We start from the raw sequence: 124004 nt of genomic DNA, 5'->3' as shown, positions 1-124004 counted from the left end.
GTTTATAGAGAAGGCACGAAGGAAGGAGAGCCAGCAGCCTAGTAACTAGCCAAGGTCACACAGCAGGGCCCTTCCTGTGTCCCTCTCTAAAGGGAAGTTGTGCAGGAGCCCGTAGTAATGGAAAGCCTCTGTCCACCCCAGACCTCAAGACTTCACACAGGAGGGCGCCTGGGTGGCTCAGTTGGTTAAGCGACTGCCTTCGGCTCAGGTCATGATCCTGGGAGTCCTGGGATGGAGTCCCACATCGGGCTCCCTGCTCAGCAGGGGGGGTCCGCTTCTCCCTCTGACCCTCTTCCCTCTCGTGCTCTCTCTCATTCTCTCTCTCTCAAATAAATAAATAAAATCTTTAAAAAAAAAAAAAAAAGACTTCACACAGGAGCGCTTCCCCATTTCAGAGATGAGAACACAGGGGCTGTGGCTTCCTTCCGCTGACCAGGTTGTGCAATTTCTCCCAGCAGGCCCTGGTCCCACCCAGCCCCCTCAAGGGCTGACCAGCAATAATGGAAACCAATGCTGGGAGGGGTTCTTTAGGGCATCCGGAAGGTTCCTAGAAGTTTTGTTTGGGCTGAGTCCAAAGGCGGAGTAGGAATAAGCCAGACCTGCTGGGGAGAGGGAAGGGCCAGCAGCAAGGACAAAGGCCAATGTGGGGGTGGGGATGGATGCCAGAAGGGCTAGTTTAGGCTGGGCTGAGGCTGCGGGTTCTGCCTCAGAGGCTCTCAGGTAACCTTTCCCAGCACTAGTATTGGTTTCTTTCTTTTTGTTTTTTTTTTAAGATTTTATTTATTTATTCATGAGAGACAGAGAGAGAGAGAGAGAGAGAGAGAGGCAGAGGGAGAAGCAGGCTCCCAAGGAGCAGGGAGCCCGATGTGGGACTCGATCCCAGGACCCTGGGATCACGACCTGAGCTGAAGGCAGACGCTCAACCATCTGAGCCACCCAGGCGCCCACTAGTATCGGTTTCTTTGTATTTTTCTGAAACATGACTTGTGACTCCGGTTTTAGACGCCTCAGACCCCTAAAACCTAGATGCACCCTCTTCTGAGGATTGAATGATGGGAGATAGCAGAGTGGGTGGGGTAGGTGGTGGGAGAAGGAAGCCTGGGCCATGGAAGGTAGAGCCACATAGGCTGCCTGCTCAGAGCTGGACTCATTCAAGTAGGGTGGGTGGTCCTGGATTTTGAGTGCAGTCTGGGGGGTGGCTCCAGGGTGGAGGGGGTTCTCCTCACAGTCCTGCTCCCAGCTCACAGGGAAGTTCGCCTCAACTGTGCCTGGCAGGGGTGAGAGGAGGGTGAACAGAGGCTGCCTGGTATTCAAAAGGGGAAATGGCCAGGAGCCTGGGTGACAGGGGTGGCAGGGAGGGACCAAGGCTCCCTGTGGAGGAGGGGCGTGTCTTGGGGGATGCAGAGGTCATCTTGTCCGTCCCCAGCCTCAGGCTTCTAGCCAGCACACGTGGGACAAGTCCAGCCCCTCCTGCATGGCCATTCCTCCCCAGGGGCCAGTGTCTGGAATTGCCAATGTGGTACTGTCCTGTTTGGAGTGGTTTTGGGGGGTGGAGCGGAGCAGCCCCTCTTCGTGCAGGCCTGTGAAGTGCCATGCACACAGTTCAGCAGGGAACAAGACATTCGAGTGGACTGTAAGCTTCTCAGCAGGGTGGTCAGTGAAGGGGGGCATGCCCTGCCGGCAGCTGGGAGGAGCCCTGTGGGGCAGAGGCAGTGCCAGTCTGGGGCGGGTGGGGTCTGGCACCTGCATACAGGGGGCTCAAGGAATTCTCACGAGGCCTCTAGGAAACGGGTGCTTTTGTTGTCTGCGGTTTTCACTCGGGGAATCCTGGGCACAGACGGGCCAAGTAACCTGCAGCGAGGACACGGTGGGTACAGTCTGGGCTTGGCTCCAGAGAGGGCTTTGACTGGACTCACAGAGCAGGCAGCAGGGGGGGTAGATGGGGGTGCTAGTTAGAGGAGAGACCCTGCCTGGACAGCACACCCCTCTGGGCAGTCCCAGGGCTGGTGGGGACAGGTTGAGGGTCAGGTGCTATGAGGGGCAGCAGGAGACCCCAGTGTCCACGTGGGGCACAACACTGAGTGGGCATGGTGGGGACAGGGCCCTAGAAGTCAGAGGCCCCAGCTGGAGTCCAGCCTCCGAGGGCTCCGTGAGCTTGGACAGCGCACCTGCAACAGGTGTGCCCCCAAGGGCAGAGCCATGACTAGAACCAGGAGGGGCAGTGGTTGCAGGGGAGACTGGAGGAGTGGAAGGGAGCGGGGTGGGCACCCTGGAGGGGACGCGTGGCACAGAGCAAGAGCTCACTTCCCAGGACTGCCCAAGCAGCTCAGGCCAAGTGCTAAAGGGTTTGCTCAGTCCGTACAAGACTGTTTTGTGCCTGAAGGTTGAGAACCAGCAGTCTGCCCTGGCAGCGTGGGCTCCTTGCTAGATGCCCCGGCTGATGCCTGTTCGCAGGGACTGCTTTGCTGAGAAAGTGGGACAGTAATCTCAGAGCCAGCAAAGGGCCGCTCTGTGCCCTAGGCAGGGGGGCATGCTGGGTGCCAGGCTGGGGCACTGAAGGAGATAGGAAGAGGTAGGCATCCGAAGACTACCAGGTTCCATTTTACCCCATGCCAACCTTGTGCCCATCCTAGGGTGTGCCCCTGGGCTGGCTTACCACCTGCTTTCTGATCCCAGAACATCCCTCCCAAGGATTCCGGCTGTCAGCCCCAGGGGCACCTCGGATGCTCTCTGGCATTTTCTTCTAAGACAACGGGCAGTGTCTTTCAGGGAGCCGTTGGGGAGGAGGCTGAAGCCAGGCAAACCCACCATTCAGGCTGCCAGTCTCCGAGGAGACAGCACCCCTGGTCCTCGCAGAAACCGACAGGAGGCCCCTGCTGCTCCATCTTGCTGATAATTGGAGAACAGAGCCTCAGGTGGCAGTACTTCCCATGGAGAGTAGTCTTCACTTATTTATGAAAAAGTACCAGCATTTAACCCACGAAAACTACCAAGTTACGGCCGACAACCGTGTAGAGTAAGGAAGGAACGGGCCTGCCCAGGTGGAGCTCCTTTGGGAATATGCCCGTTCTGACTTGTTTCTCACACTTTGGTGGCAGATGCTTATTTTTCTTCCACACTACAGTTCTTTTTATCCAGACTGAGATAAAAACCACTCAGTCAGCAGGAGTAACGTCCTCAGACATCCTAACAGAGGGAAGAGGAAGCAAGGGGCTCAGGCCTGGAGGACAAGAGACCGCAGGGATGGCCGCTGGGGGCAGTCCATGCACCCTGGGCAGGGGCCTGGGCAGCGGGGGTGGGGGGCCGGTCTGGGTGGTGGCAGAACTGCTGGGACCCGACAGAGGACCTGACCCTCCTTTCATGGACTCTTGGTGATGGGGACCAAAGACCTGGCAGAGGAGCGGGCAGCCACGGCGCTGCCCACATGACCAGATCAGGCCGACCTCACCGAGCAGGGCGGCCGGGGCACGATGGCTGTCATCAGGAACCCAAACAGCCTTGCAAATAAGCAGCCGCACCAAAGTCCCTCATGTCAAACTGCTTTATTACATCTTAAATAACGGTACAGTTTAATATAGTATCTATCTTGCACCCAGCCTCCTTGCAATACACTGACTTTAAAATTAAATACAAACAGTGAGGGGCACAGGGTGCAGAGAGCTCTACAGAGGTGTCGATGGGAAGGAAGGAGGGCTCGTGTTTATTCTCTCCGCCAGATCCAGGCCTCCTGCATGTCACAGCACAGTTGTGCACAGGCTGCTGCAGAAAGAGGAGAGAGAAGCCACCGCTGCTGCGGGAAGGGGGCTAGGGTGCAGGGAGGCAGCCCACGGCACTGCCGTCCAGCCGCGGCTGCTGGACACCGGCCTCCGGTGGGACCAGGGAGGCCTGCGTGTTAGACAACGATCCGCCTCGGGTGCAAAAGGCTGGCTCCACGGCAAAGACAGGCCAGGAGGAATTCACAGAGGAAGGCCAGGGTCTCCATCCCCTGCCCCCCACCCCCACCCCCGAATCCAACAGTGATCATTTGGAACAGGACTTTTTTTTTTTTTTTTTTTTTTGAAAGAAAGAAAGAGTGACTGATCCCGCTGCCCAAGCGTGAAGCCTGCGGGCTGCCCTGCCCCCGACACTTGTGCAGACGTGAGTGGACAGAGCCGCAGTGGTTACACTGTAAAGAGGTTACTTCTTAAAAGAAAAAGAACATCTAAGGACTGAGTCCTATATGCGCTTTTGAGCATTTCTACAGCATGCGATTCTAAGAGTAAACCCACCCAATATGGCAAACGATCAAATTTTTTAAAATTTAACTTAGAAAGTTTGAGATCATTATTTTCAAAACATTGATTTGTACATGGTTTCATACACAAATAATTGACTGACTATCCAAGCACAGGACGGGCGCCTCTCTGGAAAACAGAGGTTCCTGACGGCTGGGGGTGGGGCGCAGGGTAGTGTTAGGCTATTATTACGAACGTCCCTCCGACTTCACAAGGAAACCCAAGGTGAGATTAAGGACTGAACTGAGAAGGTAGGGAGGACAGGTCGGGGAGCAGAAGGTGCCTAATCTGAGTTTACTATTCATCACGCATTCAAGACCATCCACAGCATGTGCTTGGTTCCTTTCCTTATTAGCATCTTCCTTTCTATGCCGTGTTTGTGCGTAACAATTATGTGACACGAGACAAAAAATAAAAAACAAGGGACTCAATTTACATCATTAACAATTTCAGAGAGGCTGCACCAGACCCTCTTCCTCTGTGTAACTACTGAACGTAAAGGAATATATTTTAAAAAGGAAATATGAATGTTTGCAGAATTCTGTTACAAACACAACCTGAAATTTAGAACTGATTACAAGATAAAATCCTCAACTTGTTTTGCATCAACAGCACAAAACAGGGTCACTGACCTAAAATTCAAATGAACTAGTGAAAAGGTGTGTCTGCCTCGCAATTACACTCAAGTTTACCTTCTGGTTAGCACGTTTATTATAGTATTTCCTTTTCAAGACAAAAAAGAAAACAAAGACAATGGTCCCGGGAGGAATGCACAATTTGTTTGAGTTTACAGCACAGAGATTCTTCTCTTCATGGGAATTGTGCTCTTGGTTTCAGCAATAAGTGAAGGAAAAGGTCTTGCCCTTTTGAAGTTCTGAGGGGGTGCAGGGCGTCCACGTTAGTAGGGGCGGATTGGAAATGCTATCACTGTAACGCTTCAAGGTTGGAATGGTCTTCCAGTCGCCACGACGTCCAGCTGCTGTTTCAAACAGAGTTTAAAGAAATGTAGAAAGAGAACATCTAAGGTCAGTGCTACTGCTCTCCCTCCCGCCCCGCCTGTCTGCCGCCAAGGGCACGTTGTTTCAGGTGGACGCACCGCCTGTCTGCTGCCAAGGGCATGTTGTTTCGGGTGGACGCAAGGCTCGCCTCACCATAATTCCAAATCAACTCAACATCAAAATTAATCTAGCAAGTGTGAACTCCTCTGTGCTGTGAGAAGTACAGAGAGCTATGTGCAGGGAGGGCGCCGGGCCGCTGTGTTACCTGTCCGCGTTAGTTCCAGATCTTGAGGAAGCTATCCCAGGACCCTGTCGCCACGGCCATCCCATCGTCAGTCACCCCCAGGCAGCTGACGCGGTTGTCATGCCCAGCCAAGACACCTGAGAGCAGATGAGAGCCCAGTCACTCCGGGACCCAGAGGTGCCCCACCAAGCAGTGATGTGCTGATGCTCTGCAGGGTGCGGTGCAAAACCACGCGTGGAGGAAGGCCCCAAACGCTGAGGCCCAGCCCCCGCAACACCTCCCTGGCAGGAAAGGACGCCAGGAGGAAGAGAAGCCACGCTCCGCCACGGCGAGTAAAGCTCAATACACTCCTCTCTTAAAAACAATGTGAAGGCACCTACAGCAGGGGAAGTATTCAAACAAAATAAAGATATACTGGAGCACCTGGTAACATATTAAGACAGCATGATGACTAGGAACAGACATGATAAAAAGGCACAAAACACACAGTGAACAACTCAGGGCCTCTTGCACCAACTCTTGAGTATACTCATGATGGTAAGAAGCTTAAATAAGGGGCGCCTGAGGGGGCTCAGTCAGTTGAGCACCCGACTCTTGACTTCCACTCAGGTCATCATCGCAGGGTCATGAGATCGAACCCTGCGTCAGGCTCCCCGCTCAGCGTGGAGTCTGCTCAAGACTCTTTCTCCCTCTCCCTCTCCCACTAGTGCACTGTCTCTCTAAAATAAATAAATCTTAAAAAAAAAAAAAATCCAACCATCCCAATCTCAGGGCAATTACAACCCAAGAGTATAAGGCCGTGGGCTGTTCTTCATTTGTTTATAATCCCTGAAGCCCAGCACAGGGCACAAAACACAGAGGGCTGGTGACAGATGCAAGAGGGGGAGGGCCAACGGGATGTCACACGGTGACCCCACGCTGAACCCACAGGGAGACAAAAGCCCCTGTTGACACTCAGCGTCTGTGCCCGGATAATTATCAGCCCGAACACTCGATGTCCGTCCAGAAGACTCTGACGGCTAACTTCAGAGAACTCCTGTCTCTTTCCCACACTCCTTACTTTCACAGCTGAGTAAAGAGAGAGTCTCAGCTGGACGGAACAGTGTTTTCCGCCGTGGCACTGTGACCGGGGAACCGTCGGGGCAGAGGCAGTGGGGGCAGGGGGTCTGCGAGAGGGAGCAGGGGGAGCAGGAGGGGAGCTCAGCCCAGGGCGGGAAAAGATCCATCGGAAAGTGGGAGGTCAAGGAAAGAACCCCAGGAGACCCCCAGTCATGCTCCGTTCTTCCCCCTGCCAAGGTACAGAGTTGAAAGATCCTGAAAGTGTCAATTCAATTCAGTCGCCTGTCTGTGTTTAATACAGGAAGTTTCTCATCTTTTGTACAAGTTGTGTTTTATTATTATTTTTTAAGATTTTTATTTTTGGGGCGCCTGGGTGGCTCAGCCAGGTAAGCATCCGACTCTTGGTTTTGGCTCAGGTCATGATCTCAGGGTGGTGAGACTGAGCCCCATGTCTGCCTCCACACTTTGTGGGTAAGTCCGCTTCTCTCTCTCTCTCCCTGTCCCCTCCCCCTGCTCGTGCTCTCTCTAAAATAAATAAATCTTAAGAAAATATATATATATATATACACTCTCTACACCCAGTGTGGGGCTTGAACTAACAACCCTGAGATCAAGAGTCATACGCTTCACCCAGTGAGCCAACCAGACGCCCCTGTACAAGCTGTGGTTTTTTTTTTGTTTTTGTTTTTTTAATTTCATTTTATTTTTTATTTATTTGAGGGAGAGAGAGCATGAGAGGGAGGAGGGTCAGAGGGAGAAGCAGAGTCCCTGCCGAGCAGGGAGCCCGATGTGGGACTCGATCCCGGGACTCCAGGATCATGACCCGAGCCGAAGGCAGTCGCTTAACCAACTCAGCCACCCAGGCGCCTCCAAGGTGTGTTTTAATGCACTTGACAACCACACCCTTGCCCTCGATGTGTGAACTTCAGACTTCATACTTCACTGGGCACACCTGCCCAAGCCTGTGCCCCACACTTAGATGATACAGTTCCACCACATACAGCCAGAGGGGAGAGAAGGCAAAGTGAGGGCCTTGAAGACCCAGCAGTTCGCCTCGTCCTGCCCACTGCGGCTGTCCATGCGCACCTCACACGGTGCGTGCAAGGAGAACTGCTGGTGCTAAGGAAGCCCGTGTGCCCTGAGAGCCCGGCTACGGATGCCCTGGCCTGTCCCCCCTCCCTCCGCCAGGCCATGCCGCGGGGCAGGCAGGTGTACTCGGGCACGGCACATGTTTCTTAGCGGCACGACGGGCACAAACCTAAACATTTCAGCCGCGGTGCATCATGTCCATCCTCCAAAGTGCTACCTGAACGTAAGGAGGCCCGGGAAGGCCCAGCAAACACCTACCTGCCCTGTCGGCCTTGAGTGCGTCCCACACATTGCAGTTGAAGTCATCGTACCCTGCGAGGAGGAGGCGCCCACTCTTGGAGAAAGACACCGAGGTGATCCCGCAGATGATGTTGTCATGGGAGTAAGTCATGAGCTCCTGGTCCGCCCGAAGGTCGAACAGCCTGCAGGTGGCATCATCCGAGCCAGTGGCAAATGCGTTGCCGTTTGGAAAGAACTAGAAAAGCAAGTGAAGAGAGTATGCAAATGCACAGAGAAGTACTGGAAATGGGACTGCCCGACAGCAGGGCTGCCGCTGCCACAGGAGGGAAAGGTCAGCAGGGGCTGGGCTCGGGCAGCCAGCGGGTCGGAGCGGCAGCCACCTGGGCACCCTGACCTGAGGGCATCGGTACCGGGGCAGCCACAGCCACTGTTGTCCCCAGAGAAGACTTCATTTCATGACTAACGGTTTTCCAGGGGATCAGGAAGAGTATGGTCACCCCTGAGGGCCGCCAGCAGCCAGACAAGCCTCATGGAGAAGGGACCCCCAGCCCCAACCAACCAGATACCACCCTTCACATCTTCTCGCAAGAGCCCCTCACGTCAGGGTGACGAGGCAAAGGGAAGGCTCCTTTTGCTGGCTGTGCCCCAGCCACAGGGAGGGGCTGAGGGTGCAAGGTTTCTGCTCACAGCTCAGCCTTGGCCTCCTGCTCCGAAGAGGCTGTGCTGACTGGCTTAGCTACTGCCTCACTGCCCCCCAGCTGGAGGGAAGCTTGGTCCCAATCCCTGGCTTGCCCCGGGGCTGGGAGCAGGTACCTGCACACAACAGGCCCATCCCCAACATCTGTGAGGTGAACAGTTAGCACAGAATTAGCTGGTGTCACGAGGACAGACTGCATCACAGCTAAGTTTTCCATAGGAGTTTTTGTGAAATAGGTTATAGTTGCATACAAAAGACAGAACATCCAACCCTGAACACATTTTAAAACTTGATGTGTTCAGCAGCATACAAGAAGTAATCTAACTTGGGTGCGTGGGTGGCTCAGTTGTTAAGTGTCTGCCTTCGGCTCAGGTCATGATCCCAGAGTCCTGGGATCGAGTCCCGCATCGGGCTCCCTGCTCCTTGGGAGCCTGCTTCTCCCTCTGCCTCTCTCTCTCTCTCTGTCTCTCATGAATAAGTAAATAAAAATCTTAAAAAAAAAAAAAAAAAAAAGAAGTAATCTAACTTGCTGATGGCTGGCAAAGGCCCCCAAACCCACATCTTCACCCCCTACTCACGCAGATGGCATTGATGTCAGACTCATGGCCAGTGAAAGTTTGCCGGCACATCCCTTCTCGCACATCCCAGAGTTTGGCTGAAGCATCACAAGCACCAGAAACAAACAGTCTGGTGTCGGGAGCAAGAGAAAGGCTCATAACATCCCCAGTGTGTCCAGTGAACGTGGTCGTCTGCTGGCCGGTCTCGATGTCCCACAGAGCACTGCAGCAGGAACACACGACAAGCAGTCACCTCACTTTGTCAGGCAAACAGTCAGGGACTGTCTTTCAAACCATCTAGGACCATAGCAAACCTCTGCGCTTTTTTGCCTGACAATTCTAAATTTTGTAATGTGACTGTGTTTGGAAGGGAAACAAAGCAAACAAACAAAATACAAGATGAGAATGTGCCACGGGCTTCGGAGTAACCGTTATCTCTACGCCAACTCAGACACCAACCGAGAGGAAGCCAGTGACCTGCACTCTGTGTGGGTTCGCAAGGAGCAGCAGGGAGCTCCTGGAGGTGTCCCAGATGAGGCAGAGAACGTGAGTCTACTGTTGTGGCTCCGTGGCCTCTGGCATGCCAAGGCCAGAGGCTAGGACACGGAGACACCACCAGGTAAACAAATGGCTCAGAGCAAGGCTGAGACCCCACGGCCCTCCCCTGGAGCCACATGTGGGAGAGTGAGTGGCGAGTGCGCCATGGTGGCAGCCCTGAGTTTGGTGCCCCGTGGTGTCAGCGTGAGCGGCTACTGACAGGTGTCAGGTAAGATGCGGACAGAGCTATGAGTGGGGCACATGCTGTTTCTGCGCTTCAGACTCTAGGAGGCGTCAACACTGCAAACTGCTCAGTTCATCCCAGCCTCCCAGGAAATCTGGCTCAGGCGCAAACACCGTTTACACCTACAGTGGGTAGAGGGCTTCCTTGCTCAGGGCCTGGGGGACTACAGGGAGGAAATAAGGTGTGCCCAGGACTCCGAAAAACACTTATTCATAAATGAAAAAGCTTTAAAAAATATCTTCTAATAAAGAAATTCTTCCCAAAACTGACAGTCTAGAATATACATCTTTTGTGAACTTACACAGTTTATACAAAAAGGACGCATTGTAGACCAGGACAGCTAGATGTGGGAGTCAGGCCCTGGCACAGGGCATTCCACCACATCATGCCTCAAAGACCAGAAAAGCCCCCAGGACAGTTTAGTTTAAGTCTAAAATGACTCATAAAATACCTATCTGAACCAAACAAAACAATGTAGAAACCCTGAAGTCAAACCTCTAGCCTCAGCAGATGGCTTACTCTTTTAAACAGGAAACTATTAAAAATGTGTTCTGCATCCAAAACAAACCAAGCAACCAACCAACCAACCAACCAACCTATCTGATCATTTAAACTGCACGCCCTGGGGCCATAAATGAAAACGTTCTAGAGGTTGTGTAAGTGGGCTTCTAAACCTAAGTAAGAGAACAGCTTGAACTCAGGAGTCTGACACAATCCACTTGCAATTGTGACCCCTGCTCCTTCTGAGCCCTGCTGGGTCCACATGGCACGGCGCTCTACTGAGGGGGATGCAAGCACACTCGCTCCCCCAGGGGGCTGCTGAGTGTCGCCCAGCCAGGGAGTATGTGCAGGGGAAAGAAAAGCAGGCATTTCTTGTGCAGCTGCAGCTTCAACGTCTATGAGTCAGTTCTTCCTTGTTCAAAATTAAACTTTTGAGCTTTAAAATCTGTAGAGTAAAATGAACTCACTCATCACTCACGCACTTGTGTTTGACGCCTCACGGCCACTTCAAACTAATAAAAGATGGCCTAATTAATGTCAAGAATCTTATTTCCTACACATCTAAGGCGAGCAGTGTGAGAAAGGCATGGCGCTCAGATGCTCACCAGGTGGTGTCCCCAGAGCTGGTGACGATCTGATTGTCATCCAAGAAGCGGCAGCAGGACAGGTAACCTGGAAAACAGACACAGATGATGACCCTGATATGCAAGCCCCACCCCACCCCATCCCACCCTGATTCTAAGGTCCTGTAAATAGAAAAACACACTGGCGGGATGACTGCACCTCGAAGTCCCACATGTAGGTGAAGACCACTGCCTTGTGGGCAACCCCAGCCGCGGCCTCACACGCACGCAGTAACGAATAAAGGAGGCAGCACAGGCACTGCTGACAGCCCACAGGCCGGGAGGCGTGCGCCCCAGGACAAACGGGAGGTGGCGAGCAACCTGTCCTGCACACCGGCAAACACTGCGCAGGTGCAAGGAACACACTCCATCTCTGCTCGTCTTATCCACGTGTGGGGACAGAGGTTCCCTTCCCATTCACACACCCACTCATCCCACAACAACGTACCCCAGCGCATGGAACATATCCGTGATCAGAGGAGCGCTTTATTCCCTCCCGGAGTTCACACTCCAGCGGGGAGAGGGAGTGTGCACACGTGAGGAAGGGGAGAGGGTGGTCTGCAGAGGCCTCCTGGGCCCTCCAGGAAGGCATGGTCAGGGCTGGGATTGGGGTGCCAAGCGGAGCAGTGGATTTGTTTTCTATAGGATGCTACAGTAGTCCAGGTGGCATGGAAACAGTCGTGTGCTGCCTGAGTACCCACCCTGCCGAGCGTGTGGAGCCAAGACTGTGCTGCTGAGGGTGGGACATACTGAGATCCCTAACCTTGATCAACTTTTCGTATGAGGAAAGGTAGAACAAAAAACCGATTTTGCAGGACCTATACATTACGATTTCTACTTAATTAGCTGTTTATCACGGTTCGTAATTTTGTTCCACTGTAAGTGACCCTAAAAACTGGAAATGCAGGGTAAACCAATCTATCCCCGGGAGGAGTGTGCCCAGTGGGTGGGCTGGCCAGACGTCCGACTGAAGGGGCAGCAACACTGCCTCTCTTGAGAGGACGGGACGCCCCTGCCGGATCGGCCCCGACACCTCTCTTCCTGGTCCACACCAGAGCTACATACGATGCTGGGCAAAACAGGGTAATAAAAACAAAATCCACACAAGGAAGAAAACCACAGAAGGGTTTTGGTATGGAAAGTATAAGAATACAGGGAAGGGGTGCCTGGGTGGCTCAGATGGTTAAGCGGCTGCCTTCGGCTCAGGTTGTGGTCCCAGGGTCCTGGGATCGAGTCCTGCCATCAGGCTCCCTGCTCAGTGGGGAGCCTGCTTCTCCCTCTGCCTCTGGCCTCTCTCTCTCATGAATAAATAAAACATTGAAAGAAAAAAGAATATAGGGAAAACAGAGCATTTATCTAAGAAATATTATCAAAATATTTAGGGATGACGATTTTCAAATATTATCTATGTGCCTAGAAAAGGATGTATGGTCAAGCACTTCCCAGAGCCCAGGTCATGTCCATCCATAGGGACACTAGGGAGCCCAGGGGTGAATCAATGCCCAGCTAGGTGAGGAGTGGCCTGTGCTGAGAGATCACCTGATACCAAATCCACACTGCGCCTGACCCGTGGCCCCCACCCGCTCTGTGGACCCCCAGGTCCTGGTCTAGACAGACTGCTGAAGCTCCGGCCCAAGTTCCTCTCCAAGAACAGCATTTGCTTCCTGGTGCATCTGACATTACTCCAGTCAACTCACATACCCCTCCTTCCCAGAAGCCAGTGCTGGGTGTCCAACCCCATCCCGCGAGGTATCCAGCGGGCCCTCCACTGACCCTCACGCTGCACCATCTTAGGCTCAGCCTGTCTGACTCAGGGGTGCAGGGAAGGCAGGACAGGAGAGTCGTGGAGACTCCAGCTGGTGCTGGAAGGCCAGGCAAGACACACCTAGGTCAATGGCCCAAAGAAACATGATCTCCAAGATGGTCTCTGTCCACCTTGTGCACCACGCAGGTTGTGGACACTAAGACCCATCAGGTGAAGAGGAGGGGCAGGGTAGTCTCCCCTCTCTAGGTCCTAAAGGCCTGCTGGACAGTGTTCATGTGGAGGGAGGCGGGAGGCACTGTTAGCGAGGGCGGCCTTCCACATTCATTCCCTAACTTTCCATAGTTGGAGCTTCCAAAATACATACACAAATACTACTTTTAATTAAAGTCAGGGCTGCCTGCTCACAATCTTGTAACTCATTTCTTGGTCCTCTTTATATTTTGTACGTTGAGAGACAAAAAACAGTAACCAGGGGGCGCCTGGGTGGCTCAGTCAGCTAAGCATCTGCCTTCAGCTCAGGTCATGAACCCGGGGTCCTGGGATCCAGGCTCCCTGCTTAGCGGGGAGCCTGCTTCTCCCTTTCCCTCTGCCCCTCTCCCCGCTCACTCTCTCAAATAAATAAAATCTTATAAACAAAAATAAAGGGATATCCTTAAAAAACAGAACAAAACAATAACTAGGTAGGTATTTTATATGTACCTACATCTTTTTAGATATTTTATACGTATCTATATCTTTTTAGATGCTATATGTATATATATATTTTAAAGACTTTATTTATTTATTTGAGAGGAAGTGAAAGCAAGGGGGATCACAGAGGGAGAGGGAGAAACAAACTCACCACAGAGTGGAGAGCCCGATGTGGGGCTCGAACCCAGGACCCTGAGATCATGACCTGAACCGAAGGCAGAAGCTTCACCGACTGAGCCACGCAGGCGCCCCTAGATACTATATTTTTATAAGTTTTTTTCTTCCAGACAGAAAGCGTAGAAACCACCTTGTAAATGGCACTAACGGACAAGTGCTGCGCCATCAATGTTCAAGAGCACTGGGCTGGGGCCCACCAACACTAACACGGGGTCACGTGGCCTGTGAGCATGGCGGACGGCACCAGGCCAGCCTCCAGAGGGGCCCAACTGCGCTCCATATGCTCCGAGACCAGCACAGCTTCACAGGAGCCATCGGGCTGGACACAGTCAGTGGCTTCAGAATGTGGGCTTTGAGGGGCGCCTGGGTAGCTCAGTAGGTTAAAGCAGCGGACTCCTGATTTTGGCTCAGGTCACGATCTCAGGATAGAGGGCTCTGTGCTGGGTGGCTAGTCGGCTTGAGATTTTCCGGCTGCCCCTCCCCCCACCCTTGCTTTCGTGTGCTCTCTCAAAAAAGAAAAAAAGAAAAAGAAAGAAAAAAGAATGTGGGCTCTGAAATCAGAAATACATGGCTCAATTCTCGCAGTGGCTTAACCAGCACTGAGTTCTCTGATGAGCTGCAGTCTCCCCAGTAACTGGGGACGGTCCCAGGAGAGCTATCTGTGCACTCAAGAAGCTTGGAAGAATCGGCGGCAGTTACTGAAGAACGAATAAACTACCTGGGAGGGCTGTGTTTGTGTAGACACGTGTATATATGTGTGTACAGTGGGGTTACCTCAGGTGAAGATAGCCCCACCAGGTGTGTGTGTGTTTGCGTATGTGGGGTTTGCCCCAAGTTTGGAGGTGTGCTACACAGCGGCCAGCCAGTGGTGCTGCTGTCTTTTGGGAGCCTATAGAGGGGCTGGGAAAACAGACCCCAACAAGCATGGGTGCTGAGTCTGGAGGTGCACTGGCATGGGGTGTCCCTATGCACCTCACAGAGACCATGGATGACAGTGTGAGGACATGCTTGGGACAGCATGGTGCAGGGACAAGGCTGCCACAGTCCGGAGACAGGAGGCTTGAAACAGGCAGTGCGGAGAGCAGGTGCTTGGGTCAAGGACCAGGGGGGAGGTCAGGGAGTGCTATCAGCTGAGGCCTGGAGCACAGAGGCAGGACATCCTGACAGAGCATGTTGCCTGGATGGGAATCTGTTGCCAGAGAAGCAAATATACTTACTTCTGAGTTTGGAGACGCTACTAATCCAACAGAGCAAAGCCAAGAGCACCAATGTGGGTAGAAGAGTGACTCGTGTGGCACCCCTGCCCCAAGACCAAAAGGCCCAGCTAAGGTAAGTTATCCCAAGAAAATGGCTGTGAGCTTGAGGGGTCATTCACCTACACGAATGTTCACACTACTGACAAACTGGAAACCATCCAGACATCCAGCAACAGGAACACAACAGCACATAATGGAACTCTCTCAACTCTTTAGAAACATCATAGTTCTGGGTGAGATTATAGGTTCAAAACACAAAGGAAGCGAATTTAAAGTTATTCCCCCAAATTTCAACAGTGAGCACATGGTGGTGGTTTAGGCCAGCCCAGCCCTAGAGTGCACCAGGGCACCAGGTTGGGTGCTCTGGCTAAGTCGAAGCTGGAGTCAGAGACACAAGGCTCCGCTGCGGGTGCCCACTAGGCCGGTGCCTGCACAGCGTCCGCTGCAGCTTCCGCTCAGGGAGGGAGCGCGCTGCAGCCCAGAGCTGGAGGGAAAGCCACCTGCCCCACTCTGCGGTGCACACGATAGCTGGCGAGCACAGACGGTGAGAGCACACTGTTCACAGAGTGTGGTGGAAAGGGAAAAAAAGACAGGATGAAGTAACTTGAAGATGTGAGAGTGAGGAAGTGCCTAAGAAGGGTTTTATTAAGAGTTAGGAGAGGGCGCCTGGGTGGCTCAGTTGGCTGGGCGGCTGCCTTCGGCTCGGGGCATGATCTTGGAGTCCCGGGATCGAGTCCCACATCGGGCTCCCTGCTCTGAGGGAAGCCTGCTTCTCCCTCTGCCACTCCCCCTGCTTGTGTTCCTTCTCTCGCTGTCAATCTCTCTGTCAAATAATAAATAAAAATCTTTTAAAATAAATAAATAAATAAACGGTAAGAGAGTTTACAGTCCCCAAAGAGAGACGAACTTATAAAACGTTAATGGTAGAAGATGGAATCAGATGAAAACAAAAACAGACTAGAAACACCTTCAGATGCATTCACAAGGCTGTGTGGTCTCGTCCTCTCAGAGCTCAGGGTTTTGGGCAGTTTGCCATCATCCTTGCAGGATGGTGTGAGGTCTGGATCCAGGCAATCAATCCAGGAGGCTGGATGGGGTGGGTGTGGAACCCAGCGTGGCCAGTGGCAGGCACGGCCAGGACTTGCAGCCACCCTAGGAAAAGAGGCTCTTTCTCTGCTGGGGTTGCTGAGCAGGCGGAAAGGGGGCCAAGGGAGCCATCCAGAGGGAAGCCAAGGGGCAAGCACGCCCAGATGGCACTGTGAGCCCTGCACCCAGCCAGGTGTCAGGCAGCCCAACCCCCTGGGAATGGTCCGTGAGGTTATTTAGTGAGCAGTGGGACCTGAGTTTCCCAGACTGTGACACACACACCACATCACACTTAACTAACTGCCAATGAAGAGGGTGCCAAAGAGCAGCCCAAAGATAACCCCTGGAGCAGAATGACGAGGAGACATCTTTCCCCCTACATCCAAGTTTGCTGGCGTGTGCTAGAGAAGCAAGTGGTTAACAGACGATGTGTCCGGTCCACTGTGCTTTCACAGGAATGTAAAATATTCAGCCTCAGATTAGATGAACAAACTATCCCTAGGAAACAAAGTTTTAGCCACCACTGCTGGTTTGGCAGGAATACTAGGCAGTCACTGAGGAACATACCACGTTGTACCAGAAAACCTCTGACTAAACTCTTTTTTTTTTTTTTTAAGATTTTATTTATTTATTTATTTGACAGAGAGAGAGAGACAGCGAGAGAGGGAACACAAGCAGGGGGAGGGTCAGAGGGAGAAGCAGGCTTCCCGCGGAGCAGGGAGCCCTATGCGGGGCTCGATCCCAGGACCCTGAGATCAAGACCTGAGCCGAAGGCAGTCGCTTAACCAACTGAGCCACCCAGGCGCCCCTCTGACTAAACTCTTGATCAAAATGTTTATGCCTCTGTAGCCATCATGACCAGAACGATGTCAGGAAGGGCAGTGTGTCCACGCTGCAATGAGACGTTTGGGAAGGAAGGAACCTCTAAGTGCAGGTGTCAGTCCCTTCCTCATTAGCAGGGGCCTGCTCTGAGAACAGTCTGTGACACCAGGCCTGACACCTTGGTCAGATATGAGTCTTCAGGGAGTTCCTCATTTCTCAAACATTAGGATTTCCACCAAAACAGCACTCAGAAAGTTGTGTTCTGTATGTAATACATTTATATTCATACTATATAATATATATATAAATTTATACCATATACTAATGATAATAAATGTCCCATCTCAATCACTGTGAATTCAGTCCATGAGCCGCTTCCAGAGGGCATCCTTTACTCTGTAAGACTGAGCACCATCTTAGAGTTCCTCTCTGAAGTACTGGCAGAGAGTTTCCAAACCCTGGGTAGCTGACTCTAGAGAAAGACGCTTCTGTTTGTTCCATATGTGCCTTTATATTCCATGGAAACAATAGCAGAACACAACTGATTACGAAGAGCCTTACCCCTGAAGCTGAGTGTACATGATTCCTGTCCTGGGACTATCAGATACGACTAGGAAGAACTCAGTATGCTGGAAGGATGAAAGCATGCACAGGCATATTTTGTGCAACCGGGTTTCTAAGATTCTACAAGAAAATGTCCCAACCGTGGCTTAACCAAGAGTTCTCAACCTAATGCTCAGGTCAGAGAGAGGCATCGTAAGTGATGAATGGATGCTCAGGTCTGAGACGAGACAAAGACAGCAAACCCTCAGATGCTGAACCCACTACTAGTTCACACCTTTACTCTCTGACAAAAATAAGACTAGTTTCAGCTTGTGAGATTTAAACTTTTATTGACTTGAAGCTGAAAACTATGTATCATGTCTGAAGAAAGGAACACATACTCTTTAGAGACCAAGTGTTTGGGTGGCTCAGTTGGTTAAGCGACTGCCTTTGGCTCAGGTCATGATCCTGGAGTCCCGGGATCGAGTCCCACATCGGGCTCCCTGCTCAGCAGGGAGTTTGCTTCTCCCTCTGACCCTCTTCCCTCTTGCTCTCTGTCTCTCATTCTCTCTCTCTCTCAAATAAATAAATAAAACCTTAAAAAAAAAAAAAGAAAGAAAGAAAGAAACCCTCAACAGGGACGCTTATGTGGCTCAGTTGGTTAAGCAAAAGCCTTCGGCTCAGGTCATGATCCCGGAGTCCCGGGATCGAGTCCCCCATCAGGCTCCCTGCTCAGCTCCCTGCCCCTCCCCCCCACCAGCTCTCTCCCCTCCTTCCCCCCACTTCTTCCCTCTGACTCTCGTCCCTCTCATGCTCTCTTTCTCAAATAAATAAAAAAAATCTTAAAAAAAAAAAAAAGAAACCACTCAACTTCCAGGAAGTAAAATTTCATGACATAGGAAGGAAATAAATTTCAAAGTATCTCCTCTAAGACTCATTTTATTTGTTTCGACAAATGCAGTGTTAAAAAATCTAAAGCCTTAATTAAAAATAGAAGTCAATATACTGAATCTGATGATAAATCAGGGATTGGTAAACATTAAGAACGTATGTGTTTTACGTGCTGGAAGTTCATCAATGCGATAAACAAAGTGGTTTATGAAGTGTGCTCACTGGACAGTCACACAGCTTACAAGGACCTGCAGACAGCCTGCTCTGGCTTCCAGTGGTGGGGCAGCGGGTAGGAACTACCACGGGAGCAACTTTCCCACAGAAAACAACTATGAGCTCTGGACAAACAGGAGTGCCTGGCTGGCTCATTCAGTGAAGTGTGCAGCTCTTAATCTTAAGGTCATGAGTTCATGCCCATGTTGGGTGTGGAGACTGCTAAAAAATAAAATCATTAAAACGAACAAACCAACCAACATCTAAAGGCACAGGAAACAAAAACAGACACAATGAAGGGGAGCTACACTTGGAAAAAAGAAAGGGCCTGAGTCTGTATTCATGGCCAGCCCCTATCTTAGAGCACGTGGGTAAGATCTGTGCCCAACCTTCTTGAGTAGCCAGTGGACAGATCTGCGGGCACCCACAGTCAGAAAGTGAAAGAAGCAAGTGTGGAAAGGAGAAATCCACATAAGAGGAGCCCTCAATCACACGCCTACGTGCCCAAAGCTTACATCTGAACCACCCAGGCAAAGAGCACGCTCCACGTGGCCTGGCTGACGGGAAAAGGACAGAGAAGGCTTCTGTGGTGGCCTGACAGGATGCAGCATGGGTGCGCCAGAACATGACACATCACAACATCCAGGGGAGTACTCAAAAGTACTAATCGTACTAACAGGAAAATGTCACCCATACTGAAGAGGAAAGAGACACCAAGACCAAGCTCAAGAGGATTCGCTGTTGAAATGGCAGACAAAAATTCTGAAGACAGCTCTCGTAACTATGAAGGGTACCAAATATACATGTAATAAATAAAAAGACAGGAAACCTCAGCAGAAAAATAAGAATATTTTTTAAAAGGCAAACAAAAATTTCACAACCTAAAAACAGAACAGCTGACATATACAAGTTGCTGGGTAGTCAAAATATTGAAGGTGACAGAAGTCACATGAGCCTGAGGACAGATCTGAAGAAGGCGGAGACGGCAGAAAAAAGAAGAGAGTCACAGGAACCCACAGGACCGTATGAAAACCCACACACTGGAGTGCAAAAGGAGAGGACACTACAGAACAGAAAATATATTTGAGGACATTGCCTAAAATGTCCCAAATTTAGTAAAGAACAAAAACTTTACAAATTCAAGATGCTGAAGCACAATAAATACAAAGAAAAATCACACCAAGGCACATGAAAACCAGACTGCTAGAAAACAAAGAAAAAGCTTTAAAGTGCTAAAAGGATAAAAAATGTCAACCCCAGAAATCAATATATCCAGCAGAAATACTCTTCAAAAATGAAGGAAAACAGGGGCACCTGGCTGGCTCAGTCCACGGAGTGCTCAACATTCAATGTCAGGGTCACGAGTGTAAGCTCCACGTTCGGGGCAGAGTTTACTTAAAAAAATAGAAGAGTGGGGCGCCTGGGTGGCTCAGTTGTTAAGCGTCTGCCTTCGGCTCAGGTCATGGTCCCAGGGTCCTGGGATCGAGCCCCGCGTCGGGCTCCCCACTTCTCCCTCTCCCACTCCCCCTGCTTGTGTTCCCTCTCTCACTGTGTATCTCTCTGTCAAATAAATAAAATCTTAAAAAACAAAAAACAAAACAAAAAAATAAAAAAAACAGAATAGGGGCGCCTGGGTAGCTCAGTTGGTTGTGTCTGCCTTCGGCTCAGGTCATGATCTCAGGGTCCTGGGATCGAGCCCCACATTGGGCTCCCTGCTCAGCGGGGAGCCTGCTTCTCCCTCTCCCGTCTGTGCTCTCTCTCTCTCACAAATAAATAAATAAAATCCTTAAAAAATAAAAATAAAATAAAAACTTAAGAAAACAAAACAAAACACCTCTTTGGGGCACCTGGGTGGCTTAGTCGGTTGAGCATCCAGACTTTTGGTTTCCTGCTCAGATCATGACCTCAGGGTTGCCGAGACTGAGCCCTGCTCAGGCTCTGCGCTGGGCGTGGAGTTGGCTTAAGACTCTCTCTCTCTCCTTCTCCCTCTGCCCCTCCCCCGCCCCCTGCTCTCTCCCCTCCACCCCCTCCAAAAAGAATGAAAGAAAAGTGGCATTTTCAGAAAAATGAAAATGGAGTAGTCACTCTAGCAGACCTCCACTAACTATAAGAAACTAATGCAAACTCATCAAGCTGAAGAGAATGCAGAAGAAAACTCTCATCCTCAGAAAGGAAGGAGCAGCACTAGAGATGGTAAATATTGGAGTAAAAGTAAAAGACAATTCAAGTTTCTTCAAAAGGCCAAGAAGGGGGAAGCAGAACAATGTATGATGGGGGCATACAGATCAATAGCCATGAAAACATGATAAAGAAGGAGGAAAGGCAGAGGGCACCTGGGCGGCTCAGTCAGCTGAGGTCTGACTCTTGATATCGGCCCAGGTCAGGACTTCACGGTCATGAGACTGAGTCCCTGCCCCCTGCCAGGCTCCAAGCTGGGTGTGGAGTCCGCTTAAGATTCTTGCTCTCCCTCTGCCCCTCCCTGTTTGTGCACTCTCTCTCAAAAAAAGAAAAAGAACGATAAAGGGCAGAAAAAATGGGCCTTTCCGGCTACAAGGCTCTTGTATTTTATATGAATTGATACAATATTAACTCTCAGTCGGCCATGAAAAGTTATGAATGTACACTGTAATCCCTAGATAAACCACTAAAAATTAATGCACAGAGGAAACCAAATGGGCCAACAGATAAACTCAGCTAGTACTCTAAGAGATGAGGTCAGTATCGAACCCAGAGGGCAGGAAAGCAGAGCAAGTCCTGGCACGGCAGAGCCAAAGCCGACTGTACGCGCAACAGCAGCGGGCCCGTGTACCACTACAAAGGCAGAACCTTTAGAACGGATAAAAGGCACAACCCAACGATACTCTGTCTATAAGGGACCCTACTTATAAATACGCAGTCAAGCTGAAAGAAAATGGATGGAAAAAACATGCGGAAACAACAGAAATCGGGAGTGACTCTACTGACATCAGATAAAGCCGACTTATGACGAATATTCTGAGAGAAAAAAGGACATTTCATCATGATTATATACTTCTACTAACAGAGCTCAAAACATAGGAAGCAAAAATTGCCAGAATTAAAGGGAGAAAGTGATAAGTCCATCATCAGGGCCCTTAACATCCACCCCCAGCAGTTCACAGAGGTAAAGATACGAGAGACTTGAACAGGATCAAAAGTCTGGCTCGAACCAACACACTGACAACACGGCCCAGCAACTGCAAAACAGATTCGGTTTCCAAGTGTATGTGGCCTGCTCATCCTGACACTCTCTGCTCCATTAAAAACAAGTCCCAATAAACTGAAAAGAACTGAATGCCACAGAGTATGTTCTCTGAACATAATGGAATTTAATTATAAATCAGTAATAAGTTGTGTAAGGAAACTTCAGGTACTTGAAAACTAAACATCATACATCTAAGCAACATATGAATCAAAGAAGTAATCAAAAGGGTATTAAAAATACTTCAAGCTGAATGATAACACTGTTAAAGCCCTGTTTAGAGGGAAATTTATAGCTTTAAGTGCTTCTATTTGAAAAAGAAAGGTCTAAAAAGAAAAAGAAAGGTCTCGTTTCCACCTTAAGAAGCTAGAAAATTGCGAAGGAAGCAACCCTAAAGCAAGCAGAGAGCAGGAGGTAACACAGGACAGAAATGGATGAAATGCAGGGAGCACATCTTTAAAGGACAAGCAATACGATCGAACTCTGGTGGCTGCCAGAGGGGAGGTTGGAGGGGAATGGGGGAAACAGATACAGGGGAGTAAGTACACTTACTGTGATGAGCACTGAACAATGTACACAAGTGTTAAATAATTATACTGTACACCTGAAACTAACAGAATACCGTATGCTATTTATACTTTAACAAAAACAGACAAAAAGTCACACAAATTAAAAAAAAAGGACCACAGACATACTCTTATCTTGCTACAGTTAATTTAACAGAAGGCTTGGGGCGCCTGGGTGGCTCAGTCATTAAGCGTCTGCCTTCGGCTCAGGTCATGATCCCAGGGTCCTGGGATCGAGCCCCCGCATCGGGCTCCCCGCTCTATGGGAAGCCTGCTTCTCCCTCTCCCACTCCTCCCTGTTTGTGCTCTCTCTCTCACTGTGTCTCTGTCAAATAAATAAATACAATCTTTAAATAAATAAATAACAAAAGGCTTAACTAGAGTCAAAAGCAGTATTATTTACTCCTTCACTTATGATCATTTCTTTGGTTGCATGTGCTGTAGGTGAGCCTCGTGGGGTGTAACTGCGAGGACTGAGCAGACAGCCACCTAAGTAAAATATTAGGACAAGACTTCCTTTTTCAGAAACACTATGGTTGGGGCGCCTGGGTGGCTCAGTCATTAAGCATCTGCCTTCGGCTCACGTCATGATCCCAGGGTCCTGGGATCGAGCCCCGCATTGGGCTCCCTGCTCCGCGGGAAGCCTGGTTCTCCCTCTCCCACTCCCTGTTTGTGTTCCTGTTCTTGCTGTGTCTCTCTCTGTCAAATAAATAAATAAAATCTTAAAAAAAAGCAACACTATGCTTTTTGTTATGAGTAACAAGTGTCACAGGTAAACTAAACTTGGCAAAATAATATACCACCTAATCCTTAAAATTGGCTGTGTTCAAAAGAACAACCTAGAGGACTCTATTCTGTTCCCTTTTCAACAAGAGTGCTAGTGGGTATGAAGTGTATTAAGGGGGCCAGGCTGGATCTGTACGTGTACATATGTGTGTATGCATACATGCGTGTGTAGATGAGGAAACCTTGGTGGAAAGGCACTCAAGATACAGGACGGCTTAAAAAAAGGTTAAGAGATTGAACTACGTTACTATAAAACAAAAAAGGGTGGCTGCCAGCTATGAAGGCAGTGACCTAAGTCCCTGAGATCCCTGAAAACAGGATGCTATGGTGACCTTAATCCAAAGGTTTCTTACCAGTGAAGACATATCAAAGCCTGTCTTTGCTTTCATTTTCAGAATGTTTCTGGCCATTATTACAACCAACTCATTAAATAATTATTGAGAAGAGGTGCATGTCCAAAGCATATAACGCACGGCAGACAAATATCTCCCGCTCTAAAGTTACTGGTGAGAACATGTACCTGTATGTCCGGCCAGTTCACGGCTCACACGTACATTCCCTTCACGAGTTTTCAGATTGTAAATGGAGCAAATATTATCCAGGCCACCGCAGGCCACATAGTTCCCAGAAGGGGCATATGCACAGGTCATGACCCATGAGGAACGCAGAGGGATGGCATGGACCTAAATGACAGAACACAGATGATGCAGACACACTCAAGTTCAAAAACATTAATTAAGGACACTATGATTCTATTTCCAGTCTTCAACTTTCATTGCAGAGAAGGTGACACGACAAAATAACGGCCAGAATTATTTTGAAAATAATTTATACATGTGGCCAGTCAGATAAAGTACTAATTTAATAAGAAATCCATGGGGTACCTGCGTGGCTCAGTCGATTAGTGATCTGACTCCTGATCTCAGCTTAAAAAAAAAAAAAAAAAAAAAAAATCCAGTGCTGCACACCAATTTAATCTGCAATCTTGTTAAGGTCACAATTTATGGTTAGGTACGCACCTAAGTAATAGTTTTAGAGCCTTCTAATCCAGATTACACATTAAAAAGAAAACAGTTCACAAACCTGTCAAAATGGCTATAAACTGATTTACGAAACAAAACGTTTTTAGTGAAGTAACAAAACGACATTGTAATTACTCCTGCCACGGTCCTCCCCACGTTTGGGGTAGATTTGTTATAAATACTGCAATCTTAGGACGCTCCAATAAAAGTGACTGAGTCTGATCTTTTCCTACATATGGACCAAGTGACAGTAAGTACTTCCTCATTCACTACAACCTTGGATTAAGTATTTAAAAGAATTTAATTTATACTTCAAAGTACAGTGCCTTTCAGATTATCTCTTATAAAAACGAGTAACTAAATGAAAAGCTGGATTTCTACATTTTTAAATAAAACATGAACTTTCTCAGGCTGAACTGACTCTGGAATCCAGGTCCTTCAGAACCATTAAGGAGGGACTTAGCTCCCCCCTGCCATGCAATGAGACCATGACCCACAGCGGAAGACACTAGTAGCATGCGCTAGCCACGTGGTTCGGCTTCACACTGAAAACAAAACTCACTGTGATCCCCCCCTACCCCGTGTGGTATGTTTTTACACAACTGGGCTAGAGGTCAGAAGCCCGCCCCTCCGGGCTTGGTTTCCCAGGGAGGGGTCTGCAGCCCTTACCTTGTTGGTTGTGTAGCTGTCCCAGATGATCAGTTTGCCATCCTGGGAGGCACTGACTAGAAGCCTGCAGGGAGAGGACAAAAGACAACTGATCAGGACCACAGCAACAGTACAAACTAAATCTGAGTGACGACGAACACACACATTTGCTTGAGACAGAGCACACTGATTTATAGAAAAAATTAAAAAGGTCTAATTGTGGGCGCCTGGGTGGCTCAGTCGTTAAGCGTCTGCCTTCGGCTCAGGTCATGGTCCCAGGGTCCTGGGATCGAGCCCCGCATCGGGCTCCCTGCTCCGCGGGAGGCCTGCTTCTCCCTCCCCCACCCCCCGTTTGTGTTCCCTCTCTTGCTCTGTCTCTCACTGTCAAATAAATAAATAAAATCTTAAAAATAAATAAATAAAAATAAAAAGGTCTAACTGTTAGCTCAACTTTGAAAGCATGACAGAAAATGCTCCCATAAATAAGAGTTCAGATTCAAGAGTGCTTGCCTTCAAATGCAGACTAGATCACCAAAGCCACTCTCTGGTGAGCTAACGGGTTGATTTTTTTTTTTTTTACATTTTTTTAAAGATTTTTATTTCGTTATTTGACAGAGAGTGAGCGAGCGCACAAGCAGGGGGAGCAGCAGAGGGAGCGGGAGAAGCAGGCTCCCCACTCCATGGGGATCGATCCCAGGACCAGGATCATGACCTGAGCCAAAGGCAGACACTTAACAGACTGAGCCACCCAGGCGCCCCAACAGGTTGATTTCTTATAACTGCTTATGTTTGGTTTTTGTTCATTATAAATCAAATTTCAGACATATAGATTTTTTAGAACCAAAGGTGGCAGAAAATATTTAGTATACAACTTTATGTTCCATTTGACATATAGAAAGCTTCAATAGTAAAGAATAATCAGCTTTTAGATATTCCAAATTTATGAGACCTTTCTCCCCCAAAAAATGAAACAAAACAAAAATCATGAAAATTTCCCAGACTGAGCTAAATGTGGAATCCAGGTCTCCTGGAAACATTAAGGAGGTGCTTAACCTCCCACCTGCTTTGCAAAGAGATGACAAACCGCACCAGAATCGTGTCTTGTCCAGCAGAAGAGACTAGTAACTGTCATGAATTTTCTTCATGATTCTTGCTTTGGATAACTGCTAAGTTTGGGATCCTGTGTTGAAAAGGTGCTCTGTCTATATTTGCAGAATTAAGACAGGATACTGCAGAAGGAAAGCATGACTAATGGGCAAAGGGACAGAGTAATTCTGGGAACCACAGCTACTTATAAGATACCCTAAGAACTCTGTCCTACAGAATGTGCTGTTTTCAAGCAATGGCAAGGAGGCTCTATTCATAAGGCTACGCAGAGATACGACACAGTATGGTAAATAATGATACATTTTTTTCTTTCCTTTTTTTTTTAGGCAGAGCATTCCAGCAATGCCCCCAGGGGTGAGTTCAGATGCTGCACAAGAGCCCAGGGTTTTCCATCTCCCCCAAGGACATGTGTGCAGGGCCAGGCTTTGGATGGCCCTCCTACTGTAGGAGAGGACAGTGGCAGGGTCAGACCTGGGAGAGACTCCGAACTCCCCGTGGGCCCAACTGCCCCACTGGAGGGAGACAGGTGACCCCCAAGGGTCTTTAAATCTCTGCACCAGAACACTCTAGGTACCTGGAAACAGGGCAGTTGGTGAGGTGGGGACAGGGCTGCATGGCCACTGCCCCAACAGATTTTTAATTTTAAAGATTTTAATCAAGGGGCACCTGGGTGGCTCAGTTGTTGGGAATCTGCCTTTGGCTCAGGTCATGATCCTAGGGTCCTGGGATCGAGCCCTGTATCGGGCTCCCTGCTCAGCGGGAAGCCTGCTTCTTCCTCTCCCACTCCCCCCTGCTTGAACCTCTCTTGCTGTGTCTCTCTTGGTAGAATAAATAAATAAAATCTTAAAAAAAAAGATTTTAATCAAACACAGGTTTTGACCATTTCAGCCAAGAGCATATTTGACTTACTAACTGATCAAAACCTGGAGGTAAAACTTACTCAAGACATTCTGACAATTGTGATATTTTCCATCAAATTCTATGTTCTGATGCACAAACTTCCTTTACAGGGAGTCAACAATGAGTTTGGCAAAAAGAACACAAATGTTGTCGGGTGCCTGGGTGGCTCAGTTGGTTGAGCGACTGCCTTCGGCTCAGGTCATGATCCTGGAGTCCCTGGATCGAGTCCCTCATCGGGCTCCCTGCTCAGCAGGGAGTCTGCTTCTCTCTCTGACCTTCTTCCCTCTCATGCTCTCTCTCTACCATTCTCTCTCTATCAATAAATAAATAAAAATCTTAGAAAAAAAAAGAACTTTGAAAACCTCATAAAAAAAAAGAACACAAATGTTGTCAATGATGCACTGCAAAACTTATCACAGAACCAAACTAAGTGCAGGTCTAACCTATCATTTTTCAGATGCAGTTTCTTAAAGCAAAGTCTTGCACCGAGGTTCAGTCACAAACCTATTAGGCACTTAAAACTATTTCCTTCCAGGAAACAGAGTAAGGTTCAGTCTGCTGCTCAATTTCTGGTTGGCCCTTTACACAGGCTTTGAATGGACTATCCAAGCCAACGTAAAGAAGCTCATCTTCCCGGAGGGTCACCTTTAGAAAAGTCTCCTGGTCAGAGAGCTTAATATTTGCTGACTCGCCCAGGGGTTAGAGAAATGTTAAGCTGTCTGATGATCCTCGAGAAGGTGAACGAGGACACTTCTTAATCCAAGACAGGACAACTGTTGGAGAAGTGAATTAATTTGGCCCTAGAGCTTTCAGCTATTCACAAGTCAGTTACTGTGAGGCACCATCCACCCAGAACACACAGGCAAGAGCCAGCAAGGAAGTGAGGGCTCCAGGAAGCTGAGAATAGAGGTTGAATAGAGGCCCACATCCAAATGCCTCTGGCCCCTCCATTTACTTGGAGGAGGGAGGGCTCTCAGACTTAGCTGGGCCAATTGTGTTTTGCTCTCAATCATAACAAAACTTCAGCAGACTTTAGAAAGGGGAGAAAAAGTTTCACATTAACTCATGTAACTGAAAGAGACTCTCAAATGTTGTAAAAAGTAGAATTTAAGTATAAATGAATATATTATGTCGATAAACATAAACGTATACACACGCATACTGCACAAACCTCTTATTGTGGGGCTCTCCTACGGTTTTGAAAAATAAACTGCTAGTCAGTACAATAGTTTGAGAGCATCTGTAAATTATACAAACATGATAAGATAACTGGTATTCATGAATTACAGCCTTGAATCATGAAAAACAAATATTTTGGACTTTAAAAAGACAAAAATTTACCTATCCAGAAAATATGGCTATCTAGAAAAAAATAATATCTGAAAGGCTCTGAATAGCAGAGATCCTCCTTAATATCATTTTTTGTTTTCTTTTGTTTGTGATTATAAAATAAGGCCCCCATATAAGGGCACTGTGAAATGTAACTGTGCAGTTTCTTTCTTTTTTTTTTTTTTTAAAGATTTTATTTATTTGACAGAGAGAGATAGCGAGAGCAGGAACACAAGCAGGGGGAGTGGGAGAGGGAGAAGCAGGCTTCCCGCGGAGCAGGGAGCCCAATGTGGGACTCGATCCCAGGACCCTGGGATCATGACCTGAGCCGAAGGCAGACGCTTAACGACTGAGCCACCTAGGCGCCCGTAACTGTGCAGTTTCAAAAGCAGTTATAAAACAAGTGCCCATTTGCCCACCTTCCCGTCCAAGAAACAGAACAAGACCACAACACCCCCCACCAGCCTCCCATGTGACCAAGACCCTGAATTTGGTGCTACTTATTCATGCCCTTGCTTTTCTTCCTTCTGACTCTGAGGCTTTCAAAGCGCAATTTGTGTCTGAACCAGATGGAACGTAAAGCCTTGCACATAGTGATTGGGAAGCTAGATGATCTGGTGTCCTCCTGCTGAGCCCCAGTCCTCATTTCCACAGCTGCCTGCAGGTTGACCTGGTATTCCCAGTGACCCTTAGGCACAAGGGACGTGTCACCTATGCAAATCCCCAAACTAGAACCCGGCTGTTGCAGGAGAGCAAATTGCTTAGGGAGTCAAGACAACGACTGGGCTCCAAGTACCAGATTCCTGAGTACCAGGCTCTGAGCACTAAGCTCCAAGTACTAGACCAAGAACCAGGTTCCGAGTACCAGGCTCCAAGTGCTGGATTCCTGAGTACCAGGCTCTGAGCACTAAGCTCCAAGTACTAGACCAAGAACCAGGTTCCGAGTACCAGGCTCCAAGTGCTGGATTCCTGAGTACCAGGCTCTGAGTACAACCTAGCTGCAGTGTCTATCAAGTGTCCTGTCTGGTAAGGACAATGATGTTCCTACAGATGGAGGAAAAGCCCTGGAGGCAATATACCATTTGGTTACCGTCTACTTTTGATAACAAATTCCAAGGTGGACTGATCAGCAAGGGCATTTTTCTTTCTTTCCCCTTTCTTAGTCTTTCTGATTATTGCCATCATTAAAATGATCAAAGTTAGCTCTCATTTGCATTTGAAATTGTACTGAACAGCATATAGAACAAACTAAAGATAGATTCTTTTGTTCTGTAGCTGTTTACACTCTAAAGTAGACAATTTCATGAACAAAGAGAAACCAAGCAATTCCTCTCTGACACACACACAAAATAACGCTACTCAAAGAAAGGCATTCTGAGAATCACACATCAGGTATTTGAAAGAGCATGTTATAGCCACTAAGTCCCACACCATGTTACTTCATTATTCGGGTGGAAAAGGTAGAAGAGACAGATTCTCCAGCAGCCTCTAAAAGAAAGAGAGAGTTGAACAGATTGCACTCTGGTGATGTTGCAGGTTAAGGGAAGGAGGTATGGAGAGGGGAAAGGAAGGAAGGACCCATGACGTGATGGAGATGAGCCACCCAGAGGGGAAAGAAGACCAAATAAGGGGCAGAAGTTAAAGTAAAAGCAATGAGCGCCTGAAGGGCATTTTCTTGTTGGGACGGTAGATAAAAGGAAGGCGGGGCAGCAGCTAAGACATGCACTCCCACACGTCCGCTGTGGGCGCCAAGAAAACCAGCAGCAAACCTATGCACAGCACTCAGGATGCTTTAGTCGCTGCTGTAAGGCTCAACACACTTAATCTTCCCCACACCACAAGGAAGGTTTATGATCCCTGCGCCAGGACACTAAAACCACAAGAAGGTAGGGGCCAAGGAGTCATGAGAACAGGCTGGAAAGGCAAGGAGTCAAGGCACAGAGAAGCTGTATAACCCCCCCAAGGTCACACAGGCATAGCTGGTATAAACATGATGAGGGTGGTGAAGCCAGTGGGCCATCAGCCCCGGTGAGGGACGCATGCACAGGGAGTGTGCCCTTGTGGTGCTACACCTGGCCTGCCCAGGTTCTGCCAACGTCCTCACTCTGTCTTTACAAACAACAGCAAATGAATTCAGGTTATTTTTCCTCAGAAAAACAGAACAATCCTTGAGTGTCTCAAGCACTATGTTTTGCTCATGCTCCCACACACCTGGAATCCGTGCCCCAATGCATGGCATAAATTTTGGCCAAGTGCCCCCTCAGCGTTCTCCTGGTGCGCATCTGGATTCTTCCCACTGGGTCGATGTTGTTTGTGATCTTAAAAATAAAAGTTACTGCAAATTAACAGTCTGTCATGGAATGACTTCCCCTGAGGCCTCCTCTCCCACCCTCCTTGGCAGCCCCACAGCCCTTGCTCTGGCTGTGCCCACCCGGTTCCTGCAGCTCTCCACTGTGACTTCTCCTGCTCACCACAGCACCTACCTTCCTTTCATGGTCTGTATGAAGTCTGTCACTCTACTTGCTGTTCAAGACCTCTGTTCCCCCAACCCCTCTCCCCATAATGAGCAACAGCACCGGTCCACAGGTGCGCTGACCTCCCCGGGTCTCCCTCCCTCCTCTCTCTAACTGCTCATCCAGGCCTAGCTCCTCCTGCCCCTCAGTCCTTGTAGGCTTGCTCTCCTTCCAAGTTACAGTCCCATCAGCCCCCATCACACTGAACACAGGCCCGCTGCTCACACATTGTCCACAGCGACCAGGCTGGGCACTGATCTGGACAACAGTCAGTAGTGACTAGAAATGCTGTTGCTTATCGCACAGAACTGGATGTGCAGACCTGCGGATATACTCCAACATGTAAAAAATGGACATTAACGACTCTGCGTTGACAACTGGACTAAGTGTATCACAATGTTTTTTTTTTTAAGATTTTATTTTTAAGTAATCTCTATTTAATCCCCAACATGGGCCTCAAACTTACAACCCCAAGATCAAAAGTTGCATGCTCTGCCTACTGAGCTGGCCAGGCACCCCAATAATGGGTTTGAAAAAATGTACAGTCCAAAGTATACGAAGTATATCTGAGAATTCAAATTTAGGACTTCTGTGCAATGTAAGTTTCTCTTTAACTTACTGTTTAACCCCAACTAAACCACATCCCCTAAAGCACTGGGACAATGTAAAACATTTAGTCATCCTTAGTAAAAGTATGAATATAATTTTTCTTTCACATTTCTGTTTAATTCTATGGACAGAAACTTTTTTCTTAATGAGGTGAAACTCACCATTTCAGAGTGAACGATTTGGTGGTGGTCAGCACTTGCCCACCTGTGTGCGACCACCACACCGCCTCCACCTGTTCCAGCAGCTTTCACCTCCAGGAGGAGACCCCACAGTCACCCCCTACTCCCCTTCCTAAGTCCTGGCAACCACTCCTAAACTTCCGTCTCCTTGGAGCTGCCAGTTCTGGACATTTCCTATCAGTGGAATCCTACACTGTGTGACCTTGTATGTCCGCTTCTTTCCCTGGGCATCATGTTTGAGGCTCACCCATGCTGCTAAACATGTCGTAATGCATCCTTTGTTACGGGTGATTAACATTCCGCCGTGTGGATGGACCACACCTTCTTATTCACCCACCCCTTCACAGAAACTGTGCTCGTCTCCACTGTTTGGAAACTGAACAGTGCCGCCGCCGAGAACACACGTGTACGTGTGCTTGTCTGAGCACCAGTTCTGGGTGTGCATCTAGGAGAAGAACTGATGGTTCATAATTTATGTGCAACTTTTTGAGGATCTGCCCAACCGGATTTTAGAAAGGCTTGTGAGACATCTATCACCCAAAAAAACATGACTTCCTGTGCATTCTGAATGAAAATGCTTCAAGCAGTGTTTACACCCTCACTGTGCAAAAGGAGGGAACCAGAGCACAGCTCACTCTCAAGGCACCGAGTGCAGGCGCCCCTGAGAACCTGCCCAATGCCAGGCAAGCGCCTCTGTGTAGAGGGGTCCTTACCTGAGAGAGCGTTGCATCTGCACATGCTTTTCTAGCATCCTAGGAAATAAGAATGACAAAGCAGGAAGTTAGTAACGTTTCACACACATTCAGTCCCAGGTCTTCACACCAAAGTCTCGGAGCGCCTCTACAAACGGTTAGAAGCCAAGGCAGAAAGGAGGGGGATGGCGTCCCCTCCCCACTCCCCTGGCTCAAACGCAGTCTAGGGCCACCAGAGGTCCTGCACTCTGTGCTTCAGGTTCTAATGAACAGAGCACCAGTGGCACCCCATGCATGTGATAACCAGCACAATACCCCTGTGACCTCAGAAATGGAGCCTGTGCTGGGAGGACCACAGTGGAAGCTGGGTGGTACTGGAGAAACCCAGATTTGGGTGCTGCTTCCTCTCCTGCCTGCCGAGGCTCCTGTACTTTGCCACAGATGTGCACGTGCGCCTCGCTCTGTCTTTCTAACAGCCCAGTAGCCATGGGGCCCAGAGAAAGAAGTTCAAAAAGCACTAGATGTCCAGCCCAAAGAACTTTCCCTCCAGATCATGTTAACTAAGGACTTTGTTTTCAAGCCAAATAACAACCGATGCTAAACTCTATGAGCAAAGGATCTGGACTCAAGACAATCAAATTCAGGTAAGACTCTGGCTGTTGTATCTATTATGTTTTCTTATCTATAAAATGACCTTGTGAAACAGGTAAGAACTATAAAGGGATATTCTAAGACATTTTCATTGTTCCTAAGTGATCAAACTTCCTAGGAAATACAGAAAATAGAAAGCCATATATTATGAAGGAAAATGAGACAACAGCTTGACAGGGGTAAAAATTTGAGTACAAAAGTAATATGGGACACCATTCTCTAGGGGCAAACTGCCTCACTGTGAATTATTTTTATTGCATGAAGCTGGAGGGAATATTTATCAACTGAGAACATGGAAAAATACTCAAAGACATTATTGTCATAAATGTGCCAAAGATCTAGATTTCAAATTCAGCTTTAATTATACTCTTAGAAGTCATTCTGCTTGGGGCGCCTGGGTGGCTCAGTCCTTGGGCGTCTGCCTTCAGCTCGGGTCATGATGGGATGGAGCCCCACATAAGGCTCCCTGCTCCGCGGGAAGCCTGTTTCTCCCTCTCCCACTCCCCCCGCTTGTGTCCCTCTCTTGCTGTGTTCTGTCAAAAAAAAAGTCATTCTGCTTAATTAATTCTACTTAATGGATTAAATAATTAAAACACCAAAAATTACATCATCAAGTATTTCTATGCCAGCACCTAAATTTGCCATAAGGAGCAAGCAGAGGGAAGGTCCAGAGTAGCAAGTCTTTCAACAGGGGATTCTACCTGTCAACTACTGAGTTTAACGTTTATTTCTGAATATCACTCTTAATGATGTTATACACGGCTTTTAGTTTTAAAAAAGAACAATGACGGGGCGCCTGGGTGGCTCAGGTAGTTGAGCATCTGCCTTCGGCTCAGGTCATGATACCAGGGTCCTGAGATCAAATCCCGCATCGGGCTCCCTGCTCGGCGGGGATCCTGCTTCTCTCTCTGCCTGCCGCTCCCCCTGCTTGTGCGCTCCCCCCCTCTCTTTCTCTGACAAAAGAAATAAATAAAAATCTTTATCTTTAAAAAAAATGAGAATATTTTAAGTGGAAAAATAAGCCATGGGAGTTAAGCAACTTCACTTTGATTAGTGTACAAAGATCAACCTGGATTTTCACACTGTATCATACAATAGACTGTGGTGATACTACTGATAAACGGAGGGAAAAGCCATTTTAAAAAAAACTAAACACAGAGAACTCCAATTCAGTCTTCATTCTAACCTACAAGTGCTTATGTCACTGAGTGCAGCACTTCTCAGAACAAGCAGAAAGAAGTCTTCTAATAGAAGCAATCTCTGTAACTGCTTCATAAAGACAGAAATCTCTACTATCTTTCAGATTAATTTCCAATTGAATGGACTGGTGAAAAGGTGCATAATGGGTATATTATTTAGTGCAAAGGCTTCCATGCTGCTATGATGAGAAATGCCACTGAAGACAACAGGCCAACTCTTTTGCCCCTTTAAACCAGAGTACATCCAAACCAGTGATCACTCAGTTCCCCACACAGCGAGGTTTCTTCCTACTTGGGCCCCAGGGAAAGCACCTGCTCTGCTCAGTCGCTGGACAGCAACACTTGGCTGAGTCTTCTCACTTGCATGGGTTGGTACAGTTGCTTTGTAAATAATTTGCACCTGTACGTTCCAAGTTTTTCCTTAATCCATCAATTAGCTCATGTACTTTTAAGACATGCCATTCTGGTTTTCTTTCTCTTTTGAAAACAAGCTGAGAAGTATATATATTTTTATTTTTTTTATTATGTTATGTTAATCATCATACATTACATCATTAGTTTTTGATGTAGTGTTCCATGATTCATTGTTTGTGTATAACACCCAGTGCTCCATGCACGACGTGCCCTCTTTAATACCCATCACCAGGCTAACCCATCCCCCCACCCCCTCCCCTCTAGAACACTTAGTTTGTTTCTCAGAGTCCACAGTCTCTCATGGTTCCTCTAAGACATGCCATTGTTTGATCAGCATCCCTTTGAGAGCCTGTGTTTCCTCACAATCTAAAGTGGTTTGGGGCGCCTGGGTGGCTCAGTCGTTAAGCATCTGCCTTCAGCTCAGGTCATGATCTCAGGGTCCTGGGATCGAGTCCCACATCGGGCTCCCCGCTCGGTGGGGAGTCTGCTTCTCCCTCTCCCTCTGCCCCTGCTTGTGTTCCCTCTCTCACTGTGTCTCTCTCTGTCAAATAAATAAATAAAATCTTAAAAAATAAATAAATAAAAATAAAGTGGGATGAGGGCTGCCCGGGTGCCTCAGTCAGTTAAGTGACAGACTCTTGATCTCAGCTGAAGTCTTGATCTCAGGGTTGTGAGTTCAAGCCCTGCACTGGGCTCCAAGCTGGGCATAGAGCCTACAGGCATGCATGCATGCATAATGGGATGAGATGGTCCTTGGGGCCTTTCAGCTTAAAAACAAATCTAAGAAAGCAAGGCCTCTTAGAATCACCTACCACTGTTTGATTCCCTATGCCCTGCATTCTTTAACTAGTATGTATTCCTTGGGTAGTCAGAAAGAAAAGGGTATTTTTTCTTTTTGAAAGAAAGTCTTCCCTTCCTGTTTGGTGTAATGGGACTTTGCCGTCCATCCCTGTGCTGTACAAAGAAACCAGCACAGACTTAGCTCCTGAGACCAGTGTGGAAGCTTTGAGCACATGAAGCGCAGCCAAGACAAACTGAGGCCTGTCATTCAATGTAGGACACACTGAATTCTTGAGACTTAGTATAGAAAAGGAATGTGAAATAATAAAAATACCTATTTTTAAAATTTTTATTTTTAAAAGATTTTATTTTTGAGACATCTAGGTGGCTCAGTCGGTTAAGCGTCTGCCTTTGGCTCAGGTCATGATCTTAGGGTCCTCGGATCAAGTTCCGAGTCGGGCTCCCTGCTCAGTGGGGAGTCTGCTTCTCCCTCTGCCTGTCCCCACAGCTTGTGCACACGCACGCCTCTCTCTTAAACAAACAAAATCTTTAAAAAAAAAATTGGTAAAATAAAAATAAAAAAGAAAAGATTTATTATTTTTTTAGATTTTTTTTTTTTTTTTTTTAGAGAGAGCACGAGAGCGCGCATGGGCGGTGGGGAGGCAGAGGGAGAGGCAAGAGCAAACTCCCAACTGAGCAGGGAGCCCAACCAATGTGGGGCTTGATCTCAGGACCATGACCTGAGCCGAAGGCAGATGCTTAACAGACTGAGCCACCCAGGAGCCCCAAAAGATTTTATTTTTAACTAATCTCTACACCCAGTGTGGGGCTTGAACCTACAACCCTGAGATCAAGAGTTGTATGCTCTACTGACTGAGCCAGCCAGGTGCCCCAAATATCTATTTTTTTAAAGTATCTATTCTTTAAAAAAGACTTTATTTATTTGAGAGAGAGAGAGAGAGAGTGCGCGCGCACAAGAGCTCGAGCAGGGGGGAAGGGCAGAGAGAGAGGGAGAAGCAGACTCCCCGATGAGCAGGGAGCCTGACTCAGGGCTGGATTCCAGGACCCAGAGATCATGACCTGAGCTGAAGGGAGATGCTTAACTGGGCCAGCCAGGCGCCCCTAAAAGTATCTATTCATTTTATGTTGAAATGATAATATTTTAGATACAGTGGTTTAGACAAAGTCTGTTAAAAATTGATTTCAGGGGCACCTGGGTGGCTCAGTTATTAAGCATCTGCCTCCGGCTCAGGTCATGATCCCAGGGGCCTGGGATAGAGCCCCACATCAGGCTCCCTGCTTGGCAGGAAGCCTGCTTCTCCCTCTCCCACTCCCCCTGCTTGTGTTCCCTCTCTCGCTGTCTCGCTCTCTGGCAAATAAATAAATAAAATCTAAAAAAAAAAATTGCATGTTTCTTTTCACACTTTTATTTTTTTAAGATTTTTTTTTTTTAAAGATTTTATTTATTTATTTGCCAGAGAGAGAGAGGGAGAGTACAAGCAGGGGGAGTGGCAGGATGTGGGACGCGATCCCAGGGCCCTGCGATCATGACCTGAGCCGAAGGCAGATGCTTCTTAACCATCTGAGCCACCCAGGCGCCCGTAAGATTTTATTTTTAAGTAATCTCTAAACCCAACATGGGGCTCAAACTCACAACCTCGAGACCAAATTTGTCAAATAAATAAATGAAATCTTTTTTTTTTTTAAAGATTTATTTGTCAGAGAGAGAGCACAAGCAAGGGGGAGCGGCAGGCAGTGGGAGAAGCAGGCTCCCTGCTGACCAAGGAACCTGATGGGGGACTCGATCCCAGGACCCTGGGATCATGACCTGAGCTGAAGGCTGACGCCCAACTGACTGAGCCACCCAGGCGTCCCCATACAGACTTTTTTATCTGCTATGAACAGATCTGAACTCACTATGAACAACTTCTAAACAATAATTTATAGCTATTAGAAAAACAAAATTCTGAATTCTGTATTCTGGAAGGTGGACAGACAATATTAAATAAGTCTGATCAGAGCAAACTATTATTAAAAGCACCAAGTCCTGCTTATTTTTGTTGAGCTATATCTGATCTTTTTTTGTTTCATTAAGATTTTATTTATTCGTTTGAGACATAGAGATACAGAGAAAGAGAGCAGGAGCATGAGCACGGGAAGTGGGGTGGGGGAGAAGCAGAACCCCCACTGAGCTGGGAGCCTGCACGGGGGGCTCGGTCACCTGGAGATCATGACCTGAGCTGAAGGCAGACACTTAATCATCTGAGATACCCAGGCACCCCATATATCTGAGCTTTTAAATGTTAGGATTTGAAATTTGAAAGATACTTTGTTTCCTCTTGGCTGTAGATCTTTAAAAATTCCATTATCTTTTCTCAAGCTTAAGAAAAGTTGGAGGGGCACCTGGGTGGCTCAGTCCTTAAGCGTCTACCTTCGGCTCAGGTCATGGTCCCAGGACAAGGGTCAGAGGGAGAAGGAGGCCCCCCGCCGAGCAGGGAGCCCGATGCGGGAATCGATCCCGGGACTCCAGGATCCTGACCGGAGCCGAAGGCAGTCGCTCCACGACTGAGCCCCCCAGGCGCCCTTGTCGCAGTCTTCTAATCATGGTGTGAGAACAGGAACAAAAACTTGTACTTACCGTTTCTCTAGAAAATGTTCCTTACAAGTCCTGTCTCACAAAATGGGAGGAGAGTGGAATTCCCGTCTCCAGACCCCTCCTAGTCCCACGTTCTCAGAAGCGCACGGGCTCTGCGGTGGGACAGGCTGGGACTTACAGCCGTGGGGCTCTGGGAGCTCCTCGTGTGCCGGGTGTGGCTGAAGGACGCACGGCTGTGCTCGTCTCCAGCTAGATGCGCCCGCTCCCCTGACAGCCGATCAACACCGCAGACGCCAGTGTCCGCCCCAGGACCGTTCCCCAGGGCGCCTTGGGCACCCCCGAGACACTTCCCACTGCTGTTGCTAACTCTTGTTTTAAACAAGTTTCCTTGCCCTCAATAGTCACAAGGGAGGGAAGCAGACACCACACTCTACACAGTGACCAAGAGAATGTCATGAACGGGGGAAAAAATGTCTTGAATGAATTCCCAAGGTTAAGAAAAATATACAGAGAGACACTTATAAATTCTATGAAAACATTTTTTGTACATTCAAATAATGATATACTGTAAAACAAAACCCTGAAAACCACGTGCTAGGCCAAATACCTGGCTCTAATTACCATATCCTGGGTCAGCAAAAATTCAGTTTCAATGCAAAACACTGAGTAGTCATTCTGAAACCCACCTTTCCCAAAACAGATAAGAGCTTACCTGAAATCCAAATGATTTATAAACTAAACTAAGCACACATGTAGCTACATACCCTAATTTGGTTTTTAAGCTGCTCGGCCTCCTGCCGTAACTGGTCAAGTTCACTCATCTTCGGGTCCTAGTGCTCTTCAACGCTACCTCAAGGAATCTCAGATCTGAAACGGAAATATAAGCATAAGAAAATCAATAAACAATGGTTGAGTAATCTAATGAAGCAGGTGAGAAAAGGAAATTAGAATTTTGAGAGCTATGATTTTGTTACAGGTCAGAGCACTTTCTTTCAGCGTTCACCAAAACTTTTAAAGTGCTTACCAAGGGCTGGATTAATAAAATATAATTACTACTATCCACTAGCTTTTACAATGACACTGTCTAATAGACCACTCAAAAGATGGTGGTGAATTGAAAAAGGAAAAATCTGTTAAGGAGCATTCTTCATGAAGGATCTGAATCTCACTCTAAACCCAAGAACGTAAGACTGACATTAGAAGAGGTCTCACACAGAAACCGAGGGGGAGTCTGTTCGGGAAAAGAGCAGAGTGGCAACCTGACAACCCAGAACCTCAACACCATATCCATGAACTTGAACCCATGACCACCCCCCGCCCCCGATGATGTCAGAATGTTTACACAGAAATTCTGAAAGCACTCAGTGTGGTATCCAGCAGGCCTCTGGTTCACGGACATCTCACTCTCCCACCAAAATGGGCCCTGGGGTCCCAGGAAACAGAAGCAGTAACTCCACCCTTACAGGCACCTCAGTACAAGCAGCCCTGCCACCCACTCTTAACGGTGCTCCACCCCAGTCTTGTTAGGTATTCCTTACATTAGACTCAAACAAAATCACCCTGTTAAACTAGAGACTGATTTTCCCAAGGGAATGTAATTGGGGTTGCATTTCTGACCAAGAACATGACTGTTAAATCAGTCATAATTATGACCAATGTATCACAAAGCTGAAGACATAATTACCAACATCTCTTAATCGCTTAAGCCTACAATGAGCTCCCACATGCAAATATGGCTTATCAAAGGGCCTCAACATCCTATGCAAACACACACTGGAGATTTTATGCAAAAATGACAGTTAATATTATATACATCAGATACTTAATTAACAATAGTTATTTTCTTGAGATTGAAACATATCTGGGGGAAATTGGAGGACAGAGGAAGCATATTTGTTAGAGTTCCCAGTCTACATAAACTTCCCTATTCTGCACAAATTAAAATAAATTTACATGGTTTACATTACAGAAACTTGATGTATACTTACTGATGAAAACAAAAATATCTTTCCCAATAAAGAATATCTTTAAAGAGTGTGTGTGAGTTCTTGGTTTTTGCTTTCAGCTGTGCTGTCTATTCACAGCTACAAAACCAGGCCAGGCAGGAGGCAGAGGGGAGAAGGGGGTGCACACTGGACCTCCAGAAAGCAATCTACAGTTGCTAGGACTGACCTTCAATGAAAGTCTGCAGAACCACCAGGAAAGGCCTTACAGGGACGGGACGGGATGTGGAGGCGCCTCTGGGAAGGCAATACTGTGGTGACACAGTTTCAGAAATATTTCAGACCAAAATAGTTGTTTCTAAAGGCATTACTTTAAGTGGATGCTGGAAGCACGTAGAAAGCTTCAAAGAATACTTCAAGCCTCCCTGGTCAAAAGGAGTTTGCTGAAGCTCAGTGTAGAAGAGGCTACACTTGCAAACACTTTACCCCTGTGACACCACCGGCTAATGCTCTCTCCAGTCTTCATGTACAAACTCTTCAGAACTGCAATTCATGAATATTAACGTATGCAAAGGAACAGTGCCAAGAGAATATGAGCTAATTTTTACAACAGAAAGCTGTGATGATGTGTCCTCCGAGTTTGTGGACTGCTTTGTGTTCTTTCTGTCACCAGGACATCCTACCACCACTCACATGCATTTATATGTGATATTATACCTCATACACAATTATGCAGTTAGGGGTAGTCTTATTCCAGCAACACCATCCAACCCATGTTAGAGAATTGTTCTTAGTCTGTAAAGAAGCCGTATTATTCAATCCTTCTAAAATCAATGTTGCAGGAAAGTAACAGCTAATGGTTGTCATGGGGTGAACTGAATTGTTAGTTTTATAAATAAATAAAATCTTAAAAAAAATGGGGGGGGCGCCTGGGTGGCTCAGTCAGTTAAGCATCCCACTGTTGCTATCACAGGTCATGATCTTGGGGTCTTGAGATTAAGCCTCATGTTGGGCTCTGTGCTCAGTGGGTGTCGGAGATTCTCCCTCCCTCTGCCTCTGTCCTGCCCCCCACTTGCACGCATGCTCTCCCTCTCTAAAATAAATCAATAAAATCTTAAATGGTTGGGACGCCTGGGTGGCTCAGTCAGTTCAATGTCTGCCTTTGGCTCGGGTCATGACCCCGGGGTCCTGGGATCAAGTCCCGCATTGGGTCCTTGCTCAGCGGGGAGCCTGCTTCTCCCACTGCCTGCAACTCCCCCTGCTTGTGCTCTTTCTCCCTGACAAATAAATAAAATCTTAAAAAAAAAAAACACTTAAATTGTTAGTTTTAGTCAACAAACAATAACTTCTGCTTATAATTTAAACACTAAAAGGTTAAGGTAACTTTTTTTAAAAAAATTTTATTTATGGGGCGCCTGGGTGGCTCAGTCATTAAGCATCTGCCTTCGGCTCAGGTCATGGTCCCAGGGTCCTGGGATCCAGCCCCGCATCGGGCTCCCTGCTCTGCGGGAAGCCTGCTTCTCCCTCCCCGACTCCCCCTGCTTGTGTTCCCTCTCTCGCTGTGTCTCTCTGTCAAATAAATAAAATCTTAAAAAAAAAAAAAAGATTTTATTTATTTATTTTCAGAGAGCGAGCGAGCGCACGGGGGAGGAGGGGGGAGGCAGGCAGAGGGAGACGCAGACTCCCGGCTGAGCAGGGAGCCCGATGCGGGGCTCCATCCCAGCACCCTGAGATCATGACCTGAGTTGAAGGCAGACATTTAACTGACTGAGCCACCCAGGTGCCCCCCAAAGTGTCTTTAAAATGAGAAGATCCATTTAATTCACTTACCCCACAAAATTTCAAAAGCAATATCAATACTTGCTGACTTGAATCTTTAGTCACAAGCAAAGAAAACAAAACCAGATCTATTTCTTTTTCATCAGTAAATAGCATGAATTATTAATGCTGCTTTTATTTTTTATTTTTTCTTAAAGATTTTATTTATTTGACAGAGAGAGAGAGAGAGAGAAGCAGGCTCCCTGCTGAGAAGGGAGCCCAACGCCGGGCTCCATCCCAGGACCCTGGGATCATGACCTGAGCTGAAGGCTCAGCCACCCAGGTGCCCCAATGCCGCTTTTAATTACATATCCCTCTATAGTCAGTGTCCGCATCTGAGTCTCAACAGAGAGACTCAAAATCCACATTTGTTCATTTTTAAGAAAAGAGGTATTCCTGTGGCTACTAGCAATAATAATCAATGTCCTGTAAGACCTATTTAATTTATATCTATAAAGATAAGTCTATTTAATCTTTATTTAGCTGTAAAGAGTAACCCACGGTTAAGCATTTAATTTTTTTAAATTACATTCTCTATTCTCCATGTCAAAGGTGTATTTTCTGAAATCAAATCTGGAAAAGAAGTTTTTCTTTTATAGATGGACAGATTTAATGATGAAGGGGCACTCAGGGTCTCTAGCACACTGGCCTTACTGTCCCTGAGTGGGCACTGTCCAGGACCACCTTGATGAGATATGGGTGTACACCCTTTGCTCAAAGCTAATGGGACACTGATTTGGAGCCACAGCCTGAGCGTGGAGGGTTCGGATAAGACCACTGTCACAGAAAACCAGGTAGTCAATAGTCACCCAAAGAGAAACTGGCAGACAGCAAGGAGCATGCACACTCAAATAGAGTGGAACTAAGAGGAAGCAAAAAACTTTCTAATTCCCATAAATTAAAAGTTCACCTCAAATGCTCTTCTATGAGGATACAGTAAATGAAATAAACAAGGTACAGAATAGTGTATGAACGATGATGTGTTTCTCTTTGTGTACATAAAAGGACAAACATCTATGTTAACCTAAGCAATGTTTTTTTCTGTGCATGTGAGAAAATGTTAATAGTGGTTGTTTTCAGAGAATGACACAGGAATAGTGGGGCAGCTTTTATTTTTCACACTATCTTTAATACATGTACATATTTTTTCTTTTTTAAAAAATATTAACAGGTTATCTGGGCCCTGAAACCAAGGAGCATTCACATTGTTTTGTCCATACTTTTTGGTTTTAAAAACAAAATGTTAACTTTCAATTGGAAGAACTATTACATATCGCTAAGAACAATAATGAAGATGGAATAAACACTTGGAAAAATGCCTGATGTATATTAAATCAAAAACAAAGTTGTGTAATAATTTTAGCTATTTTTAAAAAAGATTTTATTTATTTATTAGAGAGAGAGAGAGAGCACAAGCAGGGGAAGAGGGAAAAGCCAGTTCCCCGTGGAGCAGGGAGCCTAATGCGGGGCTCGATCCCAGGACCCTGGAATCATGACTGGAGCCGAAGGCAGACGCTGATTGAGCCACCCAGGTGTCCCTAATTTTAGCTATTTTAGAAGATTAAAAAATATGTTTTAGTTTAAAAAGACATTTAAAAAGACTAATAGCATTTGTTAGAATTATTGGTCATATTTCCCTCTTCATTTTCCAAACACTGATAATGTAGTTACTTTGACTTTTTAAAAAATGTACATTTTAAAAGTCTTACTTACATGGAATCACTTTGCTTTTCTCTTCACTATCCTTAGTTCCCCAAAGCCTTCTGAAAACCCCACCATCAGGTTTCCGTGGCCTGGGTTCCTTCTCTCCTCCCGTTGCTAAAGTCAAGGCTAAGCTCTGGCCATGCTGACTCAGTGCATTCACCCATCTAATCCACTAAGACAGGACCTGCTGAGAGCCTCACATCTGTCCTTTATGACCCACATTGCCACTAGCTTTTATTTAGAACTTGTTCTAGAAATACTTTTCATAGAAATTTAAATAACTTAAAAGTATATGATCTGCCCTAATTTAGATTATATCCAACATCTTTGTAAGTCAAAGCGTTAACACAAATTTTTTATTCAAATATTTCACATTTGCAATATAACTTGCTTCAGGTGGCCCCCCATCACATCATTTCCCTCTCATGAAGACCCCAGTAAGGTGTGGGAAGGAACTTCAAGGGTACCCCCAGCACCCCAGTCACTAACAATGACATTCAAGCTGCAAGCTTGTTGATGACAATATGGGGTGATTACATAAAAAAATGAGTCCAAGTTTTGGTTCTGACACATACAAGGAATGTGACATCAAATCACTTTTCAGTCTGATCCATCAGGGAATGGTGTTACCTACATCCCAGGGCTGAAATGAAAATTAAATAAGCAGCGGGAACGTGCTCTGTAAGCCTTTGAGCAACTGGACTATGAAGTATGCCTTTCAAGAGAGCGGCCACAAATGCATACACTGGTCTCAAGGGCAAAAAGAGGGCAGCCCAAGACTTAGCTGAGGGCATAGCCCTTGGGCCCACAGTGCTACAGTGAACTGAACAGCTGCAGCACCTGTTAACCTTTAAAATAAAACTGCTAGTTACTTTACCACCAAAAGATGGGTTTATTCGGGAAGAGCAGAAAACTGCAATTCCGGACAAGCAAGCCAAAGCAAAACCACAGACAAGTCCAACAAATAAAGGAAAGGAACAGTATTTTATGGAAGGAGGAAGGAAGGAAGGGGGGAGTTGGAAGAGTTGTTTGAACGAAAGCCCATGGGAGAGAAGCAGGAATGATGATGGTTTCTCACTGCTTGAGTTGCAGGGGCAGTGGATTTTTCTTTTCTTTTCTTTTCTTAAGTAGGCTCCACACCCAACCCTGAGGTCAAGAGTCATGCACTCCAACTGAGCCGGGTGGGCACCCTGAGGCGGTGGGTTTCTTGTAGGATAGACACAATGCACATCTTTTCCCACTGGGGCCTGTAACTGACGACTGCCATTGAGTGAGTGCTACAGACTCCCTCTATCAATCACCCCTTCTAGTATCCCCAGTGCACTTTGGTGAGGTTTCCCACAATTTTCACACACCTCTGAAACTTCATAAATCAAAAGCAGCCCCATTGAGCATCCAGTGTCATCCAGAGGCAGAAGCTGGCTAACTAGTTCAGCCACGAAAGTGCCCCACATCATCTCCAAGTCAAAGCAGCACTTTGAGAGAAAGGGGTTTGCGTGAGGAATTTAAACGAATTTCATCAGTTTTTCTATTTCTCGTTCATTCCCAAATCCAAGTTTATCTCCAAAATTACTACCGTGAAAATCCAAAGGGCAACAGAAAGTACAGAAACCCTCCTTCCATTAATACTACCCTAACACAACTGTGAGCAACACAAGGCAGCACGACAAGGGTATCATGCTCAGTAATAGGTACTATGGCTGACGCAGGTACACAGTGACGTGCACCGTGGATACTTCTGTCCAACAGGACTTATCTGCAGCCTCCCCTGTCACTTAAAGGTATACGCTAACATATCTAATAGAATGACATGTTTGAAGTTTGCTTTACAACAACCAAAAAGGAGGAAAATAGGCGAAGGCAGATATAAAACAAGATTGGGTGTGAGCTGGTCATTGCTGTAGTTTGATGATGAAGTTCCTATACTATTACCTTTTGTATGCATTTCAATTTTCCATTAGAACAGTTTTTTTTTTTTTAAATGTTAGTAACTTTGGATCTTGATTCAAAATCCAAACATACAGACTTCAGAGAAAATCAGGAAAATCTGAGTATGGTCTGGGTGTTTGATGGCACGAGAGTGGAGTTCTTTTGTTTGGTGTCACAGTGGCAGTAAAGTCCGTAGTGTTAGAAATACTTCTTACTTATGGGTGAAATGATATGATTTTGGGATTTGCTTTAAAATACTCCAAGAGAGGGGCACCTGGCTGGCTCAGTCATTTAGCGTCTGCCTTCGGCTCAGGTCATGGTCCCGGGGTCCTGGGATCAAGCCCCGCATCGGGCTCCCTGCTCCGCAGGAAGCCTGCTTCTCCCTCTCCCACTCCCCCTGCTTGTGTTCCCGCTCTCGCTGTGTCTCTGTCAAGTAAATAAAATCTTAAAAAAAAAACAAACTCCAAGGGGATAAAAAGGAAGGAAGGAGGAAGAGGATTAAACGAAATTGGCAAAATTCTATAAATGTCACAGATGCGTGATTACATATTTTTATCTACATTTGAAAATTCTCATAATAAGTTTTTTCAAAGTATTTCTTGGTATTGTTTGACTACCTTATGAACATGTGTTAAATCTGTCATAAACCTCTTGATTTAAGGGCACCTGGGTGGCTCAGTCGGTTGAGCGTCTGCCTTTGGCTCAGGTCATGGTCCCAGGGTCCTGGGATCGAGCCCTGCATCGGGCTCCCTGCTCCGCGGGAAGCCTGCTTCTCCCTCTCCTGCTCCCCCTGCTTGCGTTCCCTCTCTCGCTGTCTCTCTCTCTCTGTCAAATAAATAAATAAAATTTAAAAAAAAACCAAACACCTCTTGATTTAAAAGTCTGGGAGCACAGGGGAGCCTGGGTGGCTCAGTCTGCTGAGTGTCCAACTCTTGATTTCGGCCTGGAGCCATGATCTCGGGGTCGTGGGATTAAGCCCCGCATCGGGCTCCATGCTGGGTGTGGGGTCTGCTTGGGATTCTCTCCCTCTTCTGTCCCCTCACTCCCTCTGCCCCCACCCCTGCTCTCTCTCAGATAAATAAAATATTAAATAAAAAAAAGTCTGGGAGCACAGGCATCCCCCAAACATCATGTGATATCCTCACATTTTTTTCCTATAATGACACGGACTGCCTGCCACTTTAGCGGGTTGTGAGAAGGACTCGAGCCCAGTAATTTCCAAATTTGTCTGAACAACTGAATGGTCAACCTTGGAGGCTTCTGTATCCATGTTTCAAAAGTGATAAAAAATTAATATTACATTTTGATGATATATTATCACCAATCAGCTTTGATAAAGTAGCAGATACCAGAACATTCAATGAAATAAAAAGTAAACCATGACTAGTTTTTATATGGGGAACCAGATGGTAATGAAGATGCAGAAGGGAAATGCAATCACATGTTACACTCTCATTTGGCTCTGGTTTAGCAATCCGGCGAACTTTTACATGTTATTTGAAAACTACACTATTAGGATGCAGTGTATTTAAATAGTTTGCCCTCAACATCGCGGATGTCTCCTCAGATTTTCCTGCTTCTCAATTTTCTGATGCAAATTTTAAACAGCCCCCTACTTAGTTAAGTGGCTTACTATTAGATAATGCACAACACAAGAGACTTCTACTTTTCACATTTTACATTTATGCACAATGCAGTATAATTTTCTTAACTTACTGTTTAGCCCCATTTAAAGTGCATCCCCTAAAACATTAGGACAACACAAAAAAATTAATCATCCTCAGCAGAAATAAATTCATACAACAATCATGTTAGTTCTGTAAACAGAAAAATAAGACACAAGAAACAATCTCTACATACACTGAACATACCTATTAGCTCTACAAACGGTCTGACCACCCCGGGGTCCCCAGCTGACATTCTAGAAGACAGGAGGAGCCTCACTCACTTCAGTTTACTACCTTTAAAAAATAAAGGTTCTTATACTTTTCAAATGACAACAAAACCTACACAGATAATTCATAAAGTCACTGAAAGCCAAATGCCACTCACACTCACACTGAATTTGTGGAACCCTAAGGTGTCCTTCTAGAAGTCCATGCTCAACCCCGGTACCAATGCAGTGGAAAAGCCCGCTGCCCTGTGAACAGCGCCAACACCACTCTGACACGCACTCCCTCGATTTCCCAGCTCTCTGCCAGTGCTCGAGTGAGGAGTCGTAATAGGGTATGTGCACCAAATAGAACCTACTGTCTGACAAAAATCAACCATGCACCTGGCCAACACCAGGAAAGCAATCCAGCTCCATGGACAGACTGTAGAGAACACAGTTTCTCTTATGACCAAAAGTAAGACAAGTCACTTTGGTAAGACGCCCCTACCCCTTCACACACAGAGATGTGCTTGACTGAGAAGACAGCAGTGTTGACAATCAGAAATTCCAAGGTTCCTTTAAACCCATTTCTCAGAAGGTACTATTTTTACCTACACATGCAAGTTATTTACAGGCTGCTATGTAATGCTACATTTAAAATTACTATAAAGAATTTATACTTCAGAACAAATTAAAATTAAATCTAGGGGCGCCTGGGTGGCTTAGCTGGTTAAGTGTCTGCCTTCGGCTCAGGTTGTGATCCCAGGGTCCTGAGATTGAGCCCCGTGTCAGGCTCCCTGCTCAGCAGGAAGTCTGCTTCTCTCCCTATCTCCCTCTGCCCCTCCCCCCACCTGCACATTCTCCCTCTCTAAAATAAACAAATCAGGGGCGCCTGGGTGGCTCAGTCGTTAAGCGTCTGCCTTCGGCTCAGGTCATGATCCTGGGGTCGTGGGATCAAGTCCCGCATCGGGCTCCCTGCTCAGTGGGAAGCCTGCTTCTCCCTCTCCCACTCCCCCTGCTTGTGTTCCCTCTCTCACTGTATCTCTCTCTGTCAAATAAATAAATAAAATCGTAAAAAATAAAATAAAATAAACAAATCTTTTTAAAAAAAACCAATGTGGTACTATAAAGTATTTTCACTTCCTTGTGATTTTCTTGGTAATGTTTTCTTTTCTCTAGCTTATTTTATTCTAAGAATACAGTACATAACACATATTCCTTATCAGTAAGGCTTCCCGGTCAACAGTGGGCTCTTAGTCGTTAAGTGTTTGGGAACTCAAAAGTTCTTTGCGGATTATCAACTGCATGAAGTGGGGGGCTGGCACCCTTAACCCGTGTCACTCAAGGGTCAACTTTATCCTGTGATTGTATTAAATAATTTATTTTTATTTTTTTAAAGATTCTGTTTTGTTTTGTTTTGAAGACTCTATTTATGAGGGGGGAGGGAACACAAGCAGGTGGAGCAGCAGAGGGAGAGGCAGAAGTGGACTCCCCGCTGAGCAGGGAGCCAGATGCCAGGCTCAATCCCAGGACCCTGAGATCATGACCTGAGCTGAAGGCAGACGCTCAACTGACTGAGCCACCTGGGTACCCCTAAATAATTTCTTTTTAAAGGAGAACACTTATTGTGTGACTACTTGTTGAAATCCTGAAGAGGAACCGGGTGCCGCGACAGCTGCCCTCTTGGGTTGAGGTGCTACTCCTTCACGGAATCCAGACTGGAATCTGTGGTGCACAATTTTTAGGTGCCTTGTTTGGTCCTGTAGGAGTTTCATCTTTTAGCCTTGACACTTCAGTGAGAGGTCCCTTCAGCTCGGCAGGGTAGCTGCATCTGCCACAGGTTGACTGCTGAAGGTGGCAGGCCTCAGAACCACAGTGATGGCACAACATGTGCATCTTACTGTGACACTTTCCAAATGACAGCATCCCCTTCATCATCTCGCTGCTGCCGCCGAGACCAGAGGCCAGAAGGCACTTCATTATTCTCTATCTGTACTAGATAATTGTAAACTCAGGCTTATTTAAACTCTTGAACTAGACAAGAACTTGAAACTTGGTCCACCTCGTATTTCTAGCTGACAGAACACCAAATGGAACCTGGAGGACCCTTTGCGGACCTCCCAGCACTTGACAGAGCCCAAGGGAGTGCTTTGTAGTGCTGCCTCTCGGAGGGGGGCCTCAAGGAAGGGAAAGAGACCACCTGTGCCCACCTCCAGCCTCAGTCTCTTACACAGCACCCGCCCCACAAGTCCCAGGAAGCCAAAGAAAGTATGACATGCTGATGACGGCTTGTCTCTGCCCAGGAGCTTCTAGGGACATTCTTCTCACTCTCCTGCCCCTTGAAAAATGTCCCTCATCTTCTAGCAGCCCTTCTTCCCCCAATATGCAGCTCATCTTGATGTGCCTCTTCCAGAGCCAGATATATATACATATGAGCTCATCCATGGAGACTCTCTCCACCTGTGCCCAGGCTGCCGTTATGCTCCCCTCTAAGGCCGACTGATTCTTCCTACCCACCTGAAGGCAATGGCCAAGGTTTGTCCACGGTTTGAAAAGCAAGCCGTGAGAGCAGAAACATATATGTACAGGTTGTATAAATACATTCCTGTTGACAGTGGTGGAGGATGGTCTAACTGGTACCCCAGGGAGCCAAAGTCTTGGTGAGCAGAGCCATCCTAAGCTGCTCCCTCAAAACTTATTGTAAATTCAGACAGCCTGCAGCTTGCATCTCCCCCTAAAATTACAGAAACCAAAAGTATGACTCATACTCATCAATATATATTAATTTCTTCTGAATATGTCTTGATTTTCACCAAACAGCTCTGGGATTCTTCACCATCAGACCATTTCTGTTGCGATGGGAACAGGTGCAGCCTGCTTGCTTTCTGATTAGGCATCATGTCCAGTTTGAGTCCAAAGAAGGAGAATTTTTCTCTTCTCAGCAGCCGTCTTGGCCTTGCTCTACAAACACCTTACTCATTCACTCCCATCTGTGTATTAAGCACCTGCCATGACAGAGGACACTGTGGTGAAAAACACAAACTCCCTGTCCTCATGCACTAGAGTCTAAAGAGTGACAGTCAAACATCCTTTTAAAAGGATTTGACTCAGGGCGCCTGGGTGGCTCAGTTGGTTAAGCGACTGCCTTCGGCTCAGGTCATGATCCTGGAGTCCCGGGATCGAGTCCTGCATCGGGCTCCCTGCGCAGCGGGGAGTCTGCTTCTCCCTCTGACCCTCTCCCCTCTCATGCTCTCTATCTCATTCTCTCTCTCTCAAATAAATAAATAAAATCTTTAAAAAATAAAATAAAATAAAATAAAAGGATTTGACTCAGAGAATCTTGATGATTTCACCACTTGGATACCTAACCACTTCAGAAGTAAAAGGGGGGGGCTGCCATCATGAACGACACAGTAACTATCCAGACCAGGAACTTCATGACCAACCGACTACACTTCAGCGGAAACAAATGGTCATTGATGTCCTTCACCCCGGAAAGGCAACAGTACCTAAGACAGAAATTTGGGAAAAACTAGCCAAAATGTATAGACCACACCAGATGTCATATTTGTATTTGGATTGAGAACCCAGTTTGGTGGTGGCAAAACAATTGGCTTTGGCATGATTTATGATTCCTTGGATTATGCGAAGAAAAATGAACCCAAACACCGACTAGCAAGACACAGCCTGTATGAGAAGAAAAAACATCAAGAAAACAGCAAAAGGACCACAAGAACAGAATGAAAAAAGTCAGGGGGACTGCAAAAGCCAATGTTGGTGCTGACAAAGAGTGAGCTGGAGATTGGACAACTGAAGGAGTCAAGATGCTGCAGTGGTTTTATCTGTGGTGATTGTGCAGGTTTTTCATGAAAGGATTAATAAACTGAGAATGTTAATGTGTAAAAGAAAAAAAAAGTAAAAGGGGATTTATAATCTACTCCCAGGTCACAGCTGTGATTCAGGAGCACATACTGTGTCCTCACTATCTCGGGAAGAAGTCCTACCAATTGTCCACATGGTAAACAAGAGATATGGATGGAGTCACAAATGGCAAGGCCCCCATTCTGATGCGGGTTACCTCCAGAGTTACCCATGCCAGGTGCCAAAGCAGTCTGACTGGCTTGCAATGTTCACAGGATCATAAAAAAATATTTCACTTCCTTGTCACCTGTACCCACATATCACCCCACCAGGGCAAGCTCTTGGATACTGATGCAACAGAAGTTAGCATCTCAAGACAGCCTTCTGAGCTGGATAGTGTGGAGACCATTTTTCTTCCTTTGCAGATGCTCCATCAGGGGCAAGAGATCTTAGTTTCTCCACTTCTAGGAGAAGCATCTTAAAATTGCTTTCTCCAGCTGAATACCATCAGTTCAGGAAAACCCATTCATCAGGGATAAGTTTCTGGATATCCCCTCCAGCCCCCATGCTCACAGGCTCCTACATCTTGTCCAATCAGCTCGCCGGTGCTGTCCAATAGAAACACAACGTGAACCACATATGGAGGTTTTCATTTTCCAGTGCCCATATTAAAAAAGTAAAAAGAAATAGGTTAACAGTAATTTTAATAATATATTTATTTAATCCAATATATCAAAAATGTTATTTCAACATGTAAACAACATAAAACAATTATAAATGGGTATTTCGTGTTCATGTGTTGTACTAAGTTTTCGAAATCCAGTGTATATTTTACATTTCAATTTGGACCGGCCTCACTCCAAGTGCTCCTCAGTCACACATGGCCAGTGGCCACCAACTACCACAGTGGCCAGCATAGCACTGAACCCTTCCCTCCGTCTTCATTCCTGTGGGAGATCCTCAACTGGGGGTGGATTCATTTCAGCATCTTTCTCTCTCACTAAACTCTCACTAAATAGGACTTGTAAAAGTAGTAGCAAGATTTTTTAGCCTGAAATGATTTAAGAAAATTACCTCCTCCTTCACCTGCCAGGCTTCCTGCCCAGAGTCAGTGGAGTAGGCAAAAATCAAGAACACAATTAACAGTGGCAGCGAGTGAAATACAGGAGGTTCACCAGGTAGAGATGAGACCTGCTCACATGAATTTCTAATTGTTCATTTAGTTTTTTTTTTAATTTTTTATTGTTATGTTAATCACCATATATTACATCATTAGTTTTTGATGTAGTGTTCCATGATTCTGTTCATTTAGTTTTTAAAACATAAAATATCTTATTGAAATGCAAGTCACACAATAAATATGAACAACTTAATACCTAACACATGTACACATCTCTGAAACCACCGATACAATTCAGGTGACGAACGTGTCCATCCTCAGAAGTCTCCTTGTGCCCCTCTGAAATCCCACCCCTCCCCCAGGTGCCATTCATCTGCCTTTTGTCACTACACACCAGTGTGCACTTCCTGAATTTTATGCACACGGAGTCATACAGTGTGTACTTTCTTACGATCTGGCTCTGTTCATTCAGCGTTATTTTGACACTCATCCATGTTGCTGCGTTTACAAGTCTTTATATGAACATCTCCTTTTGTTTCTCTTAGGGACACACTGAGGAGGGAACATATATGGTAAGCACATGCTTAACATTTTAAGAAACTGCCAAACTGTTTTCAAAGTACCTGCACCATTTTTCACCCCCACCAGCAGTGCCTGAGAGCCTGGTTCCTGCACGTCCTCGTCAGCACTTGATGTGAGCACCTGTTGATCTACCTAGGAGCTGGACAGTGGTGTCTCCTTATGGATTTAATTTCCATCTCCCAACAGCTAATGATTTTGGCCATCTTTTCTTTCTTTTTTTTTAAAGATTTTATTTTTGAGAGAGAGAGAAGAGAAAGAGAGCAAGAGAAAGAGAGAGATGAGATGAACACAAGCAGTGAGGAGGGGCAGAGGGAGAGGGAGAAGCAGGCTCTCCGCTGAGCAGGGAGCCCGATGCGGGACTCGATCCCAGGACCCTGGGATCATGACCTGAACTGAAGGCAGACGCTTAACGACTAAGCCCCCAGGTGCCCTGGGCATCTTTTCAAACATGCTTATCTGCTACCTTTCTCTATACTTTCTGGTGAAGTGTCTGTTCACATCACTTGCTTCCTTCACATTAAATTTTAAGAGTTCTTTACTTACTCTGTATACAAGTCATCTAAGATGTGTCACATGTTAGCACTTTCTGACAGCCTGAGGCTTGTCTTTTCATTTTCTTAACAGTGTCTTTGAAGGAGCAGAAGCTTTTAATCTTGACGAAGTCTAATTTATAAATGTTCTCTTTTATGGATTGTATCTTTGATGTCATAATTAAGAAATCTTTGCCAAACCCAAGGTCTTAACAATCTCCAACGTCTTCTATTTAGGGTGAATATTTAAGGTCTATGATTCACTTTGAGTTAAATTTTGTCTATGGTACCAAGTTCACCTTCTGCATACGGACAACCAATTGTTCAAGCAATGAAGTCATTTAATTTAGTTTTGCTTTTTTTGGTTTTTGTTTTTAAAGATTTTATTTTTTTATTTGAGAGAGAGAGCACGTGCGTGCACAGGCGAGAGCGTGAGCACAGAGGGAGAAGAAGCAGACTCTCCGCTGAACAGAGAGCCCGATGCAGGGCTCCATCCCAGGACCCTGAGATCATGACCTGAGCCAAAGGCAGACAGACGCTTCACCAACTGAGCCACCCAGGCGCCCCTAATTTAGTTTTGCTTTTTAAAGTTCTTTCAACTTGGGCTGTGTGGGTGGCTCAGCCTGTTAAGCGTCTGACTCTTGGTTTCAGCTCAGGTTGTGATCTCAGGGTCGTGGGATGAAGTCCCGAGTCAGGCTCTGTGCCTCCGTGAGGAGTCTGCCTGGGATCCTCCCCACCCCACACCGCTCTTCTCTCCCTGTGCACACGCACTCACGCGCTCTCCCTTCTCTCAAATTAACAGCTTTACAAAAAAAATTCTTTCAACTTACAGAGTTGTAACAATTACTCAAAGAACTGTACCCTCAACCAGATTCACTGACCCCTGGCTCTGTGACACATTTGCTTTATCACTCCCACTTCCCACAAATTTATAGGGATTTTTTTTTGTAAAGATTTTTAAAATTTATTTATTTGAGAGAGAGTGAGACAGAGCATGAGAGGGGAAAGGGTCAGAGGGAGAAGCAGACCCCCTGCCAAGCAGGGAGCCCAATGCGGGACTCAGTCCTGGGATGCCGGGATCATGACCTGAGCCAAAGGCAGTCGCCCAACCAACTGAGCCACCCAGGCGCCCCAAATTTGTAGGGATTTTCTTATGAATCATGTGGCTTCCCCTTTCTCTGCATGATCTACTGGTATTCTAAGATCTGATTTGATAAAAGGGCTCTCCTGCTTTCTAATGAAAAAAGTTGGAGAAATTCTGCTCTTGTCCAGAATGTGAACCATAATCTCTTCCTTCTGAACACTAGATAAGCATGTTTTTTTGAAATGCTCTCTCAGAAACAATCTGTTCTGAAAACCAACTATGGGCTTAAAAAAGAGATGGGCAAAACTGTACAAAGACCAGGTTATTAAAATAAGAAACCCTGAAGAAATGTAAACATTGTGCTTTAAAAACTGATAAGGATCAATTACATCAACATTACCTTAATTCAGAAGTGCTTCTGGTCTGGTCTCCAATGCATGAAAAGTTGTCTGCAACAGACAGAGAAAAAGCTATATATGCATTGCATTCAGGCTGCGACCAACAACATTCCATACATTTGAAGGAGCATATAAATCCATCCCTTCCCTATCACCATTTCTTGTCCCAGTCATTTCACTTACTATTTGGCTTTTCAGGGTGGAAAAGACTCTGATCTCAATTTCTTTTTAAAAAATCCTTAGCAATGCCTCATGCAAAATACCTTGAACCCAAATGAACAGTACCCTGGGGAAGGCATACTTAGATTCTGTTACTAGAAAAATTACAGTAACAGTAAAAACAATCACTGCAATTCAAGAAGCTTCTGAAGTACTCTTACCCAGACTCTGCCATTAGACATGTAAAGGAATGCATCTGAACCTCAAAAGAAGGCCTGGCACTTTCCAAGTGTGGCTGGTCTATAGGGGCACACGTACAACCCACCCCTGGGCCACTCCCACCACCAGCCCTAGCCCTGATGGCCAGGAGGCCCCCTGGAAGAGCCCCCAACTCTCCTCTCTCAGTACTGCAGCCAGAACCAAAGTACACTTAGTTCTAGATTTTTTCTGGAATATCTGCTTGTTCTTTCTCATAAACTAAGTTTCAAAACACTTGAAAAGGCTTTTGTGATCTCTCCAAATTAAACTGTGTGTGAAAAGTCCCATTCTGGATGTTTCACAGATTACCACCTGCCTGTTGATGGATTCACTATCTCATGCGTCTAAAACTCCCAGGCACACATCTAGTCTGGAGGTCAGGAGAGGTATTAACAAGCTGAAATGTCCCCCAGTTGAACTGTAAATTCTAAGGCATTTATTTAACAAAATCGTTTTATTTTGGAATTATGTTGCAAATGTTATTAGCAAGCACAAGCTTTTTGTCAATAAAAGTAAGTGTGGGGGCGCTTGGGTGGCTCAGTCCTTAGGCATCTGCCTTCGGCTCAGGTCATGATCCCGGGGTCCTGGGATCGAGCCCCACATCAGGCTCCCTGCTCAGTGGGAGGCCTGCTTCTCCCGCTCCCACTCCTCCTGCTTGTGTTCCCTCTCTCGCTGTCTCTCTGTCAAATAAATAAATAAAATCTTAAAAAAAAAAAGTAAGTGTGGAAAGAAAACAGTATGGAGGTTCTTCAAAAAGTTAAACACAGATTTGCCGTATGATCCAGCAAGTCCACTCCTAGGCATATATCCCCCAGAACTGAAAAACAGTACTCACACCTCACCACAGTGGCCAACAGGTGGCAAGGGCTCGTTGTCCATCCATAAATAAACAGATAAACAAGGTGTGGCACAGCCACACAATTGAATATTACTCAGTCATGAAAAGGAGTGAAACACCGGCACATACTACAGTGTGGATGGCCCCTAAAAACATTAGGCTACCTGAAGAAGCCAGACACAAAAGATAACAAAGGGTATGATTCCATGTATATGAAATATCCATTTAAATGGGATATTTATATGAAATATTCTGTTTATATGAAAGAGGCAAATCCACAGAGACAGAATGCGGTGGTTGCTAGGGGCTCTGTGTACATGTGTGTGGGATGAAGACTGCTCAACAGGTACAGGGCACCCTTTGGGAAGACGGAAACCTTCTGTAACTAGATAGAGGTGATGGTTATACAACACAGTGAGTGTGCTAAATGCCACTACATTGTTCACATTAAACTAGTTCCTTTAAAAAAATATGCCATGAAAGGTACTTAAAAGAACACCCAAATCAGTGGGTATGGAAGCGGAAGCTGGAGATTAATCAGCAAATGGTGGCCAACTACTGGCTTTCACAAACCCTCAGTGGGGAGCTCTTAGGAGTGCACACCCACGTTGTCACTGAATTACTAAGCAGATAATCTTAACTTCAGCATGACTGTGGAGTTTTAGGTTGGATCATTCTTTGCAGTGGGGGCTGTCTTGTCCACTGTGGGATATTCAGCAGCAACCCCCCCTTCCCCAGTGTGATAACCAAAACTGTCTCCAGACACCACCAGATGTCCCCGAAAAGAATATGAGCCTAGGTAAGAGCTTTTTCTTCAAACTGGTTGTCACAATTATCCCAATCTCCAAATACAAATTCTTTCCGGTACTTGCCACATCAAGAGAGGAGGGAAAAAATTAAAATGGAAAAATGTATCATAGTTTGCTCTAATTCAAATACCTAGACTGTTTTGTGGCTTAAGGCATGAAACAAAGTTAAAGTTCCCTATTCTTTTTCTTTGGAAGAAGAAAATGGGGAGCCAACCCTCCATGAGCATTTGTCTGCCGTGCAGCTCCTATGGGCATGGTCATAGTGGGAGAAAGGGTATGGAGACCACTATCAAACCGCCTCAGCCTGGATTCACATGTACGGCTATCTGGACTCTTTTCTGGTTAAAAATCAGACCTAGGGGCGCCTGGGTGGCTCAGTCGTTAAGCGTCTGCCTTCGGCTTGGGTTGTGATCCCAGGGTCCTGGGATGGAGCCCCGCGTCGGGCTCCCCGCTCCACTTCTCCCGCTCCCCCTGCTTGTATTCCTGCTCTCGCTGTGTCTCTGTCAAATAAATAAATAAAATCTTTTAAAAAATAAAAATCAGACCTAAGTGGGGCTCTTTTTCTGACTAACCAGCCCAGAGGACAAGACCACTGTCCCACATGGTAGCACACATTCGTGTGATCCAAAACCAGAAGCAAGCATCACCCTTGTAGAAAATCAGGAAACTGGGGATTTAACAAAACCAAAGCTTAAGTTTCACAATGCTACTCTGCCTCCTGGAGGCAAAAGTAAGTGGAGAGGCAAGGTGCATCTTCAGACTGAAGACAGATCGGAGAGGCTGGCTGACGGGTGCCTAGGGCCCACAAGGGGGGAGCAGGGCAGTGCCTGGCCAGGGGTGAGAAAAGATGGTTCTCAGGGCGGGCAGCGAAGAACCCTCCCTGGTTACTCTGAAGCCTGGCTACAAGGGAGGGGTGCTGCAGAAGTGGATATCGGGGGGGACATATGTACATGCTGAATTTTTCTCTCATCTTTTTAAAAAGTAATCCATAAGGGAAGCTGGGGGAAGATAAGGGAAGATACAGACATAAAACTCAAGAAAAAGTTTAACGGTTTATATAGCCAATTCTAGTAAAAATTTAAAATATGTAAAATTCAGGGGTGCCTGGGTGGCTCAGTCGTTAAGCGTCTGCCTTCAGCTCAGGTCATGGTCCCAGGGTCCTGGGATCGAGTCCCCTGCCCGGCGGGAAGCCTGCTTCTCCCTCTCCTGCTCCCCCTGCTTGTGTTCCCTCTCTCGCTGTATCTCTCTCTGTCAAATAAATAAATAACATCTTAAAAAAAAATATGTAAAATTCAAATCACAGAGTAAATACAAATGTCTCATCGATTTTATGAGCAAACCAAACATTTTTAATAATCCAAATGAACTACTCCTCACCCACCCTGATACTGCTGCTTTGAAACCCTCTTCCTCTTCGCTAGAAGGCAGGAGCCCTGCGGTGCCTCCCTCTTGTCTCCTGCAGACAAGTCTACCTGTGTAAGCTGACACGGTGCAAAGCTTCCAGACCATTCCCTCACAAAAGGACCAGACTGCTGCACACTACACCCCTTCCTTCCCAGCACTGTCTCAGGCTGCCTCTGGCTACACCTCAAACACTAGTCTTTGAAGATACGTGGGCTTCATTTAAGTGATCTATGGATCAAATCCCCTGAACATCCATCTACTCACTCCAATACATTTTAATGCCTAGGAAGTAAGACAGTGTGCTGGATGCTGAGAACACAAGCCAAACAGGCATGCTCAGCCTAGCTGCCCCCATGGGTCTCACAGGCAAGGGGGGAGAGCATGGGACATTGTTTTATGATGCACAGAGGGGGGAAAAAAGAGAGAGGGGCTCTACCCACACAAGCTGAACTAATAAAAAATCAAAAGGGCTAGTTTCACTCAAGCCTCTGCGATCCATACAAAGTCCTGGAAACATGCACAGGACAACCTGCGCCACAGGTGAAAGGCCAGTACAAGACTCCAAGGCTCAGGGAGGAAAGAGCTGAGGCAGAGCATGCAGCTGACCACTGCTCTGGGGGTCAGAGGGAAAGACACGGGCCAGTGTGGGAAAGGCCACTTGACAAGAAAATGAGGGAGGTATGGTGGACTCAGTGACTGTGGGCATCATGGCTCACTTAGCTGAGATGCCCAAAAGCAAAGGTGACTAAGTTAAAATCCTCAGAGCAGATTTCCAAAGATGGAATTATTATGTCAAAGATTATGTACCTTTTGAAGGCTCTTAAAAAAATCAGCTGAGGGGCTCCTGGGATGGCTCAGTCAGTTAAGTGTCTGACTCTTGGTTTCAGCTCAGGGTCATGCATCAGGCTCCACGCTCAGCACAGAGTATGCTTGAGATTCTCTCTCCCTCTGCCCCTCCCCCCACGAGCGTGCAAGCGCACTCTTTTTCTCTCTCAAATAAATAAACAAATCTTTAAAAAAATCAGCTGAGCCTATGTTTGACTCTACAGGGTTGTTAACTTAGCAATATTAAATATTACTGCGATGAACTTCTTTATACATATTCTACTACATCATGAGGTTTTAAGTATCAAATACTAGTATTCATATAAGTATTATTACTTTTTTTTTAAATCTAAAAACTGAATCCTCGGGGCACCTGGGTGGCTCAGTCGGTTAAGCGACTGCCTTCAGCTCAGGTCGTGATCCCAGGGTCCTGGGATCGAGCCCCGCATCCGGCTCCCCGCTTGGCGGGAAGCCTGCTTCTCCCTCTGCCACTTGTGATCCCTCTCTCTCTCGCTCTCGCTCTCTATTAAATAAATAAAATCTTTAAAAAATAAAAACTAAATCCTCTTAAGACATATCTGAAGAATTCCTTTACAGGTTGCATTAAAATTTCAAATCAAGCAAAGTACCTTTGCTGGGCATGATTTCTTCTGTATCAACATAACCCTAAGACAAAGAACATTACTTCCCTGCAATTCTGAGATCCCAACACCAGAGCAGAACAGACACAAGGGCATTCATTAGTCCTCATCCCATTCAGTGTGGGCAGTCATGTTTTATCAGAGGCTTTAAGGTGTCTGATTACAAACCCCGCTGGAGGTAGTGTGCATCATGAATACACCACTTTATCTTTCTAAACCCTCAAAAAGGCAGAGCTCCAGAACACAACCAGCCTTCAGAGTTCTGCATGAGGGACTGGGCGGATTATAAGAAACAAAGTAAACTTCTCACTTCTGAATAACTCTCTATTACAAAGATGTTCTGAACAAGAAGGTGAAATGATAATGTGAAAGAGTCCCCTAGCCAAATTTAGGAAAATCTGAGGGTAAAATGGAATATAGCTTATTGAAAACACACACATACAATAACACTCAAATAAAAAATACAGAAACAAGAGGAAAGGTAAAGCTTTCCTTTGCAAAGGAACATAAATTGATGTATAAGGAATGACAGACCTAAAAAACTATGTGGGGGCCTCCAGAGTAGTAACACACGCAGGCAAAGATCACCAACAGATGCTGAAGTATGTTAAGTTATAAGATATTCACAAGGCCTAAATGTGTCACTCATGGATCATTTCCTAATTATAAAAAGGAAGTTATTATCTGACAGATACCACCATCAAGTGATTATACTTAGTATTACCAAGAATGGAACAAAACAACATTAGGTATCTTATCATAAAATAGGAATAATTGGTCACCTATGGAGCATTCTTACCAAAAATGTTGTGCCTGAATCCAATCATGAGGAAACATTTATAAAAATCCAGAATGTGAGACATTACAAGAAATTGGCCTGAACTCAAAAACTGTCAATGTCGGGACAGGCACAAAAGGTGGGAAGAGTACTCAAGATACGGTGAGCCCAAGGAGCCGTGGTAACCAAACACGCGACACATGAATTTGATTAAATCCTGGATGTGAAAAAGAGTATGAAGACATTTGGGGGGAACACTAAAGAAACTTAAATGTAGACTGGATCAGGTATTACTGAACCCATGTTCAAGTTTGGGATATAATGATACTACTGTGGAAACAAAAGAATATCCTTGTTCTTGGGACATTAGGCTGGAGTTAAAAGGAATAAAATTATCATGACATCTGCAACAATCTAATGGTTCACCAAAAGCACTGAGAGAGACAGAGAAAATGTGGACCCCCCAAAAGTTACAAACTACTTGGTAAAAGGTACAGAGTGTTCACTGACCTATTTTCTCAACTTTCTGTAGCTTCAAAATTAAAATTATTCAAAACTAAAAGTTAAGGTAAGAATATTAAGGTCAATGAAAAGTAAATATAAGGGCTCCTGGGTGGTTCAGTCGTTTGGGCATCTGCCTTCGGCTCAGGTCATGGTCCCAGGGTCCTGGGATCGAGCCCCACATCGGGCTCCCTGCTCAGCGGGGAGTCTGCTTCTCTCTCTGCCCCTCCCCCTGCTCGTGCTCCCTCTCCCTCTCTCTCAAATAAATAAAATCTTTCAAAAAAAATTTCTTTTAAAATGCCCTTGACCTTATCTAACAAAAGATGAGATTACCTACAGATCAATCGGAGGAAATTACTGTTTTGGGAACTCTCAACTCCACCCCCAGCCAGGAAACTGGGCACAGCATGGGTTTGTGACTTAGTGACACCATCAGTGACTGCACTTTGTTTCTAAGGCCACTGTGGAAACCAGATGAATCAATATTTCATGTTTAATTTTCGTACTTAATTTTTTCCTCCTTTTAACAGTGTTTCAGTGTTCTTTTTCTCAGGCTGGCTAGAGATTTATCCATTTGTTCTTTTCAAAACACCAATTTCCAGTGTCACTGATCTCTGCTGCACCTGTTTTCACTTTCACGGATTTCTCCTCTTACCTTCACTGTTTCTTCCTTCTGCTTGCTTTGTGTTCAACGTGCCTTCTGGCATCAGAGAGCGGAAGCTTAGCTGGCCGAGACCTCATTAGTTTCTACAGCACGCACTTCATTCCACCACAGTCCCTGTGGCACTGCTCTCACTGAGCCCCACAAAAGCCGAGGTGTTTGTTTCACTTTCATTCAAATCAAAGTATTTTCAAATTTCCCTTATGATGTCATCTTTGGCGTGTTTAATTTCCCAATATTTGAGGGTTTTCCAGGCAGTGCTCTGTTGCTGATCTCCAACGTAAAGCAATGGCCACCACAGCCATTTTGAAGGCCCATCTAACGTCCCCACATCGGGCTCACCTCCAAGTCTGCTTCACTGATTTCTTTCTCAACAACAGACTGCTTTCTGTGGACCGCACTGTTTCTTACTGAGTACCATAGAAGACCAACAGCAACAGAAGTAAACAGTGTCTGCAGAGAAGGACGGCACACCTCTTCCCCTGCTACGGCCAGTTAGGTCCACCTAGGCTTTGGCTGAGCTGCTCTGTGTTTACAAAGCTCAGTGCACGACAGGCCTCAAACTGCTCCCATGGTAAGCTGCCTTCACCTTCACGCCAAAACTCTTTTCTCACAAATTACTGGCCAAAAAAGAAACTTCTTCCACATCTGCTGCAAGCTGGATGTGAGGTAGAAAAGCAAACCATCCAGCTTGGGCTCCAAATTCAGATTTACATCAAGATGTAGAGGACTGTGGGGCGCCTCGGTGGCTCAGTCGTTAAATGTCTGCCTTCGGCTCAGGTCATGGTGGGATCCAGCCCCGCATCCGGCTTCCGGCTCCCTGCTCCACGGGAAGCCTGCTTCTCCCTCTGCCACTCCCCCTGCCTGTGTTCCCTCTCTCGCTGTCTCTCTCTGTCAAATAAATAAAATCTTAAAAAAAAAAAAAAAGACGTAGAGGACTGCAAGCTGCCTCAGTGTGAGGGTGCCGTCACTTTATTTTGGCAGAACATTAATGTCTATTAAAAGGGCACTGGAATCTGAGCGAGCACGCAGAAGACTCATCAACCACCTAGTGTCTAACACCGGGCTGTGCACACAGTCTCTGGCTCACTCTCGAGCAGAAAGCACACCTCGCCCCACAGCTACGGAAGTCTCCAATGACCCCATTCTCACAGCAAGCTGGGGCTCTGCCTTGCTTCCACTGTGCATCCAGAGGTTCCTCGATGACTCTCTTAAGGTGCTACACTGAAGATTCCGTACAAAACCTATAGCTGCCTGTAAACAATACCAGCCACACGTCCAAACTCACACCCTGCAACGACTTCATACAGTGATACATCGAGAATCTCACATTTATACTGCCTTTTTCTCAGGCCTGAGAAATATAAGAACATACTGGAGCTGCTATCTCAACCACCACAGTGTGGGGTGAATCCAGCTATATATTAAGGTATGCCAGGGGATTTAAACACTTGTGGGGGCACCTGGATGGCTCAGTCGTTAAGCGTCTCCCTTCGGCTCAGGTCATGATCCCGGGGTCCTGGGATCGAGCCCCGCATCGAGCTCCCTGCTCGGCGGGGAGCCTGCTTCTCCGTCTCCCACTCCCCCTGCTTGTGTTCCCTCTCTCACTGTCAAATGAATGAAATCTTAAAAAAAATTTAAAATAAACATTTGTGATAGTGCCTACATGAAACAGTTTTGGCTGACCCTAACTGCTAAGTAATAAATTTCCAAACATGTTCAGTTGTTTTTTTAGTTATCCTGTATTCCTGTGTTCATTAAAAGTTTTGTTTTGTTTTTTTGACATTTCACTGTGGTTTCTATATGGGACAAAATAAATCTTTCAAGGAAGAGTTATGTTGGAAATGCTTTATTTTTTACAAAAGGGTATTGATTATGCAATAAGCACTGAAAAGATATCTCCAACTTTCTCCCAAATTAGGTTTTGCCTAGATGAACAGCTCAAATTTTGCAATAAAAAAGCAACTTTGTCATCAAGCACAGCAGTTACCACTAAACATTCAATATGTTTTTGGAGGAACCATCAAGGAAAATACATCAATATGAAAAGTATATAAAAGGCAGCAATACGATGAGAGCACTTTAAATTCAATAAAGAAATGTGGAGGCAGGAGCAAGACGCCACCCCTTGTGGCTGATGACTTCTAGAGCAGCCTGAGGCCTGTCCAGACTGAGAAGACAGGCCAGGACCAGAGTAATGGATGAAAAGAGACTGCTCTCCAGACATGTCATATTTCAGAACAATAGGGACACAGTTAAGATCCTACAAGTTTCCACATGGAAAAACAGGCGATATGCAAAGGACCAAAAGTCAATGACATCCAACTTGCCAACAGCAACACTGGACACTGGAAGAAAACAGAGCAATGTTCTAAACTAATTCCAAAGAAGAATTCCATACTCAACAAAACGATCAAGTGTAAGGTCAGAATAAGGACATACAAAGTTTAGGAAGCTACTAGGGGATATTTCCTCCCAAAAGGGGAACAAATGAGGAAGACACTACATCCTCAACTCAGAGGGTCCAGGGGAGACAGGACTTGCTTCTTGGTCCCTTCTAGTTGACTAGGCAGCCAGTGTGCTCGCTGATACAGTAACCACATGGGAAGATCTGGTCCATGCGGCTCTCAGGTGTCTGTCAGGCACTGCTCCACTCACTGAGCCTGTCATTCAGTGAAGTCACAACAATTTAATGAGTAAGCCTTATGAGTATAACTGTTATGTTAGGGATAACTAAATAGATTTATTCTAAGTCACCGAACTAGATTTTAAAAGTATAGCTGGAAGGGCGCCTGAGTGGCTCAGTCGGTTAAGCGTCTGACTTCGGCTCAGGTCATGATCTCAGGGTCCTGGGATGGAGCCCCGCATTGAATCGAGCCCCACATGGCACTGGACTCCCTGCTCAGTGGGGAGTCTGCTTCTCTCTCTGCCTTTGCCCCCTCCTCGCGTTTGTGCTTTCTCTCTCTCCTGCTCTCTGTCAAATAAATAAATAGAATCTTAAAAAAAGAAAAGTATAACTGGAAAGAAGATACAGCTTAAATTATTCTTAGTCAACCTTAAAATGTATGATGTACCTCTATGCCAGATATTACAGTGCTAAATACTCTATGCATCACCTGATTAACCCCTCAGTAACCCAATGAGGTATCAACTGCCGTCACTTCTTATAATTTTAAATCTGTAAAGTTAGGGGCGCCTGGGTGGCTCCATCATTAAGTGTCTGCCTTCGGCTCTGGTCATGATCCCAGGGTCCTGGGATCGAGCCCCACATTGGGCTCCCTGCTCCGCGGGAAGCCTGCTTCTCCCTCTGCCTCTGCCCCTGCTTGTGTTCCCTCTCTCGCTCTCTGTCAAATAAATAAATAAATAAAATCTTAAAAAAAATCTGTAAAATTATAAAAAAAAAAGATATCCGGGGGCGCCTGGGTGGCTCAGTCGGTTAAGCGTCTGCCTTCGGCTCAGGTCATGATCCCAGGGTCCTGGGATCGAGCCCCACATCGGGCTCCCTGCTCGGCGGGGAGCCTGCTTCTCCCTCTGCCTCTGCCTGCCTGCCTGCCTGCCTACTTGTGCTCTCTCCCTCTCTCTGTCAAATAAATAAATAAAATCTTAAAAAAAAAAAAAAAGATATCCGAGGCAAAGAAAGGTCAGTAACTAGCTCAAAGTTATTCAAAGAGTTCGTGTTACACCCAGCAATGAGACAAGCCCAGGGACTTACCCTGATGCTATACTTACTCTCATTTTGACGAGTCTTAAAAAATTTTTAAATATTAAAAAAAATTTTTTTAAAGATTTATTTATTTGGGGGAGGGGAGCATGCAGGAGTGTGGGGGGGGGAAGCAGAGGGAGAGGATCTTCAAGCAGACCCCACCACCACTGAGTGTGGAGCCCGCCAATGATGACAATTACAACAAGGACAATGATGCAGGGCTGCATCTCACAACCCATGAGATCATGACCTCACCCAAAACCAAGAGTCGGACACTTAACCAACTGAGCCACCCAGGTGCCCCGAGTCTATATAAAATTTTTACGGCGCCTGGGTGGCTCAGTTGGTTGAGCGACTGCCTTCGGCTCAGGTCACGATGATCGAGCCCCACATCGGGCTCCCTGCTCAGCAGGGAGCCTGCTTCTCCCTCTGACCTTCCTCTCTCTCATGCTCTCTACCATTCTCTCTCTCTCAATAAATACATAAAAATCTTTAAAAAAAAAAGAAAAAATATTAAAAAAATAAATAAATAAAATTTTTAAAAAGTAAGAAAACCAGATACAACAATTCAGTCTTGTCCCCTTGCTCATACTTTCCCCTCAGGTCTGAATGTTCTTTGTCCTCTCCCTCCTTCTTCCAGGAAACACCACTCAACCTTAAAATCAGAGCTTAAAGACACATCACTAAACCTTCCTGACCACTAACCACTCTCCCTTGCGTTCTCTTGATCCATTTCTATTTTTTTATCCTACAAGACTGTAAGTAGGGACTGTGCCTTGCCTTCATTGGTATTTCTGATAATTGTCTTGGGTGGGGGAGCGATCTGTTCAGCTTATGAACAACCTTTTCTAGGAGCTACCCCCAGCGTTCCTTCTCCCAACCTGTTCTGGGGTGATCCACCAGTCCCTGACAGCATGTTTATACTACACAAGCCTGTCTCCCCACCACTGACCCCAATCATAGCTGACCAGACCAGGAATAGGTACCCAACTCAGATCAGACACAACAAAACTCTATCCCCCAATAACGTGGAAACTGAGACTGTCAGTGGGGCAGACTGCCCATGTCTGGAAGTGGGACATGAACTTGCAAGCTGGAGCTGGCGACCCTTCACAACTTGGACACAGCTTTCTGAGCAGCAGAAGGAGCAACACAGATGCACAGGAGGCACACACTCTCTACTGTCCCTGTTCCTGTCCCTCCTCAGGCTCCTCTACATGCCAGTCTTTATAATTAATTCTCCCTGTGTTTTGTTAATCTAGAGCTTCAGCTGTTTGCTTCTTGCAATCAAGTAACTCTAATAACACGGTCTGTACACCAAACCTGTGCCAGCACCAAGCACGCATCCCCTAGGTGCTTGCAGATAAGTGCAGAAACTCATTTTATGGCTTCACCAATGGTCTCGGAAGGTCTCCCAAGTTCCACCTTCTTCCTTTCCAAACTGGAATGCTTTCTTTGCCTGCAATTACATGCCCTACGTCTGTCTCCCACCGGGATGATGGCAACAACAGAGGCTCAGCCCTCCTCTTACTTGACCTGTATTAGCAACACCTGACACACCTAATCACTTCCTCCTCGAGTCCCGTCTCCAACTGGTTTAAGGGGCACCATTCTCTCGCACTTCTCCTTCCCCCGACTGCACTCAATTCTTAGAATCCTAAACACTGCAGTGCTCTCATGGCTCAAGCTCTTGCTATCTTTACAGGCCTCCCCTTTCCAAACAGACTAATGGTGGCTTCACCACCCTCCTTAAGCACAGACTCAAATATACCCTTCCCACCAAGCTGCCACTCAATTCTATCCGTCCCCTCTCTCACCCTTTGCACTCCACCCCCGCTGCCCCTGGCCTCCATCTCTGCCTAGCCTGCTACTGACTCGCTCCCCCAGCTGTCTCTTTTCCTCTTCAACCCACCCTACACATCACTGCCTGATTTATCTTTCTGAAGGACAGCTCTGACATCTGACTCCTCCGCTCAAGTCTTCAAACACTCCTCCTACGGAAGAAAATCAAACTTTTCAGCCCAGGCTAATTTAAAGCTCTCCACCTTACCCACTGTGTCCCAGGTGTCCCCCACCCCCCCAACTCAGGGCTCTGATCGTTAAGTCTGAGGAGGGCCAGATAGATGTACACAAACACACCAGGAGAGTCTGCTGCTCTCTGCCATTTGGACCAAGATCCTGACCACTTCAACAGAATTTCTCTTAAACATAAATCCTAAAAACACAAATGCATTTTTGCCTTGAAGAATTAGAGACAATTTTAAAATCTAAAAGAAAGAAAGAAAGAGAGAGAGAAAGAGAGAGAGAGAGAGATGGCTAGCGAAAGTGTGGAGATGTCTAAGCAGAGTCCTGAGGAGCGGGGTAAGCAGGTGCAAAGTCCCTGGGACACTGACTTCTTCCGGCTACTCAAGTTCCTACCTCCTTAGACACTGATAAACTCTGCCACTTATCCTTGGATGTGACGGCAAGTTGACAAATTAACTTTTTTGTCCCTCCCTTGATGTTTAGTCCAACTGGATCCCTCTCTTAAAAGAAACCTTGTTGGTACAAAAAAGCTCAGTCAAAAAAAAAATGGGGGAAGGTAGAGGAACACAGTAAAGCAAATACTCAAGTAAGACAAAATTCCTTGATCAAAGAATCCTTAATCATTAGGAATTCAGCAAGCTTACTGAATGTAAGTAAACCAAATTCCAAGTTATTCATTAATCAGGAATGTTTACAAAGCCAAGGAGACACACAAGACCCCCAGAGAAGGGATAACAGACATAGAGTCATTGTGGGCTATGCAGGGAGGAAAGCACTTGGAGGTCACCTGCTGTTTGTTTCCTGGATGGGGGGGGGGCGGGCAGGGGCGGGGGGAACAGGGGGACCCTTCCGCAGACTGGAGAGTGTGACGTGAGTGAAGGGACTCTTGAGCTGGGAGAGACTGTGGGGGAGGACAGCACCTGGACGCACGGTGCTCAGGACCGCCACCACCCCGGCTCATTCTTCACGTGGTTCTCAGTGTCCGGGGCTGGCACAAAGTGGCCTCCTAAGTATCTGTCTAATGTCAGTTTACTTCTTTCTTCAATGAATGATTCTTCCTCCTTCCAATCCTACCTAACGTAGTAATTAGCAATTTGATGATGCACTGGGGCGATCATGAATATGAATTCTGACAATGGTTGATTTTTCTTTGAAAGCCAAATAATAGCATTAATTCAGAAAGTATGAGAGGTTCATGTACCACCAAACCTTCTTGAGGGAAGTAACCTAGAAAACAATGACATAGAAAAGGCACCCAAGAAAGATTCCACGGAGGGCATATTCTGATTTTTTTTTTTAAAGATTTTATTTATTTATTTGACAGAGAGAGACACAGCGAGAGAGGGAACACAAGCAGGGGGAGTGGGAGAGGAAGAAGCAGGCTTCCCGCGGAGCAGGGAGCCCGATGCGGGGCTCGAACTCAGGACCCTGGGATCATGACCTGAGCTGAAGGTAGACGCTTAACAACTGAGCCACCCAGGCGCTCCTGATTTTTTTGGGGGGGGGGGGGGCAGGTCACTGGTGACCTGAGATGCTGCATTTTTTATTTTTTTTTTAGATTTTATTTATTTATTTGCCAGAGAAAAAAAGAAAGCACAAGCAGGGGGAGTGGCAGGCAGAGGGAGAAGCAGGCTCCCCACTAAGCAGAGAGCCTGATGCAGGGCTTGATCCCAGGACCCTGTGATCACAACCTGAGCCGAAGGCAGACACTTAACCAACTGAGCCACCCAGGTGTCCCCATATTCTGATTTTTTAAGCACTTTACATATTTTCATGGGATAATTTCATCGTCTAATCATCTGTCCTGTCTTTCCTGTTTCCTCACAGGAAAAAAGAAATCTGTCATTAACAACTACATCTTTTGGGAAATGGTTAACTCTAGAGGTGAAAAATTAAAATGACTCCTGTTTCCCCCTGACTACCCTGCCCCACCCCCAAAAGCTTAACTGGCTTAGTCAAGGCTCTTCTGTTTGCCAGAAAGAACTCCCACTGGGAAGTGGAGAGGTACCTGACAGTTCCCAAAGACAGGGAGCACAGTGGGCTCCAAGGGAAGTTTCTGTTTTTCTGGGTATACTTTCTCTATCCTTCTACCACCCTCTCTCCAGACCATCTACTGTCACCCTGTGTACAGTCCAAAACCACCTACAATGCCACATCCTAACCACCATCCAATGACAGCCATGTCTGTTTCTAGAAAGAGTCCTCTGCACCAGCTCACTGGCCGCCTGTCCTCAGACCAGGTGGTCAGTCAGCCAGCTGCGGCAGAGAGGATGGCGGCCCCCTGCCACAGGCACTATGGATGGGGGCTGTAGAAGGGAGTACAGGTTAGGGCCAAGCACTGACTGGTGTCTTTAATATAGTAACAAATGTCCCCCTTTAAGTTATATAAGCATTCATTCCTTTACTCTGTCATCATTTAACTAGTTGAAAAGGATGAGTCATAAAGTATCATACACGAATCCAAATACACAATAATTCCGTTCCCCAAAACTTATGGTGAACAGATACATGTGGCCCTAAAAAAGAAAAAAGACAAGTACAAAATCTCTTTAAATCTTTTTTTTCTTTACAAGCATTCATGAATATCCCCAAGGTCTTAACCACTGATTGTGCCAAATCTAGGAGAAAGGGCCACGGCCAGAATCAGAAAGCATCTAAGAAAGGAGGCCATTTGCTCTTTTGATCCAACACACATTTTCAGTTCATCTGTCACAAGTGTCAAGAAAAACTACAGGCAACCTCCCAAAAATCCATTTTTAAGTAGAGTTTCCTAGATGATAAATTCCATTTTTCTCTAGAAGCTACATTATGAATGCTAGTGAGGCCTCTTTAGTTGACATCTGTTGGTTGTCTCTGTATGTCCTCCAACGTCCCCTCTGGTGACAGACAGCGTGGAGAGGACTTGACTTTGACCCCTTCTACCCTCACCCAGGTACCTGTGGTGGGCAAGCCCCTTATCATGGGAACACACCACCTCCAGGCCGCAGTGACTAGTTCAGGCTGACCGTGAGTCTTTAAGACCCCAGCTCCCAAACTGCACAGTGAGGTGCCTGGGATATTGCGGTGAACTCACAGCACACCACAAGGTATTTTAAAGTTGAGACACTCAGCAAACCTGCCAGGCGACTGGAGCGGCTAGGTCACAGCTCACCGGCAGATGGCACTACACCCTGTGATGACGTCACATCCTTGCAAAGCTAGGTTTTCAGTGGTTGCTTTGATAAAAAAGCAAGCACTGCAAGAAAATCAACATGGAACAGGAAATGAAGGTGGCGGTATCCAGTCTCAGTGAAGCCTGAGAAGCTATACAGACTACTAGTTATCAAGTGGTTTATTCCAGAATAAAATAAAAAAACAGGCTTTTTAAAAACTTATGGGTATTACTTTTTTCAAATGACCACGAAGTTCTTGGGACACAAATACTTCAGTTGTTTGGAACTAATGACTCAATAAAGGTAACTTTAGGTATTTATTTTGGCGTAGGGGCACTGTGAAAATCCCAGTGGCACTAAAGGTGTCACAAACTTGGGCATCTTTACATTGAGACTCAAATATGGACCTGGGGGGGGGTGCAGCACCTAACGAATCTGCTACACCAACGCACTTGGGCTCCAACCCCACCCGGAGAACCTCACCTAGCTCTCTGCCCCTCTGCTTCGGGGGGCTGTAAACTATAAATTTATCCAGAGTCGGAACTTTCTGTTCTCTAAACAAAACCCAAGAGGGACTTAGTAACCGCTTACTGAAAAAGAGACACATTCCCAGGGGAAGCAAGATCTGCAATGCAGCCTTGAGGACAGGTGCATCTCAAAGACCTTGGACGCTTAGGGAGGAGACAGAAAAGGGCTGGAAAAGAAAGCCACAAAAGAGCTGAAGCTGGCTTCCCAGCTGGCCCGACAGAAGCAAGGCAGCTGAAGCCAAGAGAGGGCGCAGAGGGAGAAGACAGGAGACGGGCCCAAGCCCTGAGGGCCTCAGATCGGACCCTCCAAGCAGAGTGCAGAGCACCAGGAATACTGAGAGAGGCGGCCCACGAAACAACCTTTCTGTGGTATTCTGCCCAAAATGCAAAACCTGAATCTAGCCTTTAGGAAGCCCAGACAGACCCAAAGTTGGGTCAAAACCAACCTGTACTCTTTAAAACGTCAAGAGCAAGAAAGACAAAGAAAGAAAGAAAGGCTGTTCTGGATTAAAGAAGAAGAGACACGATCTCTAAATACAACATGTGCTCTGGACTGACTGGCCCTGGATCAGGAGAACAGCCATAAAAGACATTATAGGGACAATTAACAAAACGTAAAATAGAAAACAGCTTAGTATCAGTGCTAACTTACAAATTTTGATGAGTGAACTGTGGTTTTATAAAAATACATCCATGTTCTCCAAAAATACACACCGGATGTATTTAGTGATAAAGGGGGAAAGAGTGATGTAAACTTTGCATCCTACTTAATAAACTCACATTTGTTTTAAAATAAAAGTGGCGTGTGCATTAGGACAGCAACCTTGCAATCACATTTAGGATGAACTGGAAAACAAGAACATTCTCTGCTGCCCAGTCTGCCACTCAGTGACTACTGGGGACACCCTCTCCTCCCCCAGTCCTGGCAGCAGCCCCAGAACCACCCCTTCTAGCAGGAAGGAAGGTCTCAGCCAGAGGGGCTGGCTCTCTGGTTAAGAGTGGAGTGCTCGAGGGGCGCCTGGGTGGCTCAGTCGCTAGGCGTCTGCCTTCGGCTCAGGTCATGGTCCCAGGGTCCTGGGATCGAGCCCTGCATCGGGGTCCCTGCTCGGCGGGAAGCCTGCTTCTCCCTCTCCCATTTCCCCTGCTTGTGTTCCCTCTCTCGCTGTGTCTCTCTCTGTCAAATAAATAAATAAAATCTTTAAAAAAAAAAAAAAGAGTGGAGTGCTCGAACATGAGCCTCCAAGATTTGGCAAACTGGGGCAATCAGGAGACTAACAACAATCTGAGTGGGGCGTGGCCGCCCATTAACTCCTCCCCACAGTGTGGGGGCCACCGTCCTCGCTTCCTAAGTTTACTACCCAATGGTGCAAAGTACTTCATTTTTATAGAAGTAGAACTAATGAACCTAGCAGAAAGATAAAGAAACCAATGAGAGCTCGGTGGAGTGCATGAAATCACCCCTTAGAGACTTGCAGAAATATCACGGGGAGGGAAGGCAGTGCAATTCAAACTGCAGTGGACCAAGGCCACACAAACTGCCTCCATACGTTGAAGGGGGACACCTGCACAGCCCACAGCCCTCAACCCTCCAAGAGCACGCAGGCAGAACACAGATGTCTCCCCCAAGGCACTGCTCACATTGGGTAGTCTTGTGCACTGCAGGGGGGTGGGCAGCACCCCTGGCCTCTACCCAGCAGATACCAGTAGCCCACCCCAAGTTTTAACACCCCCAAGTGTCCCTCTGAGAACCGTCACTGGTTCTCTCCACAGCCCGTCAACAGAGCCCGTGAACGGGCTGAAGTTTTTCCAACCAATCAGAAGAGTCAGAGCAGTTCAAGTGGGCAGGCTGAGGAGAGGGGCTGGCTTAACACAGAAGCGAGGGCCAGAGAGAACAAAGAGAGTAAGTGACAAACACCCGAACGTGTAACTGTGTCCGTACCATTCAAGGCAACCTGTTAGAGCTTCATCCGCCAGTGAAAGCAGAGCACGGGGCCCTCCATGGCTGGTGCCCTGGAAGGGGAGATGGGCAGGCGCGCTGCCACGGGGAACAAGCACACTACGGACAGCTTTAGACTCAACCATCTTTCTGGAAGTGCCTCCTAAATGCCTTTCTCATGGCTAAACCCACAGTGATTAAGTCCCAATATTATCCAGATGTTGTCCTGAGAACTACAACAGAATCAAAAAAAATAAACCCAAAGAACTCACTCCTTATCCTCAGAGTTTTTAGACCCTCCTCATTCAACTGTCCCAGAGGAATTTGCCTTCCGAGGAGGCACTTCCTGTACATAAACATCCAAATTTCAAACATCACAGTAAGCTTCCAAACGAAATTTGAACTGGAAAAATTCAGAAAGCCTATCTATATTTCTTGCATATAAAGCACTCCATTAACTTAGTATACGTTAGCACATAACTGGTAACAGAAAATTTTTGAAGGAAATCAACGCGCAGCGGTGTTTCTGTGGAGGCCATGTCGCACGGTAGGACGCAGAGTCTGGGATCAGAAGGTGGGTTTGGGTCCCAACTCTGTGACCTCAGGTCAACTGCTTAATCCTCAGGTCTGCTTCTCTGCTGGTAAGAGGTCAAAAGACGCCTTGCTGGTCAAGAGCTCAGAGTAGGGATGGCCCCTTTTTCAGTACAGGGCTAGACAGCAAATGACTGGGGCTCCCAGGCAACTAGTCAATCATGCTGTCGGTTCCGCTGTCCCAGAAGCCGCCACACACAACACGTGAGAGATGAGACTGTGCTGATCCGACAATCTATGGACACAGACTGAACTTCCCCTAACTTTCCCGTAACACAAAGTATTCTTTCTTTGATTTGCTGTAACCATTTAAAACATAAAAACCATTCTTAGCTCATGGGCCATATAAAAAGGATGGCAGGCTGTATGTAGCTTGCCAGCCTCTGGCATAGCGTAGAGTGTCTGGCACACAGCAGGTTGTCAATACACAGCTACAATTACCATCCTGAAAGCTTTACAGGTCACAGTAACTACATGCTGTAAATCTCAAATCTTAGAACCAAACACTGACTTCCCCCAATATCCTCAAGAATTGGTCTTCTCCCACCTACCAATTCTGTTCCTAGCCATTCTGCTTTGCAGTGGCTTCTGCTGGCCTGAAGAGTACACGGGCACTTCAGATACACCTAGCACTCCTGCACTCCAAGAAATCAACTTTTGACTCCTTAAATCAAATTATGTCATCTTGCCAATCTTGAAAATCCATTATACAAAAGACTTTCCACCCAAAATTTATACTTTAAGTGGAATTCTACCTCTTACAATTTATATGTTAACCAAGAGATTACATTTTAGCTGAACATCTACCCATAGTTTTTGCTTCCTACATCTTTTATCTTAGGTCCATGACAGGCCTTGACACCTCTCCCTTTCACATGACCTAAAGTCTTCATCAGCGACAATGGGCATCACTGACTAAATTCTTAGTCTTTGGTTTTGCCTGATTGCCTTGTACAAGCTGACTGCACAGCGTTACCTAATCTGATGTCACTGAAAAGTACTGTTATTAAAAACCAACAGGGGCGCTTCGGCGGCTCAGTCAGTGGAGAGTTCGACTCTTGATTTCAGCTTGGGTCATGATCTCAGGGTCATGGGATGGAGCCCCACTTCAGGCTCTGCACTCAGCAGGAGTCTGCTTGGATATTCTCTCTCTGCCCCTTCCCTCACTTGTGCGCTCGCTCTCTCTCTCAAATAAATAATCTCTAAAAAAAAAAAAAAGAAAACCCACACCTGGGCGCCTGGGTGGCTTAGTTGGTTATTCGTCTGCCTTTGGCTCAGATCAGTGATCCCAGAGTCCTGGGATTAAATCCTGCATTGGGCTCCCTGCTCCTCGGGGAGCCTGCTTCTCCCTCTGCTTCTGGCCTCTCTCTCTTTTCAAAAAATAAATAAAAAAAAACCAACACACACAACTTAACTAAAGATAACAAGAAATACAAAATCTCAATAGTCAACTTCTATTTTAAAAATTAAACACAGAATTTGAAACATTCCCACAAAGGAAACTCCAGGCCCATAGGGCTTTACTGGTGAATTCTGCCAAATAATTAAGTTTGAAATAATATCAATCTTATGTAAAATCTTCTCAAGAATTAAAAAAAAGCTCATTTAATATGGCCAATATACTTCCATGTTAAATTCTGACAGTGACATTAAAAAAATAGGAGAACCATAGGCCAAGCTCTCTCACAAATATAGTCTGCCTGAGATTCTTTCTCTCCCTCTGCCCCTCCCCCACTCTCCTTCTCTTTAAAAAATTAAAATTAAAAAATTAAAAATTAAGGGCACCTGGGTGGCTCAGTTGGTTGAGCGACTGCCTTCAGCTCAGGTCATGATCCTGGAGTCCTCGGATCGAGTCCCGCATTGGGCTCCCTGCTCAGCGGGGAGTCTGCTTCTCCCTCTGACCCTCCCCCCCTCTATCTCATTCTCTCTCAAATAAATAAAAAAATAAATAAAAAAATCTTAAAAAAAAGAAAAAGCATTAAACATAAAATTAAAAAATTAAAAATTAAAATCTCCAAAAAACCAAAAACAAAACACCAGCCTGCAGTTATTATACGTCATTTATAACAGTACCCGTGGCATTAATTCTTTTACAAAACATAATGAAAAGATGAAGAAAAAAAAAGCAAACCATGAGCATAAGATGCTATTAAAGAGCTGACTATAGCACCAGTAAAAACCTTTTACCTCAAAGGCAAACTTAAGTCAATTACACCTCAATAAAAAAATAAAGGTAAACAAACTCAAACTGAGATTTCCGTAATACACTTATTTCTCTTTGAGAGAGCTTCTAATATGTTCAAACATAAATCATTTCCTTTTATATTTCCTCCAATATGAAATAACTTTTCCCTAATTATCATGATCTTGGTAAATTTTCCACAAAAAATACAGAGAAACCAGCATCTTACTACAACGTGTTCCTTGCCCCCATCAACCCACAGGGGTGAACAGGAGCCTGTATTTCTTCCGGACTTTGATACACAGGTGCATAATTTTTCATAAATGAATCAAATGATATCATACATATTCTGAAAATTCTTCTCAACCTCCCCCCATTTACTGCATCATGGTCATCTCATGACCATAACAAGGGGTCACCTTAAATTTTTTTTAAGAGCTACACAGTATTCTGTGAGTAACCAATCCCTACTGATAGGCAGTTAGATTCAACCATGTATTCATTTCACAAATATTTATTGAGTTATATTGCAGTGAAGGCACTGTCAGAGTACACATCATGGAGATCCCTGCCCTCAAAGAGTTTATATTCTAGTCACCACTGACAATTGTTTGCTTTTACCTCAAAAATACAAGGTAAGGGTTTCTAACAAAGACTGTTTTTAATATTGTTTTTATAATTAAAAATAAGTAAAATAAGTATTCTGGCTTCTCCCTCCTTTGGATAAATTCCTAAAACTAAAATTGCTACAGTAATTTACTTTGGAAATGCCTCTTTTAATACTAAGGATACCAACACTTTATCATATGTATTTCTAATATTTCCTCCAATTTACTTGCCTTTGAACTATAGTTCAAAGGTTCTCTATCAGGTGTCTTTTGGTATAGATATGTTCTGAGTATTTCAGCAAATAATCTTTTTATGGCTTACAGCCTTGGAGTCAGGTCAAGAAACCCTTGCCCAACACACCCAATCACAAAGGTTGTAAAATATACCCCCAATATTTTTCTAGTACTTTCATTTTTTTTTAAAAAAAGATTTTATTTATTTTACAGAGAGAGAGAGGGAACACAAGCAGGGGGAGTGGAAGCTGGAGAAGCAGGCTTCCAGTGGAGCAGGGAGCCCGATGCGGGGCTCGATCACAGGACCCTGGGATCACGACCTCAGCTGAAGGCAGACGCTTAACGACTGCGCCACCCAGGTGCCCCAACTAGTACTTTCATTTTTAAAATTTTTACATTTAAATCTTTAATCCAGGGGTGCCTGGGTGGCTCAGTTGGTTAAGTGTTTGCCTTTGGCTAAGGTCATGATCCCAGGGTCCTGGGACAGAGCCCCACCACCCCCCCGCTCAGCGGGGAGTCTGCTTCTCCCTTGCCCTCTGCCCCTCCCCCCACTCATGTGTGCTCTCTGTCAAATAAATAAAAATTTTTTTTAAAGATTTTATTTATTTATTTGACACACAGACAGATACAGCAAGAGAGAGAGCACAAGCAGGGGGAACGGCAGGCAGAGGGGAGAAGCAGGCTTCCTGCATGAGCAGGGAGCCCGATATGGGGCTCGATCCCAGGACTCTGGAATCATGACCTGAGCTGAAGGCAGCAGTTTAACCAACTGAGCCACCCAGGCGCCCCAAATAAATAAAATCTTAAAAAAAAAAAAAAAAAAAACCTTTAATTCATCCAGAATCTGTATGGGCTATGGAATATATATAGTTTTCAACTTTATTTTTTCCAACAGACTACCACTTGATCCAATATCTTTCATATCATAATCCATCCATTCCCAAATGATTTCAGATGCCACACTGATGATGAACTAAATTCCCATAAGGCTACAGATCGTTATCTAGACTACTCTGTTTCACCTACCTATGTTTTGTAGTACTTTTAAGATTTATATCAAATGGAACACTTTCCCACTCACCTTTTATAGAACAGACTCCTTTCAAATGTTTATTTCCCCCAGGGGCGCCTCGGTGGCTCAGTCTGTTAAGAGTCTGCCTTCGGCTCAGGTCATGATCCTGGGATCCTGGGATGGCTCCATGTGGGGCTCCCTTCCCAGCAGGGAATCTCTGCTTGTCCCTCTCCCCCTGCTCCTCCCCCCACTCATGCTCTCTCTCTCAAATAAATAAAATCTTTAAAAATATATTTATTCCAGGGGCGCCTGGGTGGCTCAGTTGGTTAAGCGACTGCCTTCGGCTCAGGTCATGATCCTGGAGTCCCGGGATCGAGTCCCACATCGGGCTCCCTGCTCAGCGGGAGTCTGCTTCTCCTTCTGACCCTCTTCCATCTCGTGCTATCTCTCATTCTCTCTCTCTCAAATAAATAAAATCTTTAAAAAAAAAAATATATATATATATATTTATTCCACCCAATTAAGTGCCATCTTTAAAATATGCCAGCATATGTATGCAGGAAAACTGCATTCGCATTTCAAGTTCTCTTTTCTTTCTTCAACAACACATCTAAGGGGGCGCCTGGGTGACTCAGTCGTTAAGCGTCTGCCTTCCGCTCAGGTCATGACCCTGGGGTCCTGGGATCATGACCCTGGGGTCCTGGGATCGAGCCCCGAGCCCCGCATCACATCGGGCTCCCTGCTCCGCAGGAAGCCTGCTTCTCCCTCTCCCACTCCCCCTGCTTGTGTTCCCTCTCTCACGGTGTCTCTGTCAAATAAATAAAATCTTAAAAAAAAAAAAAAAAGAACACATGTAAGTTTTCTTCATATCGTCTAATGACTGACTTAAATATGCTTTTCTCTTTAAAAAGAGAAAAGGTTCAGGCCTAAGAACCATGAAAAACGGCAGTGGTCTACTTGCCTAAGAATATAAAAAGTTATCTTTAAAGTTAATTTTTATAAAAGAGTAAGTTATTTACAAAAAAACAAACTTAAAAAGACTCACGGCTCTTGTCATGAACCTCTACTCCTCTGTCTTTTCATTATTTAAAACACATGACTCAAGTTACTGACTTTTATAATAACACTAAAAACAGAACTTCACTATAAAGCACCCTAAAGTTTATTTCAGCTAAACATTCAGGATGAATAGCTGATTACAGGCATCCGTTGTGGCCAGGGCCCAGTGGGCGTCTTCATACTCCTGGGAATCTGTGAGGTGGGGTAGGGCTAACGGAAGGGGCAGGGGCAGCGGCACAGGTGTGCCTGCGGCTGGAGCCTTCTCACTGCCCCGGCTTCCTCCCCCGAGTCTCCGCCATTTCACTCACATGAGTAAAAAGCAGGAAAGGCGAGGGGGTGGCAATGACAGGAACCTGTGTGTCTCATCACAGTTATCCATCACGCTGGTTCCTCCTTTCTGCCTCTCCTTCCAGATGACCCAAATACCCTCAAACTTTCTTCCCCAAGAATGTCGCTGATTTTATGATAGGTCAATATGTATAAAACTTCAGAGCTACTTATGTTCAGTTTATCAGGGAGTATCTAAATTAATGTGTATCCACTTGTCATGCTGCTTTATGAGGAGTCTTAAATTAAGAAACAAAGACAATCTTTTGTTTGAAACCCAATCCCACTCCCTCCCAAAGCCATCTTTTTTTTTCCCCCTTAGGTAGGCTCCATGCCCAACATGGGGCTTCACTCATGACCCAGAGACCAAGAGTTGCATGCTCTACCAACTGAGCCAGCCAGGTGCCCCTCAAAGCCATTTTTCTAAATCTCACTTTGTCTCTTCCACACCTTCAAATCCTGAGATTGGCAGGCAATGTATGCAGACTTATGTGCAGGAGAGCTGCTGAAATGAAAATGAAGTGTTGTTTGTTGGTTCAACCCATTGCTCAGATATAAAACAAATTAAATTTTATACTAAGTCAAACTGCTGTTTAACCTCACAAGAGTTAAAGATAACAGGTCCATCACATGTCCCAGGTCATAGCTAACTTACTCAACTGGACAGAATAGCATACTGATTAGGACATATCCGAAAGCTGTGAGACCAGCGGAAATGAAAGGCAATCCAAAGAGCTGGCACCAAAGATGAGACAGGCCTGGGGCTGTAAAGACAGATGAGAACCCCTTGGCTTCAAAGGGTTTAGCCTGCTGTAACCACCTCTCTCCCCGCTGCACTGATTTCCCTACCAGTTATTTCCATCTGTGCTCACTTCTCAATGTGTGGTCCAGGGACCAGCAACTCCAAAGGCACCCAGAGCCTGCTGGAAGGCCAACTCGGCCCCACCCCACCAACTGAATCAGGATCTGCATCTTCCAAGAGCCTGAGGGATTTGTATGCACCCAAATAAACACACGGCTTAGAGTCTCCCTCTTTAAAAATACAACCCCCAGGGGCGCCTGGGTTGGCTCAGATGGTTAAGCGTCTGCTTTCGGCTCAGGTCATGATCCCAGGGTCCTGGGATCGAGTCCCGCATCGGGCTCCCTGCTCCTTGGGAGCCTGCTTCTCCCTCTGCTTCTCTCTCTCTCTCCCTCTCTCTCTCTCCCTCTGTCTCTCATGAATAAATAAATAAAATCTTAAAAAAAAAAATACAACCCCCGGGGCGCCTGGGTGGCTCAGATGGTTGGGCATCTGCCTTCGGCTCAGGTCATGATCCCAGGGGCCTGGGATTGAGCCCCACGTCGGGCTCCCTGCTCAGTGCAGAGCCTGCTTTTCCCTCTCCCTCTGCCATTCCCTCTGCTTGTGCTCTCTGGCTCTCTCTCTAATAAATAAATTCTTTAAAAATAAAAATACAACTCTCTACTGCGCCCACATAACCTTCCAACAGCTCAGCTCTCTCCCTGCCCCTCCATACAAAGCTTTTTGTCACCCCATCTACAAAGCTGGCCTCCCCCCCTTCCTCACCTCCCATGTTCCAACTCACTCCAATCTGGCTTTACTTGCCACCAGGCCACCTCGAGGGCCCACAACCTAGTACGTGCAGTCCTTAAGTCAGAGAGACCCTTCTCCACCCCTTTCCACCAGACTCTTCAACAGCACTCTAAGCACCCGCCCTCCTACTGAAGGGCTGCCCCTGTCCCTGCCTCCTCTTTCAGACCTCTGATGGCTGGCATTCCTGCCCTCTCTCATCACTCCCGTGCACAGGTGATAGCATCCCCGCACAAAAATTTGAATCCCAGGGCGCCTGAGTGGCTCAGTTGGTTAAGTGACTGCCTTCAGTTTAGGTCATGATCTCGGAGTCCCAGGATCAAGTCCTACATCAGGCTCCCAGCTCAGCGGGAAGTCTGCTTCTCCCTCTGACCCTCTCCCCTCTCATGCTCTCTAATAAATAAATAAAATCTTAAAAAAACAAACAAACCAGAATTTGAATCCCAACTCTGACTTCCAGACAGGACTCCAGGCACTACACTTGCTTGTCTTATGGCCATTTGGAACTTCAAATGTTCCAAGCATAGCTCTTGATCTTCACTAACAGCCAACAAACCTGCCCCACCCATCAGGCCGCATCTCAGTACCTCACATCACCATCCCCTAAGTCTGCAAAGCAAACACTTAGGAGCCATCCTAGATCCCTTCCTCTCCCTGGTCCCCATGCCCAGTCCATCAGCACCAGCACTCGGGTTGGCTCAACCGCCAGAGCAGACTGGAATCTACCCATTTCTTTCATCTCCTCACCCCCTGCCATCCTTAGCCAAGTCACATCATTTCTCATCAACAGCCGCCTTTAAATGACCTTTGCCTCTATTTTTCCCCCCAACAACCCATTCTTCATTCAGCAATCTGAACAATCTTAAAATTCACATCTTGTCACTTCCTGCTTAAACTCTTTCAATGGCTTCTCGCTGTGCCAAGAAAAAAATCCAAACTTTCTTCCATAGCGTGTGGCAGCCACAATATGCACTGTCCATACCAGGGCATTTCTGAAAATCAAAGGCACTGACCAGATAGAACCCCAGCTCACCAGGTGTAAATTGACACTGTCCTGAGCAAACTGGGTCAGGTGACTGAGGATGTTTTCCCTCTAAGCTTTGGCCATGCGGTTCTCCCCATCTCAAGGCCTTTGCAATCGCTGCTCTCTACCCTCACCTACCTGGCTCCCTCTCACCCTGCAGGTGTCATCCACTCACAAAAACCTTCCCCAATTGCCCTAAACCAAGCCCCTCTCCTCCATACAGTATCCTACAGCACTCACCCTAACATTATAAATTTGTTGTCTCCCCCATGAGAATAAAATGAGAAGCTATTTCCTAGGATTATTAACAAGCACCATATATTGCTCAAACTAAGTATTTGACAAGTGTTTGGTAAATAAATTGAAGTAAACTGGGACACCTGAGTAGCTCAGTCAGTTAAGCGTCGGCCTTTGGCTCTGGTCATGATCCCTGGGTCCTAGGATGAGTCCCACATCAGGCTCCCTGCTCAGTGGGGAACCTGCTTCTCCCTCTGTCTACCACTCACCCTGCTTGTGCTCGCTCTCTCCCTCTGAAAAATAAATAAAATCTTAAAAAAAACACAAAACCTGAAATTTTTTTTTTTTTTAAGATTTATTTATTTGACAGAGAGAGACACAGCGAGAGAGGGAACACAAGCAGGGGGAGCGGGAGAGGGAGAAGCAGGCCCCCCGCCGAGCAGCGAGCCCGATGTGGGGCTCATTCCAAGGACCCTGGGACCATGACCTGAGCCGAAGGCAGACGCTTAACAACTAAGCCACCCAGACACCCCAATAAACTTTTTATAAGGAGTTCATTTTTGGAATTCTTTCCACAGAAATCTTAGTATTAACTGGAGATCCTAAAGCAGGCGATTCTAAATGCCATGCTATATAGAAAGGTCTGTGATGGGCTTTAAAAAATAGCCACAGATTCTTTGCAGCTCCTTCCATCAAGATCCAGAGTCTATTTCCCTACACTCACGGTCTGGGCTGGACCTTGTAACTTGGCTTTGACCAACAGAATGCAGCTATGGTGATGCCATGTGACTTCTAAGCATGGCCTCAAGAAGCCTACCAACTTCTGTTCTTGCGCTCTTGGATCTCAGTCACCACAAGACAGGTGAGCTGGCCTGCTGGAGAGGTCATGTGGCAAACAGAGGCGCCCTGGCTAAAAGACCATGCAGGTGAGGCCATCCAGGAAGCACAACCCCAGCCCACCTGCCAAATGCCTGCCAGTGCATAAAGTGAGCACACTCAACACCATGCCGAGCACAGAGGAGCCCACCCAGAGGAGCTCTGCCCCAACACAAAGGTGAACGCACCGTTACTCTTTTATGTCATCATGTTTGAGAGCAGTTTATTGTTTTGCAGCAACAGATACTGACGTAAGGCCATGATGAATTTTTCTTAACTGCAGAATGCATACGAGTTTAAGTCAGAGTTCCCAACACTGGCACTGCCAACATCTTGGGCTGCCCAACCCTCTGCTGTGGAGTAGCAATCCTATAGCACACCCCAAGCTGTGACAACTACAAATGCCATCAGACAAAAACCAAGAGCAGAGGGGCACCTGGGCAGCTCAGTAGGTTAAGCGTCCGGCTCTTGATTTTGGCTCATATATTGATCTTAGGGTTGTGAGATCGAACCCTGTGTTGGGCTTCACATTGTGTGTGGAGCCTGCTTAAAATTCTCCTTCTCCCTCTCCCACTGCCCCTCCCACACAGACCCCCTCCCTCCAGAAAAAGCAAAAGCAGAATACTGTCTGCACCTCAAGGGGACTGACATGTCCACAAGGGAAGGAAGGATTCATTGCTTTTGGGGGCATTCTTTGTGCTGTCTCTTTCCATTAACTTCTGAGTTGATGCATATGTTCTTTTCCTCCTCACTGGTCCCCTAAGGACAATTAGTGAAACAGACACTGGTAGTAGCCTCTACCTTAATCCTGTGAAAATCAGCCACAAGGATATCACTCTTCTGTTACCACAAAAGAAACAAGACAGATGCAAACATAAACTAACCCTTTCAGCACAGTGCCTGGGCCCCGACAGATACTCAAACTCCAGCTACTTAGAGAATTCCAAAGACCATGGAAAACAGAAATGGCTAAAACTAGCCAAAACCGAGATCTAAGATACTTTAAATCCAGCAAGTTTATGAACCATGTATAATAAAAAATAAAAACAGGGCGCCTGGGTGGCTCAGTTGGTTAAGCGACTGCCTTCGGCTCAGGTCATGATCCTGGAGTCCCGGGATCAAGTCCCACATCGGGCTCCCTGCTCAGCGGGGAGTCTGCTTCTCCCTCTGACCCTCTTCCCTCTCGTGCTTTCTATCTCTCATTCTCTCTAATAAATAAATAAAATCTTTAAAAATAAATAAATAAATGAATAAAAACAAAAAGGTAAAATATTTAAAAGTAAATTAACTAGGGCACCTGGGTGACTCAGTTGATTAAGCATCTGACTCTTGATTTTGGCTCAGGTCATGACCTCAGAGTTTTAAGATCAAGCCCTGTGTTGGGCTATATGCTTAAGAGTCTCTGCTGGAGACTCTTCCCCCTGCCATGTGCACACATGCTCTCTCTCTCCAAAAATAAATAAATAAATAAAATAAAATCTTTAAACATAAATTTAACACATTTGACAAACATCCCAAGATTTACACAGCATAGGTTCCTAACCACAGATATGTAAGGGATGCTAAACAAAAGTTCTGAATAGACTAAAATTTCCCAAATTCCCATCCCCCTCATATGGAGACTTCCTCATACTGCCCAAATTTCTACTAATGGCAACCCAGGTGCTCAGTCTAGGACTATGCTATCCTGTACAGTAGTTAGTAGTCACATGTGGTTTTTTATTTTTTATTTTATTTTTTAAAGGTTTTATTATTATTTTTTAAGATTTTATTTATTTGACAGAGAGAGACACAGCAAGAGAGGGAACACAAGCAGGGGGAGTGGGAGAGGGAGAAGCAGGCTTCCCGCAGAGCGGGGAGCCCGATGCGGGGCTCGATCCCAAGACCCTGGGATCATGACCTGAGCCGAAGGCAGACGCTTAATGACCGGGCCACCCAGGCACCCCACATGTGGTTTTTTAAACTTAAATGTTTAAGTTAACTTAAAGTTAAGTGTTTAAGTTAACTTCAGTGTTTAAGAAACTAAAAGTTTCTTAGTCACTTGAGCCATATTTCAAGTGCTCAAGAGCCACATGTGGCTAGGAGCTACCATAAAGAACAATGCAGGTGATAAAATATTTCTATCACTGAAAAAGAATTCTATCATACAAGGCTGATCTGAAAGACAGAAATTAAAAGCGATGTAAAAAGCTTCTTACTAGGGCGCCTGGGTGGCTCAGATGGTTAAGCGTCCGCCTTCGGCTCAGGTCATGATCCCAGGATCCTGGGATCGGGCCCTGAGCCTGGCTCACAGTTCGGCAGGGAGCCTGCTTCTCTCTCCCTCTCCCACTCCCCCTGCTTGTGTTCCCCCTCTAGCTGTCTATCTGTCAAATAAATAAATAAAAATCTTAAAAAAAAAAAAGGTTTTTACTGGAGATGGAGAAATGTACCACTTCCAGGAGTGGGGCAGTCTTTCTTCTATCCAGAGTGCTCACTGCTGCATACCAACAGGTATACAGTCATTTAAAAAAATAACACAGAGGGACGCCTGGGTGGCTCAGTTGGTTAAGCATCTGCCTTCGGCTCAGGTCATGACCCTGGGGTCCTGGGATGGAGCCCTGGGTTGGGCTCCTTGCTCTCAGCAGGGAGCCTGCTTCTCCCTCTCCCTCTGCCTGTTGCTCCCCCCTGCTTATCCTCTGTCAAATAAATAAATAAAATCTTTAAAAAAATAACGTAGCACCAAAAGGTGTATTTATTATATAAATACCTACATGTTGTTAAGTTCTTCCAATCAAATATAGGAATCAAGCCTGCAAGGCTGCTCTGCTGTTAAAAAAAAAGAATGATTTACCCACTGACTTACAACATTAATCTCAACAATTTTAGAAGCTTTTAATTTTATTATTATGTTTTTAAGTTAGCATTATCTAAATCTGGGAGCAAATGTTTGGACCAGAAGAGCTGCTATTTTAAAGCTCTTCTCCCACAGCCGAAGGGAACCTCCTCAAAGTGCAGTCTGCTCCTCAGCAGCTCAGCATCTTCCTGAATATGTCCTTTTAAATTACGGGAAATGTGTGCTGGTCAGTTCCCATATTTTAAGAAAAGGTACAAAGAGCATGATGGTCACTTATTGATTCAAAAAGCATGTTTTAAATGCCTTCCCAATCAATGTAAGGCACCAAGACTCCCCTGCTCTGAGTCCATCAAAACCCAGGAAACTCTCCGGCCTCCTTTCTCCTGTCTCTGAGTCTACAGCAGCCACCCCAAACTCAAATCCTGTTGGGAGGGAACCTAAAGCTTTGTCGAGAACTCTCTTACCCATTCTCAGGAAAACTGCCTAGAAGTTCACGTCCTCATTATATGGTTTCACAGGCCACTGTCCCCAAACTTGACTGTGTAGCAGATTCACTTGGGGCACTTCTCTAAAACCCTGCAAGTCCTGGGCTTACAAATGGACTGATGGACACTTCCAGGGAGTCTTGACTCACAGGTTTGAAAACTAACCCTGCCCACCAGCTCAACTGGTGTGCCCTCTGCTTCCAACCTGTGCTGGATAGGGAGAAAAAGAAGCAGGGCTTCACCACTGTCACTACCAACATGAGGTAAACGCCATGAAATGATAACTGTGGCCAAAGTGACCAAGAACAGGGGTGACCTTTGGAAAAGCCTATTTGAGGAGGAGACACTCAACTGAAACCTAAAGGATTAAAGACTCAGTACTGAAAACAGCAAAAAAGAATGGGGATGCAAGGTGGACAAGCCGATGGATGGGTCTGGAGGTCGGAAGGCTAGAGAAAGTTATAAATTTTGAGAGTCATCAAAACCATTAGTAAACAGCATTTAAAACAGACATCGGAACGGCCGTGATCACCTGAGAGCCCAAGAACTGAGAGAAACCTGGACTCAAGACTGAGAAATGCCAGACACCTGAGGGCATGTAGGGCACACAAAAGAGGAAACCTGGAAGGAAAACAAAAGGTAAGCAGGAACTAAGACAGGAGAGTGTTTTAAAGAGGTGGTAGTGGTCAACGGAGTTCAATGCCAAGAGACAGAATATGCTGAAAATAGGAAAAAACAAACAAACCAACCAACCTTTTCAGAGAGCTTTCTCACCTCAAACAGAAGCAGAGAGGTGCTTACAGACAAGGAAAATAGAAAGGAGATGGAAAGAGACTCTCAAGTAATTTTTTTCATCCCTGACCCCACAATGACCTGAAAAGCTCAGCTCTATTCCTGAACTTTGGTTCTGTGAGACACCGAGAATCCTTATAAAACATTTACTTTTCTACTCAAGTTCTCTCCTACTGGTTTCTTTCACTTGCAACTAAGTCTTCTGTTCACAAGCTTGGGCATGAAGGGAAGGGAAGGACATAGGAGACAGGGAGTTAGGAACCCAAGAAGAACAGGGTTAAGGATGAAGCTCTAGGTAAATATAGTGGAGTTTTGTTTTTTTTTAAAGATTTTTTTTATTTATTTGTCAGGGAGAGAGAGAGAGATCACAAGCAGGAGGAGGGGCAAACAGAGGGAGAAGCAGGTTCCCCACTGAGCAGGGAGCCCGGTGCGGGACTCGATCCCAGGACCCTGGGATCACGACCTGAGCTGAAGGCAGATGCATAACCAACTGAGCCACCAGGCGCCCTATAGTGGGTTTTTTTTAACAGTATCCCCTGAGGGGCACCTGGGTGGCTCAGTCGGTTATGCATCTGCCTTCAGCTCAGGTCGTGATCCCAGGGTCCTGGGATGGAGTCCCGCACCGGGCTCCCTGCTCAACAGGGAGCCTCCTTCTCCCTCTCCCTCTGCTGTTCTCCCTGCTTGTAGTCTCTGTGTGTCAAGTAAATAAATAAAATCTTTAAAAACAAAACAGGGGCGCCTGGGTGGCTCAGTCGTTGAGCGTCTGCCTTCGGCTCAGGTCACGATCCCAGGGTCCTGGGATCGAGTCCCACATCGGGCTCCCTGCTCCGCGGGAAGCCTGCTTCTCCCTCTCCCACTCCCCCTGCTTGTGTTCCTGCTCTCGCTATCTCTCTCTGTCAGATAAATAAAATCTTTAAAAAAAAATAAAAATAAAAATAAAAATAAAAACAAAACAGTATCCCCTGAAAATTACTTTCCATCTGTAGGGTGACTTTATTTGGAGAAAGGGTCTTTGCAAAAATCATTAGTGTGGCTCCTAATCCAACAATTGGCATACCTTTTAAGAGCAGAGACGTGCACTGAGGGCCAAGTGAAAACAGGCAAAAACTAGGCTCCTGGCAACCACCAGAAGCTAGAAAGTAGAGGGAGCTGCCCAGCCAACACCCTGGTTTCAGACTTCCAGCCTCCAAAACTGTGAGAGAGTAAATTTGTTGTTTCAGCCCCTCTGTTTGTGATAATTTCTTATAGCACCCAAAGAAAAGTAACAGAGTACTATTTCAAAGCCAAGCAAAAGAACCCCTGAAAACTTTTAAGACAGCAACCACAATGATAGGATAAAGCGCATGAGTCGGCTTGGAGAAGCACCTGAGGAAAGGAGGAAGGCAAAGGGGCCAAACATCCTATGTAGCAGCGGTAATGGAGGCAAACATTCCAGCTCTTGAACCATGCTAGGCAGGAGGGTAAGCATTTTATTTGCACCATCTCATTTAATCCTCATAACTACCCTGAGATGAGAAAATTGGGATAGAAATAACTCACTTAAGGGGCACCTGGGTGGCTCAGTCGGTGAACTGTCTGCCTTCGGCTCAGGTCATGATCCCAAGGTCCTGGGATCGAGCCCCACATTGGGCTCTCCACTCAGCAGGGAGTCTGCTTCTCCCTCTCCCTCTGTGATCTCTCTTGCTTTCACTCTTTCTCAAATAAATAAATGAAATATTTTTTAAAAAAGCACAAGCTTGTTTAAAAAAATAAATTTTAAAAAATAAAATAAAATAAAGATTTTATTTATTGGAGAGAGAGTGAGAGAGAGCAAGGGAGCATGGGGGTGGGGGCTGCAGAGGGAGAAGGAGAAGCAGGCTCCTCGCTGAGCAGGGAGCCGGACACAGGGCTCAATCCCAGGACTCTGAGGTCATGACCTGAGCTGAAAGGAGACACTTCACCAACAGAGCCCCGCAGGCGCCCCAAGAAGGACTTCTTTATAAAAACAACATTGGTGGCCAAAGGGGAACAGGAACGAGGTGACCCTCAGAGAATGAGAACAGGGCAGAGAACTGAAGCAGCGGGAACAGATCACCTGTCCAGCGAGTAGCTGAAAAAGACACCAAAATTAATGAGGAGGTTAAGTTATAGAAGACTTAAGTCAACTTAGGGGCGCCTGGCTGGCTCAGCTGGAAGAGCATGCAACTCTTGGTCTCAGGGTCGTGGGTTCAAACCCCAAGTTGGGCACAGAGATTACTTAAGTAAAACCTAAAAAAAAAAAAAAAGGAGACCTTGTCATGTTTGACAAAGTTCTGTTCTACTACAGAGCCCCTGAAGAAACTAAAGATAAAACTGCTGGTAAATATGTTTTCAAGTGGAAGAGTTTTCCCTTTAATAATATATGAAGAAGGAGATGCCGACGCATAAGCCTTCCAAGATGAAAGAGTAAGGAAGAAGAGCTCATGCTAGATGGTCCACAGTGTAATAATTAAGAGCACAGGCTCTAGAGGCAAATGACTCAAGTTCAAACACGGTCCCACTGCGTAATCCCCGTCAGTTTAGCCATCTGTGAAATGGGGCTATTCAAAGTACCTGCCTCAGAGCTGATGCGAGAATCACATGGTAATAATAAAGTTCTTAGCATGGCGCCTGGCATGCTAGGTACACGACAAACATGAGCTAACAGCACTGGGATCACCAACAGGGCAAAATGAAGTCCATCTACTACCAAGGGAATGCTAGGTGGAGGTGCCAGGCCAAGGTCTGAAGGAATATATTTCAACAGGGAAATCCTGGAGTACTTCTCCCAACATATTTGACATATACAAACATCTATGCCAAGTGGAGAGTATAAATCCAAGCACAGTCCTGCCCAGGGCTTCTCTTTGCCCAGATCCTGTTCATCCTCTATCTCCTGCTCGCTGCTCAAATGCTTCAACCTCTGGCTTCAAGATGAAATTCTAGAGGGGTGCCTGGGTGGCGCTCAGTCAGTGAAGCATCTGCCTTTGGCTCAGGTCATGATCCCAGGGTCCTGGGTCTGCGTGGGGCTCCCTGCTCAGGGGGGAGTCTATTTCTCCCTCTTCCTCTGCCCTTCCCCCTGCCCATGCTCTAATAAATAAATTTTAAAAAAATGAAATTCTTGCAACCCCTATGGCCCTGTCTGCCTTGTTTCTCAGCAGTCTTTCCCACCACCTCATAGATGTCCCTCTCACCAGGGCAGAGCTGGTGTCTCCCCTCACTGCCTCAACAGTAGATGCTCCCTGACACTGCTCGGCCCTTGAGTGAGCACGTTACCGCTGCTCCCCCTTCTCCTCTACAGGTTCCTTCCTCTCCACACCTGACAATGCTCTAGCTACTCTATCTGAAATCAGAACAGAGCAGAGTCCTCCCTCCTCACTGCCTCCCACACCACACTGTCAATCCCTGGCCCTGGGGAATCCTGGCAGTAAATCCTCTGGTCTACCTCTCTCAGCTGAATTTGTTACTCTGACCAGCCCCCCCCACCCCTGCCCAAGACTGTGGTAGGCCCTAACACTGTATTCTGATACTCTCCCAACTTCTGATCACTCTTTTAAAAGCTCCTCTTCCTCTACCCACCCTTAAAGCCACACACCCCACTCAGGACTCTGTCCCAAGGCCTGTTCTCCAGCTACAGCAGGTTTTCAACCTTTACAGAGAAATCTGTGGGTTCTTCTCCCCAGGAAAAGGCACAATCCTACACCTATAATGCTCAAACAGCAGGGGGAGGAGGGGAGATGAACGTATCAGGACAGAGTGCTCATGTCCAGATGAGGACCTCTCTGGTCCCTGCAGGCACCCTGGGCCAATTCCCTAGATGTGGCCCAGTTGGTTTAACCACTGCACTGCTCTCCAAATCACTGCTGCTCAGATGGCTTGTTCTTAGGCTCCCTCTACACTCTTAATAAACTGAGGATCCGAGGGCTTTTGTTTCCGTGGGTTATCTATGGATATTTACTATGTTTGAAATTAAAACAGTTGTGTTTTTTTTAAGATTTTATTTATTTATTTATTTATTTATTTATTTGACACAGAGAGAAGGAGGGGGGGGGAGAGAGAGAGAGAGAGAGAGAGCAAGCACAAGCAGGGGGAATGGCAGGAGGGGAGAAGCAGGCTCCCTGCTGAGCAAGGAGCCCGATATGGGGCTGGATCCCAGAACCCTGGGATCATGACCCGAGCCGAAGGCAGCGACTTAACCAACTGAGCCACCCTGGCGCCCAAAACAGAGAAGGTTTTAAAATGTTTAATAAGCCGGGGCGCCTGGGTGGCTCAGTTGTTGGGCGTCTACCTTCGGCTCAGGTCATGATCCCAGGGTCCTGGGATAGAGCCCCGCATCGGGCTCCCTGCTCCACAGGAGGCCTGCTTCTCCCTCTCCCACTCCCCCTGCTTGTATTCCCTCTCTTGCTGTCTCTCTATCAAATAAATAAAAAATAAAATAAATGAAATGTTTAGTAAGCCTATTATATATTACCATAAAGGACATTTTTACAAAAAATAGCTAGAAGGGTGCCTGGGTGGCTCAGTTGGTTAAGCGTTTGACTTCAGCTCAGGTCATGATCTCGGGGTGCTGGGACTGAGCCCCGCTGTTGGGCTCCACATTCAGCACAGGGTCTGCTTGTCCCTCTGCCCCTTTCTCTGCTCATGCTCTCTCTCTCTCTCTCTCTCTCAAATAAATAAAATCTTAATGGGGTGCCTGGGTGGCTCAGTCGTTAAGCATCTGCTTTCGGCTCACGTCATGATCCCAGGGTCCTACGATCGAGCCCCGCATCCGGCTGCCTGCTCCGCGGGAAGCCCACTTCTCCCTCTCCCACTCCCCCTGCTTGTGTTCCCTCTCTCGCTGTGTGTCTCTCTGTCAAATAAATAAATAAAATCTTAAAAAAAGAACTAAGAAATCATTTGATGAGAAGAGCAGCAGTATTTTACATTTTAGCCCCCATCTCTTTAATGTCCACTGAACAGGGAAGAGCTGAATTCTCATGTCTGTTTGTGCACTCAATCTGCTGCAATCATATGTTGCTTTGGTTGAAATATAGGAGGAAAATTCAGTCTCACAAAGATACACAGTTGGAAAAGGAAGAAGTATTTTAACAACCTTTTCAAATAAATGTGCACAGTCTTGATACTAAATCAAATCTTGACAAGTGGTAAGTTTCCTACAAAAGGGAAGTTCCAATGTGGAATCTGAAACTGTGTCAGTTAACTTTTAATACCATTACATTAAATTCCATGGGATTTATCCCATTCTTGTGTTCTGAATGGGTCTTTTACCATCTGTGAGTTAGCAGCATCACACACAGGCCATTGGGAAACTATCAGTTCACTAAATTAAGCAAATCTTCCAAATGTTGACACATTTCATTACATAATATTAAAAAGAAACATTTCCTAAGCATCATCACCTACAAGAAGTCTTTAAATACTGGGAAGCTGTCAAGCTCATGATAGCAGAATCAAGTTTTCCAAAATTCTAATTTCCATTTGAAAGCTCAAATTTTATCACTGCCAACAATACTGTCAGTTACATTCCTTGAAATATCTAGTTCACTTGGTTCATTTTCAAGAAAGTATATGCCGTATAACTAAGCCTAATCTAAAGGGCCATCTTCTGTCAGCTGTACCTTCAACGCTATGGCCCAACCACTTGTCCAGAAGACTGCTACAGTACTCCAGGGCACACTAGTGCTTTATGCCTGCTTCCCAATTCATCTCTCAGCTGGGAAAGAAATGGGTACTCAGGGTTAAAGTTTAATAAAATTAATTTTTATGCTTCATCAAAGACACTAAACTGGATTTTTCTAAACACAAGCTCATGGTGGTGAATACTATGACTACAATGAATACTATAACCGGTTTGATATCAACAGCCTTGATTCATGTTAAAGAACCAGCGGTTTACCCACCACTGCTCTGGTACCATCAACTCAAATGTCAACACAGTGAATGTCAAATAGCATCTAATGACTGCGTAAGCAGCTCTGACCCAATCAACCACACAAAAAGAGTCCCAGATCATACTTTAAGACCGCCCCCCCAGTAATCATGATTCCCAAAACTTCAATTACCATCTAAATAGTGTTAACTCTGAAAGGCCTGCCTCCAATCCAGACCACTCCTCCAGAGCTCCACATACACATACACAAAATCCAATTATTTATTGGGCATCCTGTTTCAGAGGTTGTAATACTCCAGTGACCAAAATTCTTGTCTTCATGGAGCTTAGTACTAGTGGGGAGATCAGCACAAGGACTAGCAAAGCAGAGCAAGGTAAAATGGTAGAGATTAATGAGAGAATGACCTCTGAGGCAGGGATATTTGAACAGAAATGAAGACAGTGAACTCAACAAACCAACCCCTAGAAGAGCTTCACAGGGAGAGGAACCAAAAGCCTAAGGACTGATCCACCCTTGAAGGAAGATGTCCTAGAGTCCTCCAACCCAACATGCATAAACTAAACTCCACCCCACCCCTACTAAACCACTGCTCCTTATTTCAGTAAATGCCAAATATCCACCCAGATGCCCAGGACAGACAGACACCTGTGGTCTTCTTCCCTTCTTGCCTTCCAGGCAGCCATCACATCTTTCAGTCACCAGCTGTTACCACCCTAGTCCAGACCCCTTCCTCTCTACACCAGCACCCCAGATGGCCATCTCTGGCCAGTCTTCCTCCCTCCTCTGAACATGCTCCAAGCTCAAGTACCACGCCATGGCCCAGATTAGGTCAATCTCCTCTTTAAAACCCTTTAAAGGTTCCCCAGAGCCCTCAAGGTAAAAGCAGGGTTAAAGTTTGGAATTTCCATCCCTGATGAGCTGTGCTCTCTTTCATTCAATAAATAATTACTGAGCACCTACCATTACCACACAATAGACAACTGTTCTGGGTGCTGGAGATACAGTGGGTGAAGGAGGCCAATTGGTGGCTGCATGAGAAACACTCAATCTCCTCAGCTTCAAACACACTTTCCTTCCCCTCCACCCACCAACTGCATGCCAGAGAGGCTCCATCCAACTAGAGGGTCCTTCGGGTCTCAACTTTAAAACACACTTTATTCCTGGGGCGCCTGGGTGGCTCGGTCGGTTAAGCCCCTGACTCAGTCATGATCTCTAGCTGTCCCTGTAACCCCCTGCCCTTGGATTTCTCTTTTGCACCTGCTTGTTAGGCTATTAAACTATAAATTCAGTGAGGCCCTGGGACACACCCATTCTGTGGCAGTTTATAGCCTCAGCACCTACCGGAGAAGGTGCTGAATAAGCACCTGTTAAACAAATTTCCAGTTATAGTACTCATAAAAATATATGAAAAATATTTCATTGTTATTATCTCTAACTGACAAATCAAGGGACACCAAAAGTTGTTTCGTAAAATCAAAAAAAATTCAGTATCATAGGGGGTGTGGTGAAATCTTTTGAAAAATAAACAATAATTTTGCCAGTTTTCAAAATGAATTACAGTATCAAAATTCTCCTATAAAGGTGAAGAAAGCCCTTTAAGAAAAGAAAACAATGTGAGAAGACTCTGGAGAAAGTGAGGTAGTAAATCTGACAGGGATTTGCAAAGACATCTGATACAGGGGCGTCTGGGTGGCTCAGTCTGTCTCAGTCTTAACGCTCAGTTAAGCGGCTGCCTTCGGCTCAGGTCATGGTCCCAGGGTCCTGGGATCAGGCCCCACATCCTCCCACTCCCCTGGTTGTGTTCCCTCTCTCGCCGTGTCCTTCTCTGTCAAATAAATAAATAAATAAAATCTTAAAAAAAAAAGAAGACAGCTGATACAACTATTCCATCCTCTGAATTAATAATATCCCTCTGGAACTGTTAGGAAGAAAGAAAAAATCTCTTAGTAAGCTGTCTTCCAATAACATAGGACATTACCACGGTTAAAGGGACTTTTACAAAGCAAGGCCACTAGCAGCAGAAATGGCTAAAGGGTGTACTGTGGGCAAGGCACTGCTCTAAAAGCTTCACACATCTGTCTGCTCACTCCATCCTCAAACCCACCCTAGGAAGGCGGTTCCAGAACACCTGCTTTACAGTTATGGAAAGAGACACAGAGAAGTCAAAATCCGTACCCAAACCAGCAAGCTGAGTTACAGAGCTGGGCTCTAACTCCACAGTGGCAGTCCTTTCAGAAAGGAGGGAATTTCTCTCCCTCTCAAGTTAGGAATTATTTTAAAGTTCCCACAACAATTTTTTGAAAACCTACTCTAGAGGCTTTAACACTTAACATTCTTGTCTAATTAGAAAAAGTCCAGAATTTTTTAAAGCGTTATCAACTACAACACTTGGACAGGCAGTCAAGAGAATCTATAATATTTATCAGGAATATATTTTATAATTGCCACAGGACTGAGTCAGGAGACAGGTATACATAAATATACAATTATCCACAAGTAACCAATATGTTCAACCAATACCCTGGTAATCCCAGTCCTGACAGGCTAAAGAACATACAAGTCTTTCTCCCTCTTGGTACAATGCATTTTTAAGCTTGGAGTGCCTAATTACTAAATCGTAACTTTTTATCAGTGACAATATAGGTTCAACTGAATAATCTCTTAAAAATTACCCTAATCTTAACTTGATCTTTAACTTTTTTTATTTTTATCTTTTTAAGTAATCTCTACCCCAAACGTGGGGCTCAAACTCATGAACCCCCAAGATCAGGGGTTGCAGGCTCTACCGAATGATCCAGCCAGCTGTCCCTGGTCTTTTAAATCCGTGTGTGTAGAAATGGCTTTCCCCAGAACTTTAAGTTAGTAAGTCAAGTAAGTGGATACTTACTTAAGTCTTTAAGAAAGCAACACTGCTCTATAAAAGAAGCTTTTTTATCACTGGAAGCCAGCAGGAGTTTTTTCCCATCCATTACTGTGACAGCTAATGCAAGGCACTGCCACCATAGGACTAAAAGGGTTAAAAAGCTTTTGGCACCGGGGCGCCTGTGTGGCTCAGTCGGTTGGGCGACTGCCTTTGGCTCAGGTCATGATCCTGGAGTCCCGGGATCGAGTCCCTCGTCGGGTGCCCTGCTCGGGAGGGAGTCTGCTTCTCCCTCGGACCCTCCCCCCTCTCATGTGCGCTCTCTCTCTCTCTCATTCTCTCTGTCTCAAATAAATAAATAAAATCTTTAAAAAAAAAAAAAGCTTTTGGCATTCCTCTGACCAACTGGAATGCCTACAGATTGCCTATATTTCCTAAATAAGAGTTCTGGAACAAAACACATAGCTTTAAAAAGTGCTGCTCCATTTTTTTACCAGAATAGTCAACATGATGTTGCATTACCCAATGTACGCACACCCCCCCCCAACGTACGTTTAGACCAGCCCCTTCCTTCCACCGTTACACCGTTACGCGCTGTGTTTGGGAAATGCGTCTCTGACCTGTCAATTAAAGCTTTTTACGTCTTTATTCTATGTTCACTAAACCAAACACTTAAGTGACCCATCTTACTTCATAATTTCTCTTAACCATTCAGCAATGAATGCAAACCCGAAATCAGAATTATCCCCAGGGTTAAAGATTCTAAGATTTTTTTGTTCATTGGCTTACTAGACTTGCGATAACAGAGATTTCAAAATAATATAGCATGCCATATGGTCAAGCCCAGATAATAACACTGAGAATATCTGTTACCAATCCACTAATGCTCTTAAAAGCCAAAGTCTGTAGACAGTAAGAATTTAATCCAATTTGGAGACCAACATGAGCCAGAGAAACCAACATGGGCAGAGAAAAAAACAATCCAGTGAAGAAACTATAATAAATGCCAATACAGCATTTACTGTCTAAAATCAATGTTAGTCATTAAAGAATGTATTAGCTAAAAAGCCAACTGATGGTAGGTAGGTAGTCTAAAGATATCCTGAAGACCTTTCTCAAAGCAATCTGTAGAAATACAACTTTTTCAAACAAACCAATGGAAGACAGAAACTTTTAGCAAAGTAAAAAGTAAAAGAACAGAGCTTTGAAAAGTAAGTTAACTCCTCATAAAATGAGTCCCTTTCTCAAGCTGTCACTCTAAGTCTACCAAGGTTATTCAAGCTTTGCAATCAAAGTCACTAGGCACAAAAAAAATTTTGAAAAGAACTTTTTTAAGTTTTACTCTAAAAAAAAGACAGTACAGGGGCGCCTGGGTGGCTCAGTCAGTTGTGTCTGACTTTGGCTTGGGTCCTGGGTCCTGGCCTGGAGCTGGACTCCCCACTCAGCAGGGAGTCTGCTTGTCCCTCTCCCTCTGCCCCTTCCCCGACTCATACTCTCTCACAAATAAATACAATCTTAAAAAAAAAAAAAAAAAGGACATTATTCTGCAGTCTTTTAAAAGTCTTCTAAATCTGCTCTGAGATGAAAATTCAATCTGAGGAAACTAACTGCAACTATCCCCCAAAACAGAAGTAACTCAAAATATTAAACAAAGAGAAATCTTTATTTTCATTAATGTCCTTCAATAGACATTAATTAAATGGCTGAGTACTTATGTGATGATATCCATACAGCCCCGTGGTAAACACTAGTATCATACCAGAGGAATAGTTTTTGTCCAATACGTGTTCATTTAAGAAAGGCTCTATTCTGAGTCAAAACTGCATGGTTGAACAATTTCCTCTATATGCATACTCTTGAATCATTCCAACAGAAGATGGAATGTAGCCCTAACACTGGTCCCCCAGCAGCAAAAAAATGGGAGTAAGTCACAGGCACAATCACAAAACTTAACTTTGCTTTCCTAAATTCTCACTTCTAAGAAAAACGTGTAGCACTTCTCATGTCAGTGAATCCAGAAGCACGTAAGCAAACCAGCAGTCTCCACCTGGACAGAGGCCTTGCAGCCCAGCCTCACAGCCTCCAGAGATCCCACCCCGGACAACAGCCCTAACAGGGTCTGACAGGATCGGTCTCTAACCAACCATTCCAGATACTCTCCATTTCTGGCCAGTTCTAGTTGTTAGAAAGTTAAATTAAGCCGAAAGCTACCATCCAATTGTGCTGTGTAGAGGTTCTCAGACCATTTCCATGTTGGTGGCACCAACTCTGTCCCCACCCACACACCCAATATTAGTAAGGAAGCAGAAAAGGAACTGCCTATTCACTTTCTTGTTGCAATATATACCTTCCGGAAGAATCTAGAATAGACCCTATCTTAACAGAATTCAAACTAAAACCTTACTTTAAAATAGTGAACCCCTCAACCCCCCAAAATACTGAAGCTTCAAATTCGAAAACAGAAAATTCATGCAAAATTCTCACTGATAACAATTCTCTAAAGACCTTACTGTATCTAGAGTTGAAAGGAACTTCTTACAAAGCTAGTACTTCCATTTATTTGCTAATCATAAAAATAATGTACATGTTTTCCTAGTTAATAATCTCTTAAGCAGCTGCTTGGCCATCAAATATTGAGATCAGTGCAATCAGATGGAGAGTAAAAACGAAAACACACCGAGAAGAGCCCCCCCAAACTAAACCTACCGATGAACATGTCTACATCACTGACACATAAATTCAGTATTCTGTGGCTGTCAGTGTCCAGCAACTTCCTTTTCCAACATGAAAATTCACACATCGCTGTCTCTCTTCAGTAAATGGATCTCACAATCCCAACTACAAAGCTTCCATAAAGAGGAATTAAGCAGATACAGCTAATACTACTTCCGTATGCGAACTATGTAATTCAAAGGACTTAAGACACGTTTAAATACCTTCTGAATCACAAACAATTCGCAAGGAAAAATACGGGGGGGGGGGTGTCTTCAAAAGTCCGAGGGCTCGGCCACCACCCGGGCGGAATTTTCGGCTCAACTCCTCCCCCACCCCCACCCGCTGCCAGCGCAGAGCTCGCAGGGCGAAGGGGGACACGCGGCCCGGGATTACTTCCTCCCTCTCCCCCCCGCCGCCCCGGTCCTTCTAAATAATGTAAATGGGGCCCAAAACACAATCGGGGCGCAGGAGGCCGGGAGCGCGCGGCGGCTGACAATGGCAGCGGCGGCGACGCGCCATCTTGCAGCGGGGCCTGGCCCGAGCCATTCATTCGGCGCGGGGGCGGGGGGCGCGGGGACCCCGGCCCGGCCCCGCCGCCCGGCACCACCCCCCCGGCCCCCGCCCCGCCCCGCCGGCGCCGCACCCGGCGAGGGGGAAACGACAGCGGGCTCGCGGTGGGGCTGCCTCCCACTTTCCGCTAAAAACGAAAACAGCCGAGAGTCGCGCGGCTCGGTCTTCCCAGCACGGCTCTTTGTGTCTGTCTGCCTCCAACCCACCCCGAACCGTCAGCGGCGCCCGGCCGCCGGCCGCGCCTCAGCTTCCTCATTTCACGGTCCCCCTTCCTTCACCGTGTCGCCACCAAACACTAACTTCAAAGGCCCCAGGAAAGGTGTATTTAAAACACAACGTTCCTCCGGAGAAACGGGCGAGCGCCTCAACCCGCTGCAGAGCCCCGCCGCTCCCTTTGTTCTCGCGGCACCGGCCCGGCCGGCCTAGAGACCCCGGCCCAGCGCACCCCCGCCGGGGCCAGCCTGCGGCGCACAGCCCCCGGGGAGATCGGGCCGGATCCGGGCCGCGGACCCCCGACCCCGACGCGGGACCCAGGACCGCGGGCCCAGATACCCGACCCCGACGCGGGACCCGGGACCGCGGACCCCGACGCCAAGCCTAGAACCCAGGACCGCGGGCCTGGAACCGGGACCCCAGAGCTCGGACCGCAGACCCGGACCCAGGATCCCAGGGCCCCCGCGCCCAGACCCCGGCGCCTCCGACCCCTGCCCTGGAGCCCGAGCTCCGGACGCCGATCCCGGCCAGAGAGCCCAGAGCCCGGCCGCAGATCCCGAACTCCGGACCTGGGACACCCGGCCGAGGACAGGGGCCCGGGACCCCAGCCGAAGCCCGCAGGGTCCCCACCCGCTCCCGGCCCGGGACCCCACCCGGGCGGGGCAGGAAGACGCGCTGCCCGCGGCGGGGTGGGGGCGGGGAGGGTGGGGGCGGGGCGGCTCGGGCAGGCGACTGCGAGGGAGGGGCCGGGGCCCGGGTCGCGGGGCAGGGGCAGGGGCCGCCGCGCTCACCTCGGCGCCTCGTCCCGCCTGACTCGCCCGCGCCCCGCCGCCTCAGCCGCCTCGGCCGCCGCTCTGGAGGTGGTCGCGCTCGGGCCGCTCCGCGGGCGCTGCGGGCAGGTGCGCCGGCGAGGATCGGTCCGGTCCCGCGGCGGCTGCTCCACTCCCGCGCCCGCGCCCGCTCCCGCTCCCGCTCCCGCTCCCGCTCCGCCGCCGCCTCCGTCCGCCCCTCAGACGCCTCCAGCCATCGGGATGGGCGCGGCGGCCCCTGCCCGCAGCCTCGGGAAACCCCACGCCGCGTCACCGCGCACGCCGCGCGCGCACGCACGGCCCGGCCGCGGCCGAGGCGCGCGCACGCCAGCGCGCTTTCTCCCAGCGCCGACCCCAGGAGCGTGCGCGAGCCACTTAAAGGGGCCGCGCCCGCCCTAGGGGAACCAGATCGCGGAGGACCCCAGGCCTGGTCCGTCCCTCGCGGGTGCCCCAGGAGCTGCGCGCGGGGCCCTGCGCTAGCGTGGGCCTCCCCGCGGCGCACCCGCTCAGCTTCCCAGCCAAAGGGACGTGGGTGGAGTCTGCAGGACCACAGCTGGGACTCTCCTGGCCCTGCACCCGTCCCCCATACACGCATCCCGCACTACATCCCGCACACATGCCAAGTACTCCCACCTGGCATCCTGCACCCGGCATTCAGCACCCCGTACCTGCACTCTGCACGGCTACCCGCACGTGCACACACCCAGACCAGGCCGGCTTTCAGGCCTGGGGGTGCAACCAAGCTGACTGGATCCCACAGGGACCCACACTGACGGGGTCAGCCTCTAGGGAAGCCCAGCTTCTCCCGGCCCGCGAGTGGATGCCCACCAACCGAGGGACGGGGGAACAGGGCCAGTCTGTGAGCTTGGGCAGGTGCAGGCAGTGTGGTCTCGGGAGGTCAAGCCTAAGGCACTCCTGTTGGGAATGGCCGCCTGGACAGGGAGGTGTGACCACGGAAAAGAGTGTCAGGAGGGAGACAGTTGGTCAACCTCTGGGAAGGCTGCTGAGAATTGAAGCCCCTCAGGTGGGAGCAGAAAGGAGGTGAACGTGGGTCATATATGTGCAGCCCATAGATACCCCCAGGAATGTCAGTGGAACGGTCCCCCACCACCACCTCTGTCTTTCCAACTGGCCCCTGGCTCCCCAGTTCTAACAGCTAAGCTGGCCCCCGGCAGCCCAGTTCCCACGGGCTCCCTCCCTTTGGATCCTGCAGCCCCTGACCCTAATCACCCCAGGCCAGATGCGGGCCCCTTTTCCTCCAGGCCCGTGTGTATCCTTCCAGCCTGGAGCCCATACCTTCCCACCCAGGCGTGGGCTGCGCCCTGTCCCTCCCCCTCCCACTCCATGGGATCTCCTACCAGCATACAAGCATGTCCCCATCATTCCTGGACCCCTTCCTCAGTTCCTGGTACCGGATGCTCCAGGCTCAGCTTACACTCTCCCTGCCCAGCCCTGAATTCAGCCATTTCTTCAAGGAGCCCTGGTGTCCTTTAATGGGGAATGGTATTTAGTAGCCAGGGTCAGGGCTCCAGGTGTGCTCACTGCTACAGGAATACCATTGCTTCAGCAGACAGAGCTAGGGAACGAATGTATGTATAAGCATACATGCACAAACACACACAAAGTACCCCCCACCATGTAACCAATCTCCCATGATTGCTGCCACCGCACCCTCCTAACCCCTCCACTGGGCCACCACAGTCCCACCCCAGCAAGGAGATCCACCTTGCTCGGCGGACATGACAGTTCCCATTGCCCATCCCACAGCTTCCAGGTTCCTCTGTCCCCCTTGCCGCTCCTTAAACATACCAGTCACCACATCCACACTCTGCCCTTGTGGCTCCATCTGCCCAGGAGGGTCTCCCCCATTACCTCCAGTCACCTCCACAGAGAGGTCTCCCCCGGCCCCTACCCCTTTGTCCTTCCCCAGTGCCTTGTTGGCTGCATTTCTCTTTAGCTCTCGTTCCTGAGACCTCACACGGTTTCATCTGCGGGCAGCTTTGCCCCTTGTCCATCTCCCCTGACGAAGCTCGTACTTTGACTCTCTTGTCCGCTGCTCCAGCCACCAAGCAGGGTATGAGGCACACAGTGGGTCCTCAGGGAAAGCTTATGGGATGGGTGAGAGGGGTGTGAGCGATGCTCTGTGCTCTGAATGAGAGGGACAAGATTCAGCATGACGACCAGAGGGGCAGGGGAGTGGGGAGTGTCGGAATCGAACGGTCACTGTTGTCCAGCACACGGCTGGCAGCCCTGGGGACTCTGCGGTGCTGCACGCTGCTCCAGAGGAGAGGTGGACGATGCAAAGTTGGAAGGATGAGTGTCCTGAGGTTGGCAGGTGGGTCCCAGAAGCAATGGACCCACGGTCCTAGGCGCAGGGTCAGAGACATCCCTCTGAATCCAGCAAGTCGGATGCCAGCCTTCAGGGCCTACCTAGGCCCAGGACTTAGAAAAATGGAAATGAGGAGGGAGAAGAGGAAAATGAGATGGGAAAGGAGGAGAAGGAGGAAGGGGAAACAAGGTGGGGCAGGGCCAGCAGCAGAGCAGAAAGAAATGGGAGCGATGGTCTCTGTGGAGACCTCTGTACTCCTGTGGGGATGGGAAGAAGCCTGGGGGATGCTCAGAAGCCCTACTCCACCAGCCTGGCCTGACTGGGCAGCAGGGGTGCTAAAAGGGCTGGCCCAGGGCTCCCCTGTCCCACAGGCCACTGCAGCCCTGATTGGGCCCATCCCCAGTTACCCCAAGGCCACAGAGCAAGGCCACACATGAGGACAGCAGGCCAGAGCCTGCACCAGCCATCTGAGGTTTTGGGTGTAGACCTGGAGCCCCCAGCTAATCTGTAGGTCTGCGGGGGAGGGCAAGGCCTTCCCTGGAACTTGCCCTGTGGCCCAGGCCTGAGACCCTCCTATACATGTTTATGGATGGGCGTGAGGGCAAAGGTAAGGGGAAGGTGGGATGAAAGGAGTAGAGAGCCCTGGGCCCTTACTTCCAGATCCCTGCACAGACTGGGGCCTCATCCCCCTTCAATGCATAGAAGCCAGGGACCCAGGGCTCTTCTCCCCACTCCAAGGCCAGTCCCCAAGTAGCAGGGGCCCTCTAGCCCTGGGGACACCTGCCCCGGTCAGCTCTCAGGAACCTACAGGAGCTTCTAGCTTCTAGCCAGAGACCTTTGGGCCTCCAGGGTATGAAGGGCACTCTGGGGGCGCCTGGGTGGCTCAGTTGGTTAGGCGACTGCCTTCGGCTCAGGTCGCGGCCCCGGAGTCCTGGGATCGAGTCCCACATCAGGCTCCCAGCTCAGCGGGGAGCCGGCTTCTCTCTCTGACCTTCTCCCCTCTCGTGCTGTTTCTCTCTCTCTCTCTCTCTCTCTCAAATAAATAAATAAAATCTTTTTTTAAAAAAGGGAAAAAAATGAAGGGCACTCTGGGGAGCCTGCCCACCCTCCCCTCCCCTCCCCTCCACCCCTTTTGTCCAGGCCTCCTGCAGTTTGGGCTCCCATCTGCCGCCCAGCCTCCTCCTCAGTGGGGCATAAGTCAGGGCTCATGATGGACCCGCTGCCACGGAAAGAATTTGTGCCCAGCTGGCCAGGAACTTAGGCTTCTCCTGATTTCCTGGACATACGCCTCCCTTCTCTAGATAAGTGGCTTAGAGATCAGCCTGAAGTCCTGAGTCCATGGCCACACCCTGTCAGCTGCACCCAGCCCATGGCCAGGCCAGCCAGGTGGCTGCAGGGCTGAGCAGAGCCTGAGGCTGAAAGCAGTGGTCCTGGCTCAGCGCCCAGCCTTCACTAAAAACCTAGGGTGTGCAAATGCATTATTCAGATGCTCCCCCTTCATCTGCTCTTTAGCAGGAAATGGTCTGACCGGAAAGTAGGTCTTTTTAAATCTGAATTATTCAAACAATTTGTGCACATGACCAGGACCCAAGCCCAGGGGCTATGCTCCAAGCCTAGCTTTAAAGGGTCTCAGGGCTGTAGGGGCCGCTCCCTTCCCGCAGGGCATTGTCTGTTCTTCTACCGCAGCCATCCTGCCTTGGCTCCTAGTAGATGAGGCCCCTGGCCCCAGAGGACAGGCCTGGCACGAGGAAGGGAGGGAGAGGGTGCAGAACGTAGGTAATCCAGAAGAAGCACTGATCAGTTCTGCGGCAGCCAGAGGCAGGGTCTGGTGGCAGAACGGGCTCAGGATGGTGAGGAAGCCCGCCCCTCCTTCCTTCTCTCAGCAGTGCCCTCTCCAAGTGCCCACCGGGTGCCAGGAAGGCCCAGGTCCACCCCGATGTGGGGCAGGTCTGCTGGAAGGGACAAGGGGAGAGCGGGATGACCAGCGGAAAGGTGACCGTCAGTGGAGCAGAGCCTGAGGAGTGGCAGGCATTGCGGTGCGGGGCTTGGAGCGGTGGGCAGCTTCAGAGCCCAGGAAAGGATCAAGGCCTGAGGTGGCAGGGCACAGTGTGCCTTGTGGCCTTAGGGAGGATGCTGGCTATTTGCCCCTGGCTGCTGTCAGACTGTGAAGGACCCCTGGACCCTCCCCCTATGCAGCAGAAGCAGCCCCTCTCTCTCCCAGGCCTGTCCCTTGTCCTTAGGTCCCCCGCCGTGCCTCCCATGACCGGACCTCCAAGCCCATGATCCTCCCCGTCACCTCCCTTTGGTGACAAAGCAGACATCCCTCATGGGGGCCACCAAAACTTGGGGGGGCAGTGGAGAATCAGAAAGTGCCAAGTGAGGGGGGACGGCAAGTGCAGGGCAAGTTTCCCCTGAGATTTGGAGCAGACGCCCAAGGGAAGGTCCCGGAGCCTTGCCACTCCCAGAAGGAGCCCTCCCAAGTGGGTTGAGGCCGTGGGGGCCGTGCTCAGCTCCAGCAAGCATCGGGGCGGACTTCCCAGGACACTTGTAACAGGAGAGCCCACCTTCCTCGGTGGTAATCTGTGTGGCGGGTACTTCTGGTCACACCGCAGATGGGGGGTGGGACCTGCACCCGTAGAGCTGGAGAGCCTGGCTCCATCCAATGGCTCTGGTGCCACAGACCGGCCCAAGCAGAGGCTTTTCACATCATCCTTTGTGGAGTGAGACAAACCTCTCTGATGGAGAAAGATGCAACCATTATCGAGCAGAGCAGCATTCCCCACGTGTACCCCAGAAACGTGTGTACCCACAGGAATGCACAGATGTACACATGCCAGTCGGGTCAGCCAGGCTCAGGTAACAGGTAGCGGGAGTGTAAACCAGCTTATGTGAAGGAGGCAATCCGCTCACTCAGGGGATGAGTCTGTGAGCCGACTTCAGGCATCCCTGGATCCAGGTGTTCCTGGAGGCTCTCGGGGCCCATCTTCCTGTGATCTCCAGCCACAGTGCTCCCAAGACAGATATCTGTATGTTGCTCTGAAGGCCCTCCGTCAGATTTTGTGTGGCCCTGGAGGCAGGGAAAGGAGGGGCCGCGGTTAGTGCCCTGGGCTGGGGACAACATGCACTCCCCAGAGCAAAAGCGGGTGCTGTCCCCAGGAGGAAGAGGGCTTCTGGACAGAGAAATGCACAGGGGTCCCTATCTGCCTCTTGGCTAAAAGCAAGGTTTGGGCAACAGCTGAGCTACTTATAAAATGAAGCCTCTGTTGGTTGTTGAGTTCAAGGCCCGCAGACACCCCGGTTCCCTGTGCCCCAGCCTCTGGCCTGCTCCATCCTGAAACCGGATGCTGGAGGCAGGGCCACAGCCGCCTCTGGGGTCTCCGGAGGCAGGGGCATTTCCAGTTCTGGGCTGGGTGGCTCCCTTGGCAGACCTTCCCCCAGCGGCCCGCAGAAAGCTGGATGCTCACCTCCCCAGCGTGGGAGCATGGCTACCAGCCATGCCACGGGCATCCTGGGCCAGGACTGGGAACACTGAGCCAGGGACCCAGAAAGTGTGATGTCCACTCAGAGAGAGACCAGGGTCAGAGAGGGGCACACCCAGACCCTGACACCCAGGACCAGGTGAAAGGGGGGAATGCAGGGAGGCCCCAGTACCCAGAGTGCATGGGGTCTGGGAGAGAGAACCTGCTGGGTGGGGGCCTGGGGGTGGCTGCTGCCTCAGTCAGGCCTTGGGACTCTGGGCACCCCCTCACCCCTGGCCTGGCCAAGCCTCCTATCCTAGGTGCCGCCAACAGGCTGGAACATGCTTGGGGGGGGGGGTGGTCCCTGAGGCCAGGAAGTGGGAACACAGCCCCAGGGTTGCATATACCGTGGGTAGGCCACACCAGCTTGGTGGGCTGCAGGCCCATGCAGGGTGACTGAGGCTTCTGCCTGCACCCCAGCCTGAGCCCAGGCTTGACACTCCCCCGCCCAGAGTGGGGGCAGCCTGCACATCACCTCCCCCCTTACTTGCTGCTGCAGACACGATGAGCAGGGCCTGATGGGAGGAGGCGTGGTGTGGGGATCACAGTAACATGCCCAGGGAGGTGCTAGGCCTGTCCTGGTCTCTAGCTCCGCCGGCCTGCCACTGCCGGTGCCCTGCCTTGGGGAGGGGCACCCTGGCTGTTCTGGGGACTCATCTCCCCACAGATAGTGCTCTGGGACTTAGCTCCACCAGCACCTGCCAGGTAAACAGCTTGCATCTGTGGCTCAGCAGGCAGGAGGCGGATGGGTGGTCCAGTGCCCGGGCATGCCTGTTAAGCCTTCCTGAACCCATTGCCCTGTCCAGCCCAGCCAGGGAAGGGGCAGCCCAAAGATGGACCCAGGGGCACCCCGAGGATTCTGGACTGCAGTCATCTGATAGGAAGATGCCACTCAAGGCCATTTCCAGCAGGTGGGCAAGCACTGAGCGGCCTTCCCTGGAGTTGGGGAAGCAGGACAGAGTCAGGACCAGCGGCATAGCGGGGAAGGGGTGTGGATCCCCAGTGCGGCCATGTTATGTGCCATGCCGTGGCCGCTGCAGCATGGACTGAGTCATGCCACATTACGTGCCGCATCTTTCACAAACTGCCAGGTCATATCTGACAGCCCGTGCCAGCTGGGTTTTGACACAGGGGCACACCCTGGCCCGTGGGGCACCTGATGAGAATAGCCTTTTCTCTGGGCCTGTATCCTGGTCATTGTCCCCATTGCCCCTTCTCTGGCACAGACTTGCAAGGACTGTCGTCTCCAAGAAAAAGACCCCTCCATACCGCGTGTCCCCTGAGGCGGCAGGGACTCAACATCATGGCCCGAGCGCCAGTGTTCCCAGCCCACCGGCTCAGCTCATGGTACTGGGTCTCCATGAAGAACTTCCTGCCCACAAGGCACCCCATATTCCCCTCACCAGCAGGGGACACCCCTCCGGTCCTCCCACACACAGGGTTTTCTGTTTTAGATAATGGCACAATACACAACACATAAAGTTTACCACTCAGACTCCCTTTTTTTTCTTTAAGATTTTTTATTTATTTATTTGAGAGAGAGAGAATGAGAGAGAGCACGAGAGGGAAGAGGGTCAGAGGAAGAAGCAGACTCCCCGCTGAGCAGGGAGCCCGATGTGGGACTGGATCCCGGGACTCCAGGATCATGACCTGAGCTGAAGGCAGTCGCTTAACCAACTGAGCCACCCAGGCGCCTCCACTCAGACCCTTTTGAAGGGTACAGTTGATTGGCATTTAGTACTTTCACCATATTGTGCAGCATCCGCGGCGTCTCCTACCAGAACATTTTCATCGGCCCGGAAGGAAACCCCGTGCCCGTTGAGCAGTCCCTTCCCGTTCCACCCCCAGCCCCTGGCAACCACTGATCTGCTTTCTGTTTTCATGGATTCATCTGTTCCAAGTACTTCATATGAGCAGAATCATATAACATGAGATCTTTTGTATCTGGCTTCTCTCAAGGGTCATCCACCTTATAGCAGCTGTTGGTGCTTCATTCCTTTCTACGGCTGAATAATTCCATGCCCAGACACACCGCACTTTGTTTATCTGTTCATGGACGTTTGGGCTGTTGCCACCTTTCGGCCATTGTGATTAGAGCTGCTACGATTGTTAGCATGCAAGTTTTTGTTTGAACACCTGTTTTCAGTTGTGGGTTTTTTTTGTTTTGTTTTGTTTTGTTTTTTTTGTATTTATCTAGTCGTGGAACTGGGGTCATACATAGCTCTGTGTCTACCCTGAGGAACCACCAAACTATTTCCCGCAGCAGCTGATCTATTTTACATTCCCAACCAGCAAGCTTTGCGCAGTGGCAGTATCGTAGCCAATGAGGTTTATCCGAGGCGCGATTATTGCTAATTGAAAACTTTTCCCAATACATTCCCAACCAGCAACACACAAGGGTTCCAAACGTTCCACAGCCAACACCTGTGACTATCTGCCTTCTTGATTGTGGCCATCCTATGAGTGTGAAGTGGTTACTTCCTTGTGGTTTGATTTGCACTTTCCTAGGGACTGGTGATGCAGAGCTTCTCTTTGTGTGCTTATTGGGCACGTGCATATCTTCCTTGGAGGAATGTCTATTCCAGATCTTTGCCTTTTTTTCGAACTTTTTTTTGTTGTGGTTGTTGAGTTGTAAGTGCTCTTTATATATTCTGGACACTAGACCCTTATCAGATATGTGATTTGTAAATATTTTCTCTGGTTCTGTTAGTTGTTTTTTCACTCTGTTGATAGCGTCATTCGATGCACAAAAGTTTTTAATTTTGATAAAGTCCACTTTATCTCTTTTTTCTTTCTTGGCTATTGTGTTTCTGGTGTCACATCTAAGAAACCGTTGCCAAATCTAAGTTTTTTTTGTTTTTTTTTTTAAAGATTTTATTTATTTATTTGACAGAGAGACACAGCGAGAGCAGGAACACAAGCAGGGGGAGTGGGAGAGGGAGAAGCAGGCTTCCCGCGGAGCAGGGAGCCCGATGTGGGGCTCGATCCCAGGACCCTGGGATCATGACCTGAGCCGAAGGCAGCCGCTTAACCGACCGAGCCACCCAGGCGCCCGCCAAATCTAAGTTTATGAAGATTTACTCCTGTGTTTTCTCCTAAGAGTTTTATAGTTTTAACTCTTACATTGAGGTCTCTGACCCATTTGGAGTTAATTTTCTTTAAACACTTTTTTTTTTAAAGATTTTATTTATTTATTTGAGAGAGAGAATGAGAGAGAGAGAGAGAGAACATGAGAGGGGGGAGGGTCAGAGGGAGAAGCAGACTCCCCGCTGAGCAGGGAGTCCGATGTGGGACTCGATCCCGGGACTCCAGGATCATGACCTGAGCCGAAGGCAGTTGCTTAACCAACTGAGCCACCCAGGCGCCCTGGAGTTAATTTTCATATGTGGTGTGAGGTAGGGGTCCAACTTCATTCTTTTTTTTTTTTTTAAGTTGAAGTGTTCTTTTTTTTTTAAGATTTTATTTATTTATTTATTTGTGAGAGAGAGAATGAGAGATAGACAGCACGAGAGGGAAGAGGGCCGGAGGGAGAAGCAGACTCCCTGCTGAGCAGGGGGCCCGATGTGGGACTCGATCCTGGGACTCCAGGATCATGACCTGAGCCGAAGGCAGTCGCTTAACCAACTGAGCCACCCAGGTGCCCCCAACTTCATTCTTTTGTGTGTAGATATCCAGTGTTCCCAGCACCGTTTGTTGAAGACTGTCCTCTCCCCATTGAATGGTCTTGGCATCCTTGTTGAAAATCAATTGACCACACATGTGAGGGTTTCTTTTTAGGCTCTCCGTTGTACTCCACTGGTCTATATGACTGTTCTTACGAATACCACACTGTTTTCAATCACTGTAACTCTGTAGATTTTTAAAAATATTTTTAATTTTAATTTTAATTAATTAATTTATTTTTTAAGATTTATTTATTTATTTGAGAGAGCGAGAATGAGAGAGAGAGAGTACATGAGACGGGGGAGGGTCAGAGGGAGAAGCAGGCTCCTCGCTGAGCAGGGAGCCTGATGTGGGACTCGATCGCAGGACTCCGGGATCATGACCTGAGCCGAAGGCAGTCACTTAACCAACTGAGCCACCCAGGAGCCCTTAATTTTTATTTTTGAGTAATCTCTACACCCAATGTGGGGCTCAAACTTACAACCCTGAGATCAAGAGTTGCACACTCCACGGACTATGCCAGCCAGATGCCCCAAATGAAGCTCTGATTTGTGGGTTTTATGCCAGAAATGTTTCAGGAGCCCATGAGTAGAGTGTCCTGGGTCAGGTGCTCACCCCTGGCCAATTAGTGGAGGACACCGGAGCATATGGCCCACAGGGCAGACCAAGAGGGACAATTTTATTTTTTGAGTAATTTCTATGCCCAACGTGGGGCTCAAACTCATGACCCCCAGATCAAGAGTTGCATGCTCTACCAACTAAGCCAGTCGGGCGCCCTTGTATAGGTTTTATTTGTTTGTTTGTTTGTTTGTTTTTTAAAGATTTTATTTATTTGACAGAGAGAGACACAGCAAGAGAAGGAACACAAGCAGGGGGAGTGGGAGAGGGAGAAGCAGGCTCCTGCCGAGCAGGGGGCCCGATATGGGGCTCGATCCCAGGACCCCAGGATCATGACCTGAGCCTAAGGCAGACGCTTAACGACTGAGCCACTCATGCACCCTCATTGTATAGGTTTTAAATCGGGAAGTGTGAGTCCTCTGACTCTCCAACTCTGTTCTTTTTCAAGATTGTTTTGGCTATTTTGAGTCCCTTGCAATTCCATAGGAATTTGAGGAACTACTTTTCTTTTGCTGAAAATAAAAGGCCATTGGCATTTATCATCTACTTCTTAAAAAAAGATGAACTCAGGAGAAGGCCATGTCTTCGGTCTTCCTGCCATTCGGAGGCGGTCAGCTCCCTTAGAGCCTGTGGCAGTGAGGGCGACAAGTCCTGTCATGGTGATGGGAACCCCTGGGGGTCTAAGCAAGGGAAAGGCCCCCTCTGGCTGCCTCAGGGCAGGGTGAGCTGTGTGGAGGGTAGCACGGTGGGCTGGACAGGCTGGACAGGGCCATGTATTCTTGAATGGGGAGGCTGTGGTGGGTCAGGGATGATGGCATGGAAGGAGCAGGGGTAACACCAGGGTGCCTGTCTGAATAGCTAGGTGGCAAGCTGGGAGGGTGGAGAGGGGTAGCTAGAGGGGGTAGTCTGATGGGACAGGGGGAGAGTATGCTGTGTCTTGGATCTCTCCAGTCTGAGATGCTTATAGGTGTTGGGTGGAGAAGTGGGTGTGTGGTGAACATGCAGAGCCACAGGCCAGTGAAGGGCCGTGGGGGAGCGTGTGTAGCTGAGGATGTCCCTGAGCTGCCAATGTCCCCCCGCCCCCCAGGGGAGAGGGGTGAGAAGGAAGAGAGCCCCAGAGAGAGGGAAAGGGACTTTGCAGACAAAAGGGTGGTGTGGCCAAGGAAGTGGGGCTCAGCATGGGGGGGGAGTGTCCCAGGAATGGACGCAGGAGCTGCAGGGCCCCAGAGTTGGCCTGGAATACAGCCAGGAGGTAGGACAGGGAAGGGGCTCAGTGGGGAGCCAGCTTCATGGAGGCCTTGAGGACCAGGTTTGGGGGCAATTCAGAAGGAAGGGGAGGTCCGCGCTTCCTGTCACCTTGCCTCCACTCCAGTGCCCCTCTGCAATAAGCCCCCAGTGCAGCAACCCACCTCAGCCCCGCACCACTGCCCTCTCTCCGCTTCTGGTGGCATGTCCTTATTTACTGGTTCTTGCTGTTTGGGCTGTCTGGGGAGCAGAGACCCCTCCTTACCCAGGGCCGAACGCTGGGCGGGCCCTGAATAAATGAGCTGCACAGGTGGTGGTGGGGTCTTGTTCCCTGGAGGGCCCCCTGCACCTGGTCCCACTGGGCCCCCTGCGCACTGTTCAGCCACCGGGGGGGCACCCGCCCTCACCCTGGGTCTCCTTCATCTTTCCCTTCCCCACCCCGGCAGCTGAGCGGGTTGACCTGGCCCCTTCTGTCTGTCCCGGTCAGTCGTCCCTCAGACCAGCGGCACTCATGCCCCTCTGTGCGGCCCACCTGTCAGGACAATGGGATTGCCTTGGGACCCCTGGCTAGGATCCCTGCATAGGACCCCTGCATAGGACCCCTGGCTAGGACCCCTGGCTAGGACCCCTGGCTAGGACCCCTGCATAGGACCCCTGGTTAGGACCCCTGGCTAGGACCCCTGCATAGGACCCCTGGCTAGGACCCCTGGCTAGGACCCCTGGCTAGGACCCCTGCATAGGACCCCTGGTTAGGACCCCTGGCTAGGACCCCTGTATAGGACCCCTGGCTAGGACCCCTGGCTAGGACCCCTGCATAGGACCCCTGGCTAGGACCCCTGGCTAGGACCCCTGCATAGGACCCCTGGTTAGGACCCCTGGCTAGGACCCCTGCATAGGACCCCTGGCTAGGACCCCTGGCTAGGACCCCTGCATAGGACCCCTGCATAGGATCCAAGTTCTGCTCCGATAGCCAGAAACCCCAAACCATCTTCTTCTTCTTCTTCCTTTTTTTTTTTTTTTAAGATTATTTATTTATTTGACAGAGAGAGAGCCCAAGTAGGCAGAGCAGCGGGCAGAGGAAGAGGGAGAAGCAGGCTCCCCGCCGAGCAGGGAGCCCGATGTGGGGCTCGATCCCAGGACCCTGGGACCATGACCTGAGCCGAAGGCAGACACTTAACGACTGAGCCACCCAGGTGCCCCCCACACCATCTTCTGAAGTGAAGGTGGGTGTTCAGGGAGCTATAGGGGTATCTGTGGGAACAGCAAGAGTGGGGTCACTGGGTCCCCACACTCCTCTGCTCCCACTTGTTCTTGGTCACCAGGCCCTGCTCCAAGTTGAGTGGGCACTTTACACTCAGACCAGGCACCACTGCATGTGCTCTGGGGCAGGCAGAGGGTAGAGGGACTGCAAATGCCTTTGTGCGGGGGGGGGGGGGCCCTGCAGCACTGCAGTCTCCCACCCCCTGGGTCTCAGTCCTGCAGTGCGGGCCAGCCCAGGCTCTCTCTGAAGGTGCAGACAGCCTCATCTCTGGAGACTGCCCCTGGGGCCTGAGGGCTGTTTGTTAAGAATCCTGCCCCTGAGGGCCAGCCCAGCCGCCACCTGGGAGGTGATGCAAGGTATGCCTGGGAAGGGCAATCAGAGGCAGGGCGGGGCAGGGAGGCCATCTGGCCTGGAGAAGGGTGGTGTGCAAGGGCAATGGTCTCAGAGGCTGGAGGACAGGGCACCTGAGGAGGTGAAGGAGGAGATGGTGGGCGGGGACCCCAAACAGTAGGAGTGCTGGGAGGAGCCAGGAGCACCCACAAGCCCTTGGGCTGCCCCTCCTGAGGAGGCTGGGCCTGCAGGCACAGGGTGTTTTGGAAACCAGCAGGTGTGGCTAGGCCTGTGGGGCGGCTGCCTGGTGCCGGGGGCCCTGGAGCTCTCGCTGTGACGCCCGTCTGGGACCAGCTGGGCCCCGCTGCAGTCCCCTGGGTGTCTGCCCGAGGCTCATGCCCAGACCTGCTCTGGGGTACCTGGGTGGGGGAGGGGATGGCTTAGCCTGCTGGATCAAACTTCTAAGGGCCTGTCTGTCCTGCCCCATTGCCCCTCCAGCAGCCCCTGGTGGCCGTGAGGCCCAGACCTTGGGTGGGCACTTTGGTGCCCAACCTCTGAGATACACCATGGGGAGGAAGCCACTGAAGAGGATGCAGGGTGAGGGGCTTTGGGTCAGCCCTGACTGGGCACCACCTGGGGCACGGTGGAGGCCAGGATCATGGGTGCCCCACCCCTGCCGCCTGGCCCTGCCCCACAGGCTGTGGGTGCCGCTTTAGGCTAGGCTGAGTGGAGAGGTAGGGTAGGCAGTCCCCCTCTGCAAGGGGCTTCACCTTGAGCCTCAGTTTCCCTTCTGTGCAGGACAGACCTCCAGGCTTCTACCCCCCTCTGGCTGCTGGGCCAACTGGAACACCCGCCCCTGCAAAGGTCTGAGGCTCTTTTTTTTTTTTCCTTTTAAGGATTTTATTTATTTCTTTGAGAAAGGGAGAGCGAGCACAAGCAGGGAGGAGAGCCAGAGGGAGAAACAGACTCCCCCCGGAGCAAGGAAGGAGCCTGACGCAGGGCTGGATCCCAGGACCCTAGAATCATGACCCCAGCCAAAGGCAGACGCTTGACTGACTGACTCGCCCAGGCATCCCAGGTGCTGAGGCTCTTGATGCATTTGAAACCTCTTTTAGCTTTGGACAAAATGTCTTTGGTGTGGTCACATGCAAACGAGACTGAGGGAGAGAAGAGCCACAGAGCCCCTCGGAGGAGCAGGGGTACAGGCACAGGGTGCGCCAGCTGTGAGCCCCTGGGGGCCAGAACGGTCACACAGCAGCCGGGCAGGGCCCCAGGACGCCAAGACCAGGAGCCGTGGTCCCCCTGGGTGCAAAGGGCCATCTGGGGACCGGGGTGCTTCTCTGGGGGCCTGGACATTCAGGGTCGGAGGCCAGCCCAAGGCCCGCGGCAGCTCCACTTTTCCACGGTCGGCGTCCCGCCCGGCTCCCCGCCACCTGTGTGGCGCCTTAGGGGGTGAACGAAAGGGATATTTGTGTCTATTTTTCTCCTGACACAAGTGGGACCTGAAGTGAGGTTTCGAGGGCAGGGTTATGAGTCGGAGGGCGGCACGGGACGGCGGACCCCAGACCCCAAACGCGGCGGGCGGAACACCGGGGCCCGCCTGGCTCCACGTGGCCCACGAGCGCCGCCTAGTGCCGGCCTGTGGAGAGGCCGCCGGCCGCGCGGCTCCCGGGCGGGAGCCGGGGGCGGGCCAGCGAAGGGCCGGGGGCGGGGCCTGTGCTGCGTGCCCTGTCGGGGCGGGGCCTGTGCTGAGTGACGGATCGGGGACGGGGCCGAGGCCGAGAGGCGGACCCTAGTCGGGCCCGCGCCCAGGGACTTGCGGGGCGCGGCCTCGAGCTAGGCTGGGGCGGGGGCGGGAGAAGCGCTCTCCCGGACACCGACCGGGCGGTGGAGCTGGGAGTCTGGCACTCCCCAGGAAGAGCCCGGTGGCCACGGTGGTTTGTTCCAAGACAGAAGCCGCCCCGGTTCGGCGCCGGTTACCGGCAGCCCCTCCCTCGCCCACTCCCCCAAGCAGAAACAAACCCCTGGAACTCCTTCCGCTGTCTCCTCGCGTCTGGATTTCGAAATTAATCGCAATCTCGGTCGTCGGAGAAGGCAGTCAGATTGATGTTGACTTCAGTGTGGAGATTTCCTTGTGAATCAATAAGTGATCGATATTTAGACCCAGGGGGTGCTGGAGATTGATGTTCAGGGGCTGCGCGCTCACACCCAGCACGCGTGCAGAGCGCGGGGTGCGGAAGGTCTCATCCCGGGACGCGCCCTCCGGAGCGGAGCTGCAGCCCCGCCGGCCCCGACAGCCCTGCAGCCCTGCAGCCCTCCCAGCCCCGCCAGCCCTGCAGCCCTGTAGCCCCCTCCCAGCCCCGCCAGCCACACCAGCCCGGCAGCTCTGCAGCCCCTGCAGCTCCTGCAGCCGTGCAGCCGTGCAGCCCCACCAGCCCTGCAGCCCTGTAGCCCCCTCCCAGCCCCGCCAGCCACACCAGCCCGGCAGCTCTGCAGCCCCTGCAGCTCCTGCAGCCGTGCAGCCCCACCAGCCCTGCAGCCCTGTAGCCCCCTCCCAGCCCCGCCAGCCACACCAGCCCGGCAGCTCTGCAGCCCCTGCAACTCTCTTGGCCACTCTCCCTCCCGCCTTCCTGCAGCAGCCTTGTTTTGAAGGTTGTGTCCTGTGAACAGAAAGCCGCAAGGATCTGTTTTGTTTTGTTTTTCAGTCTGACAGTCGGTGATTGCTTCAAATGCATTGTTTTGATTATTGGTCTATTTGGATTTCTTTTTAAAAATAAACTTAATTTTTTTAAACCTAATTATTTATTTTTATTATTATTATTTTTTAAGATTTTATTTATTTATTTGACAGAGAGAGACACAGCGAGAGCGGGAACACAAGCAGGGGGAGCGGGAGAGGGAGAAGCAGGCTTCCCGCGGAGCAGGGAGCCCGAAGCGGGGCTCGATCCCAGGACCTTGGGACCATGACCTGAGCCGAAGGCAGATGCTTAACGAGTGAGCCACCCGGGTGCCCTAAACTTAATGTTTTTTAAGGGGGCGCCTGGGTGGCTCAGTCGGTTAAGTGTCCCATTCTTCATTTCGGCGGAGGTCTTGATCTCGGGGTCCTGGGATCAGGCCCACGTGGGGCTCCGGGCTCACAGAGTCGACTTGTCCCTCTTCTCCTTCTCCCCTGCTCATGCTCTCTCTCTCACTCTCTGTCTCTCTCAAATAAATAGATAAATAAATAAAATCTTTTAAACATTTGAAAAAATTTTAAAAAGATTAATATTTTATTTAAATTCAATTTAATTAACATGTAGTGTATTTTTAGTTTCAGAGGTAGAGGTCAGTGATGCATCAGTTGCATACAACACTCAGTGCTCATCACATCGCGTGCCCTCCTTACTGCCCATCACCCGGTTACCCCGTCCCCGCCAGCCACCCCCAGTTTGTTCCCTAGAGTTAAGAGTCAAAATAAACTTTATTTTTAGAACAGTTTTAGGTTTACAGAAAAACTGCTGAGAGTACAGAGTTCCCATGCACTTCACACGGGGTCAGGTCTGTTAGGAACATCTTACATTAGCATGATACATTTGACGTCACAGTCAACCAATATTGACATATTATTATTAACTAAAGTTTATGCTTTATTCAGATTTCCTTTTTTTTTTTTAACATTTTATTTGACAGAGAGAGAGACAGCCAGAGAGGGGACACACGCAAGCAGGTGGAGTGGGAGAGGGTGAAGCAGGCTTCCCGCCGAGCAGGGAGCCCGATGTGGGGCTCGATGTGGGGCTCGATCCCAGGACCCTGGGACCATGACCTGAGCCTAAGGCGGTTGCTTAACGACTGAGCCACCCAGGCGCCCCGTAGATTTCCTTGGTTTTTAACAACTATCCTCTTTTTGTCCCAGGATCCCATCTTGAATTGAGTCATCATGTCTCCTTGAGCTCCTCTGGGCTGTGACAGTTTCTCAGACTTTCTCTTTATTTTGATGACACTGACAGTTTTGAAGATCAGGACATTTTGTAGAATGTGCCTCTACCAGGTTTTGTCCGGGGTTTTCTCGCTGTCAGACCTGGGACTGCAGGTTTCGGGAGGACAACTGCGGAGGCGCTGTACCCTTCCCCTCACATTATGTCAGCGGTGCCTGCTGTCACCGTGACCCTTCAGGGCGATGCTGACCTTGGTCACCTGACGGAGTCAGCACCCGTCTCTCCCCTTCCATACTTCACTCTTCTGTGGAAGGGAGTCACTCTTGGGGCCCGGAGTTGTGTTCCCCCTGCTTGAGGCTAGGGTATCTGCACGAATATTTAGAATTCTTCTGTGTGGGAGATTTGACTCTTCTCTCCATTTGTTTATTCCACCGCTTATACCAGTATCGACCCATCAATATCTACTTACGTTTATCGTGGTGGTAAGATATACGTAACATAAAATTTGCCATTTTAACTGTACAGTTTTGTGGCTCGAGTACATTCCCGTTGTTGTGCTGCTGTCCATTTTCAGGGCTTTTCACCCTTCCCACCTCAAACTCTGTGCCCATTAAACACCAACTCCCCCTCCCCCTCCCCCAGCCTCTGGCGACGCCCACCACTCTCCTTTCTGTCTCTGTGAAGTTGATGACTCTAGGGACCTCATATAAGTGGAATCATACAATATCTGCCCTATTTATAAATGGAAGTATAATTAACATACAGTGTTATATTAGTTTCCGGCATGTAACCTAATGATCCAACACGTGTATACATTCCTCAGGGCTCATCCCCTTTATCTGTTTCCCCCAACCCCCTCCAGCCTCCCCTCTGACAACCACCAGTCTGTTCCCTGTATTTAAGAGTTTTTTTGTTTATCTATTTGTTTTGTTTCCTGAATTCCACATATGAGTGAGATCATATGGTATTTGTCTTTCTCTAACTTATTTCACTTAGCATTATACTCCCTGGGTCCAACCATATTGTTGCAAATGGCAAGATTTCATGCTTTTTTTTTTTTTTTATGGCTGAGTGATATCTATGCCTCCTCTTCTTTTTTTTTTTTTAAGATTTTATTTATTTGACAGAGAGACAGCGAGAGAGGGAACACAAGCAGGGGGCGTGGGAGAGGGAGAAGCAGGCTTCCCGCGGAGCAGGGAGCCCGATGCGGGGCTCGATCCCAGGACCCCGGGATCATGACCTGAGCCGAAGGCAGACGCTTAACGACTGAGCCACCCAGGCGCCCCCCTATTTTTAATTTCTTGAGGAACCTCCATACCGTTTTCCACAGTGGCCGCACCAGCTTGCATTCCCACCAACAGTGCAGAACAGATTCCCCTTTCTCCACATCCTCGCCAACACTTGTTATTTTTTGTGTTTTTGATTCTAGCCTTTCTGACAGGTGTGAGGTGCTGATCTCATTGTGGTTTTGATTTGCATTTCCCTGATGATGAATGATGTTGAGCATCTTTTCATGTGTCTGTTGACCATTTATATGTTTTCTTTTCCTTTTATAAGATTTATTTGTTTATTTGGGTGGGGGGAGAAGAGCAGGAGGAGAGGAAGAGAGAATCCTAAACAGACTCCCTGCTAAGCAGGGAGCCTGACTCGGGGCTCCATCCCACGACCCTGAGATCATGACCGGAGCCGAAACCACGAGGCAGACACTTAACCAGCTGCGCCTCCCAGGCACTCCTGAAGTTTTCTTAGTATTTATCCTTCTGAGGCTGTCTTCCAGTTTCTTCCATGTGGTAGCAGGTGTCAGGAGTTCCTCCCTTTTAAGGCCGAATAATAACAATTCCATTGTAGGTTGCATTGTTAGGGTTCTCTGGGAAACAGAACATACCTACAGATATGTGTGTAAATGGAGACAGACGAGGAGATTGATTATAGGAATTGGTCCATGCACTTGTCTCCACAAGTCTCCAAGATGTCCCACAGTCTGCCCTCTGTGGGCTGGAGGCCCAGAAAACTGGTGGTGTGGTTCAGTCTGAGTCTGACGGCCAGAGCGGCAGGAGGGCTGACTCGCAAAAGCAGGAGAAGCTGGATGTTCCACTCAGGCAGGGAGCAAACTCGTTCTTCCTCTTCCTCTTTTTGTTTTATTGGGGCCCTCAACAGATTGGGCAATGCCCACCTGCCTTGGCGAGGACGATTTCCCTGCTCAGTTTATGGAATCAGCTGCTTATCTTTTGCAGGGACGCTCTCACAGACACATCCAGAAGTAAGGTCTGACCAGCTGCCTGGGTGCCCTTAGCCCAGTCAAGCTGACACGTACCATTAACTACCGCAGATGTATATACGATGTTTCGTTTATCCATCTGTCCACTGGTGTACATTTGGGTTGTTTCTACCTTTTACGTATTGTGAATAATGCTGCTAGGAACACGGGTGTACGAATATCTGTTCAGGTCCCTGATTTTCAGTTCTTTTAGGTACAGACAGAATTGGAACCGCTGGGTCATATGGTCATTCTGTGCCTGCTTTCTGCAGGAATCTCCATGCTGTTTTCCATAGCAGGCTTCAGTGTTCCACGGTCCCACCAGCTGTGCGCAGCGTCCCAATTTCTCCACATCTTCCCTAACACTTGTTCTCTGTGTTTTTTTTTTTTTATCATAGCCACCCTAATGGGTGTGAAATGATAGATCATTGTGGTTTTGACTTGCATTTTCCTAACGATTAGTGATGTTGAGCATCTTTTCATGTTTTTCTTTGTCATGTGTGTATCTTTTTTGGTAAAATGTCTATTCGAGTTCTTTGCCCACTTCTGAATTGGGTTGTTTATTTTTGTTGCTGTTGAGCTGTAGTGATTATATATTCTGGATATGAATCCCTTATCAGGGACGCCTGGGTGGCTCAGTCAGTTAAGCGTCTGCCTTCGGCTCAGGTCATGGTCCCAGGGTCCTGGGATCGAGTCCCGCATCGGGCTCCCTGCTCAACGGGGAGCCTGCTTCTCCCTCTACCTCTTCCCCTGCTCATGCTCTCTCTCTCTCTCCAATAAATAAATAATCCCTCATCAGATATAGGATTTGTGAATATTTTCTTCCAGTCTGTGGGGTGCCTTCTCACCCTGCTGATGGTGTGCTTTGATGCACAAGGGATATTTATTTTATACTTGGGTTATAGTCTGATCCTTCTTGATTTCTTTTCTTGCTCACATTGTTCCAGCCTCAGACCCTGGGAGCTCTGTCAGGTGGCTGGGTTTACATTTACGACATTAGGGCACCTGGGTGGCTCAGTCGTTGAGCGTCTGCCTTCGGCTCAGGTCATGATCCCGGGATCCTGGGATCGAGCCCCACATCGGGCTCCCTGCTCAGCGGGGAGTCTGCTTCTCCCTCTCCCACTCCCCCTGCTTGTGTTCCTGCTCTCGCTGTGTCTCTCTCTGTCAAATAAATAAATAAAATCTTTAAAAAAAAATAAAATACATTTACGACATTACTTGCTGCTCTCTAGTTGTGCTGCTTTTCTTAGGCTTCCTTCTTCTTTCCTGAGTTCTGTTGGGTTCATTACATTTTCTTTATTCCTTTTTCCCTCCTAGATATGGAAGTTACACAATCCATTTCTTTTTTTTTTTTTAAGATTTATTTATTTATTTATTTGACAGAGGGAGAGAGAAAGAACACAAGCAGGGGGAGAGGCAGGCTCCCTGCCGAGCAAGGAACCCGATGCGGGACTCGATCCCAGGACCCTGGGATCATGACCTGAGCCGAAGGCAGCCGCTTAACCGACTGAGCCACCCAGGCGCCCCACACAATCCATTTCTATTATTTTAGTGGTTAACTTAAAGTTCCACATACACTGTAATCTCGGTGACCAGCTCTGGCCATTCCTGAACGCTGCTGGGGCCTTATACTCGCATCCCTTCCCCATCTGCCGTGGTTGCTGGTCCAGAGCTTGGGTTTGTTTTTACGCCCCTTGTCCAGGCTGGGCTCCCCCGAGCAGACCCCGAAACAAAGACTCAAGACTATAGGACACGGAGTTTTTCCTGGGGTTGTAGGGGGTGAGAGGGGTGGGAAGGAGGCATTCCTGGGCCTGAGCAGGTGACACTGTGGGCAACGAAAGGGGCTCAGCACACCGGGACCCTGAGGAGACCGCGGCGCGGGGTGCAGCACCGTCGCTGGTGGGCAAGGAGGCTGGCTGCAGGCACCGTGCAGAGTGTGGGTCCTGGACTGTGGCCTGCCCTGTGCTGGCTTAGGACACCTCAGGCAGAAGCTGCAGGAGGAGGGGCAGCTATGAGAACCACTGGTAGGTGTAGAGTCTCACGCCTGCCTCGGTTATGCTCCAGCCCCTCAAAGGAGCCCCTGGGGCTGCCCGTGCTCCCCCAGCTCCTGCCACCTCGGTCCATTGGTCCCTTCATCCTTCACTGTCCTTGAGCTGTCAGACCCAAGTCGTCCCCAGCTGGGTTATGCTCAGCGGGGAGCCTGCTTCTCCCTCTACCTCTTCCCCTGCTCATGCTCTCTCTCGAATAAATAAATAATCCCTCATCAGATACAGGATTTGTGAATATTTTCTTCAACCTCTGGTTGTTGGCCTAGTGGCTAGGAGGGGAGGTGGATGTCCTAATGGGGATAAGTGTTGCCTGGGGGGGTTGGCGGGGAGGCCTCAGGGTTCTATTTCAGCTGAGGGGGGGGTGCAGCTCTTCCCAGGGAGAGGTGAGCAAACCCTGAAGGTGCAGAAGGTTCAGGGGGAGTCTGGGCCTTAGAGCTGAGGGGGACAGCCACCTGGATGTCCCCCCACACACGGCAAGGTCCCCGCTTTCCCCAGCAGGGTCCTGACAACAGGTCAGGTGCTGGGCAGCCGCCACCTGGTCCCTCATCCCCCTCCTGCCCAATCCGGGACGGTGACTGTTGCAGCAGGTGAACCACCAGGGAGGAGTGTGTGCCTACCCCCAGTGGTGGCTTGTCGCAGACGGCCGGTGAGGAATCCATCTCTAATACCCCTTCTAGTTGTGCATTGGGTCCTACGGAAGCTGACCCCGAGATGGAGTTTGGGTACAAGCTGTGCACAAGGGGTCAACCCCAGAGACAGGGAGGGAGGCAGGATTGGGCAGAGGGAAGTCCGGCTGTGCTGCCTGAAGCCTCGGGCCAGCCATGGGGACTCAGCCTGCATGAAATTACCCGTTCAGAGGTTCTACCTGGGGCCACAGTGGCTGGCGACCTGGGTCTGTACCTGAGGCTGCCCTGGAAGGGTGGGGGCCTTGTGCTCTTGTCTCACTGGGGACCCCCCAGCGCCAGTGTCTATGGGTTTCTTCCCTCTTCCGGGGAGGGGTCACTGGGGAGGCACTTGCTGGTGGGAAGGGGCTGGGATCACTTTGTCACCCACGCAGCCTTTCACTACACCCTGGCCTGGATCTCCAGTCTGTGAGTTCAGCAGCTCCCTTCGGGTGCCCATGCCTCCTTCCTGCCCGGAGGAAATTCCATGTGCCCTGCAGTTGGGAGGGTGGTCCCGAAGGCCCAGACACAGATGCCCAGGTGCTTGGGGCATACTGCCTTCAGGGGCCTTCTGAATCAGTCGGAATCTCCAGAAAAACAGGCCAGTAAGAGAGGGAGGGAGAGAGAGAGTGAGGGAGAGAGGTTGATTTATTTTAAGGAATTGGCTCCCTTTGTGGCGATTGTGGGGCTGGTGAGTTCACAGGGCTGAGACCCAGGGAGGAGCTGATGTTGCAGCTCAAACCCAGAGGCCCTCTGGAGCAGAATTCCCTCCTCCTCTGGGGAGCTCACTCTTTTTCTCTTAAGGTCTTCAACTGATTGGAGGAGGCCCACCCACATTATCAGGGTCATCTGCTTTATTCAAAGTCTACTGATTTATTTTTTTTTTAAAGATTTTATTTATTTATTTGACACAGAGAGAGACGGCGAGAGAGGGAACACAAGCAGGGGGAGTGGGAGAGGGAGAAGCAGGCTTCTCGCGGAGCAGGGAGCCCGATGCGGGGCTCGATCCCAGGACCCTGGGACCATGACCTGAGCCGAAGGCAGACGCTTAATGACTGAGCCACCCAGGCGCTCTAGGATGGTCAGTTTTATATGTGAGGTTTTTTTTTTTTTTTTTTTTTACCATATTAAAAAGATCGTGGTATGTAACATGTTCAGTAAATGTCACTTCTCCCTGAGTAATAGTTCATGTTGATTTTGCCACTGTAATCAATAAATATATGAACAAAACCCCCTTCTTAACGGCATCTAGACTAGTGTCTGAGCAGAAGTCTGGGCTCTGCAGTCTAGCTAGACGCACGAAATTAGCCCTCCTGCCTGCTTTCTCCTCAGGCCCCTGCCCTGTCTCGCGGCCGGTGCCCATTGGCTTCCTGCCTCACATGTTTGGGCTTGTAGAGGGGACTAGTTTATTGAAATGTTTCTGACTCCTGTTCTAGTTTGAGGTTTTCAAGGGAAGGGAGTGGGAGAGTCTCTTCTCATCGTCACAAAGCCTGAAACCAGAACCAGAGAGAGTAGCCAGGGCAAAGGTAGGGGACCATCCCCCAGACCTGGAGCCCGCTTCCTCTTCAACCCTGTCCCCTGGGCCTTCTGGCCTGGTGCCCGCTGGAGCCATGCTGTCCGTCAGCACAAATCTTGCGGCCTCAGCAGCTGGACTGGGCCTCAGTGGGGAGTGTCCCGGAGGCTTCAGACATTCCGGCAGGCCCAGAGCCGGGCTGGTGGGGGCACGGCACATCTCACCTGCTCAGATCACCAGGCAGTCATGGGCTGGGGCAGGCGTGTGTCTGTGTGACTCTGGGGGGCCATGCACAGGCGTGAGGGTATGAGGTGGGGGCACCCATCTGTGACTATCCCTGGGGGGGAGCTGGAGGCTGGGATGGGAGGAGTCCCCTCAGCCCACGAGGCTCCCACCTGTAACCGCAAGCCTCTGAGCCCTGTGGCCAGGCCAGTGGGTTTTGTGCCCCGTGCTGGGGTGGGAGGGAGGAGGCCCTCGGTGGAGGGGAGGGTGGGTGCCTGTGCCCAGGGGCTGAGCGCACGTCCGCAGTCTTGTGTGCGTGCTATTCAGGCAGCTCGTCACCGAACAGCCAGGCCGTGAGGCTCCCTCGGGAGCCAGCTTTGCTGTTCTGAGTGCAAGGGAGGTCAGGTTTATCCGAGAAACCCCAGAATAGCCCCTGGCTGCTCAGAGGAAACCTGGTCTGGCCTCCTGGTGGCCAGTCTGGCCCCCTGGTCCTGTCTGTCTTGCCCTCCGGCCCCCACCCCATGGCCAGTTGTCCCCTCCCCGGACTGCCGACTTCCAGCCCCTTCTGCACAGGGTGGCCAGAGGGATGCATTCGTTCTCTCAGCCTGTCTTTAGAGACTGCTTGCAAAGCACTGGGCCCATAGGGATATGGGGGTGTCACGGGCCCAGGGTGGGCATTCAGAAAGAACGCTCGTACGTGAGTGCTGGCAGGGCCACTGCGAGGGTCCCGCGGCAGAGCGGGGGA

General features: G+C 48.2%; 1 protein-coding gene, 1 long non-coding RNA gene and 3 pseudogenes across 4 annotated transcripts; 2 read left to right on the top strand and 3 right to left on the bottom strand.

Annotated features, from left to right (window-relative positions):
• Nucleotides 1-3527: 3527 nt before the first annotated feature.
• Nucleotides 3528-99904, bottom strand: GNB1 (G protein subunit beta 1). 3 transcript variants are annotated; one of them, XM_028108219.2, is made up of 12 exons: nt 99662-99904; nt 54562-54610; nt 38482-38584; nt 32099-32137; nt 30296-30402; nt 24770-24833; nt 23599-23761; nt 11046-11112; nt 9180-9381; nt 7923-8139; nt 5538-5653; nt 3528-5250 (listed from the first exon to the last, which is right to left on the bottom strand). In XM_028108219.2, exons 3-11 carry the CDS (start codon nt 38536-38538, stop codon nt 5547-5549), a joined length of 1023 nt encoding a protein of 340 aa, XP_027964020.1. In that variant the 5' UTR covers nt 38539-38584; nt 54562-54610; nt 99662-99904; the 3' UTR covers nt 3528-5250; nt 5538-5546. The 3 variants fall into 3 exon arrangements, with proteins under 3 accessions (XP_027964020.1, XP_027964018.1, XP_027964019.1); XM_028108217.2 differs by having other exon boundaries at nt 3528-5253; nt 99662-99900; XM_028108218.2 differs by lacking the exon at nt 54562-54610 and having other exon boundaries at nt 3528-5253; nt 99662-99900.
• LOC148164576 (uncharacterized) lies at nt 12071-16704 on the bottom strand. The gene is made up of 2 exons (XR_015768030.1): nt 15919-16704; nt 12071-15774 (listed from the first exon to the last, which is right to left on the bottom strand). It is a non-coding gene; the product is annotated as an uncharacterized LOC148164576 (long non-coding RNA).
• LOC148164575 (large ribosomal subunit protein eL37-like) lies at nt 47854-49740 on the bottom strand (annotated as a pseudogene).
• Nucleotides 50386-50778, top strand: LOC148164574 (small ribosomal subunit protein eS24 pseudogene; annotated as a pseudogene).
• Nucleotides 99905-107820: 7916 nt separating the features above from the next.
• Nucleotides 107821-107903, top strand: LOC114213427 (U4 spliceosomal RNA; annotated as a pseudogene).
• Nucleotides 107904-124004: the final 16101 nt, after the last annotated feature.

Source organism: Eumetopias jubatus, unplaced genomic scaffold (genome assembly GCF_037043125.1).
Source record: "Eumetopias jubatus isolate StellerSeaLion01/CBP00866 unplaced genomic scaffold, mEumJub1_p1.0 scaffold_4, whole genome shotgun sequence".
Classification (NCBI taxonomy): Eukaryota; Metazoa; Chordata; class Mammalia; order Carnivora; family Otariidae; genus Eumetopias; species Eumetopias jubatus.
The sequence above is the reverse complement of the archived record's forward strand: the minus strand, read 5'-3'. Positions and strand labels throughout refer to the sequence as shown.

Excerpts from the sequence above, each read along its gene's own strand:
- GNB1 (XM_028108219.2), bottom strand. The coding sequence starts at position 38,538 with ATGAGTGAACTTGACCAGTTACGGCAGGAGGCCGAGCAGCTTAAAAAC. Across the intron at positions 11,113-23,598 it reads TGAACTGGCCGGACATACAG|GTTACCTGTCCTGCTGCCGC; the intron begins GTACATGTTCTC and ends TCTGTTTTCCAG. Across the intron at positions 8,140-9,179 it reads CTGACATCAATGCCATCTGC|TTCTTTCCAAACGGCAACGC; the intron begins GTGAGTAGGGGG and ends TTGCTTTTCTAG.